The sequence below is a fragment of the Triticum aestivum genome, chromosome 7B (genome assembly GCF_018294505.1).
Source record: "Triticum aestivum cultivar Chinese Spring chromosome 7B, IWGSC CS RefSeq v2.1, whole genome shotgun sequence".
In the NCBI taxonomy this organism is placed as follows: Eukaryota; Viridiplantae; Streptophyta; class Magnoliopsida; order Poales; family Poaceae; genus Triticum; species Triticum aestivum.
In genome coordinates, this window is record NC_057813.1 from 372,527,405 (window position 1) to 372,671,583 (window position 144,179).

The window sequence follows — 144,179 nt, forward strand, 5'->3', positions numbered from 1 at the left end:
TGGGGTCTAGACAGGACACATGCAGAGGCACACGCAGGCATAAAAAAACCCCCCGGTCGGGATGGTCCCATGGGTACACGGCCAGACAAGGCCCTCGCACACCCACACGCTGCGCAAGGCCGACCATGCAACACTCACACGCCAACTTAGGTGCATGGGCGTACCCGACTCACGCGAACCAAACAACCCTACAGGAAACGAAGCATGCTGACACATCGACCCAGCCTCACCTGGCGCAGCGCCCAGTAATATTAGACGACCGCAAGTGCGACAAGGAGCGAACGACATGAGGAGTGACAATGGACGAAGGGTACTCGCGGGCGAGGATGCGCCGTATGGCGGATACTCCGATAACCTTAGAGCATCTACAGTCGGACTTGGCAAATCCGCCCCCCTATACGCCCACGAACGCATCCGGGCACGTTCGCCGGCCCCTCATACGTTGTGCCTCACATCCACATACCTAAAATACCGATCATCAAATCCATGCAATCCATGCACATCGATTATACAATACAAATTGTCCGAATTCAGCAGTTCAAAACAAAACAAAGTAAATCATAGTTCAGCAAACCGGACATGCCAAAATGAAATCAGTGTCCGAGCGTGATGGATGGCTTTGGATCACGTGCGCGGTGCGCCTGCTCTGAGCGGAATGCGACATGCTCCGGGAAGAATGCATCCTGCTCGTCCTGGTCCGCCTACATCCGAGCTGCCTGCTCCACCTGCATCCGGGCTGCCTCCTCTGCCTGCATCTGGGCCACAGCTGCCCTCGCCACCTCGTAGTACGTACATGTCGAGGGCAGCCCGAGCGCTGCCCGTGCCCGTGCTCATCCGCGCATGAATGATCTGCGGCGAGTGACATACGTAACCCCCGACATCTGCATGGGCGGAAAGCTCTCTGGAATGGCGCAGCCAGGCGTCGAATCCTCCTTTGTCCCAATGGGGCCGGACAGTGTAATATGCGTCGGTGCTCGGATGGAAGGGGTGCGGGGGTCCGGGCATGGCAGAGGAGACATCTGCTCCAACATGTCTGAACCTCCCAGTGATGCCGCCTGTTAGTGTCAAAACCAGGAGACCTTGGGGTAGGGGGTCCCGAGTTATGGATCTCGGATCGAGGGTAACAGGAATGAAGGAGAAGATGTTTACCCAGGTTCGTACCCGCTTGTTGGAGGTAAAACCCTACGTCCTGCTCTTGTTTATATTGATGGAGATGCATCAATTACAGAGTTGATCTACCTCGAGATCTTAATGCGTGTTCTGACTCTAGGGCTAGGTGAATGATTTTGTGTTGATGTCCCCTCTACGGGCTAAACCCTATGGCTTATATACACGCCAGGGAGGGTACCTAAGGTTATAAGGTTGGTAACTATGAGCCCGTCGACAACAGAGATCTTGGAGTATACATCAAAGTCTTCGGGAGAGGTAGTCTTGATCACGCCTCCTACATACGGCTTCCAGAGTCCATCTTGATCACGAGTGGTGGCTTGTCGGCCCAGCCCGAGGAGAATGGGCTGGCTGGGTTGGTACCCCCTTATCCAGGACACCGTCAGTAGCCCCCGAACTAGTCTTCTAAGCCGAGGATGATCCTTCCAATAAGAACCTCGGAACCAAAGTCCTTGGCTCGACAGACAAGTTCTTCCTTTTGATTCTCGAACCACTTCTTCAAAGGAGTGATGTCAGCTGAAGCTCGACCGAACCCGGTCCCTATGCCCAAAGAGATTAGAAGGTTTAGCTTCGAAAGCCAAAACACCTCGGCGTAAACGGCTCCGCACAGTCTGATAACTTTATCGAAACATCTCACCACAGGACGGGTCGAGCAGTTACAGCCCACCTCAAATCATTGCCCGAGGCAAACTTTTTACTGGCACGTCCCTTCGAGGCAAAGATCATGCCTGTTTTATTAGGGATATCATCAAGTTTTTGTTTCCCCCCATATGCTCAATGGCATCTTTGATGGAAGTGGCGAGTTTATCGACGCTGTGAGGGGGACTCTTGGCCTTTCGCAGGCCTATAAGAGCAAATGGAGGACCACGTAACTAACCACGCTCCCATTCTCACCATCTTACTTCTTCATCTAGGTCAGCGCCCAGATTTGATCCCGCATCCCTTTCCACCTAGCGAGTCCACCCTTCCATGCCTGCCATGACCGAGACCCTTGATACGTCTCCAACATATCTATAATTTTTTATTGTTCCATGCTATTATATTATCTATTTTGGATGTTTAATGGGCTTTATTATACACTTTTATATTATTTTTGGGACTAACCTATTAACTGGAGGCCCAGTCCAAACTGCTGTTTTTTCCCTATTTCAGTGTTTCGCAGAAAAGGAATATCAAACGGAGTCCAAACGGAATGAAACCTTCGGGAGAGTTATTTTTGGAACAAACGCAATCCTGGAGAATTGGAGTGGATGTCAAGAAAGAAACGAGGAGGCCATGAGGTAGGGAGCCGCGCCCAGGGGGGTAGCCGCGTCCCCACCCTTGTGGGCCCCTCGTGGCTCCCCTGACCGACTTCCTTTGCCTATATATACTCATATACCCTAAAAACATCCAGGAGCACAATCGATCGGTAGTTCCACCGCCGCAAGCCTCTGTAGCCACCAAAAACCAATCGGGACCCTGTTCTGGCACCCTACCGGAGGGGGGATCCCTCACTGGTGGCCATCTTCATCATCCTGGCGCTCTCCATGACAAGGAGGGAGTAGTTCACCCTCGGGGCCGAGGGTATGAACCAGTAGCTATGTGTTTGATCTCTCTCTCTCTCTCTCTCTCTCTCTCTCTCGTGTTCTTGATTTGGCACGATCTTGATGTATCGCGAGCTTTGCTATTATAGTTGGATCTTATGATATTTCTCCCCCTCTACTCTCTTGTAATGGAGTGAGTTTTCCCTTTGAAGTTATCTTATCGGATTGAGCCTTTAAGGATTTGAGAACACTTGATGTATGTATTGCATGTGCTTATCTATGGTGACAATGGGATATTCACGTGATCTACTTGATATACGTTTTGGTGATAAACTTGTGGGTTCAGTGACCTTGTGAACTTATGCATAGGGGTTAGCACATGTTTTCGTCTTGACTCTTCGGTAGAAACTTTGGGGCACTCTTTGAAGTTCTTTGTGTTGGTTGAATAGATGAATCTAAGATTGTGTGATGCATATTGTATAATCATACCCACGGATACTTCAGGTGACATTGGAGTATCTAGGTGACATTAGGGTTTTGGTTGATTTGTGTCTTAAGGTGTTATTCTAGTACGAACTCTATGGTAGATCGAACGGAAAGAATAGCTTCGTGTTATTTTACTACGGATTCTTGAATAGATCGATCAGAAAGGATAACTTTGAGGTGGTTTCGTACCCTACAATAATCTCTTTGCTTGTTCTCCGCTATTAGTGACTTTGGAGTGACTCTTTGTCGAATGTTGGGGGATTGTTATATGATCTAATTATGTTATTATTGTTGAGAGAACTTGCACTAGTGAAAGTATGGACCTTAGGCCTTGTTTCCTAGCATTGCAATACCGTTTTTGCTCACTTTTATCATTAGTTACCTTGCTGTTTTTATAATTTTAGATTACAAAAAAACTATATCTACCATTCATATTGCACTTGTATCACCATCTCTTCGCCGAACTAGTGCACCTATAAAATTTACCATTGTATTGGGTGTGTTGGGGACACAAGAGACTCTTTGTTATTTGATTGTAGGGTTGTTTGAGAGAGACCATCTTCATCCTATGCCTCCTGCGGATTGATAAACCTTAGGTCATCCACTAGAGGGAAATTTGCTATTGTCCTACAAACTTCTGCACTTGGAGGCCCAACAACGTCTACAAGAAGAAGGTTGTGTAGTAGACATCAAGCTCTTTTCTGGCGTCGTTGCTGGGGAGGTGAGTGCTTGAAGATATATCTTTAGATCTTGCAATTGAATCTTTTAGTTTCTTGTTTTGTCACTAGTTTTGTTTATAAAAAAAAACTACAAAAAAATGGAATTGAGGGTGCCTCATATGCTTCATCTTTTTAATATCTTTCATGAAAATAAAGATTTCGATAATTGTGCCAAAGTGTTAGAAGAAGAATGCATTAGAATGTTTGGCACTAAATCTTTGAATGATGAGCATGATTGCAATGTTGTTAGTATGAACTCTTTGAATATCCATAGTACTAATGATGATTGCACTAGTCATGATGAAAATATCTCTTATAAGCATGTCAACTTCTGTGGAGTGCATAGAGTTTGCAAGTACACAACAAATAAGGAAGATAGATTTTGCAAGATGCATAAGTATTTAGAAACTAAATGGTTGCAGAGAGGCTAGAAAATTGTGCTGAAAATTTAAAATTTCTTTGCCATCCTTGTGAACTTTGCAATGAACATGATCATTTAAATACCCAATGCAAATTGTTTCATGATCGAATCGTGTCCAAAAATTGTGATGACTTGATTTCCCTTGCACATCATAATGAACTTAGTTTGCTTATGGGTTATGAAGAAATGAAACGTTTAACTAAGAATCTTCCAGAGTTTGTCCTTGATAAAGTTCTTGATTTTGATCTACATGAAATTTATATGTATTGTGCGGTGAATTGCATTGAAAATCTTTACATTACTAATTACATAAAATCAAGAAAACAAATAGAAGATGAAGAGAATACTAATGAAAGGGAAGAGATTTCTCAATATCCTCCTATTCTTTCTTATGATATATCAGGTAACGAGGAGGAGCCTTCTATCCAACCAATCTCATTAATAAGGAGCTCCAAAAAGAGGGTTAACCCCACACATGATGCGAAGAAGAAAAAGAAAAGACGTAGAAGCAAAGGTAAAAGGGTACCCCTCCCAAATGATGTTGCTCCTATTACTCATTGTGATGATGATAATTGTTATACTATTGGTGCTATCCATACTATTTATGATGAGAGTGATTATGCCTATGATATGAAAAGGCCCAAGATTAGGGATGCTATGTTTGATGAGAATGACATGTTTGAGAATTTATTTGCTGCAATTAATGTTTGTCCCAAGCTTGGGGATGCTATGTTTTATGAAGATGATATTCTTAACCTCCCAAGTTTTGATATGCAAATTTATTATGATGATAGCATGCCTCCTATTTATGATGATTATATTGATGAAAGTGTGTTTGGAAGAGTGTCAAATTTAGGAAGTAATGATCCCACTATTTTGGAGGGTGTTGAATCTTATTGTGACAATTATGAAAGTGGATTTGGAGAGTTCATGACTTTATTTAGTGATGATTCCACTATCTTGGAACAAGTTTCAATTGATTATGATGAGAACAAAGTTGCTACTTATGATGGTTATTGTGATGACTTGTATGCTATTAAGAATAATGATAACCATGCAATTTGTCATAATAATTTTAGTTTTCAATTGGATTATGCATCACATGATAATTATTTTGTTGAGTTTTCTCCCACTACTATTCATGAGAAGAAATTTTCTTATGTGGAGAGTAGTAAATTTTCTATGCTTGTAGATCATGAAAAAATGATATATATGATGGTTATATTGTTGAATTCATTCATGATGCTACTGAAAATTATTATGAGGGAGGAACATATGCTTGTAGTAATTGCAATAATATCAAGTTTCCTCTCTATGTGCTTAAAGTTTTGAAGTTATGCTTGTTTAGCCTTCCTACGCTAGTTGATTATTGTTCCCATAAATTGTTTGCTCAGAAAATCCCTATGCATAGGAAGTGGGTTAGACTTAAATGTTCTAGTCATATTCTTCATGATGCTCTCTTTATGTTTCAATTTTTATCTTTTATGTGAGCATCATTGAAATCATCATGCCTAGCTAGGGGCGTTAAACGTTAGCGCTTGTTGGGAGGCAACCCAATTTTATTTTTGTTCCTTGCTTTTTGTTCCTGTATAGTAATAAATAATTCATATAGCCTCTATTTAGGTGTGCTTTTATGTTTTAATTAGTTTTTGTGCCAAGTAGAACCTTTGGGAAGACTTGGGTGAAGTCTATGAGATCTTGCTGTAAAAAACAGAAACTTTTGCGCTCACGATATTAGTTGCCATTTTTTATTGGAGAGTGATTTTAGGTTGATTCCTTTTGCAGATGATTAATAGAAAATTCTTCAGGTACATCAGTTTATTTCAGATTTTTTGGAGTTACAGAAGTATTCCAAGTATGCAGATTACTACAGACTGTTCTGTTTTTGACAGATTCTGCTTTCTATGTGTTGTTTGCTTATTTTGATGAATCTATGAGTAGTATCGGAGGGTATGAACCATAGAGTAGTTGGAATACAGTAGATATTACACCAATATGAATTTAGAATGAGTTCATTACAGTACCTTAAAGTGGTGGTTTGTTTTCTTATGCTAACGGAGCTCATGAGATTTTCTGTTGAGTTTTGTGTTGTGAAGTTTTCAAGTTTTGGGTAAAGATTTGATGGATTATGGAATAAGGAGTGGCAAGAGCCTAATCTTGGGGATGCCCAAGGCACCCCAAGTTAAAATTGAAGGACAACCAAGAGCCTAAGCTTGGGGATGCCCCGGAAGGCATCCCCTCTTTCGTCTTCGTCAATCAGTAACTTTACTTGATGCTATATTTTTATTCACCACATGATATGTGTTTTGCTTGTAGCGTCTTGTATGATTTGAGTCTTTGCTTTTTAGTTTACCACAATTATCCTTGCTGTACACACCTTTTGGAGAGACACACATGAATTGGAATTTATTAGAATACTCTATGTGCTTCACTTATATCTTTTGAGCTAGGTAATTTTGCTCTAGTGCTTCACTTATATCTTTTTAGAGCACGGCGGTGGTTTTATTTTGTAGAAATTATTGATCTCTCATGATTCACTTATATTATTTTGAGAGTCTTTTATAACATCATGGTATTTGCTTTGGTTATAAAATTAGTCCTAATATGATGAGCATCCAAGATAGGTATAATAAAAAAGTTGGCAAGTCCCGTAGCATGCACGTATTGTGAACATTGTGTGACAGATTTGAAGCATGGGGTGTTCTTTGATTGCCTTCCTTATGAGTGGAGGTCGGGATCATGCGATGGTTAACTCCTACCAACCCTTCCCCTAGGAGCATGCGTAGTAGTACTTTGCTTTGAGGGCTAATAAACTTTTGCAATAAGTATATGAGTTCCTTATGACTAATGTGAGTTCATGGATTATACGCACTCTTACCCTTCCGCAATTTGCTAGCCTCTACGGTACCGTGCATTGCCCTTTCTCACCTTGAGAGTTGGTGCAAACTTCGCCGGTGCATCCAAACCCCGTGATACGATACGCTCTATCACACACAAACCTCCTTATATCTTCCTCAAAACAACCACCATACCTACCTATTATGGCATTTCCATAGCCATTCCGAGATATATTGCCATGCAACTTTCCACCATTCCGTTTATTATGACACGCTCCATCATTGTCATATTGCTTTTGCATGATCATGTAGTTGACATCGTATTTGTGGCAAAGCCACCTTTATAATTCTTTCATACATGTCGCTCTTGATTCATTGCATATCCCGGTACACCACCGGAGGCATTCACATAGAGTCATATTTTGTCCTAAGTATTGAGTTGTAATTCTTGAGTTGTAAGTAAATAAAAGTGTGATGATCTTCATTATTAGAGCATTGTCCCATGTGAGGAAAGGATGATGGAGACTATGATTCCCCCACAAGTCGGGATGAGACTCCGGACTTTATGAAAAATAAAAGAGGCCAAAGAAGCCCAAATAAAAAAAGAGAGGCCAAAGAAGCCCACCAAAATAAAAAAAGAAAAGAAAAAAGGAAAAAATGAGAGAAAAAGAGAGAAGGGACAATGATACTATCCTTTTACCACACTTGTGTTTCAAAGTAGCACCATGGTCTTCATGATAGAGAGTCTCCTATGTTGTCACTTTCATATGCTAGCGGGAATTTCTCATTATAGAACTTGGCTTGTATATTCCAATGATGGGCTTCCTCAAAATTCCCTAGGTCTTCGTGAGCAGGCAAGTTGGATGCACACCCACTTAGTTTCTTTTTGATGAGCTTCCATACATTTATAGCTCTAGTGCATCCGTTGCATGGCAATCCCTACTCCTCGTATTGACATCAATTGATGGGCATCTCCATAGCCCGTTGATTAGCCGCGTCAATATGAGACTTTCTCTTTTTTTGTTCTCTCACATAATCCCTATCATCATACTCTACTCCACCCATAGTGCTATGTCCATGGCTTACGCTCATGTATTGCATGAGGGTTGAAAAGACCGAAGCGCGTTAAAAAGTATGAACCAATTGCTTGGCTGAACTGGTGTTGTGCATGATGGGAGCATTTTGTGTGATGAAAATGAAGCATGGCCAAATTATATGATTTCGTAGGGATAAGCTTTCTTTGGCTATGTTATTTTGATAAGACATGATTACTTTGTTAGTATGCTTGAAGTATTATTATTTTTATGTCAATATTAAACTTTTATCTTGAATCTTTTGGATCTGAACATTCATGCCACAATAAAGAAAATTACATTGAGAATTATGTTAGGCAGCATTCCACATCAAAAATTCTGTTTTTATCATTTACCTACTTGAGAACGAGCAGGAATTAAGATTGGGGATGCTTGATACGTCTCCAACGTATCTATAATTTTTGATTGTTCCATGCTATTATATTATCTGTTTTGGATGTTTAATGGGCTTTATTATACACTTTTATATTATTTTTGGGACTAACCTATTAAAATTGTTTTTTTGCCTATTTCAGTGTTTCGCAAAAAAGGAATATCAAACAGAGTCCAAACAGAATGAAACCTTCGGGAGAGTTATTTTTGGAACAAACGCAATCCAGGAGACTTGGAGTGGACATCAAGAAAGAAACAAGGAGGCCACGAGGCAGGGAGGCGCGCCCAGGGGGGTAGGTGCGCGCCCCACCCTCGTGGGCCCCTCGTGGCTCCCCTGACCGACTTCCTTCGCCTATATATACTCATATACCCTGAAAACATCCAGGAGCACAATAGATCGGGAGTTCTGCCGCCGCAAGCCTCTGTAACCACCAGAAACCAACCGGGACCCTGTTCCTGCACCCTGCTGGAGGGGGGATCCCTCACCGGTGGCCATCTTCATCATCCTGGCGCTCTCCATGACGAGGAGGGTATGTACCAGTAGCTATGTGTTTGATCTCTCTCTCTCTCTCATGTTCTTGATTTGGCACGATCTTGATGTATCGTGAGCTTTGCTATTATAGTTGGATCTTATGATGTTTCTCCCGCTCTACTCTCTTCTAATGGATTGAGTCCTTTTAAAGTTATCTTATTGGATTGAGTCTTTAAGGATTTGAGAACACTTGATGTATGTCTTGCATGTGCTTATCTGTGGTGACAATGGGATATTCACGTGATCTACTTGATGTACGTTTTGGTGATCAACTTGCAGGTTCAGTGACCTTGTGAACTTATGCATAGGGGTTGGCACACGTTTTCATCTTGACTCTTCGGTAGAAACTTTGGGGCACTCTTTGAAGATCTTTGTGTTGGTTGAATAGATGAATCTGAGATTGTGTGATGCATATCGTATAATCATGCCCACGGATACTTGAGGTGACATTGGAGTATCTAGGTGAAATTAGGGTTTTGGTTGATTTGTGTCTTAAGGTGTTATTCTAGTATGAACTCTATGATAGATCGAACAGAAAGAATAGCTTCATGTTATTTTACTACGGACTCTTGAATAGATCGATCAAAAAGGATAACTTTTAGGTGGTTTCGTACCCTACAATAATCTCTTCGTTTGTTCTCCGCTATTAGTGACTTTGGAGTGACTCTTTGTTGCATGATGAGGGATTGTTATATGATCTAATTATGTTATTATTGTTGAGAGAACTTGCACTAGTGAAAGTATGAACCTTAGGCCTTGTTTCCTAGCATTGCAATACCGTTTTTGCTCACTTTTATCATTAGTTACCTTGCTATTTTTATAATTTCAGATTACAAAAAAACTATATCTACCATCCATATTGCACTTGTATCACCATCTCTTCGCTGAACTAGTGCACCTATACAATTTACCATTGTATTGGGTGTGTTGGGTACACAATAGACTCTTTGTTATTTGGTTGCAGGGTTGTTTGAGGGAGACCATCTTCATCCTACACCTCCCATGGATTGATAAACCTTAGATCATCCACTTGAGGGAAATTTGCTACTATCCTACAAACCTCTGCAGTTGGAGGCCCAACAACGTCTACAAGAAGAAGTTTGTGTGTAGACATCAACCCTCCAGGGGCACCGGGGCGGTTCCACTATGACCGATGAGGTCATTCAGGAGCTGTGCGATGCGGGGTACCTATCCACCAACTTCGCCGCCCATTCTCCCATTGCTGGTCAGCAAGTGCCTGCTCCCAATGCTGGGGAGCGCGTAGTTTTCGTCCCCCACCTCGTTCGAGGGTTGGGGTTCTGCACCCGTTCGTGTGTGGGGTGATGTTCTACTGTGGGTTGGATTTTCATCATCTGGCCACGAACCCCATCCTCCATCTTGTTGCCTTCATCACAGTCTGCGAGGCCTTCCTTCGTTGCGAGCCACACTTCGGCCTGTGGCTGAAGATCTTCGGGGTCAAGTCGAAGTCCAGTGGCTCCGATCTCAATGAGTGCAGAGGGGCCATGATCAGCAAAAACTAAGGGGTCGAATGGTTCAAGGGTACCTCCATCGAAACGGTGAAGGAGTGGCAGCTGGAGTGGTTCTACATCACCGAACTGCTCACCCCTGGCCAGGCGGGAGTCCCAGCATTCTCGGCCGAGCCTCCCAAGAAGCTCAAGTCCTAGAAGGAAAAGGGCGTCACCCGGTGAAAGGATCGAGAAGAGGTGTCTAGAGGGGGGGGGGGTGAATAGACACTCAACACACAAAGTTGGCAGTTTTTAAGTTTTCAAGTTGAGGTGAAGTTTAAGCACTAGTTTAGCCATTCACAATACATATCAAGAAAGCATGCAAAGAGTATATGGGCAGCGGAAAGTAAAGCATGCAGCTTGGAAGAAAGTAAAGGGATGGGATTGGCGTGTACAAACACAATTGGAGACACATATGTTTTTGGCGTGGTTTCGATAGGTGGTGCTATCATACATCCATGTTGATGGAGACTTCAACCCACGAAGGGTAACGGTTGCGCGAGTCCACGGAGGGCTCCACCCACGAATGGTCCACGAAGAAGCAACCTTGTCTATCCCACCATGGCCATCGCCCACGAAAGACTTGCCTCACTAGGGTAGATCTTCACGAAGTAGGTGATCTCCTTGCCCTTACAAACTCATTGGTTCAACTCCTCAATCTTGTCGGAGGCTCCCAAGTGAAACCTAACCAATCTAGGAGACACCACTATCCAAAAGGAAATAGATGGTGTGTTGTTGATGAACTCCTTACTCTTGTGCTTCAAATGCTAGTCTCCCCAACACTCAACTCTCTCTCTCATAGGATTGGATTTGGTGGAAAGATGATTTGAGTGGAAAGCAACTTGGGGAAGGCTAGAGATCAAGATTCATATAGTTGGATTGGAATATCTTGGCCTCAACACATGAGTAGGTGGTTCTCTCTTAGAAAATGAATGCTGGAAGTGTAGGCACGTTTTGATGGCTTTCCTCACGAATGAGGAGAGGGTGGAGGGGTATATATAGCCTCCACACAAAATCTAACCGTTACACACAATTCACCAAACTCGGTTGGACCGAATCAGAAAACTTGGTCGAACCGATTTAGTTCATAATGTGACCGTTAGGCATTTCGGTGGGACCGATATGATCAACTCGATGGAACCAATGTGCAAGGGTTAGGGTAAAACCTCATCTCGATTTGACCGATTACACAACTCGGTGGGAACGATTTGGTAATAAGCAAAATAGAGAGTTGGTTAGGCAAACTCGGTGTGACCGATTACATATTCTCGGTGAGACCGAAAATATTGCAATAGACAACAGGGAGTTTGCAAGCCCATCTCGGTGATACCAAGATCCCATCGGTTTGACCAAAGTGACTAGGGTTTCCGGGAGTGGCTATGTCAAATGAACTCGGTGGCGCCGGATAGATCAAATCGGTGGGGCCGAGTTAGACTTTTGGTTTGGGACATATGTGTATATGAGAAAGTGGTTGAGGGCTTTGGAGCATATAACTAAGCATTTTGAGCAAGCATGCCATTAAGCAATACCTCATCCCCTTTTAATAGTATTGGCTTTCCTATGGACTCAATGTGATCTTGAATCACTAAAATAGAAAATGTAGAGTCTTGAACTTTGATCTTGAGCCAATCCTTTGTCCTTAGCATCTTGAAGGGGTTCCACATCCTCTAGTCCATGCCACTCCACTGTTGGACTTATCTGAAATACACTAGATAAAAGTATTAGTCCAACAAGAGATATGTTGACATTGATTACCAAAATCATCCAGGGAGCACTTGTTCTTTCAATCTCCCCCCTTTTGGTAATTGATGACAACATACATCAATGCTTTTGGATAGAGATCTATAGAAAGGTAAGTAAAGCTTTGGAAGGACATGTAACATGCATAGGCTCCCCCTACATGTATGAAATCATGCAAATATGGAACATAAGATCATGTGAGTGCATAAACATGACAGAGCAAGCAATGAGTTACATGTATCTTGGCTGTATGCATCAGACTAAATGGTGTGAATATGAGAAAGTACTTTCATGCTCATGAGTCCTTCTTGCAAACAATATGTACATCATCAAGAGATCCTCATGCACATGAGTGTGATGCATATACTTACCTTGTGGTCTTGAGCTAGCTTTGGAAAGGATGAACCTGAGTAAACAAGGTTAGACAACACAGAAACATCTACTAAGTAGAGCAAGAACAGTAAACCACAAGAGTACCAAGATTGGGATGACATGTATAGAGTGAGTACTAGGTACTCTATTTGAGTGTAGACATGTCCCCAAAAGTAAAGATATGCAATGAATTTGAAGATTTCCTTCCCTTAGATGTCTTGCTCCCCCTGAATCTTTTATGGGATATTGGGAGAAGATAGGGAATAGAAAATCAGAGCAAAGCCAACTCATAAACAACATGAACAACTTGAACATGTCTTTCCCCTCTAAAGACATGTAACTTCTCTCCTCTTTGAATACCAAACAACTGGGGTCTTTCTATGATGTGATTTTTTATCTCTCTTTCCCCCTTTTGATATGATTAAGCTTTGATGTGAACTCTCTCTCTCCCCCTTTGACATCAATTTCCAAGAAAGGTCTTCTCTACAGTGTGAGTCAAAATTGGATTGGTCCTTGATTCACATGGCAAAGTAGCAGGAAAACTAAAGTGCTGGTAGAGGAAAAGAATCATCGAGTGGAGCTGGAACAAAATGTGCAGGAAGTAAATGACAAAGTGTTTTATCAGCATTGAGATCGGCTACACCGAGTTGCTTTCTTCGGTGGCACTGAAAAGTTTCGGTTTGACCGAAAGAGGCAAGTCGGTGTGTCCGAGTCCATCACAGAGAAAATGCACTAGTCAGCTCAGCTCACTAAGCAAATAAGATCTCAAAAGGATTTGCAAGGAATTAACTGAAGAATTTGCAATGAATTGGATATAGGGATATGCAGAACAGAAATAAAAGAGAAGAAATCTAGATGAAGTTTTTTTGAAAGGGGAACAAATATGCATGAGACAATAGCAAGAACAAGAAGAAACACTAGAGAACTTCATCTAGAATTGGTCGGCGACAAAGTCACCTATGTTAGAGTATATTGACTTAGGAGTCAAGCGAAGACACTTGATCATGGGTCATACTCATCATTTAAGCTCAAAATGGGGTTGCCATTTTTTGTTTAAGCATTTTGATGTATTCACATCTTGTCGAGCTGCTTTGACCCATGTCTTGGGGTAAAGCTTCTCTAAGATGGAATAACATACCTTGGGTGGTGGAGTTGATCTTGATCATGTAGTTGAACTTGTATGGAATGCTCAATGTTGATCTAGTTCATTTGGAGCACCACTTGTAATTGAAGTTCATCTACCTACATGAATTAGTTTTGCAAGGAAGAGCACTTGTGTATCCAAAATGACAATCATAAAAATTTGATATAGGAATTTGTCAAAGGACATATTTGAAGGGTTCCATGCTTCCTTGTCTTCAACCACCGTAAAGTAGAGACTTGGTGATGTAGAGATTGCTCAAGATGTGACTGAGTTGCAATCTCATAGATTTAGATTCATCCAAGTACCTACAAGGGTTAGATAACATGCAAGGTGCAAATATATCCAATACATAAGATTATCATCATAAGAGAAATATCAAGGATTAGTCATAGGCTCATGTCTTGCATGTATCCAAATGGAGTTCGTACTCCAAGTTTGAAGCATCAATGATGTTCAATTCACCTCTCAACCTGCAAAACACTTTCTCATCAAGTGGTTTAGTGAATATATCCGCCAATTGCTTGTCGGTACGAACATGCTTAAGGTTAGTATCACCCTTAGCAACATGATCTCGAATGAAATGATGACAAACTTCAATATGCTTAGTTCGAGAATGTTGCACGAGATTGTGAGCAATGTTAATAGAACTTTTATTGTCACAAAGCAAAGGAACATGCTTCACATATATCCCATAATCTTTAAGAGTTTGGGTCATCCAAAGTAATTGAGCACAACATGAACCGGCGGCAATGTATTCCGCTTTGGCAGTGGATAAGGATACCAAGTTTTTTTTCTTGGAGGACCAAGACACAAGAGATCTACCAAGAAATTGACAAGTACCCGAAGTGGACTTTCTATCAACCTTGTCTCCAGCATAGTCTGAATCGGAGTAGCCAACAAGATCAAAAGAAGACCTCTTAGGATACCAAATGCCAAATTTTGGTGTATGTATTAAGTATCTCATTATCCTTTTCACAGCCTTAAGATGACATTCTTTAGGGGCCGCTTGATATCGTGCACACATGCACACACTAGCATAATATCAGGACGAGAGGCACATAGATATAATAATGAACCAATCATAGAGCGGTAAACCTTTTGATCAATGGGTTTACCATCTTTAGTCAAGTCAAGATGTCCACTAGTTAGGCATGGGTGTACTCATACCTTTGAATTCTTGCATATTGAACTTCTTTAACAAGTCATTGGTGTACTTCGTTTGAGATACGAAGGTACCTTCCTTAGTTTGCTTGATTTGCAAACCAAGAAAGAACTTGAGTTCACTCATCATAGACATCTCAAACTTCTCCGACGTAAGCTTTCCAAACTTCTAACTAAAATGAGGGTTAGTTGATCCAAATATAATATCATCAACATAAATTTGGCACACAAATAATTCTCCATTAACACTTTTAGTGAAAAGAGTAGAATCAATTTTTCCAATCTCAAAGCCTTTTTCAATAAGGAACTTGGTCAAGCATTTATACCATGCTCTAGGAGCTTGTTTAAGACCATAAAGAGCTTTGTGAAGTTTGTAAACATGATTGGGTTTCTTAGGATTAACAAAGCCGGGAGGTTGTTTAACATAAACTTCCTCCTCAATTTCACCATTTAGAAAAGCACTTTTAATGTCCATTTGGTATAAAGTGATATCATGGTGATTAGCATAGGCAACTAAGATGCGAATGGACTCAAGTCTAGCAACGGGGGCATATGTCTCACCATAGTCCATACCTTCGACTTGAGTGTAGCCTTGGGCGACGAGACGTGCTTTGTTGCGAACTACTTGCCCATCTTCATCTTGCTTGTTGCGAAACACCCATTTGGTACCGATGATGTTGTGGTTGTTGTCGGGCTTCTCGACCAATGTCCACACTTGGTTTCTCTCAAAGTTGTGTAGTTCTTCATGCATGGCATTTATCCAATCCGGATCTTCCAATGCTTCTTCAACCTTCATGGGTTCAATGCTAGAGATGAATGAATAGTGTTCAAAAAAATTAGCCAAACGAGATTTAGAGCGAGTGATTCTCCCGGTTTGGATATCATTGTAGATTTTCTCAACGCGATGGTCTCTAGCAACTCTTGCTCGAACTCATGAGAGCTTTTGCTTTGATCGGGGTGGAACATCTTCTTCATCATCTCGTTCTTCTTCTTGGCCTTCTTCATTGTTGGCGTTGTCGTTCTCTCGTCATGGTGGAGAAGGAGGTTGATGCAGTTCATCTTGGTGCGCTTCCTCGTTCTCTTCATCTTGGTGTGTCCCACTTGTGGATGCTTCCATGTCAACTCTTGGTCCACCTTGGCCTGATGTAGAAGCTTCCACTTGGACTGATGAGGTACTCTCCTTCACCTCCCTTGGACGAACCTTGCCAATAGACAAGTCTTGGATTGCTTCCGAAGGGTCTTTATCTCCTACCTGAATTGGCAATTGCCCTACTTGCGAGCTGTTAGATTCGTCAAACTTCACATCTACCGTCTCTTCAACCTTTCGGGTGAAATTGTTGTAGACACGGTATGTGTGAGAGTTTGAGCCATAACCAAGTAGGAAACCTTCATGAGACTTGGGAGCAAATTTAGAACGATGATGCTTATCAAGAATGTAGCACTTGGAGCCAAATACTCGAAAGTATCCAACTTGGGGTTTGTTACAGGTGAGGAGCTCGTATGCCGTCTTACCGAGTAGCTTGTGAAGATACAGGCGATTTGTTGCATGACAAGATGTCTCAACCGTTTCCGCCCAAAAGTGCTTTGGCATCCTGTACTCATCAAGCATCGTTCTTGCCATTTTGATGAGCGTCCGGTTCTTCCTCTCAAAAACTCCATTTTGTTGAGGTGTGTACGTAGCCGAGAACTCATGTGCAATCCCTTCTTCATCAAGAAAGGTGTCCACATTGGCATTCTTGAACTCCGTTCCGTTGTCGCCGTGAACCTTCTTGATCTTCACTTCAAATTGATTTTGGGCCTTCCTAGCAAAGTTTTTGAAGATCTTTTGGACCTGTGATTTATCATCGAGAAAGAACACCTACGTAAATCTTGAAAAACCATCAACTATAACTATACCAAATGACTTTCCACCGAGACTTTTGTAAGCGTTGGGACCGAAAAGATCCATGTGAAGTAGCTCGAGCGGTCTCCTTGTGGTCATGATGTTCTTCACGGGGTGGCTTCCTCCAACCTGTTTTCCTGCTTGGCAAGCGCTGCAACGTTTATCCTTATCAAATATGACATCTTTAACACCAAGGATATGATCACCTTTAGTAAGCTTGTCAAGGTTTCGCATGCTCACACCTAACCGTCTATGCCACCACTAGACTTTGGAAGATTTAGAAATTAAGCAAGTTCTAGGTTGAGCCTTTTTAGTGAAATCAACAATGTATAGATCACCTCTACGTATGCCGGTAAAGACCATTTTATGATTATCTCTATGAAACACTTGGCAATCTACTTTGGTAAATAGGACATTGAAACCAAAGTTAGCTAGTCTAGAAACAGAAAGCAAATTATAGCCAAGAGATTGGACGAGCATGAAATTTTGTATGGAGCTATCGTGTGAGATGGCCACCTTACCGAGGCCAACCACCTTACCATTTGGGTTATCACCAAAAGTGACATACTTTCGAGGGCCGTCATTTTCGGAAGATCACGAAAACATATCTTTATCTCCGGTCATGTGATCGGTACATCCACTATCAAGGACCCATTCCTTTCCTCCTGTCATGTATCCGTGAAAATTTGCCATAAGACCAAAGTGTCTCATTGCATCATCAAGATCATAGTCACTATCATCACCCTCATCATAGTATCCATGTTCAACATTGTCATGTGGTGGATCAATTCCTAGAGAGGGTGATTCATTAGATAAATGATTTTGACAATGATCATCTTTATGAATTCTAATAGCTTCAGAGATAATATTGCTAATGATTCCAACATCTCCTTTGGCACGCATAAGATTTGTAAGCTCAAATAGACAATTACCAAACTTAGGATCATTAGAATTCATCATACTCAAGGCAATAGACCCGTGAAGAATCTCATCTAGATTTTGCAAGGAATAGTTTGGAAATCTTTCCTCAAGAAATCTCCATGTAGTGTAGGCACAATTAAGAGTAGGCAAGCAACCAATCAAGTTTCTAGGCAAACCTCTAGTGATAAGATTAACAGTTCTAAGATTGTGAATCATGTCAATGGACTCATCAAGAGTAGGGTGCATAGGATCAACATGAGGTGCACAAGGGATAGTAATGTACTTGTTCAAATGATATTCATTGAAAATCACAAGCATCTTATTTCTCCATTCATGAAAGTACTCTCCATCAAGTATAGGCACTCTATGTCTAAGACTCCCCAAAGTATACTCATACATCTTCCTCCAATGGTGTTTAAGCCAAAGCAATGGAGACCAAAGCTCTGATACCAATTGAAAGGATCGAGAAGAGGTGTCTAGAGGGCGGTGAATAGACACTCAACACACAAAGTTGGCAGTTTTTAAGTTTTTCAAGTTAAGGTGAAGTTTAAGCACTAGTTTAACCATTCACAATACATATCAAGCAAGCATGCAAAGAGTATATGGGCAGCGGAAAGTAAAGCATGCAACTTGCAAGAAAGTAAAGGGATGGGATTGGAGTGTGCAAACGCAATTGGAGACACAGATGTTTTTGGCGTGGTTCCGATAGGTGGTGCTATCGTACATCCATGTTGATGGAGACTTCAACCCACGAAGGGTAACGGTTGCGCGAGTCCACGGAGGGCTCCACCCACGAAGGGTCCACGAAGAAGCAACCTTGTCTATCCCACCATGGCCATCGCCCACGAAGGACTTGCCTCACTAGGGTAGATCTTCACGAAGTAGGCGATCTCCTTGCCCTTACAAACTCCTTGGTTCAACTCCACAATCTTGTCGGAGGCTCCCAAGTGACACCTAACCAATCTAGGAGACACCACTCTCCAAAAGGTAATAGATGGTGTGTTGTTGATGAACTCCTTGCTCTTGTGCTTCAAATGATAGTCTCCCCAACACTCAACTCTCTCTCATAGGATTGGATTTGGTGGAAAGATGATCTGAGTGGAAAGCAACTTGGGGAAGGCTAGAGATCAAGATTCATATGGTTGGATTGGAATATCTTGGCCTCAACACATGAGTAGGTGGTTCTCTCTCAGAAAATGAATGCTGGAAGTGTAGGCACGTTCTGATGGCTTTCCTCACGAATGAGGAGATGGTGGAGGGGTATATATAGCCTCCACATAAAATCTAACCGTTACACACAATTCACCAAACTCGGTGGGACCGAATCAGAAAACTCGGTCGAACCGATTTAGTTCATAATGTGACCGTTAGGCATTTCTGTGGGACCGATATGATCAACTCGGTGGAACCGATGTGCAAGGGTTAGGGTAAAACCTCATCTCGGTTTGACCGATTAAACAACTCGGTGGGACCAATTTGGTAATAAGAAAAACAGAGAGTTGGTCAGGCAAACTCGGTGTGACTGATTACATATTCTCGGTGAGACCGAAAATATTGCAATAGACAACAGGGAGTTTGCAAGCCCATCTCAGTGAGACCGAGATCCCATCGGTTAGACCGAAGTGACTTGGGTTTCTGGCAGTGGCTATGTCAAATGAACTCGGTGGCGCAGGATAGGTCAAATCGGTGGGGCCGAGTTTGACTTTTGGTTTGGGACATATGTGGATATGAGAAAGTGGTTGAGGGCTTTGGAGCATATCACTAAGCATTTTGAGCAAGCGAGCCATTAAGCAACACCTCATCCCCTTTTAATAGTATTGGCTTTCCTATGGACTCAATGTGATCTTGAATCACTGAAATAGAAAATGTAGAGTCTTGAACTTTGAGCTTGAGCCAATCCTTTGTCCTTAGCATCTTGAAGGGGTTCCACATCCTCTAGTCCATGCCACTCCACTGTTGGACTTATCCGAAATACACTAGATAAAAGTATTAGCCCAACAAGAGATATGTTGACATTAATTACCAAAATCACCCAGGGAGCACTTGTGCTTTCACCTAGGAGAACCAGAAGGAGGTGGAGACCTTGGTAAATAGGGTCAAATAATGGTCCACCACGGAGAAGGTCGAGCTTGTGGACGGCATCAACGTCATGATCAACCGCTGCGTGCTCCCTCTCCAACTTTGGGCCACCCCGATGTGGGCACAAAATCTCGAGGACATGGCCCCCCTCAATGCCTTTTTCTGCTCCACCTTGGCCACCATGTGGAGAAAGCTAATGAAGCTAGCAAAGGAGAAGATCCCCAAGGAGTTTGAGGACCGCGGCCTCAAGGACGGCTATGAAGCCCCCCGGTAAGTGATTTTGCTCACAAGTTATTATTTATGTCCTCTAAGGAGTAGACTTTAACTATTCATTATGCTTGACGCTTTTTCAGAAGTGGCTGGCCTGGGTAGCGTGTGTGCAATGCCCCGCCCCATTACTAGAAGAGCAGCAGACTCCCCTGCCGATGGCGCTCCTAACACTGGAGCCACATGTAGTGGCCCCCAAAGGGACAAAGTCCCAGAAGGGCAAGCTAAGTGCTCAAAGACGGGAGACTTCAGTCACCCAGTCCAAGCAGACCCACACCTCCGCCACCCATGACGGCCACACGGGGGTGGATGATGTGGACGAGCTCCCTCCCCCAAAAGCAAAGAGAGCGGCGTCAGAGGACGCCAGGGCTAGTATGCAGCCCGAGGGCTCAAAGAAGCTGAGGAGGACCTCGGCTAGCCTGTCAAGTTGCCGGAGAGAGTCGAGCTCTCCAGCGACTCAAAAGAAGACCGCCTCGCGATGGGGCGGAAGAAACCAATGCCTTGAGGGTATGCCGTCATCTCTATATGTTGTGTTCTTATTTGACAAGTTCTTTTAGCAAGGGAAGGCTAAAAAATTATCTTTTCTTACGTAGTCCGCCAAAGGTGATCCCCAGCGGTTACTCAAGCAGTCTGCCTTCTGCTAGCCGGACACCAGAGCTCGCAATTCGTCTGCAAGCGCACGATGGGCTTGGGGAGGCGATATCCACCCTGGCCCCCGATGTTGACATGACGAGGGTCGAGGAGGTGGACATCATAGCCGAGGTCGACACCTCGACCCAACAAGATCTGGGGAAGAGACTCCCCAAGGTCATCAAGGAGGGGTTGGGCTAGCCACTGGCCCAGCCAATATCTACTTTAGCTCCGCCACCACGGGTGGAGCCTGCTCAGCCGACACGTCGGTGCTTGGGTCCGAGGTCATCCTACCACCTCCGCCAACTGCCCAAGAGTGGCCTGGTGTAGGGTGGGCCAAGGAGATGGAGGAGACCCTAAAGGGTTCCTCCACTAAGGAGGAGCACCATGCCCTAATAGGTGTGGTGCTGCAGGATTTCCAATCCACAGGGGCCAGTCTGCATGAGGCTTTGAAGAGCCTTGTGACGAGCTTCGAGGTATGCTTCAGCCTTTTATTTGGTATTTTTGAAGATTTGTGCACCTGTCCGAGACATGTTACCACAGCCTTCTAAATGTCCTAGTAAGTGAGTATCCCCCAAGCCCAAAGGTGGTTTCCAGAAACTGGCATTGGGGTTATGGATATTTAATAGGATCATGTTGTGCAGCCCCTAGGGCGCTAGTTTAAAGTAGCCACCCCGGGACTTCGACTCTTTCCTTTATAGTGAAGATTTCTACTGCCAGGTTTCGACCTTGGTTCCGGACTCCGTATCCGAGGAGTTTGTGGAGATGAACAGGAAGATCGGGTGTCCCAGAAGGACCTCGACCTGGTGAACCAGAGACTCAAGCAATCTCAATTTCTAGGATAAGTCTTCCTGAAGAAAATCTAAGATCGGACTGTTATAATGGCAACGGCATTTGCTGAGCTTGAGAAGCTCAAGGCCGAGCTCAAAACAACTCGGCAGGAGGTGAAAGAGCATGAAGCCGCGGCCGTAGAGGCGGAGAAGGCCCGGGCCACCAAGAAGGCAGCCGAAGACATGGACCGAGCGCGGGTAGCTGAGATCGAAGAGACCCTGATGGATGTGTTTGAAGCACGCAGTGAACTTCAGGTGGAAGGGCAACAAATGAAGGAGGAGCTTAGAAAGCTCAAGCTTGCCCATGTTGACCTTCAAGACTGCGGCCCAGTCAGATCGCGAGGTGCTCCAGTAGTTGGAGCAAATCACCTCGGGTAAGCACTACTTATTGAAGTGTGTTTTTGGCAGAAAGGCGTGCGTCAAGCTCACCCAGCCGTGGCATTTTGCAGAGGTCTTCATAGATCTCCATAGAGCATGGTGGATGCCGTCACGCACTTCGACCAGCTGGCGGGCCATGAGGTGGAGAAGCCTTTCTAGGGTCAATTCCAAGGGTCTCCAGCATCGCAACTGCTGAACAATCAGATGAAGCAGGTGGCGGTGGTTCTCCGACTGGCGGGGCCGGCGCTGCAAGACCTGTGTGTTGCTTTGTGGCCCGCCGAGGCCCTTCCCACTAGCCTATTTGGCCTGGTGATGCGCCTGCGGGGGGGGGGGGGGGGGATCACGCGCGCGTATAGCTGGAAGAGGTTCTTGTGCTTTGAGGGAGCACGGAGGGCCTACGCCTGTGTGAAGACGCACTTGCGTAAGGTTGACGCAGGCACTCGTCCTCCTACGAACAAACCCTGCACCGTGGAGTAGTTCTACTAGGAGGTGGAGGATGGAGCTCGGCTTACTGAGACCGCGTGTCCGAAGGACACTTTGTATTAGTAGGTAGTACTTCAGAATGTCGAAGTGATGGGATGTATAAACATTATCTTTTTCTTAAATGGCCATGGCTTTAAATTCCATATGTGTGTTTTTTTAATTATTTTTACCTCCCGGGTGACCTTTTTAACCTGAAAGTGGCAAGTTGTCGCCTTCAGCCCCCATGCAGTTTAATACAAAGGGTGTTCTGAGATGCAGATTTGTCCCTTAGTCGATGTCTCGGCGCCCGGAGTCGGTCTTCTGTATATAGGAACAAGGAAATCAGACTATAGTGGCTTGAGAGCTTTCACGCAGTCCTAGGAGTTTGACTGTGGGGCTGATAACCAACCCCCGATGTGGCAAGTGGTCGACCTGGTAGGACAAGGTCTAGGTGATACGTCTCCAATGTATCTATAATTTTTTATTGTTCTATGCTATTATATTATATGTTTTAGATGTTTTATGTGCATTAATATGCTATTTTATATTACTCTTTGGGACTAACCTACTAACCTAGAGCCCAGTGCCAGTTTCTGTTTTTCCTTGTTTTTGAATTTTACAGAAAGGAATATCGAACGGAGTCCAAACGGAATAAAACTTTACGGTGATTTTTCTTGGACCAGAAGAAACCCACGAGACTTCGAGAGGAGGCGAGAAGACCGACAAGGCGGCCACAAGCCATGGGGCGCCCCCCGCGGGAGCCCTTGGCTTGTGGGCCCCTCATGGACCATCTTTCCCTAATCTCTGCACTATAAATCCTCAAATATTCCCCTGATACTAGAGGGCACACCAAAAATACTTTTCTGCCGACACAAGCTTCTGTTCTCGTGAGATCCCATCTTGGGGCCATTTCCGGCACTCTGCTGGAGGGGAATTCGGTCACAGAGGGCCTCTACATCAACCTTATTGCCCTTCCGGTGAAGCGTGAGTAGTTTACCACGGACCTAAGGGTCCATAGCTAGTAGCTAGATGGCTTATTCTCTCTCTTTGATCTTCAATACAATGTTCTCCTCGATGTTCTTGGAGTTCTATTTGATGTAATCTTCTTTTATGGTGCATTTGTTGAGATCTAATGAATTGTGGATTTATGATCAGATTATCTATGCATATTATTTGAGTCTTCTCTGAACTCTTTTATGCATGATTAAGATATCTTTGTATTTCTCTTCGAGCTATTGATTTGGTTTGGCCAACTAGATTGGTTTTTCTTGCAATAGGAGAGGTGCTTAGTTTTGGGTTCAATCTTGCGGTGTCCTCACCCAGTGACGGAAGGGGCAACGAGGCACGTATTGATTGTTGCCATCAAGGATACAAAGATGGGGTTTATGTCATATTGCTTGAGTTTATCCCTCTACATCATGTCATCTTACTTAAAGCGTTGCTCTGTTCTTATGAACTTAGTACTCTAGATGCAGGCAGGAGTCGGTCGATGTGTGGAGTAATAGTAGTAGATGTATAATCGTTTCGGTCTACTTGTCAGGGACATGATGTCTATATTCATGACCATTGCCTTAGATGTCTTCATAATTATGCGCTTTTCTATCAATTGCTGAACAGTAATTTGTTTACCCACTGTATGTTTTCTTCAAGAGAGAAGCCTGTAGTGAAACTTATGGCCCGCGGGTCTATTTTCCATCCTATATTTTTAGATCTATAAACCAAAAAACCCAAAAATACCTTGCTGCAATTTATTTATATTTACTTTATTTTGCTATTTTGTTTTTCTTTTATACCTATCTCTATTAGATCTCACTCTTGTTCGTGACCGTGAAGGGATTGACAACCCCGTTTTCACGTTGTGTGCAAGTGTTTGTTAGTTTGTGGAGGTGCATATATTGGAGACTTGCTTGTGCCTCCTACTGGATTGATACCTTGGTTCTTAACTGAAGGAAATACTTATCTCTACTTTGCTGCATCACCCTTTCCTCTTCAAGGGAAAAATCAATGCAAGCTCCAGAAGTAGCACTAGGCCGTGACACACTTCGGCTCGAAAGTAGAGCCCTTCGTTTAACACGGTTGATCTCTATCGTCACATCGCTTGACGTGGTCTATGGATGGTCGAACGGTTTACACCTACCTAGATTGTCAATTTTCGGCTTTCTGCATTGAGGCACTCTACCACTTAACCTCGTGGTGCTAGCGAAGTGGTTCTCCCATTACACCCTTAGCCTAATTTGTCGAGAACATAAGGGGTACACATAGGAGCCGGGCAACTCAACTATTGGCCGAAATCTAGGTTCGAGACTGGTGCATATAAAGCCAAAATCCAAGACGTCGAATAGTTCAGACTTATAATACAATTGTATCTTTAAAGAACTTCTTTGCAGCAAAGGGCCGGGCTTATAATGAAATACGACAAAGACCTTAAAGGGCATGGTTTCTTTATTTCATAGTTTCAAGCCTTTACATGCCCAATTGCACCAAGAGGAACTAAAAGAGTACAACGTAAGGAGGGAAAGGAAGAAGAAAAAGTACAGGGCGGGTATTGACATTGGGCTTCTAAGAACCCAGGCCGCATCTTGTCGCATGTCTGTGGTTCCGAGCTGTTGACCATCTTGTAGGCACCGATGATGGTGATTTAGGTCAGACTGGCGTAATCTCAGTCCTTTATGCGCTCCACGAGGTCTTGCAGGAGTTTGTTTGCGTGGTTTAGGCCACACTGGTGAATTTGTGGTGTTGGCTCTTTGACAGAGGCTTGGTGATGTGAGGGCTCGAAGCCACGTCGGTCTTTGGCCGAGTCGTTCCAACGTGTTGGTGGGATTTTCACTCCTCAATGGCCTAGGGAATCTTGAGTGCAAAATTATGCACCCTGGGGATGTAGTGCCCCATCCAGAGAGGGGACGCGAGGAGCAAGTATCCCTATAAGGTAAGGGGGTATGTTGCCAAGGTCGACTTGTGCAGCCAGGGTGCATTTCGGCGAGCTAGCAGTGTGTTTATCACCACGGGCTGCCTCCTTGGGTGCTTGTACCTCAGCTCCAAAAGCAGCGGTCTACTCCTCAGGCTGGAGTGAGCGCTCGGTGTTGCCATTGACTGTTATAACACCATTGGGTCCTGGCGTTTTCAGCTTGAGATTATCGTAATGCGGGACTGTGTTGAAGCATGCGAAGGCCGTGTGCCCTAAAAGCACGTGGTATCCGCTCCAGAAGGGGACGATATCGAAGATTAATTCTTCGCTTCTAAAGTTTTTGGTCGAGCCGAAGACTACTTCCAGGGTGACCGTGCCGGTGCAACAGGCTTCAATGCCTGGAATGACACCTTTAAAGGTGGTAGTGCTCGGGTTGATCCGAGATGAGTCGATGCCCATCTTCCTAACCATGTACTCATAGATGAGGTTGAGGCCGCTGCCTCCGTCCATGAGGACGCATGTCAAATGGAAACCATCGACAATTGGGTCCAGGACGAGTGTCGATGATCCGTCATGCCTTATGCTGGTCGGATGGTCATGCTTGTCAAAAGTGATCGAGAAAGCCGACCAGGGGTTGAACTTTGGGGCGACTGGCTCCATCGCGTAGATGTCCCAAAGTACCCGCTTCCTCTCCTTTTTGGGGATGTGGGTAACATAAATCATGTTGACATTGGTTACCTCATCAGGAAAGTTCTTTTGGCCTCCATTATTGGGTCGCCGAGGTTCATCCTCATCTTGACTACAGTTTTGGGTTTTACCTGGACCCTCTGCCACAACTTCCCACCTTGCATAAAGACCCAGCAATTCCTGTTGGTGTGGATTGCTGGTTTATCCTGGGTGCCATGGATTTGGCATGGCCCATCCAGGATCCTGTTGAGCTGCCTAGGTGATATGTTTCCAATGTATCCATAATTTTTTATTGTTCCATGCTGTTATATTATCAATCTTGGATGCTTTATATTCATTTACTAGCAACTTTATATCACTTTTTGGGACTAACATATTGACAAAGTGTCCAGTGCCAGTTGCTGTTTTTTGCTTGTTTTTTTACTTCACGGAATATCCATATCAAATGAAGTCCAAATGGCATGAAACTTTTTGGAGATTTTTTTCTAGACAGAAGTCAACCTGGGAGCCAAGGAAGTGCACGAGGGGAGGCCCGTGGGGCCCGCAAGGCACCAGGGGCGCCAGAGGCCCCTGGAGCGCCCTGGTGGGTAGTGAGGCCCAGGGGAGTGGACGAAAAACAATTGCAGCCACCGCAAGTTCCAGAACCACGAGATCTAAGCTAGAGCCCGTTTCTGGCACCTTGTCGGAGGGGGAAATAATCACAGAGGGGTTCATCCTCCTCATTGGTGCTCCTCCTATGATGCATGAGTAGTTTATCACAGACCTGCGGGTCCGTAGGTAGTAACTAGATGGCTTCTTCTCTCTCTTTGATCTTCAATACAATGTTCTCCTCGATGTTCTTGGAGATCTATTTGATGTAATGACTTTTTGCAGTGTGTTTGTTGGGATCCAAAGAATTGCAACTTTATGATCAGTTCTATCTAGGAATATTATTTGAGTCTTCTCTGAACTCTTTTATGGATGATCTTTATAGTCTCGTATTTCTTATCTGAAACTTTCATTTTGTTTGGCCAACTAGATTGTTTTTTCTTGCAATGGGAAGAGGTGTTTTGTGATGGGTTCGATCTTGCGGTGCTCAATCTCAGCGACGGAAGGAGAAGTGACACCCATGTATCATTGCCATTAAGGATAAACATATGGGGTCTATTCCTACATGAATAGATCTTGTCTACATCATGTCATCGTTCTTATTGCATTGCTCCTACTGGACTGATAACCTTGGTTTCATAACTGAGAGAAATACTTACCTTTGTTGTGCTGCACCATCCTCTCCTCTTCGGAGAAATACCAACACAGATACAAGCATTCAAAAAGGACCAAATCTGAGATCCCTTTTCTGCACAACTCCAAATGTCCTAAAATTTTACGGAGAATTATTTTGGAATATATAATAAATACTGGGCGAAGAAATACCAGGAGGGGACCCACCAGGTGGCCACAAGCTTGGGGGCGCGCCCTACCCCACATGGCGCACCACCTGAGCTTGTGGGCCCCCTGGCCACCCTCTGGTGCCCATCTTCTGCGATATGAAGAGGTCTGGCCTCGAAAAAAATGAGGAGAAGGCTTTCAGGACGAAGCGTCGCCGTCTCAAGGTGGAACCTGAGCAGAAGCAATCTAGGGCTCCAGCGGACAATTCTACTGGGGAAACTTCCCTTAGGGAGGGGGAAATCGAAGACATTGTCATCACCAACGATCCTCTCATCATGGGAGGACCAATCTTCATCAACATGTTCACCAGCACCATCTCAACTCAAACCCTAGTTCATCTCTTGTATTCAATCTTTGTCTCAAAACCCCAGATTGGTGGTACGTGTGGGTCTATCAAGTTCATAATCACAAATCTCATTTTCATCTCCCACACTTCTAAAACATTTTTACAAAAACACCAAAATATTTTCTTTTTTATTTGCCTTCTTTTTCGTTTTCGTTTGCCTTTGTCTCATTTGTTCTTTTGTTTGCGTGTGACCCTATTTGCATAGTCACGATGTCTCAAGAAAATACGAAATTGTGTGATTTTTCTAATACTAATTGTCGTGGAATTGACACGTCAGATGTCCTCATGAAAGGACTTAGTCGTGGAGCCATCGCGACGGGTTAGCTTGAAGGGGTTAAACCGGACAAGGGACACGGGAGTTTTATACTAGTTCGGCCCCTTCGATGAAGGTAAAAGCCTACGTCTAGTTGTGATGGGATTGATTGAGTTTCGATGACCAGGGAGCAAATAAGCTTTGCCTAGGTCTCGAGTTGTTGTTTCTTGTTCCTGAACCGCCACCGGGTCGTCTCTTTATATACATAGGTTGACGCCCGGCCGGTCTATAGAGTCCCGAGGCCGACTCATACACAGTGTCCGGCTCGGTCTCTCATTTCCTAGCTTACAATACAAGTTACATAACCATGGCGGTTTACCACTATGGGCCCTAATCCGCCTTTGGGCTCTGGGCTTCTAAGTTTCTTTAGTAACACGCCATCTTCTGGGTCTTCATGGGCTTCAATATAGTTGAGGGTGAACCAGGCCCTCCTGGCCGGTTTACACTCAGTAGTTATATCCTCAACATTAGGCCCCAGATTGATTTGAACCTGTTCATGCCAATCTTCAATACGTAAAGAAATTCTGTGAACATCTCCTTATATTCTCGTAAACCGCCATGATGTCTTCTCCTGTAAACTTTGTTAAACCGCCGTGATGTCATCCTCTAGACACAGCAATGGATCATCATGACATCATCTCTGTAAACAAGATTAAAAAGATTCCCTTCATTAATGGTATCCTGAAGATCGAGGCGACAGGCGCGCCCTCCTTGCCGCTTCAGGCTCCTCGATTCTTGCGCCTACCACTTATCCCTTTCTCCTTATAAATAAAGCCTGCGGGTCTTCCCATTCTCTCCCCTTGCCTCTTCTTCTTCCGCTCGTGAACCCCTACTGCTCGAGCTCCGCCGCCACCACAGAGCGCACCATCATCGTCGTCCCCGGCCGCTGCATCACCCTGAATTGAACCAGAGTTTGCGGCATCCCTCCGCAGTAGATCTGTACTGGTAAGTTTTCCCTTCCTGCATCTTCACATCTATGCTAGGGTTAACGAGTTCATCTGTATAGTTCCTCGTCCGTCTCAGTTCTTCGTTTTCACTCCTGTCGCGGTTTCTTTCATCCAACAGTAGCATAGATCTCGTGCGGTAGTTGCTCCATATCCATTTTCAGTATTAGTAGATCTTCCTCCTTTGTAAAGAATCCTCAGTAGAGCACACGACCTTCTCTGTTCTGCTTAACGCCATTATAGGACGCATAAATTTTTCTTTATTGAAGCATGGTAGATCCAAATTAATTTCATCATTGTGTGAAAACTGTTTCTGTCAACACTTAGCAGATTTTCATCTCTGGCTCCTCCACCTAAAGGCGGTTTAAATCTTTAGCAGTTGGTAATCTGCCATATAACATTAGCCCTCACTTAAACCGCCACCTTATTTTGAGTAGAAAATCTCCGGTTTAACTCACATATACGCCTTCATCAAATTCCCCAGTTTAATCACTGATCAACCATCCATCATAAACCGGCCTTCATTTTTCCTTTCAGTTTGTTTCCAGGATGACCAAGCAATTCGCCGCTTGCAGCTGGGTCCCGTCCTGGATCACGGAAACACAGATCAATGGATATATAGTAACGGGCGCTTTAGCTTCAAAAAATTTCCTTCATTGGCGGGTTCCTAGCCCTGAGTGCCCTCTTGAGCCTCAAGATGGAGAAGTTATTGTTTTTATGCAGCACCTAGATCGGGGCTTCAGCCCTCCCAGATCAAAAAAATTCTGGGATGTCCTTGTGAGCTTCCAACTCCATCCACAAGATATTGGATGAAATTCCGTATCAAATTTATGCAACTTTCAAGTATTTTGTGAAGTTTACCTTCAAGAAGAACCATTTGTTGAGCTCTTCCGTGACTTTTTCCATCTAAACCGCCGAACTGAGTTTTCTGATGCTCCTAACACGGAACTTGGTGGGGTATCAATCCAGAAGAGGAAGGAAGTTGATTTCCCACATGCCTCACACCACAGTCATCCCAAAGACTGGAACCAAACTTGGTTTTATTGTCAGAGCACTACCCCTGCTGGAGAAAATCCCTTGCCGGGTTACCGTCCTCACCGGCTTAGCAACGGCCACCCGTTACCTCGACGATTGACTGCCAAAGAACGGCAAACTTACGCACCTCAACTCGCCAAGCTCCGGGCTCTATTGGCCAACGGTTTGACTGGTGTTGATCTCATTCGTTGTTGGGTGAAATGGCACATCCTACCCGTAAGTTGCCACTCCGGATTAATGCATGAGTATACCGGTGACGCCAAGGACCCTCAGCGGTTTAATGAAATAGAAATGACTGATGATGAAGTCACCGAATTCGTGAAGAAGATGTTAGATGAACCAATCGCCGCATGCAGCCAAACCGGGCTGGCCCCCTTCTACACTGCCAACAAACCACCAGCGGTAAAGATGTTAACTTTGTGCTTTCTTGATCCGCCTCCGCTTTAACTTTGTTCTAATAAATCTTTGTTTAACTTTTACAGGCCAATAGTTCCTTTTGGAAAAGGAAGGCTTTAGATAAACCGGCAAGGGCTCCTCGTCCAAAGAGCAAAGTTATAAAGAGAGCAGCCAAGAAGAAGACCGGCGAAACTGCTGATCCACCCGAGGATGTTGAAGATTCGGATCAAGAGGTAGAACTTGACTCCCTTGGTTCCCTTTTCATACATCTTAAAGAGAGCAGCCGTGCGGACCATGTTGTGGTAATCTCTCTTTCCTCCGATTCAGATCTTGTGCCGGTTCAAAGATTTCGCCGTGCAGTTCGGAAAGTGAAATACTCTCACCTTCTTGCTTATTTGGATCCAAAATTTTCTTTGAAGACACAGCAACCTGAAGGGCGTCGCACAACCCGACATAGTGGCCAACAAGTCACCTCTTCCGGTTTACTGGATACACCAACCCGGAAGCGTCATCAGAGGTTACTTGTTCTCCCCAAAAAATTTATCCTTTGAAGGGTTTATTCCGATACCCGCTTAAACCGTATGATCCGAATTACCAGGCGTCTTCCAACTCGTCTGGCGGTTCATCAACCACTCAGCTGCCTCCCCTCAAAACCGTCGCTGGGTAAGTGCATTGTTTTCCAGTTTATTTCTTCATGTACCGTTTTATCATACTAATCTTTATTTTGATGTTGTAGCGTCAAGGCCCGTTTGAGCAAGAAAGCCAAGACCAGCGGCCCCACTGACGATGTTGATCCGGAGAAGACCCCAGAAAATGCTGGCGAAAATCCTAATATTGTCATAGATGACTCTGCTCTGCAAGACCCAACTACTGATGCTAATCCGCCGGAGGCTGACCCGGCTACACATGTTGATACATCAAGTCCATGTGCCACGCCTCCCAGTCCAGTAGCTGATCCGCTGAATTCAGCTCTTAATCCGCCAAGCCCTACTACCAATCCGCAAAGCCCAGCGAAAGATAATGTCAATCCACCGAGCCCAGCCAAAGATGATGATGATGTTATTGTCACTGGCACTGCTTATACCGCCCCAGGCAATCCAGTTGCTTTATCAAAACATACTGCCAAGGACGAATTTGCTGTTATGGGCAAGGGGAAGGGGAAGACCGATTTATCAAGCTATGCTAATATTCCTGCTCAGGATATTCATTCTGGATTCTTGAACCGGCTTTACACCAGTCGAGATTATGAGGCCGGTTTGGTCAATCTGATGAAGGAATGTTATGAGGTAATCTTCCAAGCACCTTCAACTTTATTCTGTACATTCATTGTATTGTAGCCCCCAAGGGCCGGTTTGTCTTGTGTAGACAAACTGGGACTTTTATATTCCATTCTGTACTTTGTTGACTTTCCTTGTATATTTTCTTGATCAAACACACATTAGCCCCCAAGTGCCAAGATTAAAACTTGTATTGATCTTTGGGACTTCAAACAATCAGTACTAAAGAAGCAAGTCGCATTAGCCCCCAAGTGCCAAGTGTATAACTTGTTATATGCTTGGGACTTTTGATAAATTATTGACATGCTCCTCATCTTACTGTGGCAGGCTGATATAAATCACCAAGGCTCTCAAATTGCCGATCTTCAAGAGAACATCAAGTCCCAACAAGCAGAAACGTCCAAGGCAAAAGATGAGCTTAAAACCGCTTTGGCAGCCATGGAACAACTCAAAGAAGGGTTCAAGACGGAGCGTGCCAACTGGGAGACTAAGAAGAATGCATTGCTGAAGCGGGCAGAAGATGCCAAGTCAGCTCTTAAACTGGTGGCGGAAGAGCTAACTGGGTTGAAGCACCAAGTGAATGCCATGATTTCTGTAGTGTTTGGTAAGTACTCCTGCCAAGGCTTCTGCAATGACCATTTTTGTAATTTGGCAGTTTAACATGAAATTCTTAAACCGGTGCAGGTGGCCGCATTGCTCATCTAGGCTCTGACATGCGGATGAAGCTGAAGGCAGCATATACTCTGATTGAACAACTGTATACCGGTGCCCAACGGGTTATCTGTGCAGCCTCATACAACAATCCAGCCCCGACATTGATCAGGGACACTCTGGCAAGGTTATCCATGACGCCAAAATAGATAGAAGAGATGAAGAGATCCGTTGCCAGGGTTGGCGCTTTGTTGGCCCTTACTCGAGCCAAAGCATGGATAGCTGACCTGGATCCGTTTGATATCGCCAAGGGTTTTCCTAGTGAACAAGAAAACGGGGCAGAGTTTGATAACGAAGCCCTAAAAAATGTGACAAGGGAGATGCGTCCTCTGGCGAGTCAATTGGCAGAAGAAGCAAACTTGATTGTTCACCGGTCCTTCTATGATGCCAACAACAAACGGATTGACACTGTCATGCCGGAAGTGCAAAATCTTATCCCGCCAATTCGTAAGCACACTTATGCCCCTGACGTTGATCCGGCTGAACTTATAAGTGAAGAGGCTGTCTTTCAGGCTTTAACCCGGATTGACTGGACCACCGTTTACTTCCAGCCACTGGATGGGGAGGAGGAGACTGAACCGACGCCAGATGATCCATCAACTTCACGTTAACATGGTGATGAGGCTTGATCCGGCAATCTGGCTGATGCTTCATGAACTTTGTTCTGTGAAAAAAAAAACAATTCCATATTTTGGGCCTTAAAGCGCCTTGTAATAGGCTAGTTAAAATACTCTGGTCTGCTGCCATCGTGCACTGGGATATACTTTGTTTGATCCGCCGTGCCAATTTTAGTGCTGGCTTATATATCTTCATAATATTATGCAATCCCTATGTCTGCATAAAAAGATCTGTCCGGGCGGTTTACAGCTGGACGGGTCATAGTGCCCAAAATAAAGCCTGGCTAATAACCAAAGCGGAATAAATATGGAATAACTCATACCTGTGATATGAAATCACTTAGTAAGGGTGAAAAGCCAAATCTTTGGCTGTTATATCCCTTAGTAATGATGTGATGAATAAGTCATGCTGGGTTACGATGAACACCAGATGATCATACTGGCGACATATAGTCAAAGCCAGGTCGGGTTTTGTAAACGCCTATTTGATAAGATGGTCTGACAACTTATAGTTGAAAGCCAAGCCGGGTTAACAAACACCGGGTTAACATGATGACTAAAAAATCCACACCGGGTCAAAGAACACCAGTTCAAGGTAAATTCATCAAAAGGTGAAAACTTAGCAAAAAAGCAAACAAGAAACCATGTAGTCAAGGCTTTTCAAGGGCTGCCAGGCCCAAATTCGAGGCTTTTCATGGGCTGCCAGGCCACTAAGTTAAACCATTTTGCAAAGCCTTTTAAGATGAGCCTCCAACTAACCAATCGTCATTTTAACTTTGAAAAGTTCAGGGTCTGTATAAGATTGACTTGTCAAATGTTCGGCGGGTCGTGCCAGGATTACCTGGACAGGAGTGGCTTACTTGATGAAGGCAGGTTAACCCGGGGTTTTAGGTGAATACACCAGGCTTCCAAGACGTGGGTCGATACCCAATTACAAGGGTCCTTTCAAACTCTTTGTGGCTTTTGCACAAAAGAGCCCCCAAGTAACTTTGTGAGCTGTGCTCAATGGGTGCCTATGTTTGAGCTGTGCATAACATCCAGACTCTCTTTGGCCCCTTGGGTGTGAAGCTCCCAAGCTGTGTTGTGGCATGATAGCCGGTTTAATAGGTAGTACTTCGCTTTGTCAGCTGAAGCCCCCATATAAATAAAGAGATGTGAAGACAAAACGGCAGAGGCCCTGCTTATAGCAAGGATGCCGGTTTATTATATTGATCATAATATATACATTGTTGAAATATGTACATAAGAAAAGCCTATGGCTCAAGTGTAGTAAGGGCAAAGGAGAGCTATGTTCCACGGCCGCCGGGTCTCCTCCTCAGAACTGCGTGAGTCTTCTCGAACGTCAATGAGGTAGTATGATCCGTTGTACAGATTTTTGCTGACCACAAAGGGTCCTTCCCAAGGTGGGGATAACTTGTGCATATCGGTCTGATCCTGGATGAGCCGGAGCACCAAGTCGCCTTCTTGAAAGGTTCGTGTCTTAACCCGGCGACTGTGATAACGCCTCAGGTCTTGTTGATAAACCGTCGATCGAGCCAAAGCCATGTCCCGTTTCTCATCTAACAGGTCCAGCGCCTCTTGGCGTGCTTGCTCATTATCCGCTTCAACATAATTGGCAACCCGGGGCGAATCATGACGAATATCACTTGGGAGGACGGCCTCCGCCCCGTAAACCATGAAGAAAGGTGTATAACCCGTAGATCGGTTTGGGGTGGTGTTTATACTCCATAACACAGATGGTAATTCTTCCACCCAACAACCCGGCGTCCGTTTCAAATGAACCATGAGCCGGGGCTTGATACCCTTCAGGATTTCTTGATTCGCCCTCTCAGCTTGACCATTGGATTGGGGATGAGCCACGGACACTACATCAAGCCGGATGTGCTCTCGTTGACAAAACTCCTCCATCTCACCTTTAGAAAGGTTCGTGCCATTATCTGTAATAATGCTGTGTGGAAAACCAAAATGGAAAATGATCTTTTTGAGAAATTGAACCACCGTGGCTGCACCACACTTGTTGATGGGCTCCGCTTCAACCCATTTAGTGAACTTGTCAACCGCCACCAACAGGTGGGTCTTCTTATCCTGGGAGCGCTTAAAAGGTCCCACCATATCAAGCCCCCAAGTGCCAAACGACCAAGTGATAGGAATCATCCGTAGCTCCTGAGCCGGAACATGAGCTCGACGTGAAAATTTCTGACAAGCGTCGCAGTGCTTTACCAGATCCTCCACATGAGCATGAGCTGTCAACCAATAGAACCCATGACGAAAAGCTTTAGCCACCAGGGACTTTGAACCGGCATAGTGACCACAATCCCCTTCATGGATTTCACATAGAATTTCTTGCCCTTCTGCAGGAGAAATACAATGTTGGAATATGCCTGAAACACTGGAACGGTGTAACTCGCCATTGTGAATAACCATGGACTTGGACCGCCGGATTATCGGTCTGGCGAAAACCTCATAATCTGGTAACTCGCCCCGGTTCATATACGCCAAATATGGAACCATCCAATCCGGAATGGTATGTAAACCAGCCACCAATTGGGCCTCTGGATTAGGAACAGCTAAATCCTCCTCTGTAGGCAACTTAACAGACGGGTTATGCAAGATATCTAAAAAGGTATTGGGTGGTACCGGTTTACGCTGAGATCCCAGCCGGCTTAAAGCATCTGTTGCCTCATTTTTGCGTCGGTCAATGTGCTCAACCTGATAACGTTTAAAGTGACCTGCCACAATATCCACCTCGCGTCTGTAAGCCGCCATGAGTGGATCCTTAGAATCCCAAGTACCAGAAACTTGCTGAGCCACCAGATCAGAAACTCCAAAACAGCGAACCCGGCTTAAGTTCATTTCCTTAGCCACCCGGAGACCGTGGAGTAAGGCCTCGTACTCAGCTACATTGTTAGTATAAGGAAACATTAAGCGGAGAACATAACAAATTTTATCACCTCGGGGGGAAGTAAGAACAACTCCAGCCCCCGAGCCTTCCAATTACCTGGATCCATCAAAGTGTATAGTCCAGTATGTATTATCCGGTTTGTCCTCTGGTACCTGTAACTCGGTCCAATCATTGATGAAGTCAACAAGTGCCTGTGACTTGATTGATGTCCGAGGCATATACTCCAACCCGTGCGGGCCAAGCTCAATTGCCCACTTTGCAACCCGGCCAGTTGCCTCCCTGTTCTGAATTATATCACCCAAAGGAGCTGAACTGACCACTGTAATGGGATGGCCTTGAAAGTATTGTTTAAGCTTCCGACTTGCCATAAAAACCCCATAAACCAGCTTCTGCCAATGCGGATACCATTGCTTTGACTCGATAAGTACTTCGCTGATATAGTAAACCGGCCGTTGAACCGGATATTCCTTACCAGCCTCCTTGCGCTCCACCATAATTGCCACACTAACAACGCGGGCATTAGCAGCCACATACAATAACAAGGGCTCTTTGTCAACCGAAGCAGCAAGAACCGACGGTTCAACCAACTGCCGCTTTAAGTCCTCAAATGCCGCATTGGCTGCATCACTCCAGACGAAATCATCTGTCTTTTTCAACATCTGGTACAAAGGAATCGCCTTCTCTCCCAATCGGCTGATAAACCGGCTAAGGGCTGCAATTCGACCCGCCAGACATTGAACATCGTTGATACACTTTGGTTTAGCCAAAGATGTAATCGCTTTGATTTTTTCCGGATTAGCCTCAATACCTCTGTTGGACACCAGAAAGCCTAAGAGCTTACCTACCGGAGCACCAAAAACACACTTGTCCGGATTAAGCATCATTTTGTAAACCCGAAGACTGTCAAATGTTTCCTTTAGGTCATCTATCAAGGTTTCCTTCTTCCTGGATTTTACCACAATGTCATCCACATATGCATGAACATTACGCCCAATCTGCGTGTGAAGACAATTTTGCACACAACGCTGATAAGTTGCCTGGGCACTTTTGAGCCCAAAGGGCATAGAAACATAGCAGAAGGCTCCAAAGGGAGTGATGAAGGTTGTCTTCTCCTGGTCCTTAACTGTCATTTTAATCTGATGATAACCTAAATAAGCATCCAAGAAACTTAGGTGCTCACAACCCACCGTCGCATCGATAATCTGATCAATACGCGGGAGAGCAAAAGGATCTACCGGACAAGCCTTGTTCAAATCTGTGTAGTCCACACACATACACCAAGTGCCGTTTTTCTTAAGAACGAGAACCGGATTAGCCAACCACTCAGGGTGAAATACTTCGATGATAAATCCAGCAGCCAACAGCCGGGCTACCTCCTCACCAATGGCCTTGCGTCTTTCTTCGTTAAAGCGGCGAAGAAATTGCTTGACCGGTTTAAACTTGGGATCAATATTGAGAGTGTGCTCAGCGAGTTCCCTCGGTACACCTGGCATGTCAGAAGGCTTCCATGCAAAAATGTCCCCGTTCTCACGGATGAACTCGATGAGCACGCTTTCGTATTTCGGATCTAGATTGGTGCTGATGCTAAACTGTTTGGATGAATCGCCAGGAACAAAGGCAACAAGTTTAGTCTCATCAGCCGGTTTGAACTTCATGGTCGGGTCATGTTCAGTGGTGGGCTTCTTCAGAGGGGTCATGTATGCCGGATCAACATTGTCTTTATAAAACTTCAGCTCCTCTGTAGCACAAACCAACTCAGCATAAGCCGCATCACCTTCCTCGCAATCCAAAGTGATCTTTCGACTTCCATGTACTGTTATAGTCCCCTTATGACCCGACATTTTGAGCTGTAAATAGATATAGCAGGGTCTCGCCATGAATTTTGTGTAAGCCGGCCGTCCAAACAGTGCGTGATACGGGCTCTGGATCTTCACCACCTCAAAGGTCAAATTTTCAGACCTGGAATCATGCTCATCTCCAAACACAACCTCCAAAGCGATCTTGCCAACACGATATGCCGATTTACCCGGTAATACACCATGAAAAGCAGTGTTGGACGGTTTAAGACTCTTGTCTGTCAACCCCATGCGACGATAAGTCTCATAGTACAGGATGTTGATACTGCTCCCTCCATCCATCAGGACTTCGGTAAACTTGTAACCTCCCACCTGAAGCGCTACCACCAAAGCCAGTTGACCCGGATTGTCAACACGGGGCGGATGATCCTCTCTGCTCCACACAATGGGCTGTTCGGACCATCGTAAATAACGTGGAACTGCCGGTTCAACAGCATTAACCACCCTTTTGTGAAGCTTCTGATCGCGCTTACATAGGCTAGTAGTGAACACATGATACTGCCCACCATTCAACTGCTTGGGGTGACTTTGATAACCTAACTACTGCTGATTTCCTTGATTATTCTGTTGGCCATTACCACCTTGGTTATTCTGGTTGCCCTGATTATTCTGAAATCCAGAGTTTGAACCGCCGCCACCATGAAAACCTGGACCTGAAACGCCCGAGGGACCCTGATCATACTGGAAGACATCAGAATTCTTGAACTCCTTCATGATATAACAATCTTTCCAAAGATGTGTGGAAGGGGCCTCCTTGGTCCTATGCTTTGGGCAGGGCTGGTTTAACAAACGCTCCAGATTCATCCCTCCTCCGCGCTAGGGCGATTTACCTTTACGACGCTGCATATTGGTGTTAGCCACAAGATCTGAACTATCTGCCTTGCGCTTACCGTTATTCCCATGGCCTCCTTGGTTGTGATGCTGTCCCTTTGCACCACCGTTCTTCTTTCCCTTCTCCGATTTATCTTCATCAGAATCGGGATCCTTGGTATTATCAGAATCGGCATATTTGACCAAGTATTCCATAAGGGTTCCCATGTCATTGCAGTGGCGCTTGAGCCGTCCCAACTTCATCTTTAGCGATTTAAACCGGCAATTACGCTCCAGCGTTATGATCGCTTGACCAGCGTTAATCCGGTCGGACGAATGCAGAACTTCTGAAACCCGGTGCACCCAATGAGTTGTTGACACGTTCTCCCCTTGGACACATGCATCCAGATCCACAATGGACATAGTCTGTTTGCATGTGTCTTCGAAATTAGCTATAAACCGGGCCTTCAACTGATCCCATGACTCGATGGAGTTGGCTGGTAAGTTTTTCAACCAAGTACGGGTTGTCCCTTCCAACATCATCGTGAAGTACTTTGCACAGGCCACTTCATCCACATCCAGCATCTCCATTGCCATCTCATAACTCCCGACCCACGCCTCAGGTGGCTGATTCGCGGTGTAATTAGGCACCTTACGTGGACCCTTGAAATCCTTGGGCAGTCGCACATTACGGAGAGCCGGAATGAGACACGACACTCCCTAGGAACTAAAAGCAAGCCCGGTACCTCGGTCTATTGACGTCGCTGGCTGAACTAGGGCGGGTTGATAATGACCCGCATATTGTGCTGCGAAAGCGGCCTGCCTTCGTGCTCTGCCATTATCCACCACGTCTTGATCATTACGGCGCCGCGCACTGCTAGACACTTCCGGTTCATCCATGTGCCTGCTATAGCTTTTGCTCGGACGAGGGGTTGAATGAATTCTATCTCGGCTATAAGAATAAGCCTGCTGTTGCACCACGGCGGTTTGAAGAAGATCCCTGGCCCGCCGCGTCTCAACCGCTGCCAGCGAATCGCCCTCCATCAGAATGGCTGCCAGGCGAGATGCCACAGCAATCATGTTATCCAAAGGGGTCAAGAAGTGACCTGGTGGTGTGGACATGTATTGCGGTAGGTTATCCGTTCATCGAGGTGGTTCCATTATTCGTGGTTGATCCGGCGCTGCCCTAAGCGCGTCGGTCCGGTTTGCAGCTGCCGGATTACTCGGCCCAGCCCCCAGTGTGTTAAAGAGATTCAAACCTTCAAAGACAGGCTGCATACGCGATCGGTACTTCCTTCGGATTACGTCGTTTGATGCATTCTGATCCAACATGAGCCGGTAATTATGCGTCTGTATCTGCCGTGACTGGGCAACCAAAGCGGCCCGTTCTTCAGCCATCCTAGCATCCTGAATTGCTAGGTCTTCCTTAGCCTGCGTTATCTGATCCTTCAGCTTTGCAATGTCCGCACTATGCTGATCCTGGATCTCCGGGGTAACTGCTGTGCTTAACAAGGTTGCCCAGGCATCCATTAAACTGGAGAGAAAGTGAGTCGGTCGGCGCGCCGAGGCTCCTGCCGCGGCCGCTGATCCGGCATTCATTGTCGCTGTAGATGAAGACTGCAAAGTGGGCTGTGTTCTGGCCATGTAAATAGCAACCCGACTTGGCGGTTCAAGGAGGTCCGGAATACTGTTGCCATCGGAATATCCTTCGAACACACCATCATGAATTGGGCATAGGGACTCAGTTTCGCCAATGGATGACTCGCCGTCGGAATAAACAGTCGTCTCTCCTTCAGGCACTGGTTCAGATGCGAACCCATGGACACATCCTACGAACGCACGCTTCATGGCAGGCTTAACCTGGGCAGGACTCGCACGCTGAGCCGTCTCGACGAGGTCGGTGCAGATGTCCGGCTCAGGGCCCGGTTCGCCGATCTTGCCGATGAAGACATGAATTCCGCCAAAGGGTGTCAGGACCCCGACTCAATGTCACATCGATCTAGCCTGTAACACCTCATAACACTTTGCGGCCTCACGCACGGTATTCCCACGGGTGTCGCCTTACCTTTGCCCGGGACCGTTTGCGCCTTTTGGCTCACGTATATGATGATGTTGCTAGCATCCATATGATAAGGAGCCCGGGCTGACATGACTAGTCGTAAACCCAAAGTGGCACAGACTTACAGGGACAGGCATCCATGACCCAGCATCGAACGTGTCGGTCATCAGCAAGTGGGTCCGGGCTGTAGCACTGGGCTAGCAGGACTCCGGTAAACCGGGCTGTAGCGGGCTAACAGGGCTCCGGTACTCAATGCGTGACATTTCCCCGAAGGGACAGACACATGAACAAAGAAGGACACATGCCGGCCAGCCTAAGTGTTCCGGAGCAGTAGCAAGCTACCATGGCTCAATGGAAACACTAGGAGACATTTCCCAGTAAGAGCGGCTACTAAAGATAAACAACTAGATAGTCAGATCCCACACATACCAAGCATTTCAATCATACACACAATATGCTCGATATGTGCAAATACAACAAGGCATCACAACATGACTCTACGACACAAGTACTTTATTTAAAGGCTCAGAGAGCCATACATAACATACATACAAGTACGGGTCAGACCCACATTCAAGTCATACAGTCATACAAACCAGCAGCGGAAGTAACTTGTCTGAGTACAGACAACTAGTAAAATAAAAGAGGCTTGGAAAGCCTAGCTATACTACGTGGACCTTCACAAGCTCAGGATTACCACCTGGGCCTTAGTCTACTCGTCGATGTCAACGTCTACGAAGAACCCATCAGAAGGGGTTGCAGCGCCTTCTGTAAAATGTAAATTATAGCAACATGAGTACAAAGGTACCCAGCAAGACTTACGTCAGATCCTACATACATGCACATTATCAAGAAGGGTTGGTGGAGTTGTTGCAGCAAGCCAGCTTTGACTCTTGGCTAAACTATCCTACAAGACTCCAACTTGAAATGGTTTTGCGCACACGAGTCCACTACTCACCACTTCAATACACCACCGAGGATCCACCTCCGTCATCCTTCGGAAGAGCCATCCTCGGCACTCACGCTTATCTTGAGATTTTTAGTAGTATCCATTCACTTGTCCATGAACTGTATAAGCAACCAAGTAGTCCTTTACCGCGGATGTGGCTATTCGAATAGATCATGTTAACCCTGTAGGGGTGTACTTCTTCATACATGTTTCCACCACTTAGCGTCTGCACACGACATGTGCTCGGCAGACTTCAAGCGAAAGCCGACGTGGGTGTAGACCACGACCTACCTAAACACCTAAGTCTCTAGTCCAGGTTTATCGCCTATCCAGGTTCCATCCGCAGGGAGTCCGGCCGAGGTTTCCCATACGGCCCCGAACGATGTGTACAGGGTTCCCGAGATACCTAACGGGTATTCGGTACACCGTGCCACGTACCTACCGCATCACAGCCCACCCCACGGGTCAGCGCTGTCCACGGCCTCCAGTAAGCTACAAACACCAGAAACTACTTGCAACTCCTGGACAGAGGACTAGGGTGAATAAGAAGTCGAGCGGGGTCATATTTCAGGGCCCAATGCATGGTAGTAGCTGAATCTTAAATCACGCATACAGATCTCAGTTCTTAAGGCCGGCTTCAATGAAACAACCCACCATGTACTCCTACATGGCCTCTCATCGATACCTTTACCAAATCGTGTTCACCACATCACTCTCATTACCGACATGATCATTTCACTCTAGCCCATCACCCAGATGAACCAGACCTGACACGACTCTAAGCATAGCAGGCATAGCAAGGTAGGAACAACACATACATATGGCTCAATCAATTCCTACACATGCTAGTGGGTTTCATCTAATTACTGTGGCAATGACAGGTCATGCAGAGGAAATGGGTTCAACTACCATAGCACACAACAGTTTAACACGCGTTGTCTTAATGCAGTAAAAGAGAGCAAGAGCGAGAACATGGGATTGTATCGATATGATCAAATGGTTGGTTGCTTGCCTGATGGATCGATGCACAGATACGGTTCTTCGCTAGGGTAATCACGGTACTCCTCGGAGGCAGACCCTGCCGCAAAGAACACCGATACACAACCATCACCAAACAATGTGCGACAATATGATGCATGCATGAAACATGGCAATATGAGTGTGTTGGGCTAATGCAACTAAAACCAGATGGGTTTGAATCAATTTGAACCAAAGATTCAAATTTCAAACTCATAAATGGCCCTTTAAAGTGTTTTATCTTGTTCTGCACTAAACCTCGAGTTAGCTTGTTTAAACATGCATGAAACTAGTACAGATGGATAGATTGGATTTTTCTGATCATTTTTCATATATAATTTGTTTGATTTGGAGCTACGGTTGAATTTATATGAATTTTTGAAGTTTGCAACAATTTCTGGAATTTATAAATCATTTTAGATTTATTTTAATTTCAGAAAAGGTTTACTGCGTCAGCATGAGGTCATGCTGACCTCAGCAAGTTAACAGACCCGGTCCAGGTCAAACTGACCAGTGGGTCCAGGGTGTCAGTGGGTAATTAACTAATTTAATTTAGTTTAAACTAATCTGGATAATTAACAGAAGGGGGGGCCACCTATCATTGACTCAACAGAGTCAACCAGGGCCCACCCGTGGTCAAAGTCAAAACGGATGCACCAGCGTTTAGCCGCCGGCGAGCCCGACGCGGCGGCGGAAGTGGTTTTGGCCGTTCCGGCCACCAAATGGGTCGCGGAGACCATCGGAGTGGAGCTGAGGACGAGCCGCGACTCTTGGTGGAGTCAGTTGGGGTCGGGGTGGCCGGAGTTGGCGCCGGCGACGACCTAGGCGGTCACCGGAGTTCGGGTGAAGGAGAACTCGGGGCTAGGGTGTGCGGTGAGGTGCGGGAAGTGCACGGTTGGACTCAACGCAACGTGGTGAGTGCGTTGGACACCGTGAGTTGGCCGGAGGATGGCCGGGAGCACGTCGGCGACGAGATCCGCGGCGGTGCGTGCGGGTGATCTTCGTGCGGTGGCTACATGACTCGGGGGCGAGAGAGGAAGGGTAGGAGGGGTAGCTAGGCTCACAGAGCACCCGTAGAGGACACCGGTGCGGTCGGGGACGAGCTGATGCGGCGACGGCGTTGAAAGGGATCTCCGGCGACGGCGAACTCGGGCGAGGTCGGTGCGGTGGACTCGGGCCTCACGAGCACGCGGGGCTCGGTTAGCTTGACGAAGTGGACGGCGGCGGAGCTCCTGGACACCACGAGACGGAGCACGGGCGGCGGGGAGCGCGGCTACGACGATGGAGCGGCGGCGGTGGCGTCGGCCATGGCTGGGGAGCGCGAGGGGGAGGAGCTGGAGAGGAGAGCAGGTGTCTGGGGGGTTCGGGAGAGCGAGGGGGAGCGATCCACGTCGTTAGCCGGGCGAGTGGAGCGGCGAGGCGGCGAGCAGGTGCGTGGCACCCATGCGGTGCTCGCCGTCGAGCACCTGCCTGCCTGCCTGGCCGGGAAGCAGCTCGCTGGCGCGGCGCTGGGCTGGGCCGGCAGGTGGGCCGGGTTGCGGCGCCAGGTAAGTTTTTCCTTTCTGTTTTTTTTCTTTTTCTATTTTTCTGCAACTTTGTTGAATTATTAAAAATACCTAGGCAACTCCTAAAATCACCAAACTGCTCCTGGTCCAAATTTGGAATATTTCCAACATGAAACATTTCAGTTTAGGAATATTTGAGCATTTGAAATATTTTATATAATTTTAAATGCCCAAATTCAAATACTTATCATTTAATTCAAAGACCCTAAGATGACCTAGAAAATTGTGCAACACTTTTGGCAGAGGTTCTGAACCAAGACAAAAATGATGGACATTTTAGAAGGGCATTTCAGGTTCATTGAAAAAGTTTTTAGTAAACCCTAGTTGGTTTCAGAGGGGGCTGGGGGTTCTGACATCCCCATTTCAGGTTTTTGATGAAAGGATAGACATGATGCAACACTCTAATGCATGAACTAGCTAGGGTGTGACAACTCACCCCCACTCAAAAGAATCTCGTCCCGAGATTTGGGTTCCTCCGGGAAGAAGGCGGGATACTCGAGTCGAAGACGATCCTCCCTTTCCCAAGTTGCTTCATTCTCAGAATGGTGCGACCATTGAACCTTGAGAAACTTGATATTATGACATCGAGTGGTACGCTCAGCTTGATCGAGGTTACGAACGGGGTACTCTCGATACGTGAGATTATCTTGGAGATCAAGTGTTGCGTGGTCTACTCCACGGATAGGATCCGAGAAGCAACGCCTGAGTTGAGAAACGTGGAAGACGTCGTGGACTCTAGAGAGATGCGGAGGTAGTTCCAATTGGTAGGCAATTTCTCGTCGTTTTGCGAGAATGCGAAAGGGTCCAATGTAACGAGGAGCCAATTTGCCCTTGATACCGAAGCGATGGGTTCCCTTCAGAGGAGTAACCCGAAGGTAAGCCTTCTCGTCAGCCTCAAAAGTCATAGCCTTATGTTTTCGGTCATATTGACTCTTTTGACGAGATTGGGCTGTTTTCAACTTTTCACGAACAATGCGAACTTGCTCTTCTGCTTCCTGAATCATATCCGGGCCAAAGAATTGTCTTTCCCCGGTTTCTGACCAGTTAAGAGGCATTCGACACCTTCGTCCGTAGAGAACTTCAAAAGGGGCTTTGCCCAAGCTGGATTGATAGTTGTTGTTATAAGCAAATTCGGCAAATGGAAGGCATTTCTCCCACTCCATTTCGAATGAGATAACAGAAGCTCGAAGCATGTCTTCTAGAATCTGGTTGACGCGTTCCACTTGACCACTTGATTGAGGGTGGAAAGCGGTACTAAAAGAAAGGCGGGTTCCCATAGCATTTTGGAAACTTTCCCAAAATCGAGAGGTGAAAAGACTTCCTCGATCCGAGTTAATTTCCAAAGGAACACCATGGAGAGACACTATTCGGGAGATGTACAAGTCTGCTAACTGACTAGCAGTTATACTCTCACGAACAGATAAGAAATGGGCCACTTTGGAAAGATGGTCGATAACGACGAAGATAGCGTTATTCCCTCTCTTGGTCCTAGGAAAACCGGTAATGAAGTCCATACCAATTTTATCCCATTTCCATTCAGGAATAGCTAGGGGTTGAAGGGTGCCAGCAGGCCGTTGATGCTCTGCTTTTACACGACGGCAGACGTCGTAATTAGCAATATACTGAGCAATTTCTCTCTTCATCCTAGTCCACCAGAACCTCTGGCGTAGGTCCTGATACATCTTGGTACTACCGGGATGAATGGTGAGAGGAGATTCATGAGCCTCCTTAAGGATCAACTGCCGTAGATGCTGGTTCTTGGGAACCACTAAACGGTTCTCAAAGTACACAACACCATGATCATTTGTGGAGAAACATCTAGCACCTCCGCTAGCAATGTTCTCCTTGATCTTCGATATTCCCTTATCTCTCTTTTGGGCAGCGATGATTTGATCCGTAAGAGTAGGTTTCGCCACCAAGGTGGAAAGAAATCCTTGAGGAACAATGTGAAGGTTAAGCTTCCGAAATTCCTCATGGAGAAGCGGTTGACTTTGTTGTAACATCAGGTTGTTACAATAAGATTTACGACTTAGCGCATCAGCCATGACGTTGGCTTTCCCTGGGGTGTAAGTTATTCCTAAGTCGAAATCTGTGATCAACTCGACCCAACGTCTTTGCCTGAGATTTAAATCCGGTTGGGTGAATATATACTTCAGACTTTGGTGATCAGTGTAGATTTCGCAACGATTACCGAGAAGGTAATGTCGCCATGTTTTGAGTGCATGGACTACAGCTGCAAGCCCTAGATCATGAGTGGGGTAGTTTTCCTCATGTGGGTGTAATTGCCGTGAAGCATAAGCAATTACGTGTAGATCTTGCATGAGAATACAACCTAGTCCTTGTCGCGAGGCGTCGCAATAGATAACAAAATCCTTGGAAAAATCCGGTGGTACCAGTACGGGAGCAGAGGTTAAACGTCTCTTCAGTTCCTGGAAACTGTGCTCACATTGTGGGGTCCACTCGAACTTTTTATCTTTCTTGAGGAGTTCAGTTAGAGGTTTGGCAACTTTGGAGAAATTCTCGACAAAGCGATGGCAATAGCTCGCTAGGCCAAGGAAACTCCGAACTTGCTTGACCGATTCAGGTGGAGTCCAATTAAGTACGGCTTGAACTCGCTCAGGGTTAACAGCAATGCCTTTACCAGAAATTACATGTCCAAGATAGGTCACTTCTGACAACCAGAATTCACATTTAGAAAATTTGGCATAAAGGCGATGCTCTCGAAGTTTCTTCAACACTAGCCTTAGGTGTTCGGCATGTTCTTCCTCGTTCTTGGAGTAGATGAGTATATCATCGAGGTAAACCATGACGAATTTATCCAAAAACTCCATGAAGATTGAGTTCATCAACCGAGAGAAGGTGGCTGGAGCGTTGGTTAAACCAAAGGACATGACGGTGTACTCGTATTGGCCATAACGAGTAACAAAGGCCGTTTTCGGAATGTCCCCGTTTCTGATTTTGATTTGATGGTAGCCCAACCTCAAATCCATTTTAGAGAAGACTGAGGATCCAGTGAGCTGACCATACATGTCGTTGATCCTGGGGAGCGGATACTTGTTCTTAATTGTGACCAAGTTGACATGTCGATAATCTACAACCATCCGGTCCGTACCATCCTTCTTCTTGACGAAGAGGATGGGGCAAGCCCAAGGAGATGAACTAGGTCGGATGAAACCCTTTTTCAAGGACTCATCGAGTTGTTTCTTAAGCTCGGCTAGTTCAAAAGGTGCCATCTTGTAGGGTCTTCTGGAAACCAGGACAGTTCCTGGAATGAGATCTATCACGAATTCGACATCTCTGTCAGGTGGAACACCTGGCAATTCCTCTGGGAAGACATCCGGAAAGTCACGGACTACCGGAACGTCCTCAAGGTCTGGCAAAGGGCTGGCATTAATAGAATATAACTGTCGCTTGGCTATTCGGGTCAAGACATTGACTATCTTCCCCGAAGGATGGGTGAGTTGAACAGTCCTAGAGAAGCAATCAATTTTGGCATGATGGGCTGACATCCAGTCCATACCCAAGATGATATTAATATCCGAAGATTTGAGGGCTATCAAAGATGCGAGAAAAACAAGTTTGTCGACTTGAATTTCATTTCCATGGCTTACTCTAGAAGTTTGCCATTTGGATCCCGGAGTTTGAATTACCATAGAGGTGGGCATCTCACAGAATGTGGTGTTATGGAGACGAGCATAGCTCTTGGATATAAATGAATGAGATGCTCCTGTATCGAAAAGAACAGATGCCGGGTGGCAATTAACAAGGAGCGTACCGAGAACGACGTTGGGATCTTCTTGAGCCTCTTCCGCCGAAACACAATTAACATGGCCACGAGCAGTGGTGGCCGGCTTGGCGTAGAACACTTTCCCTGTCGGCTTGCCGCGGCCAACAGTTTTTGCTGTCTGGTTGGGGTTGGTTTGGGGACACTCGCGCATATAGTGGCCTGATTCCCCACACTTGAAACAAGTCACGGAACTGGTACGTGGGGGAGCATTGTTGGTTGGACCACCATAGGGCTTGGCTAGTGCATATGGCTAAGCTGGGCGAGGCGCCTGGAAGGATGGCCTCGGTGTGAACCTGGGTGGCAGGGCAGTGTTAGGCACCCACACGCGGCGCTTCTGAGGACCTGCACCGGATGAGGAACCCAAGTCACGGCCATGCTTGCGTGTTGCTTCATAATTAGTCTGACCAGTCTCAGCACTGATGGCTTTGTTAACAAGCTTCTGAAAAGATGTGCACTCATGCAGACGGAGGTCGCGGCGAAGCTCAGGACTAAGCCCCTTACGGAACCTTGCCTGCTTCTTGGCATCAGTAGAAACTTCCTCCGTTGCATAACGGGCAAGGTTACCAAACTCCCTGCTGTAAGCGTCAACAGAGAGTCGACCTTGAGTGAAACTACAGAACTCCTCACGTTTACGGTCCATGAGACCCTCCGGAATGTGATGTTCACGGAAAGCCTCGCTGAATTCAGCCCAAGTAGTGACGTGGCCCGCTGGGCGCATAGCTTCATAATTCTCCCACCATAGACTGGCGGGGCCTTCAAGATGATATGCAGCAAAGGTGACCTTGTCAACCTCAGCTACTAGCGCAGATCGCAGTTTGTGAGAAATACTGCGAAGCCAGTCATCAGCGTCGAGAGGCTCGACGGAGTGGTGGAACGTAGGTGGATGTAACTTGATGAAATCACTGAGTGACACCAAGTTAGTCCTCTGATGGTGTGCTGTGTTCTGTTCAATACGCTCCAACAAACGGTTGGTCTCCCGCTTGTTTCTCTCAGCCTCTAGCATAACTTCCGCCAGAGAGGGAGGGTGAGGCAGATTTGTATCCCCAACTCTGCTGCCTTCGGCCTGCTCTGGGGGAGCAGGGTTGTTGCGGGTGTTGACCATCCTAGGAAAAACAAGACAATGGTTTAGTCCAACATGACAAGATTCCGACATAGAATGTAGAATGTAATGGACAACTCAGAATGCAAGATGATCATCCGTATGACATGGTAGATACAGAAACTACTTCTTTTATTCCATCATCATACACACCATACGAGGTTTAGTACAAGACCAACAAGTACTACTACGGTGAGAGGAGGATTACATATCATCGGAGGCATCCCAAGCTCCTATACATTACTTTTCCTACAGCCGCGGAATTACTACACGCTAAGTCATATTCCACAAGTCACGCAGGACGGTGGAAATACAACTATTACAATACCTAGTGGATCTACTACTATCTCAGTCATCTCCGTAGTAGTTCTCATAGAAGTCTCCTCCATAGCCTGGAAGTTCAACGTGAGCATCCGGAAACAAACGATCCTGAGGAGCCTGCGGACCAAAAGGGCTAGAGTGAGGTCTTGGACCAACAAACGGTGGCCTGCGAGGACCACGAGGTGGGGTGAAGCCTCCCACATCACGCCAATCCATCATGTCCGGCAGAGCAGACCTAACAGGATACAAATCTCTCATATCCATGCATCCAGCTTGCACAGCCGGTGCAAACCGAGTCAAGGTGGCCCAATGATCGGCGCGGGTGTTGAAAAGCTCCATTCTCAAGGCCCGATTCTCTCGGTCCTTATCCTCGAGCAACTCAGCAGTGGTGCGAGTTAGCGAGTCCTCCTGACTGGGGTCAGCATAGATAGCCCGGAGATAACCGTGCCCTCCAGGAAGTGAAGCTGGCATATACCGAAAGTCGGTGTTGCGAAGCAGGCCAGTCCTGACTCGCATGATGGTCATCATAGAATAAGCCGCATCTTGCACAGCCATCTCAATAGTAACACCGAGCCCATAGGAACAGTGAAGAGCCTCGGTAGAACCAGGATAAGAGGGAAATATCCGGACGGTGCAAAGATACTGGCTTTGGTTAAAATCTCGAAACTAGTACAGATGGATAGATTGGATTTTTCTGATCATTTTTCATATATAATTTGTTTGATTTGGAGCTACGGTTGAATTTATATGAATTTTTGAAGTTTGCAACAATTTCTGGAATTTATAAATCATTTTAGATTTATTTTAATTTCAGAAAAGGTTTACTGCGTCAGCACGAGGTCATGCTGACCTCAGCAAGTCAACAGACCCGGTCCAGGTCAAACTGACCAGTGGGTCCAGGGTGTCAGTGGGTAATTAACTAATTTATTTTAGTTTAAACTAATCTGGATAATTAACAGAAGGGGGCCCCGCCTGTCATTGACTCAACAGAGTCAACCAGGGCCCACCCGTGGTCAAAGTCAAAACGGCGGCATCGGCGTTTAGCCGCCGGCGAGCCCGACGCGGCGGCGGAAGTGGTTTTGGCCGTTCCGGCCACCAAATGGGTCGCGGAGGGCATCAGAGTGGAGCTGAGGACGAGCCGCGGCTCTTGGTGGAGTCAGTTGGGGTCGGGGTGGCCGGAGTTGGTGCCGGCGACGACCTAGGCGGTCACCGGAGTTCGGGTGAAGGCGAACTCGGGGCTAGGGTGTGCGGTGAGGTGCGGGAAGTGCACGGTTGGACTCAACGCAACGTGGTGAGTGCGTTGGACACTGTGAGTTGGCCAGAGGATGGCCGGGAGCACGTCGGCGACGAGATCCGCGGCGGTGCGTGCGGGTGATCTTCGTGCGGTGGCTACACGGCTCGGGGGCGAGAGAGGAAGGGTAGGAGGGGTAGCTAGGCTCACAGAGCACCCGTAGAGGCCACCGGCGGGGTCGGGGATGAGTTGATGCGGCGACGACGTTGAAAGGGATCTCCAGCGACGGCGAACTCGGGCGAGGTCGATGCAGTGGACTCGGGCCTCATGAGCACGCGGGGCTCAGTTAGCTTGACGAAGTGGACGGCGGCGGAGCTCCTGGACACCACGAGACGGAGCACGGGCGGCGGGGAGCGCGGCTACAACGATGGAGCGGCAGCGGTGGCGTCGGCCATGGCTGGGGAGCGCGAGGGGGAGGAGCTAGAGAGGAGAGGAGGTGTCTGGGGGGTTCGGGAGAGCGAGGGGGAGCGATCCACGTCGTTAGCCGGGCGAGTGGAGCGGCGAGGCGGCGAGCAGGTGCGTGGCACCCATGCGGTGCTCGCCGTCGAGCACCTGCCTGCCTGCCTGGCCGGCAAGCAGCTCGCTGGCGCGGCGCTGGGCTGGGCCGGCAGGTGGGCCGGGTTGCGGCGCCAGGTAAGTTTTTCCTTTCTGTTTTTTTTTCTTTTTCTATTTTTCTGCAACTTTGTTGAATTATTAAAAATACCTAGGCAACTCCTAAAATCACAAAACTGCTCCTGGTCCAAAGTTGGAATATTTCCAACATGAAACATTTCAGTTTAGGAATATTTGAGCATTTGAAATATTTTATATAATTTTAAATGCCCAAATTCAAATACTTATCATTTAATTCAAAGACCCTAAGATGACCTAGAAAATTGTGCAACACTTTTGGCAGAGGTTCTGAACCAAGACAAAAATGATGGACATTTTAGAAGGGCATTTCAGGTTCATTGAAAAAGTTTTTAGTAAACCCTAGTTGGTTTCAAAGGGGGCTGGGGGTTCTGACATCCCCATTTCAGGTTTCTGATGAAAGGATAGACATGACGCAACACTCTAATGCATGAACTAGCTAGGGTGTGACAAAGGGGACCCGGTATCCGTACCCGATTAAGCCGGCCTCAGGGCCCCATCCTTCGTCGTCGATGTAGAGCTTGCCGCGATGACTCTTGGTCATCTGGCCAACCACGTACCCCTTGAGTCCTTCAGAGCTGCCCTTCAAGAACTCGAAACCATCGTGCGATAGCCCCACGGTGGGCGCCAATTGTCGTGGAATTGACACGTCAGTGTCCTCATGAAAGGACTTAGTCGTGGAGCCATCGCGACGGGTCAGCTTGAAGGGGTTAAACCGGACAAGGGACACGGGAGTTTTATACTAGTTCGGCCCCTTCAATGAAGGTAAAAGCCTACGTCTAGTTGTGATGGGATTGATTGAGTTTCGATGACTAGGGAGCAAATAAGCTTTGCCTGGGTCTCGAGTTGTTGTTTCTTGTCCCTGAACTATCGTCGGGTCGTCCCTTCATATACATAGGTTGACGCCCGGCCGGTCTATAGAGTCCCGAGGCCAACTCATACACAGTGTCCGGCTCGGTCTCTCCTTTGCTAGCTTACAATACAAGTTACATAACCATGGCGGTTTACCACTATGGGCCCTAATCCGCCTTTGGGCTCCGGGCTTCTAAGTTTCTTTAGTAACACGCCATCTTCTGGGTCTTCGTGGGCTTCAATATAGTTGAGGGTGAACCGGGCCCTCCTGGCCAGTTTACACTCAGTAGTTATATCCTCAACACTAACAATAATGATTTTCTTATTACTCTGATTGCTCCTCCCACCGCTAGTGTGGAGTCTCATGCTATTAATGTCTCTTTGTTGAATCTTGTTAGGAAATAGCAATTTTTCGGTACTCCTAATGAGGATGCCGCGTCCCATCTAAACACTTTGGTAGAATTGTGTGATATATAAAAGAAAAAAGATGTGGACAATGATATTTTGAAGTTGAAACTATTTCCTTTCTCTTTGAGGGATCGTGCAAAAATTTGGTTTTCATCTTTGGCTCGCAATAGTATGGAAAGGTTAACATATTGTGGATTCCATGCTAAAAGCTTTAGAAGAAAAATTGGAGTTAGAGATTTCAATTCCTAGAAAATTATATGATGAATGGGAACCCACCATTAAAGTCAAGATAAATAATTATGAGTGCAATGCTTTATGAGATTTAGGTGCTAGTGTTTCCACAATCTCGAAATCTCTATGTGATGTGCTTGGTTTTAACAATATTGAAGAATATTCTCTTAATTTGCACTTGGCGGATTCTACTATTAAAAAGCCTTTGGGAAGAATTAATGATGTTCTTATTCTTGCAAATATGAATTATGTGCCCATAGACTTTATTGTGCTTGATATTAATTGCAATCTGTCTTGTCCTATAATACTCGGTATACCGTTTTTGCGAACTATTGGTGTCGTGATTGATATGAAATAAGGGAATATTAAATTTCAGTTTCCTATAAAGGAGGGTATGGAACACTTCCCTAGAACTAAAATTAAGCCACCATATGAATCAATCATGAGGGCAACCTATGGAGCAAAAACCAAAGATGAGAATACTTGAATCTATGCATTACGCCTAGCTAGGCGCGTGAAATGATAGCGCTTGTTGGGAGGCAACCCAATGAATAAACTATTTTTCCTTTTTTCTTCTATTTTCGTGCATTCACACAAATATGCCTCTGTATTGATTGTGTTTTTTATGTTTTAATTAGTGTTTGTGCCAAGTAATGCCTTTAGGATGGCTTTGAGTGATAATTGATTTGATCTTGTTGGAAAATAGAAATTTTTACGTCCAGTAGAAGAATTGTTAAAAATCACTAGAGAGACGAAAAACTCTGAAATTTAACACAAAATTGATATATGTATTTACTCTATTTTCCTAATTTTTCAGAATATTTTGAGTTACAAAAGTATGAGTAAAATTCGAGTCTTTACAGATATTCTGTTTTAACTGATCCTATTTTCGTTGCATTGTGTGCTTATTTTGATGAATCTATGGACTATACCGGGGGTTTAGCCATGGTAAAGTTAGAATATAGTAGGTGTTTGCAATATTACTTAAAGTAAACATTGGTTTTCTTATACTAACGGATCTCACAAAGGTTTTTGTTATGTTTTGTGTGATTGAAGTTTTCAAGTTTGGGGTAAGATCACGATGAATGAAGAAATAAGGAGTGAAAAGAGCCTAAGCTTGGGGATGCCCATAGCAACCCAAGGTAATATTCAAGGATAACCAAGCAATTAAGCTTGGGGATTCCTCGGAGGGCATCCTCTCTTTCTTCTAACGACCATCGGTAATTTTACTTGGAGCTATATTTTTTATTTTTCACATATCATGAATTTTGCCTAGAGCGGCTTGTATTATATGAGTCTTTGGTTGTTTTTGTTTATAGTTTGTCACAATTATCCTTGCTGGACACACCTATTTGAGAGAGCCATAATGATGCTATGATTTTTTAGAATTTCTATATGTGCTTCACTTAAAAAAATTCAGCTATGGAATTGCTCTAGTGCTTCACTTATATCTTTTTGAGCACAGTGGTGTTTTAATTTTGAAGAAATATACTCACATGCTTCACTTAGATCAATTTGAGAGTTAGTGAACTTTTGAAGAAATTCTCTCATGCTTCACTTATATTCTTTTGAGAGATGAGAAAAATTATTTATGCTCATGTTCTTCACTTAAATTTGTTTGAGAGCTTGTCATAAGCAATGGTAATATATTAAAATAGTCCCAAAGTGATAGATATTCAAGAGGGATATAATAAAAACTTTCATGACGATAATTGTATATTATAAACTTGATTGCTTGTAATAGTTTTGAGATATGACGATAATGATATGTGAGTCATGTTGGTGCGTAATTATGCTTTAGTAAGAATATTGGTGTTAACGTTTGTGATTCCCTATGCAAGCACGAAAGTCAATAGTTATGGAATGAAATTACGTCCTACTTGTGGTGCATTATTCGGTGTTAGTTATGTTTAATGCTTGTTTATGAGAGTTTTTGTTTTTTGGTTGGTTGCTTCTCAATCTATTTGCTAGCCTTTCCTTGTACTAAGTGGGAATACTAATTGTGCATCCAGACTCCTTAAACTAAGTTGTGCCAATATGTCCACCATACCTAACTATGTGCGGTATTTCCACGACATTCAAAGTAATTTGTATGTGCCAGCTCTAATTTTCAAAAATGAATTGCCTTTTTGTTTGCCCGTACCGCTCATGAAGTGGCAGGGGGTGGCCAATATTTTCCATGCTAGATGCATTATTCTCAAGACGAGTGTTTATTCACTTGTCATTGCACGAGAGTGTGGGAAGGTAATAGGGATGCCCCGTCCTGAAATTAAAAAAATAATTTATGTTGTCAAATAATAAATTCCTTGTAAAGTGTTGGTATGGAAGGCACCCGTGGATACGGCTAGCCATGGATTGTGAAATAATGGTGGAAAAAGGAATAAACTTTATTTTATGTTTGGGAACCGCCTATGATTTATCTAGCATGGAAAGTGTTTGGAATTCTCGGTCGTTTTCATTAACGGGAAAAGCATGCCTCTCAAAATATTTTTTCTCTGAATTTACGCTTTGAGCTCTGGCACCTCTACAAATCTTTGCTTCCCTCTGCGAAGGGTCTATCTATTTACTTTATGCAAATTTTATTTTTTTAGTCTCCATCTTCTCTTATAAAAGCACCAACTAGGGAGCACTATGACCATACTTGTGCATTGGATGTAGCTAATATTCAAGCGTGTTTCATGAATGGATCAATGATTGAGCATGATGGGCTAGGGATATCTTTCTTTAGTGTTGATATTTTGGAAGACATGGTTGTTTGTTGATATGCTTGAGTATTGAGTCCTCATGTCAATGATAGACTATTGCTTGGAATCATCTAAAAGTCCAAATGTCCATGCTACAAAAGAAAAGATTATGTGATGAACATGTTACGCAGCATTCCACATTAAAAATTCTGTTTTAATCAATTACCTACTCAAGGACAAGCAGGAATTAAGTTTGGGGACGCTGATACATATCCAATGTATCTATAATTTTTGATTATTCCATGCTATTATATTATCAATTTTGGATGTTTTATATTCATTTACTAGCAACTTTATATCATATTTTGGGACTAACCTATTGACATAGTGCCCAGTGCGAGTTGCTGTTTTTTGCTTGTTTTTTACTTCACAGAATATCCCTATCAAACAAAGTCCAAATGCCACAAAACTTTTTGGAGTTTTTTGTCTGGACAGAAGACAACTTGGTAACCAAGGAAGTGCAGGAGGGGAGGCCCATGGGGCCCACAAGGCACCAAGGCACGCCAGAGGCCCTTGGCGCGCCCTGGTGGGTAGTGGGGCACATGGGTGGCCTCTCCACCACCTCTCAGCTCTATAAATACCCAAGTATTCCAGAAACCCTAGGGGAGTCAAAAAAACAATTCCAGCCGACGCAAGTTCCAAAACTACGAGATCCAATCTAGAGCCCTTTTCCAGCACCTTGTCGGAGGGGGAAACTACCACAGAGGGGTTCATCATCCTCATTGGTGTCATCCGATGATGCGTGAGTTGTTTATCATGGACCTATGTGTCCATAGCACTACAAAAAAAATACACTTCCATGATGATACGTGTTTGTCACAGTAGGTCGCATTTTTTGTCATGCATGTACATCCATGACAATTTTATGACAGAATCAAGATAGTCATACCTGTGCTGTCGTAGAAGTGTTCCATGACATTACCAAAATTATCATCATGGAAGTGTCCACTTCCATGACGATAAATCACGCGTCACAGAAGTGCTTTCGTCAAGGGTGATCGACGCATGGCATCCACCATAACGGAACGCCGTTAAGGTATCGGGTCGGGTTTTGGATCCGATAACCCGTTAACAGCCCGGACCAATGGGAAATTTCCACGTGTAATATTCTGATTGGCCGGATGAAACACATGTCAGCTCGTCAGTGGGTCAGATAGGCGCCTATGATATGTTGACACGTGCGACGGCCCACCACAGGCCCATTTAGCTTACAAAGCCGGCCCGTTTGACTTGGTCAAAAGTTAGCGGGCTGGCCCATGAAAAGCCTATACCGGTCTCTTCGCAAATAGCCCATTTTACGGCCCGGTAACTCATGTCCTGTTAGGGCCTAATGGAATGCCCAACAACATCATGTGGGCCGTCGAATATAACACCAGCCTGTTTCACTTTCGGCCCATGTATGGCCCATGATGTATTTCGGCCCACATGAGGCCTTTGTATCTTTAGGCCCTTTAGAGGCCCACAGTGACTCTAGCCCATAATGAACAGTAAATTTCTTTGTACTCGTTAATGGCCCATGATTCACATGGGCCATTTCTAGCCCGTGTTAGCTTTCGGCCTATTAACGAACCATACATTCTTGGGCTCCTTTCCGGCCCTTGATTAATTCCGTCCCATTACTGGCTTGTTCCCCTAATGGGCCAAATTCGGCCTGTGGCAAGAGTCGACCCGTTTCTAGCCTGTTTACCCGTTGCTCCGTTTCCAGCACGTCCTATATTCCGGCCCATTAACGACCCGTCATGCCTGTGACAGAATTAAGCCTTTGCTGTCCTTCGGCATGTTAACGGCCCGTTACTGTGCTGGGCCGATACCAATTATGCCCGTTTATGGCCCATGTAGACCCATTTATCCGACGACCCGAGGCCCACCGATTCTACGACCCTGTTGGAGGCCCATTTATTGATGACCCGTAGGAGACCCATGGATCCTACGGCCCGTAGCAGGGTCAAGGTTACCACGGTCCTTATATGGCCCATGGTTGTTGCGGCCACTAGCAGACCAGGGGAAAAGAATACTAGGATATAAATAAGCCCGAAACTAACGCTAGGCTATTAAGGCGATTGCACAGATTACATCGACTCGGCATCAAAGATCGCCACCAGTCTAAATATAGGGAACACCCTACACTATACAAAAATGGCTTGCTTTTTTCTTCAGCCGGTGGCTGCACGTTAAGAACAAATTTTGTATCGCACCAAAAAAATTACAACTATAAAACAAAAGGAAGGTTGGCATAAAAGTTAACAGTCTAGCACATAAATGCACCATCAGAAGTTCAGAAGCTCAGTTCATTTGACCTGACTGTTACGTTTTCATGTTGTATTCTTCGATGGAGCACCATAGCCTTCGCCTTCATTTCTCCTAGGCTCCTGAACAACATAGCAAATGTCTGATAGTCTGGTTTCAAAACCATGCATATCTTGACGACATCGAACAATGTCTCTCCTTGTTTCACAAAGGGTCTCTGTTAGGGAATGGACTTGTGTCTGGAGCGTAGATACAACATTGTTCTGAGCTTGCATATTTTGATCATGAGGCAGTTTGGATGAGATTTCCTTAACAACCAACCCAGTATTACGCAGGAATGTGCTTTTGGCACTGTTAGTGGACAGGTACTGACCCACTGCAGCAAGAGCTGACATTGCGGTTATAGTTGCCTCGCCACCTTCAGAAGGTGGCGGTTCCACCATTTTTTCCATAGCTTGCTGAAAAGTTGAGTTTTTTACATTAGTAGTACCGGAACAGAAGATATTAAGGAGGCAGAAAAACCAAACAAAATAGCTTTGGTCTATATACAGAACTTATTCTAGTGAACCCATGTAAAATATTAGTTGTATTTTATTGCAAAGTACATAATAAAGCCAGGTTCCAAACATATGACCATGTACCATCGCTAATGTATTGTCTATTTCTTCACATTGTATTGAGGGCTAAGGATAAAGAGACGAAGTTTATAATACGGTAAGCATAGTATGACATCATTCATATCACAAAAAATTGAGAACAGACAAACAGGCAATTGTAACGTTGTGTGGGCAAGTCTAGCACGGAACTAGATTACAGGTCAAGATCAAAGGAACATCACTCCTCTCTTTTAAACCTTGAAGGCGCAATGGTACGCTAAGACAATTGTGTATAAAATTGAAAAGAGTAATAGACATTGGATGCAAACCATGCAGTTCAAGGCACAAGTCAGAGTAAGTAGTAGTTAAAAGGCATGAGGATTAAGGACTTACAACAGCGGCTTTGACTGGTGAAGTCATGCCCTTCTTCTTGCTGGTGTGACAGTCGTAGAAGATTTTCACAGCATTTGGTTCAGGTACTTTTTGGTCCTTGTGGGCTTTCCTCTGCATTTGGAATAAGTCAATATAGATATGATAATATGGTACATCAAAAAGAGTGAAACAACAGTTAATTACAAGAGCCTCGCAGTGTGCAATATAGCTACAAGATCCTGTCGTCTGTTGGAATCACTACAAAAAAATACACTTGCGTGATGATACATGTTTGTCACAGTAGATTACGTTTTTTGTCATGCATGTACATCCATGACGGTTTCATGACAGAATCAAGATAGTCATACATGTGCTGTCGTAGAAGTGTTCCATGACATTACCAGAATTATCATCACGGAAGTGTCCACTTCCATGACGATAAATCGTGCGTCACAAAAGTCCCAGGAGTGACCCTGGCTGCACAAGTCGACCTTGGCACCCTGGCTGCTGTCCACTTCCATGACGATAAATCGTGCGTTACAAAACCGCCACCCTTACACACATACTGCAACTGCGTCGCGGGCGTTTGCAACTGCCATGTCTCCCAGCGAACATTTGCTGGAGATTGGAGTTAGCATGGTTCATAGTCGTTCCACGCTCGGGCATTGAAGTTTGTAACTATTTTAGATTAGAATATACTACTCCTCCGATGCTAGTAGTAGAGCAGAGTCCTACTCTACTACTCTACTCAAGCAAGTTAGGGCATAGTTGTAGGTACTGTAGGGAGTACCAGTACTGTGATCACTCAATCAAGTTGTATGGCATCGATATGACCCTACGCTGCTGTTATGTGTCTCATAAGTCAGGCGGCATGTTGTAGTCATCATCACCTGTCCACTTCCCGCAACACATATTCGCTTCTCCATCTTTGTCCGCACATAATCTCGTCCAATCTTCCATCCCAGCTAAGGCGCCTCCGCCCCTCGTCCGAAACCCAAAGCACTAACAATGGCAGAACCGAGCAGCGTCCTCCAAAAGAGTGGCTGGAATTTGCTCCCCACAGAGGTAATCAAGCTCATTGTTTCCCGTGTGGACAATCTTCGTACCATGACGCTCGCCGCGTGCTCATAGGTGTTGTACCGTTTACTCAAAGCCCTCAGGCCGGAGCTTTTTAAGCCAACTCCTTGCTTGCTAATGCCGCCTGATCTTCTGAAATAGCATGTCACGCAGCAATCATAGGGTGGCGAGCATCAACCCCCTTGACTGTGATCTGATCCCCATCACCCTCAACTATATTAATGGTATGTACTGGGTCGGCATGAACACGTCTTGGATGGTGCTCGTCGACGGTCGTGGCAGCTGGATGCTCGTGGAGGTCTACAGCCGACGATTGATCCCGCTTCCTTCAATTAACACTGCACTGCTTTGGCACTGCAGCCCAGAATACTCGGAATCTTAGAGTAGCCAACATGATACCAAGTTTGATTTGCTCAAGGTTGTAATCTGCCAAGTGCCCACAAGATCTGCGAATTGTAAAGACTTCAGGCTAATTACGTTCTTCAACCGCGGTCTCGCCTATCTGACAGGTCACTGCGACAAGTGGATAAATCTGCACGTCCATCGCAGGGTCATACATCCCCCATGGTTCTCTAATGCCATTGAACACAAGGGCTTCATTTACGTTGTAGACTCCTTCTATGGCTGGACGTATTGCTAGCCTACTCCAGTCATCACTACAAACGGCTGTTACAGCAGTATGTTACTTTCCTATGATATCATGATGGCTTGCTTATATTACTGTCAACTTTTACTGAAAAAATATTCATGCTCATAACATGTTGTTCTTAAGATTGACTACATCAAGAGCCTTTTTTTATTTGACTCCAACTTGATATGATGTTGTAGGCCACCTCGTGTCCCTACCCTTCCTAATCCTAGAACCTTTCAAAGAAAAGCGGCATGGCAGTTGCAGGTGCTTCCTGGCTCGATTAGACAACGGCGAACGATTGATGATTGTTCGCACGTACCGGACGTGTTGTCTCGCGGAATACAATCACAGTCACTGCAAGGTCTTTGAGCAGGATCCTAGCTTCTCTAGGCCTTCAGGAATTTTTGACTGGAGGCTGGTAAGTAGCCTTGGTATACGCTCTCTATTTGTCGGACTGAATTATCCGATTAACCGAGAGATAACCGACGGCAAGGATCATGATGGCAGCACGGTTTCGTTCATCAGGCAAAACTGTGTGTACACAACGTACCATGCGTCTCTGCATGCACCATACCCTGATATGTGCCGCCACGCTCTGCAGCCCAAAGTAGGAGAGAGGGTCGCAAGTATCAGACTTCGACGTGCTAGCTGGAGTTTCCCCCATCAGGCACCCATCTGGTTCAAGCCGTCCGCCAATCGCCACAGCTTAATAAATAGTAACGTCTAACTGAGCCAGTTAGTTAGATGCGTACACTTGGTGCAGTAGGATCTTTATTTAGTTTGGTGCATACACTTGTTCTTTTTTGGTAGCCATTTTGTAATAATTGCTGATGTTTGGTTTGGAAGAGAGAGCTGCTCTTCACTCTTCTGGCCTGCTTACTGCTTCTGTTGCACCCCCAGCCCTGGTTGCTGCTACTGCTGTTTTCAATGTACAATCAGTAGTACATTTCGTCTGTTGGTTGAATAAATGTGTTGTTAGAACGACAAACACAATGTTTTGGACGTCGTTGCACGGTTTGATCCTTAGTGCTCCGTACCGTACGTAACGCATACTATTTTTTGTACGAAACACATTTTCCCCTTGTTGATAACATGCAGCCCACTGAAGAAGGCCCAATAGACGAGCCCATAATTAACTGGAAGGGAGGTTCTCACATGAATCCAGCCCAGGTACATGCTCATGGTCCCCTAAACATAAATAAGTGAATAAATAAATAAAGCTAAATGCTCATGTACTAGTTCTTTAAATTCAGGATTTAACAAGAGGATATTATTTCCTATGATAGTGTCGTTACATTCAATCGATATTATTCTTAGGCAAAGATAGCGACCAGTCTTCTTTCTCCCAGCATTTTCTTCCTGCAACCAGCGGACCTATGCAAATCGTAGTCAAGGTCTTAAATATTTCCGGTCCATTTTTATTTTTCAATAAGGATGTCCAACCCAGCCCAGCACATTGGCGACCGCACTTTATCCTCCGCCTTGGTGCGCTCGCCGCGGCGCCGCCGTCTGGCCCTGTAAACATAGTTTTTTTTTCGAAACGATCCCTGTCAACATAGTGAATCAGGAGAGAACTGTAGTTGTGAGTATGACAGTACGGACCCACCCGGTACACTCCCGAACACAAGCAAGCGCCTCTTTTACTACTCAAATGAACCCCTTATTTTTTTACTCTAATCCACCCTGCTGATATCTGGGACCCACATCATTTTCAATGTATGGTCAATTAACGACAGAATTGCACAACTTTTTTTTGAGTAGTAATTCAGAGGAGCAGGCTATAAACTGGGTTGTGCGGTCTCTGTGGCCCGTCTAACAACATGACCAGCCTAGCAGGTTTTTCTTTGGGAAAATAGGTAGCCCAGTATTTCTTTTTGAAGAATACCCAAGCTAGGCCTATTTGTTCTCTCTGACATACTGGGCTACAAATCTTCCAAGATGAGGAGGGATGCATTCCGGCCTGGCCAAAGAGTATGGTCAGTGTCTGTTAAAAGTAATATCAAAGGGGTTGAAAATTCCAAAAAAAATTATAGCAAATGGGATATTAGTTTCTTTTTTTGTTTTTGTCCTTCACTGATATTTTATAGTATTTGATTGGATTTAACATGACATAGTACTAATTTATTTTTAAATTTGTTTTAGTATGGCTACTAATTTTTGGATTAAAAATATTTTGTTCCCCAGCAAAAATTTGCGAATTTTCAAAATTTCGCACATATTTAGTTTTTTTTTTAACCCTGGTACTGACCAGAAAATGGGCAGCAATTCTAAAAATGGAAAACAGGCTGCAATAAATTCCATATGAATTAGAAAATGAGTAAAAGTTATAAAAATAATAGCAAATGGGTTGTACACGCCACTGATTTCGAGGCTGACTTGTTTACGCAAGGCTTTGTCAGTCAACACACGATTCTAGCAGCAGTGACTGTTGGATGTCCATCCAACGGCCGACGTGCTTCTTAAATCTCTGATCTTTCTGCTCTAGACGCCTAAACTAGCGCCGGCGGGACTGCCTGCTCCCTCCTCTTGTGGCCCGATGTGATGCTGCGTAGGCTTCCCTGGCCCACCCTACTCCCTCCGCTGGCCTGGCCGCACGCAATCAACTGCCTCTTTATTACGCGAAAAAATGATTCCTCCCATTGACATATGGGGCGCACCTGTTGGGAGGCTGACCTGTGGGCCTACTAAGTTGACGCGTATGCATGGCTTGTCAACCTAGTCAACAAACGATTCTAGCAGCAGTAACCGTTGGATTCGAATCGAACGGTCCTGCTGCTTCTTCAAGTGCTGCTCTTCTTGCACCAGCCGCCCAAACCAGCATCGGCGAGACCGCCTGTTCTTGCCTCCACTGGCCGGTTGTACTGCCGTTGAGGCCTCACCGCCCCCTACTACTCCCACCGCTAGCCAGGCCCTACGGTGACGGCAGCCTCACACCGCAGCCGAACCAGTGAACCCTCGTACTCCTCTCCGCGTAGGCATCCACTGTCGCGTCTTCCCTGGCTCCGTGTCGTCCCCTTCCTAGGCCTCACCGTCGTCCACCGCCCTGGTGCTCTCGGCGTGGCATGGTCAACGTGGTCATGGAATGACTTCCATCGGACGTGGACTGTACGTGGAGAGGCTAACAGCTGGGTCCACAACCGCACACAAGGAAATGCCTCCTTCTTACGCGCAAATAATGATTCCTCCAACTGACATCTGGGACCCACCGGAAGGGCCTCCGTATTTCGCAAAAAAACGTTCCCCCCGCTGACAGGTCGGACCCACCAGCTATATCTTCGCACGCAAGGAAGTGCCTCCATATTACGCACAAAAAAATGAATACCCCTGCTAGCTGGGATCCACCATAGTGGGTGGCTGACTTGTGGGCCTACAAAGTTGACGGGGACAGAGGGTTTTGTCTACTTAGTCAATACTACAATGACCGTATGATGTCCATCTAATGGCCATAGTGCTTCTTCAACCTCTGGTCTTCTTGCTCCAGCCGCCCAAGGTAGCGCAGGTCGTGCCGCCTGCTCCTGCCTCCCATGGCCGGTTGTGCTACCACGGAGGCATCACCGCCCCCATACTACTCCCACCGCTTTCCAGGCCATCCCTCTACTCACCTACACCCCCTGTTATTCTGTGGCAACGGCAGCCTCACACCGCAGCCGAACCAGTGAACGCTCGTACTCCTCTCCGCATGGGCATCCACTGCCGCATCTTCCCCGGCTCCATGTCGTCCCCTTCCTAGGCCTCATCGTCGTCTACCGCCATGGTGCTCTCGGCGCGGCGTGGTCAACATGGTCAAGGAACGACTTCCATCGGACGTGGACTATACGTGGAGAGGCTGACAGCTGGGTCCACGGCTGCAGCAAGGAAGTCCCTCCTTATTACACGGAAAATAATGATTCATCCACCTGACAGCAGGGACCCACCAGACGGGCCACTGTATTTCGCGAAAAACATGTTTCCCCCCTAACTGCTGGGACCCACCAGCTACATCTTCGCACGCAAGGAAGTGCGTCCGGGCAAAAAAAAAATGATTCGCCCCCCCGACTGGTGGGACCCACCAGCTACATCTTCGCACGCAAGGAAGTGCCTGACAATCGGGACCCACCTGGTTGAAGCGTATGTAGCATTGTCATTCTGGTCGCAAACGTGTACGTACATACTGGTCGATGTAGAGGCGTGCACGTGTCGTAGTAGAGGTGCACACATAGCATGTACACGTACGTACAACGGCAAGTGTGCAAGAAAGAAAATACGGCCACGTACGTACATACGGGCGGGGTCTCGAACGCCTACTCGCGCATACGTGCAGCCAGGGCTCGTGCACATGGCTGGGTCAGAACGGAGAAACTGCGTCGTTGTCGTGTTCATGAGGAGGCAACGGAATGCATCATGTTCATCAGGAGGCAACGAAATGCGTCATGTTCATCGGGAGGCAACGGAACACGTGGGAGCCAACCAGCTTGGACGAAACAGCCGATGGAAACGAGGCCTGGCATACCGCAGAATGGAGGAAACGACCTTTTGTTCGACCGGCCACATTCGAAACGGGGTCCTATTCATCAGGAGGGGTCAGGCGTACCGCAAAACGGAGGAAACGGACTTGTGTTGGACCTCCTACGGTCGAAATAGGGTCTTGTTGATCGGGAGGGGTGTGGCATACCGCAAAACAGACGAAACAGACTTGTATTGGAGCGCTACGGTCCAAATGGGGGTCATGTTCATCGGAAGGGGTGTGGCGTACCGCAAAACGGGACTCCACGGGATACTGTTCATCTCCACTGTCAACCTCCTCCAGCCTCCACAAGCTACTGTTCATCCACCGTCGACCTCCTCCAGACTCCACCTGCGACTGTTCATCCACGGGCTCCTGTTCATCCAGCCTCCACCGCGCGCTACTGCACCGGCTACTGTTCAACCACCCCTCTCCATGGGCTCCTGTTCAACCACCCCTCCACGAGCTACTGTTCATCCACCCCTCCACCGTCTACTATTCATCCAGCCCTCCACGGGGTCGTCCTATTCATCCAGCCCTCCACGGGGTCCTGTTCATCCAGTCCCAACTGGCTCGATCGATCGGGGTCCTGTTCATCTAGACGCAACACCACGGGGTCTTGTTCATCCACCCCCACCGAGGACTGTTCATCCACCCCCCCCCCCCCCCGCGTGCAATGCTCACTATTCATCCAAACCCCCTGCAACGCTCACTGTTCATCCAGAGGCAACATCAATCGGCTTCAGTTAGCAGCAGTAGCGAAGGAATCGCTCGATCGCTTGGGTTCAGTAACGCGTAGCCTGCAGTGCAATCGCTCGGGTTCAGTTAGAGCCCAATGCTTCGCACACACACGTGTACGTGTACGAGAGAAACGCGCATCGCTCAGGCCTCGACCACCCACCGTAACCAGGAACTCGCCAAAATTTTCCTCACCCTCGCTTCTACCACGGTTTTTTTCGTCATGGATAGCCCAAAGAATGTCATGCAGCTGCATCTCCGGCCTGCCCACGACAAAAAGCCCATTTTCTGTCATGATTTTTTGTCATAGAAGTAGGAGCCCACCACATCTGTGATGATACCGGGTTTTGTCACAATTATCGTCATAGAAGTGTCATAAGTATGACAGAAAAAATTTCGTTCGGCCCAAAATGTCATGGATGTGTCTTTTTTTTGTAGTGAATTTTACTGTCATACGGTTGGCCTTGTTCTTTGAACAGTTCACCTACAAGAAGATAGATTTGTGTGGCACATGCGTAAATAGGACTTCAACATGTGATCTGATCACATATATATAATGTACCTGATACTTCAGATCAGACCAGTGTTTAATGAGGTCTCTCCAGTCTTTATCCGATATATTTTCCACTGGAGATGTTTGGGCAAGTTCATTGTTAGCCTTGCCTTCAAAGTGAGTTTTCCTCAAGTTATACCGATACTGTCGCAGAGCAGACTTCAAAACATGGGTGGAAGCTTGTATGGTTGCATCATCTTGGCTATCCAACTTGAACCTCATCTGTTGAAAATTATGGGAGTCTCATTATCAGCAACCTAGAAAGTATGGGACAGAGCAAGACGATATTACTAGTTTCCATACATAACCATACTTACAGATAAATGGTCGAAGAAGGTGTTGAACTGGGTTTCGTCTTTGTCATTCCTGTACTGAATCCATGTTGGGAGGATACGTACATGACACGTAATGGCAACCGCTGCCTCTGATACTAACTTGGCTGACTCTGTAGCATCACGTGGCCTTTTAATACCTGCCTCAAAACAGATGTCCATTCTTCCTCCTCTAGATTTAGTTAACCTATCGAGCATTATCCCTGATGTTTGTTTCCTCTTGCGCATAGGTGCTAGTCCAACAACGAATATAGGAAGTGTTAGTGTACATCAAACTATGAGACTACATATAAAGAAGCATGCAACTGTAACTTGACTCCAGCAACTACCTTCTTGTTGTTGAAGCTCACAAGGTTCATTTGATCTTGCCAACTCATCTTGTGTCAACAGTGCTCGGGAAGTAGTGTCAGGTGGCAAGGGATCTTGGGAACGTGTTGCTAGCTCAGTTCACGCACGAGTAACTCGTGTAGCTGGTAGTACTGTGGAAGGTGTTGCAACAACTAGGGTTGTCTCTGCTTGTTTGGTGGCAACTATTTGTTTCTGTTTGGCTTGTTCTGCAGCTCGTGTAGCATGGGATACCCTTTCTATAGAATTTTCCGTTGGGCTTTGACCTTCTATTGCACCATCAGTACCAGCAGAATCTGCAGGATTCTTCCGCTTCCTGTTCCCTGTCATTCTGTGTATCTTCCTCTTTCTCTGTGCCATGTTAAGTCAAGCCAACATGAAAAACGAATAACAATTTAGTTCTTCAGAACAAATTGATGCGTGATACAGATGAACTGAACTTTGATGTTAGACAACCACATGATAGGAGGATGTAATATGTACGAAAAACAGGACGGAAGAGTTAACCAGAACTATGATGTGTAAACTAAGCAGAAGACATTTCACTAAATTAGAAGCAATGCAATGGAAGGTAGACACCATATGAAAGAAGCTACAAATATCGCTCTGCCAAGTTAACAGTGTCTCATCATAAATGGCATTTAAACAAATGTGAAGCAGTACAAGAAATAAATCATATGCAAGATGCAAACAACATCACACTACCAAGTTAGAGGTCTCTCGTCATTAGTGCCATTGCATATTCACAGCATTACATATTCACAGCTTATGATGTGTAAACTAAGGAGAAGGCATTTCAACAAATTAGAAGCAATGAAAGCTAGACACCATATGAAAGATGCAACGAATATCACTCTACCAAGTTAAAACTGTCTCGTCATAAGTGCCATTTCAACAAATTAGTAGTACAAGCTAGAAAAGAATGCGAGATGTAACCTATATCACACTCCCAAGTCAAACGTGTCTTATGATAAGTGATTGTTGCAGGTTACACAACAGTAGTAATTTGATGTAAGAACATAGTGTGATAGACAGATATTGTATGTTCTAGAAACAGGAACACGTGTCTTATTCACAAGTATAATGTGTAAAGTAAGCAGGAATTCAACAAAATTAGAAGAAATACAAGCTAGACATCACACATAACATGCAACCACATATAACAGTGCCAGGTTAGAGGGAGCACCTATGATGGTGCACTAGGGGAGACGTGCTCATCGTCAACACAGCTACATTGAGTGTCTATGCATGTGTTGTCTTGCAAATCATCTTGGGGGGTGGAGGAGTAGAATCTGTAGAGGCCCTCCGTTTGGAAGGAGCACATTTATCTGCTGCCTTGCTAACTTCCTTCCGCTTTATTGATTTTGAATTGTCAAGTAAAACCGACAAGAAAAAGCAATAAAATTCTCTCTTCAGAACTCATTCGTGCATGATACTGACAATCACTACTTTGATGTAAGGTAAACACATGATACCAGGATGGAATATGTACAAAAAATAGGACGACATGGCATGTTCACAACTGTTTGTGTAAACTAAGCAGAAACCATTCCAACAAATAAGAAGCAATGCAAGCTAGACACCACATGAAAGATGCAACCAATATAACTCTGCCCAGTTAAAAGCATCCCATCATAAATGGCATTTCAACAAATTAGAACCAACACATGCTATAAATCATATGAAAGATGAAAGTAATATCGCACTGCATATACTAAAGGTGTCTCGTCATATTGATCAATGTGGGATACAAAAAAACAATTGTTTTATGTAAGTACATGCTTAATAGACAGATGTACCATGTACTAGACACAAGAAGGCATGTCACATTAACAGGTATAATGTATAAGCTAATCAGAATAGCACATGCAGTTTAACCAGATTGGAAGAATTACAATCCAGACACCATATGCAACATGCAACCGCATATCATGCTGCCAAGTTAGATCAAGCACCTGCGATGCTAGTGTAGGGGAAATGCGGTAATCAACTACAGAGCTACATTCACTATCTTCTTGAAAATCATGTCGGGAGGCTGACACTTCATTCTTTAAATGAGGATCTTTACTCACAGTAGTCCACTTGCCTGACTGCCTCATCATAAGTGATTGATGAGGGATACACAAGAACATTAGTTTGATGTAAGAACATGGTTAATAGACAGATGTACTAGTATGTACCAAAAACAGAAAGGCATGTCATATTCAAAGGTATAATGTGTAAGCTAAGTAGATGCAATTTAACCAAATTGGAAGCAATACAAGCTAGACATTCGGCTGGAGTGGTGAGCACGATCATCTAGGACCTGAGATCCTGGTGGGAGGCAGGCTGCTTCACCACCATCGTGGCTTTTTAGTTGGCTTCCACGTGATGTATGTCTGTGTTGGGCTTGTCACTGGCTCGGCCAGTGCCCTGACTAGCTATTTGTCTTCTGGTGCTCAAGGGATGGTCGTTCATGTAAAAAATAGCTTTCCTTATCTTAATAAAGACCGACTTTGGCCTTCCAAATACAAGCTAGACACCATATGGAACATGCAACCACATATGACACCGCAAAGTTAAAGCAAGCACCTTGGATGGTGGTTCATTGCGAGTGAGGTCATCAACTCCAGAGCTACGTTTACCGTCTCCATCTACTAACACTGCACCCTTTTATAGCGTTGTAACGTGTCTTGCCTACCCGCATACGAAGCTGGAGCGACTTCTCTCTTTTCTTTTCTGCTTCTCTCAAGGCAGAGTCTGAAATACCCTTGCATAAATACACAATAGTGAGAGTATGGGTGAAGTGTGTGCAGAACTAGTGCACTGTAAAAGTAGCAGATAGCAGGTGGCTGAAAAAGAAATGACAGGAGACATATGGTAGCTCTACAACATTGCATGGCAAACAAAACTATATTCTACTCTGTATGATTTTGTAATATATGAGCACAGGAAATGCAGGTACTCCTCCAGCACACCACCACATGTGGTCATATCAAGATAGCAGTCGACAGAAAATAAATAGGTCAGTCGATATTTTTATGAACCATACGATCTATAAGGAACGGGCAGATGGCCTTCGTCTACCTCCCGCTTGTCACTGTTGACGATCTTTCTCTAACCGCCAGCGACCACCGGCCCAGACCCCTGCCTCCGCTGCCCCGCCCTCCCCTCGACCTCACACCATCGCCGTGCTTAGCAGCGCCCCCAGGCCATCCCTTTAATCTCGGCCGACCTCCAGATCGGGCGCCAGCAGCTCTAGGCCCCACACGCCCCTAAGATAAACACCGAGGCGCTGCTTCCCTGGTATAATAGGCGGACTAGCGCCTGTTACGCTGGGGAATGCTTCCATTAATTGGGAATCAACTGATGAGGAATTGAAATCCTGGGGGCGACGGACCTCTAGCTAAGGTGAAATAGTATATGAGGAGAAACCTTGTGCATCACGAGTTACTAGGAACATCTAGTATCAAGAAGAAGTGGTCAACTAGTGTCTTCTGTGGGATGAATACCGTGCAAGCAGACACGTAAGATTTGCACGAATAAGGGAAGAGGAGTACCATTATCTGTTGCTAGTGTGGTCTCCTCCATATATCCCGGCGATCTTCTTTTTTCTCCCAGGGGAACCGATGTTTTGGAGGACGGTGGATCCTTGGACAAACCCATGGCCAAATTGTTGACTATGTTGCCGTGGTCATATATCGGCGGAGGGGAAGCAGATCTAAGGTGGCGAAGGACGGTGTAGCAGGAATAACTCCGGTGCGGTGGACGGTGGCGAAGTTGGAGCGGCAGCGATGAGGCGCAGGACGACGTGGTTGAACTGGCTCTGGTACTGATGGCTCGGCCTCGGCTTCAACTACTAGCCGTGGAGGGCGTTGCGGTTGAGGTTGCGGTGGATGACGACATCGGGGTATTGCCTCCGGCGTGATGGAGGTGGGCGGCGATTGATGGGTGGGATGGGGTGGCGGACGGAGGACGCCAGGGTTTTGCGGCTGGTGGAGAGGTAGTTTTTGTGCCCATGGAGTACGAATGGGGAATCGGACGGTTGGGCGGGGGGAGGGGGAGCTAAGGGAGAACCATGTTTCGGTCTGGGATGCACTTGTTTTTGGCTTTTTTGAATAGAAGATGGGACGCGCTTGTTTGAAATTTGGGGAAGTACAAACTTTGCCCCCCTCTTAGATTTTGGACCTATTGTGGGTCGGGGGTAGGATGGTAATCCCAGGTGTTCCAAATAGTGGGCGGGAGCGATTTTGGCCGCGCGCATGTGTGCTTAGGCGGCCATTGTGTATGATTGTTTTTCGGAGGCGGTTGCGTGGCGTCTAGATGAAGCTACAAACCTACCCCGGTTTAGACCTTTGGACGTCGGGCCGGTAGGTTTCACGGGTCAGAGTTATTAGAAAAGTAATTTCCTTGTACTACAAAACATTGGTCTCACATGGTTTCGGGCGAGTAGAGGCTCTTTTGGCGCTTCGTTTGAAATTTTGAAACACAAGCATTCACGTTTAGAGTGCTCTTGAACTTTGAGGATTGACCTAAATAGACAATGTTAAATTTGACCTTGTATGTTTGAAAACCTCATTAAATTATCCACTTCTTTTTGAAATTTTGACACTTGAAAATGCTATAACTATGATTATTTTGGATTGGAGGAGCTAAATTTGAATCTATTTTGTACACGACTACATATGCTATTATGTACAAAATCAGAGCAAAGATTGGTGCCCCCATAATTTAGGTATGATTTACAAATGCCATGATATCGAATTCAAATAATTGAATGGACTTCATGTTGAATTTGATTTTTGTAAACCAGCTTAAGTTGAATTCAAATGTATGCTAGTCCATAGGTAGCTATTTATAATGTTCATTGTGTAACTTTCATATGTATAATGTACTTTACACACACAACATGAACTATACTCACGTTTATATTCGATTGCTAAAGCGATGCATTGTCTGGAGTTCAAAATACTAACTATGTGGATCAATTATGTCGAATAATAACATAGACATGCTCAAATTCGATAGAATCTAGATGTCTGATGGATCAATGGTCGTTCCTTACGCGAATTGCAAATATCATGATCCCATCCTAATATTTGGATACAATTTATATCTTTCATCAATGTGTACATCAGTCTTTTACGTCTAGTTTCACTCTCCATCGGTGGTCTCTCACACATGCTCCCACACTCTCTACCGAGGTGTCTTTCTTGTAGACATGCTCTCGATATAACCCTCCCTCCCTCTCGTAACCATTTACGACTGTTTTCACTAACCTTTATCACAAGCACTCTTCCTCTCACAAGCATATACACGCACAATCCCCATCGACCCTTTCTATATACAAAGACATGCCTACGTGTCTCCTGTATGCACATTATCTTTAGGCCTGTCTCTCACGCATTGTCTCACACCTCTCTTCCTAATCGACGATTATGATTCTAGCAGAGCATTCTGTAGGATGCCCCTTAAAGTTAGATTGGATGAATAGTAATATCAGAGATAAGGGGTTACCTTAGTCCAAGAAGCTAGGGTTACAAATCCTAGCCGGCTTTGTCAGTGGACACAAAGTCCTTCACAATTCTGCTATCTTTGTCTTGTACGACTAGTCATCCATGGGTCTCCCTAAATGCGTCACGGGCCGACCAATGTGGAGCAGGACGGGACCGAACGAAAGGCCTCACCTCGACCCACCGGACCTCACGCGGTGACACACCCTCTGCCCCCACGTCTCGTTATCTTCTCACACCCACACATACCAACACATACACCAGACAAAAAAAATTCTCCTAGTGCCTCTATCCCCTCCCCCTTGCAAATACACACTCAAGGGACTATCGCCATGACGTCATATTCGTCTCTCTCTCTCTAGACCACTCTCATTTCTCGTGCTATCTCTCCCACGCCCCCCCCCCGCCAACCCCTCTATCCATGTCTCTCTCGAATACGTAATACACACACATACCTCTCTAGGCCCTGCCAAATGCATCAACTACACATTCACACATGTTACATCACGTACCCAATTGATCTAAAAAGCCCTCTCTTCATGTTTCTTTTGCATACAACGTACCTTTTGAATAAAGTGTGGCCAAAAAATATTTTAGAATTTCTACATATATACAACATTACAAAGTTATATGGAGGAGTATGAATGCTAATTTGCATTGCATGGTGCCCACAATGATATTTATTCCGCACTGTGAATTTGTATATTTTTGTACTATATATAAAGGTAGTCATAATAAAGAGAAACGAAGAGCATCTCTCTCTCCATCGCATACCCCTCCCTCTACGCCCCTTTCACAAACACACACAAACTATCTCCAGGTCCTCTAAAAGTAAGGCCCCAGCACATTCATGCATGTTTCATCTTTCTCTCACGATATATACAGTGATGATCATTATATTTGAAGCGAAAGCACGATACTTACATTGGACTTTAGAATCCACTCATTATGGTCACCATTTATGTTTTGTGGTTATTATACATCCAAGGGCTCACTGTATAGCTCTGTATTTGTTCAAGACACGACTAGTTGACCGGTTAAACACTCCACGTGGCACCTCTAGTGTTGCATCACATTATCTCACTACCATTGGGCCCACCTGTCGGCTTCTATCTAATGTACATCTACAGCCTTATAAAATACACTCTTATAAAAGAAACAGAGTTGGTGATGATGGTGTGCCTGCCATCCTGCAATATAGGTCGTCCGATTCATATTTGACGGATAGGAAGGAAACTATGGCAATTTTGCAAAAAGGTACCCACACACCTCTCCACATTTGCAAATATGGCCTTCCCTCGTTCATCCGTTTCTCTCACAAGATAAACTAGTCATACAGATGCATCTTGATGTTACGTGCAATGCACGGGCATCTTGCTAGTAAGAATGAAAACAAACGACAAAAAAATATTGGATGGTGGTTCAAAGTCATGACCGCGGGCACAGCGGACAAGGTGGCCTTGTATTGGTATGTTGAGCCGTCTGTTTTAACACACAGGAGCTGGTGTGGTGATTATACACACACGCACACATGCACACAAACTGCATGCACGCAACACTCACACGAACACATGCAGCCACGCACACACGCAACACTCACACGTACACACGCAGCCACGCATGCACGCAACACTCATATGCACACACGCACGCATGCATGCACACACTAGTACACCACACGACCAACACACACTGTCACGCTCAAGTGCTCAACCTACATGTGCATGCGCACACATCAGGCCCTGACAGACACATACACAACCAGGTGATTCCCGCGCACGGGTTGGAGTCTTGTCGCGCCTGTGTAAATTTGTGTTTATCTGACCTTTTCCCTATGCGAACTAACAAGTGGGACCCACAAGGAACATGGTCAATTTAACTAGTCAACATGGTGCCACACAGACTATTTGGCTGGTCAATAGAGTGCAATCCGATGTTGAACCGTGAGCAAGTGACCGTATAATCACCACAAAACGTATATAGTGATCGTAATCAGCTTATTCTGAAGTTCGGTGACCGTATTACGCTATTTTCTCTGTAGGCCCTCCAAAACTACATCTCTACACGTTCTCGCATGTTACATCTAACAACTATGCAATACAGCACTACTACCACACTCTAACAAAATAAATCATATGTGTTTTTAGTTTTACTAGATATCATATTGATACTTAATTATTCAGTTTGCATACATTAAAATTGCCTTTGAAATGTATGGCCAGTATCATCTACCGCGGGGAAAAATCCCGCCCTTTCCTGTTTAATCGGTTTTGTATCGATGGATCGTGCGAAACAACAAACTATAGTACTATACAGTACAAGTGACAGTTCACTAGGCCGCCGTGTCGTGTACTCCTCTGTCGTAAGAGTGGAGCGCTCGCTTTCATAAATCTTCTAGTCCCTTTCGCCGACATGTGGGACATCAAGCTACCGGGTCCACGTGCCATACCGAAATATAGTGCAGAGCAGCCGGGGTGAAGCACCCCAGTCGTGGCGCCGGCGTAGTAATGAGCAATGTGGCGTCAAATCACAAAGTTGCACCTTTCCCGCAGTTAAGTTGGAGGGACGAAGTAATAATGCTAAAAAAGAAGTTGGAGGGACGAAGCAACCATCAGTTCACTCGTTGCTGAATCCGCCTTTCCCTCATCTTCTTCAAGTTAACCACGTGTTGCTTCTGTCGTTGTTCTGCCTCATGTGGGACACGGATTGGCTTGGTAAAGCACTGACATGTTGGACCGCATGTTAGCAAACTGCCAGGACAACATCCTCTAAAAATAAGAAACCTCCCCCGCCATCCACGTGGCAAAATCACCTCCTTTACTAATCTTGATTCTATAATTTTTTAGATCAATATAATTGAGATTTGTATAGATAGCACACAGGAGCAAAACCAAGTGGTATGGTCAAGGGCCTCCACAATGTGTAGCCAAATGTAAAAATAGCTTTTTGCATTGTGAGAACCATTGTGGACGGTGCTGCGAAAGCCAAAAAGATGGAACCAAAGCTCCTTGATAGATTGATTGAAGGAACAGAAAACTGCAACATCTCTCCTCTTTCTCCCGTGCTTGGACGCATGTACAGTATAGAGCACAGAGTCTACTCCCCTGTCCCTTCTATCACAAATCACAAAGCAGTGAGGCGTCAAATCACAAAGCATGGACGGAGCAACCATCATTTCACTCTTCGCTGACTCCGCTTCTCCATCATCTTCTTCGAGAAACCACCTCACCGCACTAAGCTGGACGGACAACGCTATTGTGTACTAGTAGTACTAGTACATTTACGCGTCCTTTGGTTCAACGAACTTCCTGAATGAAAATAAGGCGGGTGTCTCGGCTTGTAGGCGGCACCTGCAAACGACTTACCGTGGTCTCCCTCAATGGTGTTCTCCGTCGAACGCACTTTGCCAAACCACAACGTTCGAGATATCATCGACGTCACTGCAATGGGCAAGGAAGTCAAATATAGTTACTACCTCCATTTTTTCGTACATAAGGCCAGTATACCAAAATTACAATTTGCAAAAGGCCACTAACACTAATCGAGGCAAAATTGATGGGGTTTGCCTCATACTAGCAACCAAGGACATTAATATACCCTGCATGCATGCGGAAGTGAGAAGGTTGGTTTGCATGGTGCTGCATTAATCAAGCGATGAGGAGTGAGATGGTTAGCTCTGTTGGATTTGGAGAAAAAATACGCATTAATTGACACGTCAAACGAGGATTTGTATCGATTAATCTCGTGAAGGAAAACCTCGCCTTTCTTTTTTAAGACTAGTACTCCTAGTATGTACGTACTTATCCTGTTTGGGTCTAGGCCTTGCATTGCCATACTTCGCCACACATTTTGCCAAGCTTGCCTAAAGTTTTCAAAATGAAAAGGAGGTACACTTGTGCACGGTTGTCGCTGTCGCACCGCACCCTCACACACTCACTCCTGCATGCTGCGGTCGCACCGCACCCTCACACCGTCGCTCCTGCATGCCGCAAACCCAACCAAGGGAATGCACCCTCACTGACACGTGCTGTCGCATGTGAACAAACCAAACTCAGCCATCCTACCGCTGACACATAATTTTCGTTCATAGAGTATGTTTATCCAACAACATGTTGGGGAGGATCCGTACGGCCCGTGCGTTGGTCTGTTGGGGAAGAAGAAGAGGTGAGGAAGAAGGGTTAGGAGACGTAAGATATTCATCCAACCGCCTGAAATGGTAGACTGACCCAAATGATGAAAGTCAGGCGACTTGCATAACAATATATGTTTTTACATAGCAAAAGATCCATAAAAACAACAACATAAAGAAAAACTATCACTGCTCACGGAGAGAGACGGCCTCGTCGTCTTTGGCTGCCGGCGCGAACCAGCCGTAGCTGCCGACGTGTGCCTCTGCACCGTGGTTGTCCTCGGCCTCCTGCTACTCGTTCATGCAGAGCGTGCGAGCGCTCTGCACGGATGAGAGCATCAACCTATTCAAGTCGAGGACGTCTAGTTCCGCCTACAGGAGGGCCTTGATGGCAGCGGCATCCGCGCACTCCGCGTCGAGTTGAGCCTCCGCCGCCCGGTTCAAGTCCAGGACGTCCGGTTCCGCCTACAGGAGGGCCTCGATGATAGCGGCATCCGTGCGCTCCATGTCGAGTTGAGCCTCTGTCGCCCGATTCAAGTCCAGGACGTCCGGTTCCACCTACAGGAGGGCCTTGATGGTAGCAACATCCACGCGCCCTGCCTCAAGTTGAGTCTTCGCCGCCCGGTTCACATCCACGGCATCCGGTTCCGCCTGCAGGAGAGCCTCGATGGCAGCGGCATGCGCGCGCTCCGCGTCGAGTTGAGCCTCTACCTCCCGGTCCTCCTTTAGTATCGCCAGGTTGAACCGCTGGTCCGCCTGCACCATGGGGGACTCGGACGCCGGCATGAAGTCGACATCCATCATCTCATACCCATCGGGGGCCTTCTGCGCCGCGACCTCCGCCATGAACATTGGATCGGCTTCCTCCTCCTTGTAGCTTGGCTCCAGAGAACTCAAGGATTGGCCCGTCGCAAAGCGAGCTTGGGAAGGGAGGTCTGTGGCGCCGACCGCCACCGTGATTTCTGCGCGGTGCTCCGGCGTCAGCATCTTGTAGTACATGATCTTGCGGCGCACCATGGCTTTCCAGCGAACTAGGGGACGCTTGATGCGGGCTAGGGGATCGAAAGGTGGGGGGATGGGCTGGACATTAGGTGTGGTTTTGGGGCAGTGGCTGGCGTAGGCCGAGCAGCGAAGGTTCTGGTGTGAATAGTGGTTCCGGTGACGACCAGTCAATCGGTTTTGAATGTACATCGCTCTTGTTGTGTTAGTGTTGCACCCCGGCACGCTGGACCCTCCATGTCGCTCATCGAATGGAACGCGCTTCGTCTTGCGTTTTCGCTCGCTTGCGGGACCGTAGTTGAGAGCAAACCAACGTCACTCCCCCTCCCCCACCCGCGTCATTTATACTACCACTCCCTCCATTTTATTCGGAGTAAATAAAAACGGAGGGAGTATACTACGGATGAGGATCCCCTGATGTGGCCGAACCCATTGAGTAACTGACATGTGGGTCCTAGCAAGCATGGGGTCCGCCAGTAAGTGACCGAAAGGGAGGGTAAGGCAGGGATACCTACGTCAGAGGATCCACTTCCACTACTACTCCCTTCTTCCATTTACTATACATGGCCTAATGCGTTTTTCGAGGCTAACTTTGACCAAATGTTAGAGTAATAATATATGATATGCAACTTACACAAAGCATATGGTCAAATTCGTATGTGAAAGGAGCTTCCTATGATATAATTTTCACATTATACATCTCATGTACTATTAATCTTGTCAATAGTCAAATGCGGTTTTGAAAAACGCATTAGAGCATGGTTAATAATAGCTAGCCGATGGCTATAAGGAACTGCCATGTCATCTATAGACATCATCTATATCCACTCATACAGTAGTGTGGGCTATAAGGTTGGCTATTTCCCGCAAAAAAATTATAAGGTTGGCTATTGTATTAGTACTTTTTTCCGTCTCCTCTCTATCTCTTTCTTCATATTTATTGTATTTAACTAGGAATGCGTATATAGCTAGGCTCTTGCATGAGAGCTCACTCCCCTTACTTTTTCACATCTCTCTCCTCCACATAGCCCCTATATAAATGGAAGGAGGGAGTACTACTATGAGCAATGCATACTCTAGTACAGATGTTGTCAGTACTCCATTAGTACTATTGGACAAGAAGCTTAAAAAAGTTACTGTTGGACTGGCTATACGTGGCGAAATCCTAGTAGGAATAGCATGCGCGAGAACAAGCACATTCACGTGGTTGAAAACAAATTGGAAACCATCTCGAGTACAAATCTAGGAGTATGTACGAATCTAACAATATTGATTGGGCGTTGTTGAGTGTTGATACTTTTTTCTGTAAGTTTGATCAAAGTAGAGATACTTTGACTACACATAAAACTTATATGTAAACTATAAAGGATCGGAGGGAGTATATTGTACGTTCAAAAATGAAACAAACATTGAATACCCTTTATATATGATTTGCAGATGCTATGATCACCGATTCAAAAAATTTAATCTGCCTTAGGTATCACACATGCCCCCACTCATTCTCTTCCAATTTCATCTCGGGGTCCGAAGATTGATTGAAAGAGGACTAGGGTGGGTACAATATGTTTGTTTCGCTTATGAACATACAATATACTCCCTCTGATCCCCACATACGCCCCCCCACACCGCCCCGCGCGGGGCATTCCTATCATAGAAATAGACCAAACCTTTATCTCCTTGCACGACACGCAATTGATCTCTCAACATCAATCGATCTCGTCAACATGTGTCGGGGCATGAACCGAATGGAATGTCAAAACTAAGACGCGAAGTGAGACGTAGTGGAGGCAAAGTGAAACTTTAAACGAACCATTTGTTTGTATGCATGTCGGACAAATTACAACATTGTAAATACAAGCATGTTCTAGGCCCACATGCGAATGATACTCGACGGAATGTTCAAATGAGGCATGCGGGAGGATGGACTCAACCAGAGGGCGGCATGATCGATGGAGAAGAGGGTTAGAGAGGAATGAGAAATAAGCAAACGCCACATGATTATACTTGAACAACTCAAATAAACAATAAGTTGTCTCGCTTGGCCTACATAGTGAAAGGCCTAATGCGCATCGCGGAGCACTGACACTCGAATATGGCCGGGAAAACAGGAAAACCAACATGTGGGGCACACCAGTCGGGACGATGTAGTGCAGACTAGTCCAATGGAGGAGCTGGCCCACGACCTCCTCTCCACCGGCAACCATTCATGTGGGTCGTGGGGGCCTGCAAGTGGCGCAGCTCCAGCACCGCCTCTGGACACGGCGACCACGGTGAGCGACACGCTCATCGTCGCTAGACACGGTCGGTTTCAGTGTGCCCAGGGTGGCGTTAGCACTGTGGCACGGCTAGCAGATCAAGGGTATGTTTGGTTTGTGCCCAAGGTTGCCCCATCAAAGCATTGGCTAGCCAAAATTTTGGTTGAGGTTTTGGTTGCCCATGATTTGGCCGACATTGGCAAGAAAAATGAACTAGAGTTGGCTAGAGTTCTTTGGCATGCCCAAAAATGGCAACCATCCAAACAAATACCAATCTTTGGGTCATGACTAAAATTTTGGTAACGTGCACTTTGGCCACAATCCAAACACACCCCAACACCCGGCTCGTCGAGGATGCATGGGGCGTCACAACGCGTCCACGGAGTGGTGTAGCGCGGCCAACTGCATCCGCATGACCTGAGACCATGCAGAGTTGTCTTGCTTTTTCAATGACATGCGGGGATCGCATGTGAGCAAAGGGCATCTCCAATGTTGCCATGACCGCAGCTGACTACCCTCCCACACCAAAAACCCTCGTCCCTCGCGCCGTCATGCGGTGCGTTCCCAGCTGGTGCCAGCTGCCCGCATTCATGGCGTCCGTTCGTATGCTGTCGTTAAGAGGCTCGGTACCCGAGGAACCAACTCCGGCGACTTAATGACGCACCCGGACACTTGGCCTCACTGGAATGCGCTACTTAAAGCGCTAACGCCCAGCTAACCTCCACACCATAGCGCATCGTCCTCCTACCTGGCACCACATCTGCCATGACCGCAAGCGCGAATGCTCTGTAGGAGACCTTGTCTTCGGGGATGAAGCTCGAGGCCACCGCCCTCGCTCAAGTCGCCTCTTGCGACGCAATAGCGGCGTAGCCGGATGCGAACGTGACCGCACAAGTGATGGCCACGCTAGCGGCCGACAACGGGAGCATCCTCAGCCACGCGTCCTACTTGCCGCCGTCCAACGTTCGGCACCGTCGAGGTCGGGGACTCCTCCAAGGATGAGTAGGGCATGGGAGGCGGCAGGGCATGGTGTGCCAACTGGCTGGTCCGTATCTCGTGTTCTACTCTTCCTCACCAGAGACCGCACCTTCACTTCACGGGTCTTGAACCCCGCCCCTGTACATAGAGATCGCAGATGGAGGATCTCGGTCGCTGCCGTAGAATAGGTTTAGGGTCGGGTTTCTTTTATTTTTCTGTCCTATAAAAGTTTGAAATGTAATGAAAATCTGTCGTGTTTGCATTAATCTCGGCCGGTGTATATGAACTTTCACAATAATATAGTATATTGTAGGAGTACTAGCAAGATGCCCGTGCGTTGCACAGAACATCAAGATCTTGTGGGAGAAAAGGATGAACGAGGAATGCCTTATCTGCAAATGTGGAGAGGAGTGTGGGTAAATTGTCATAGTTTCCTTCCTATCCGTTAGATATAGATCGGATTGCCTATATTGCAGGATGACAGGCACACCATCATCACCAACTATGCTTTTTATTGAACCGAAACAAAGCTAACATGCGAAGTAAATAAACACATAGGGTCTATACATACACATTTTATCTTAGGCACTCCAATAGTACCTCCGCTACACATTCACGCATTTCACATCTTTCTACATCTACGGGAACCTACGAAAGGGTTAACATAAATTGCCTATCTCTCTCCTCCCCTGATTTTATGGTGGTGGGCCCCTCCCTCGCCCCAATCTACAATTAGCAGCTCACATGTTTCACATTACGTTAATTACGTAACTGGGATTACATAGGTGTAGCATTACTCATCCTAAAAAACCAACTAAGCCAACCTCCCAGCATATCGTGCGGGAAAAGACCCGGTCGCGCTGTTTTAGTTGGGATTACCGGATTACTAGTAGTAGTATCGATGGATCGCGCGAAGCACCAAGTTTTTTTTGAGGGGGCGAAGCACCTAGTTTAAAAGGATGGATGAACTATTTCCTCTCTTGTAAAAAAATTATTCCCTCTCGGTGTATATTGATATAGATGGACTATTTCGATGGTGTGCATGTCTTTGGAACAAAGTAGTAGCGTGGGTCTGCTTGACTATAAGGAACTATTTATCCACATATATAGCTTTCTCTGCTACTCCTTCCAGTGATTGGTATGCAGTGCATGTGTTTGTAGACATGACAGCTTGTCCATGGAAGTTCAACTACGGCGACCATCACGTTTCATCTCGCGATTCCCACGACGCCTCTCCAACCCACGGCACCACGCCCCCCGACGTGTGCCTCACCCCTCTCGGCCGCACCGCCCCTCTGCCTTTGTGTGCATGACATGTGGGCCACCTAAAATGCGGCGAGCATCAAGTTTCTACCACAGCCACCCGCGATTCCCATGACTTCGCTCAAACCCATGAAACCACACGTCCCCCGACCTGCGGCTCACCCCTCTTGGCCCCACTGCCCCTCTCCCTTCGGGAGCATTACATGTGGACAAGTCACCTATCGGGTCCACATGTTATTGACTCAAAGGTAGGTGTAGTAAGGCGCTGAAGCTCAGTCCCGACGGCCCTGAGAGGGAAATGTAACTCCTGCGCCAGGGCTTGTGGTGCTCCTGCAGCACGAACTCGTGCCAAACTCGAGATTTGTTTCTTTACTATACATGCACGCAACGATTTAATGGACATTGTAATCTCAACATGTGATGGGGAGCTCTAAATTTGAATTTGAAACTTATAAAATGAAAAGATTCAAAACAAATAAACTGGGAGAGAGGGAGTATATCGTAGGATGTGTTCCATACAAGATAAGTCCCTTGGTTTGTCATCGCGAAGATGCGGCTAGAAAGGAGCACAGCGTCTTCCTACTCGTACGACAACAAATCGGCCACAGACAGCATGGTCCGCCTTTGACCGCCATGTGCAAGGTCCGTGCTATCTTTTATTCAATCTCACCATGGTTCCATCATACCAATTCATGCGGTGGCCCGTTGCATGGATGATCCTGATGTTGGACAAAGGTTCTACGGGAACGGTGTCACCATTGTAAATGTTGTGTAAATTGATGTTGGTACCCTACTATACATATGCAAGCCAATCTCCACTCGCACCGATCCTAGCCTGTGAAACAGTGGGCAGGGGGAGAATTAGGAAATGGACACGGAAGTAGTCTTTAGAATGCATTTACTACGTGATCAAACTCATCTTACCTGCTCATCGGAGGAAATCCAAGTGCCCCTCAACATCGGCATCTCAAGGGGCGTCAACTTGCAACTACGGCCACGCCGCGCTGGAGAGACCCCCAAGGAAACATCCTCGTGTGTTCCATGGAACATCAAGATGCATTTGTATGAGTAGTTTATCTTGTGAGAGAAAAGGATGAACGAGGGAAGGCCTCTAGAGATAGAGATGGACACTACTACTACCAATGTGCTGGCCCGTGCGTTGCAATGGATCCAAACTAGTAGAATAAACTTGTTCACGTGCTTGAAATATAAACACTCTAGTTTTGATATACATGTGTCAGCAGACACGACAGCTTGTCCATGGAAGTTGAACCATGGCGACCGTCACGTTTCTTGTTTCTACCACTGCCACACCCACACATGATTCCCACGACGCCGCTCCAACCCACGGCATGACATCCCCCGACGTGGACATGGATCCTCTGACGTGGCTATCACTGCCTTGCCCTGCCTTTCCCTGCCTTTCTTTCGCTGACAGGTGGGACCCATGCTTATGGGTCCCACATGTCATGGTAGGATTGTTCGTGCCCCTCATCCCTCTCGGCCCCACCGCTCCTCTGCCTTTGTGTGCATGACATGCGGGCCAGCTGAACTGCGGCGACCATCAACTTCCTACCACAGACACACCCAATTGGACGCGGTTTGCCTGCTCCGCTGCTGTGCTCCGATCCGTACTCCCGCACCATCGAATTTTCATCCAGCGGCTGTGACACATTTCGTCCCGGGCATCAATCCTCAGCTGGAGTACTTATGTACTACAGGTAGTACCCGCCGGTGTGGCCATCTACCCTCATAACGCCCCGACACCTAGCTGTGGTACGCTCACCATGGCCACGCCACCACCGGCTGGTTCATCTCGAACGAGTGAGTCACGAACCACGCCGCCACCATGAGAATGACATGTGGGCCAGCCGCATTTAAGGCCCGCATCTCATTGACTCATAGGCCGGGCACTAAGCCACTGAAGTTCGGTCCCGTGGGCCCCGAGAGGGACATGTAACTCCTACGGCAGGCCTTGTGGTGCTTCCGCAGTACGAGCTTGTGCCAAAACTGGAATTTGTTTCTTACTACTACCAACTAGTACTAGTAAGGTACACGTGCATTGCACGCATGAGATTCTGGTGGTTTGTGCATTATGCTTCTACATGTGGAGTTTTCTGGATTCTAACATGTGGCAAAATCTGGTGGAATGTAAGGTTAGGCAAGTTTGATTAACTTAGGTGAGTGTTTGGTTCAAGCCACACCTTAGGCAAGCCACACTGGCCCCACATGACATACACACAAAAAATGTGGCAAGATTCCCTTATGCTTGCCAACTTGTGGCTCCCATTTTGAAGAACTTATTAATAACTTTTCCTGAGCTTAGTTGTGGCAAAGTTAGTCATGAATTAAGTTCAACCATGGAGTCTTCTAGATTATACATGTGGCAGAATCTGGTGGATGATATCCAATGGCCAGTAGTGCTCGGATTTTCCATCTTTGTACCGTCGGATTGGCTTCATCCAACGACCAACTTTCAAAGTTTTTCACACACTATATAGGGGGTATAGATATAGATGTGCCGGTCCGTTGTAATGGATCCAAAGTATATCTATTTAGTGGAGTGCACTCTAAACACATTATCTATTTATTTTTCTCTAACCTTCCGTAGCCATGCAACCAAGCCACATAAGCTTCATGGGTGCCCCCACATCATATTATTCATACTACATTGATTGAAAAAAAGATAAATCACCCAAAACAAGATCTTCCCGTTTTTTGTTCCTACGATGTTGTGCCTTGCACGTATCTACTAGTTGTATAGTGGTAGTACTAGTAATATAGTATTAGGAGTACAAACTTGGTAAGTACTAGTAGGAGTAGTACTAGTACGGAATGCTCCTACTCTATCAACGAGCCCCGTCTGACACAAAATTTCTTGGCTTCCGTGCTACAGCTAGATCTTCCCCTTGTTTCTGTTTGCCAACCTGGCGGCGGGCGGGGTGTCGGTTTCTTAACGGGCAGTCCCACATGAAAGTGAAAATGCTAGGCACAGGGGAGGAGCTACGTGAGGGCCAACACGTGCCCTGGCCCACCCAACCTAGCAGGATTTTCGTAGTTGTACATCCAGTTTTGAGGCATGGAACGTCAACACAAGGGTAATTTCTATAGCCTGGCTAGACTGGCACGCCCAACGTTTTGCTTCAAGCTCCGCCACTACAAGGCAACATGCCTTCCCTAAGCTATGTGTCGTGCCGGACAGTCCGTGTTGTACTCCCGATTCCCGGGCGTGTGGGGGTGCGGCGCGAACATGGCAGGCCTTTTCCTTTTACTAGCAATGTGCCCGTGTGTTGCGACGGATCCAAAGTAGTAGAATAGTAGTATTTGTTCACAAACTTGAAAGAAATCACTATTGTTTTGATATAATCCTAATATATTACTCCCTTCATACCTAAATATTTGTCTTTTTTGAGATTTCAAATGGACTATCACATACGGATTATATAGACATATTCTAGTGTTTCTAGCAAGATGCCCGTGCGTTGCACGAAGTTGATGGAAAAGGTAAGCACAACTTATAAATTGACGGATGGAGTACTAGTTACAGTGATGCATATAATTAAGCAAAGGGATCGCACATGTCGGTATTGACTGGAACGAGAATGCAACAGCACAATAAGAATTAAGGCCACGATGATGCAATCGCAGTGGTGGTTACAGAAGGCAAGAAGAAAGATGGATCCACGAACGTACGACCTCCTCCTCCTCCTGAACTTAGTGCGCCGGGCCACCGACCGGCGGCTAAGGAGTGGCGGCTTTTGTGGCGAGGTCGAGGTGCTTCTCAACAAAGGCATCCAAGGCTTCCAGCCGGTTGAGGAAGGCCAATGTCATAGCATCCTCACTGTCCATGTAGATACCTATGTACATGATTTGCTCGTACGCGTGGATGTGTAGGTCGACGAATTCTTGCAGGGCGAGGCGCCTCGCGGCGAGCGCGACCTCCAGGTGGACATTCTTCGTGGCATCGGTGGGCAGTCGTAGGGCCACCAGTGCTTGAAAGAGGTTCCGGCCATGGAGGCCGATTAGGGTGGCAGGCAATGAGGAGCCCGGGCGCGCGGACTGGAGGAGTACGGCGATGTCATTCGCGAGCTTCTTGAGGACGGTGAACTTGTTGCTGGTGGCAACGATCATCTGGTCCAACTGAGAGTCGTAGTTGGCGTCTACGGCGGCCATCCACCAGCCGGTCTCCAACACCGTCTGGAGACGATCCTCGGCGCCATGCCGCAGGCCGGCGTCGTGGACCATCTGGTGCAGCCGCTGGCCGCTTGCGCGCATCGCCGCCATGGGTCTGGAGCGAGCTCTTTTGCGCTTAGTGTAGGTGCTTAGGCAAGTGCTTAGGTGTGTACGACGTGGTAGATGCATTGGAATGGAGGAGGGGCGCCTTTATATGAGGGCAATGAGGGCAAACTGCGTTGCATTCACATCGTGCAGCCTCTTTTCCCGGACCTCCTCCCATTACTTCCCTCATGCATTAATTGAATGAGGATGCATTGGCCGTTCAACATATCGGGAACCGCTACTCCCTCCCTCGGCTGCATTAAAGGCGTATCAGGAACTACGCCACCCACTGTCAAATCGAATACTCCCTCCGTCTTGGTGAGTATTAAGTCATCTTACGAAAACCAAATACTAGTAAACACATAGGCCTGGTGCATTAACTCTCACGTTGTTTCTTATTTTTTGACATAAATAGAGGAATCAATCAAGAAGAGATGTGGGGCTTGTATGCTTTTAATGACTTGAGACTATCAAACATGACATGCAGTGGTCAGTTCGTTGCACAAGAACAAATACAACCCACGTCAGCACACACGCATATTATAGCATCACATCCAATGGCTATAAAAGATGAATGAGACCAAATTATATCTCATCTACATGAGTTCTAGCAAAACTGTATTAATAATACTTAGTACTCCTGCGCCATGTATCATATAAGTATCATGTAGTACTTTGTTTATTGCCATGTATGACACATAGTTCACGAGCACTCTCTATATGTACCACCTTTTTTTTAATTTCAAGTTTTGCTCCATGGCGCAATCCATCGATACTACTACTGTACAAAAGTGGAGTATATCATTTTTTAAAAGGCTAGAAGGCGGGGCAGTCTAGCTCGGTCGGTTTCACGAGAGGCGAGGGCCTTTGTGATTTGACGGCTCATTAATGCTGTCAAATCGAATAGTACTGCACCGCCTGCTGCACGCCCGGCGCCTCCATTAAACCCCTCCGTTAAACCCGCATGCAAACCGAGAATTCTACTCCGGCCACACGTCCGTTCATGAGCGGGCCGAAATTAAACGCAACACCGGCCAAGCTCCTCCCGTCCGCCCTCAGTTTAAACAAAGCCAGACGCCGGCCAAGCTCCTACTGTCCGCCCTCTATTTACACGAGGCCAGACAGACAGCAGGCAAGAATCGCACCCCTCCGCCGCTCCCCCAACTCCTCCTTCACCATTTTCTCCACCCTTCCGATGGCTTCCGATGAGCCGTTCTCCGGCATATTACCCGGCAGGGTGGCCCGCCGAGCCCTCCGGATACGGGCGAGGCCGCTCGGTGCTTCACCAACCTCGCTTGGCCCGACGGAGCCAGTTGTCGCCCCAAGCAGGCGCGTGGTTCAGCAACTCGCTGCTCCAATTCAGCTCGATGACGAGTGGCGAGTTACTCCACGCCGGCACGTCGGCGAGCACGCCGGTACGGGCGCCGTCGCTGCCGCGTCGTATCGCGCCACCATTGTCTGCGGTGACCGCGCCTCCCGTGTCTGTGGGCGCGCCTCCCGTGCCTGCAGCAGCGACATGCAGGCAGAGACAGAAGCCGGGTGCATGGAGAGCGACGAGTCGGTGGCCAGCTTCTACGTGTCCGCTGCCATCATCGAGGAGAAGTAGAACACGGGAGGCCGCCACCACTTGGGACCCATGAAGGCCACTGCCGAGGCGACGACCGCGGATTCAGGTGGTTTCTTTGCTGCTCCGTATCTTCCGAGGACCTTCGTCGACCCCGCAAGTGTCTGACGAAGATGAGGAAGACAAAGGGATCCGCGAGCGGCCATTTAGAACTAAAATAAGTCTAGATATATCCATTTCTAGGACAAGTATTTCCGAACGGAGGGAGTATTAATTATACAAGAGAGACGGATTGGCACCTCTTAGTTCATGTAAATGTAATGAAATCCATCATGTTTATATGAAGATCTGGCTTTTTTGTACGAAATCCTTCATGCTTATATGAAATCAGTCCGTGTTTGCACGAATTTCATCTGGTTGGTTAGAGTTGTAAAAATGCATGCCGCTGGCGTTTGATGTTGTCCTCCGCGGAAGGAAGCGGGAGGAAATTTGCCGGCTGCCGTTGGAGATGCTCTTTATGCTGGAAATAATAGGGTGACATCCAATCCATTTGAGTTAATTGCCTGTATGATTGTCCCTCTATAAAAAGTTAATTGCATGTATAGTGTACACGTGACTTGCAGGGTGGCTACAGTTTCGTACAGAAAGTTAAAAAGAAACAAGTCCATCCTTAATATTCTAAGTACTCTGTGGGTTCCACTGTCAGTACAGTAGCGAAAGAAGTATATATTAAATAAGTAGAGTAATATATAATATACAAATCTAAAGTTAAAAGACAGAATTCGAACTCATGTCATCGCGTTGCGAGCATCCGGCGCTAACCAGCCCAGCACATTTTTGTTGTAGACCATGCTGGAGATATATCTCCATGTCTACTCTTATATATACTCCATTCGTTCCTAAATATTTGTCTTTTTCAGATTTCAAATGGACTACCACATACGGATGTGTATGTAGACATATTTTAGAGTGTAGATTCACTCATTTTGCTACGTATGTCTTTTCAGGAAGGGGTCAGATTTGTCCTTGATTTATTTATGAGGTGTCTAGATGGCACTGCATCGCCAAGAAAAGAGGGTAACATCAAAATTATGGACTACTTTTTTGAGTATGTTGGTAAGGTCCGGTCATAGTCACTTGTTGAAATCTCTAAAAAGACAAATACTCCCTCCGTCCAGAAATACTTGTCATCAAAATGGATAAAAGGAAATGTATCTAGACGTATTTTAGTTTTAGATACATCTATTTTTATCCATTTTTATGACAAGTATTTTCGGACGGAGGGAGTAGAAAACAGAGTTGGTGATGATGGTGTGCGTGCCATCCTGCAATATAGGCCGTCGGATTTATATCTAACGGATAGGAAAGAAACTATGGAAATTTTGCAATAATATACCCACACGTCTCTCCATGTTCGCAAATAAGGCCTTCCCTCGTTCAGCCTTTTCTCCCACAAGATAAACTACTCATACAAATGCATCTTGATGTTCCGTGCAACGCACGGGCAGCTAGCTAATTTCTTTTAAAATAGTTGTTGCGATAATTGGGTTGAAGTGATATATTTTATGTCTGCCCCGAATGATTTCAGATTCACTAGTAGTAACAAAGAAAAGGTTGCCTTGTTAATTAACAGAAAACAGGGTGAAAACTATCACATGAGGCCGGTAAAAACAAGGCACAATGGGTTCAGCGTCATCGTCACTACAGCTGTGCGCGCGCGAGAAGTCTACATATCGAGGGGGCTACCGAGCAAGGCACCAAGACACAATGTTTGAGAGAGAAACCAATTGACAGATTATGATCAGATCGAGTTGTCACCCTTCTGCTGTCATTGTTGGGGGGGAAGGGAGAGAAAGATGTATCGAGAGTGTGCGCGGTAGGCATAGAGGCACAACTAGCGAGTGTGTGTGTGTGTTTGAAAGAGGAGTCGATAGATTATTATCAAGATCGATGTGCCACCCTACTCCTTCGGTGCCGGGTAGTGTGTGTGTGTGTGTGTGTGTTTGAGAGAGAATCCAGTCGATAGATTAGTATCAAGATCGAGGTGTCACCCTACTCCTTCGGTGTCGGGTAGTGTGTGTGTGTGTATGTTTGAGAGAGAAGCCAGTTGATAGATTACTAACAAGATCGAGGTGTCACCCTACTTCGGTGTTGGGAAGTGTGGGTGTGTGGGGGGGGGGCAGTGACACTCACATACCTCTACTCTTATAAAAAACAGAGTTGGTGATGATGTTGTTCCTGCCATTCTGCAATATAGGCCATCCGATATATATCCGACGGACAGGAAGGAAAATATGGCAATTTTGCAAAAAGATACCCACACCCCTCTCCGCATTTGCAAATAAGGCATTCCCTCGGTCATCCTTTTCTCCCACAAGATAAACTTCTCATACAAATGCATCTTGATGTTCCGTGCAACGCACATGGGCATCTTGCTAGTAGGGAGAAGGAGTTTGTGTGACACATATCTAGCTATATTAAGGGATAGGTAGATAGCATATGTGTGAGAGACATTATTATACTTTGAGACATTAGTGGCTGTGGGTGGGCGGAATTAAAGGGGTGGGCGTGTTAGACATAGAGAGCGTGTGTGTTTCTGTGTGAGAGACTTGTAGGACGGGGTAGAAAGACGAATTTAACCCTGACGGAGGGAGAGAAATACACGAAGTGCGCATGTGTGATTCCGATGCCCACATGGAAATGAGATATGTATGCGTGTGAGAGAAATTGCATAATTCATTCATGTATCACTATCTAGCGATCATGGACATGCATCGCTTGAACAAAAGTCAATATCTACTTCGTATCGTAGCCAAAGGTACAATGTCGATTCAACGCTATAAAGATTGGACACTCACATATCACATTTTTTCTATTTAAATAAACCTTTTCAGTTGTGCATGCCAAAGCTACAGTGATGATTCTTCAAACAACCAATGTAGCTATCATGCACATGCACCATTGTTACTCTTGCATTCAAATTCATTAGTCTTGGATGATTTAAGTTCCTATTTTGAAGTAATATATGTAATATTCATATATGAATTCAACGGGTACGCAATTTATGAAATGGAGGCTATGTAATCATATGAGGTAACACTTTTAAGTAGCTAACTACAATATCCATTTCTTTTTGTGCGCCTCTACACTAACACGTCAATGCATTATGTTTAAAGTAAATAACCAATGGCACTAAATTATCTATTTACACGAGAAATACATAGGCTGAGCGTTTGATCCCTTTTTTTGTGAACGCGCCACTACACCCGTACGATTGGCCGCGCCCGTGTGAACGTCCAAGTTATCGGCGCATCATCCCGAGTTATTGTCTTTTTTTCTAGGGTGGACTTCACACCAGTTATTAACTGCTGACGCGTGCCCCGTGTACACAGTCTAGCATGACCTTCCCGCTAGCACGGTCCAAAATTAGTTGAAACTGGATACGACCGATCCCACGGGCGGCAAAATCTCCCGCCTCCTTCTAAAATTTCTGCCACCTTTAGCATGCGAAATCCCCCTTTTTTCCTTGGTGCACGGAGACCAACAGTTACAATACCACCCTCATCTACATGATAGGTCGGGGCTGCTTTGGTAACTTTTGGTTCCCCCCACTACACAGCACCCCCATTTCCTCTCCCCCTCCCGCAAAAACGACTAACTCCACAGCACCAGAGCATCTTACATCACGCTATCCGTACTTCATCGCCCTTTCTCCCCTCCCCTCTCGAAACCCTAGACTGCTCATCCACCGGCGTACCATAGCCCATTCACTACCAACGGCGTCCACCTCGCCGGATCTGCTTCTGCGGCCGCATCCACCCCTCCCACCTCCCCTAGAAACAAGTAGACTGCTCATCCACCACTGTACCACAGCCCATACAGTGCCGGCCTTGTCCATGGCGCCGGATCTGCTTCGCCGGTACTCTCGTCAACCGCCGCATATCTGCAGCGGCTCATTCGTACTCCCCACCGGAGACGCTTCGTCCACACCCCCTGGAGCCGCCCCACCAACGCCCCCGTCGACGGCCTCTGATCCTCTTCGCCGACACCATCCTCAACCCTACCGGAGCCACTTTGCCGACACCTTTCTCAACCCTACCGGAGCCGCTTCGCCGACACCAGCGTCAACCCTACCGGAGTAGCTTCGCATATACCATTCTCAACCCTACCGGGGCCGCTTTGCCAACTCACAAGTCCACGGTCTCAGATCCGCTTCCTCGCACCCTCATCCAACCTACCGGAGCAGCTTCTGACGCCCTGTCCATGGCCGCAGATCTGCATCATCGACACCACCCTTAACCCAACCACCAGAGCAGCTTCTGACGCCCCGTCCACAGCCGCAGATCTGCATCGTCGACACCATCCTTAACCCAACCACCGGAGCAGCTTCTGACGCCCCGTCCATGGCCGCAGATCCGCGTCGTCAACACCATCCTTAACCCAACCACCGGAGCAGCTTCACCTACGCCCTCGTCCACGGCCATAGATCTGCTTCGCCCACACCGTAGTCCACCCTACCGGAGCCGCTCCACAAACACCCTACTCGACCATTCTAGATCTCCTTACCGGACCCCGACAGCCAGCGCAGCGTCATCACCCTCGACGTTTCTAACCTGATTCCCACCATTGGAGAGATGCCAAGCACCCGCCACAGCCTAGGTACTTGTCACCTTTAAACCCGTCCAGCATCACCTACCCGATGTACTTCAAATATACTAACTGGTCGCTGTTACCTGTTATGCAGCTGGCAAAAACTACAAGGATGATGTTTCTTCTGGATCTAACAGCTTGGCCAACCAAGATCCTGGACTAAGGCATTGCTATGATCTTGTAAGCGCGTCTCTCTCTCTTGTATTGTTCTGTGCATGCCAGCGTGCTTTGCTAGGATTTTCGACCAGTAATCCCTTTGTGCAGACAATGATTTCTACTACTGCCTGCTAAATTAGATATGTAGATGTCATACATGATACTACCTCATACCTCCGTTCCTAAATATAAGTCTTTCTAGAGATTCCACTATAGGCTACATACGGAGCAAAATGAGTGAATCTACACTCGAAAATGCATCTATATACATCTGTATGTGGTCCATATTGGAATCTCTACAAAGACATATATTTAGGAACAGGGCCAGTACATTACACAAAATCGTAGGTGGCATGTAGGAATTCCAGTGCGCTACATTAGGCTCCCTTAGAGTGCCTGCCAGTCCAGCATACAGAGTCATGCCTAGTTTATGGTACGCACACAATCGTTAATTGGTGGTTTAGATATGCGCAAGGGATATGCAAGGTAGTATCATGTAGAGATGTCTGAAATTAGCTGTGTCAACTTGCAGATAGGGTTACACAATGAAAAGGTACAAGATGTATGTGGCAATTTCATGGAACATCGCAAAAAAAGGAGAGGCAGCGGTGAGCCTATACAGTGTGCTATGGTACGTCACTCCTCCATTGCAATCATCGTGACATGTTATTTGTATGCCAGTTCTATTAGCCATGTTTCTTAGGGACAGTTATTACGAGTTATCCTAAGAAAATAAGCACATGTGAATATAAGCTCCATGTAATACGCCAACCAGTTATTTTCATTGCATTTTCAGCTTATCTTTGGTATGATCAATGGAAAGTCTAGATTGCATTATATATATTTTTCATTTTTCTACCCATATGGAAATTAATTTGACTTGCAAACATCACAAATTGAACCCGGTGCAGTAATTAATATGATAGGAAAACATACCATCACTATTTGCTCAAAATGCAAATACAAAGATACCATCTACTTGGCACAATCTACTTTGATCAATGTTTTCCATAGAGATCCCATTGCCTAATTTAAACGAAGAACGCATGACCCACATTTAAATGAAGAACAATTATTTATTGAAATTCGATGGTCCAAGTGGCTGGTTATTATCATATAGCAGCACCACTTGAAAGCATCATATAGCAGCAGCTCATAGCAACTCATCATATAGCAGCAGCAGTCTGCAATTCATCATATACCAGCAGCAGCTCATAGCAATTCATCATATAGCAGCAGCAGGAGCAGCTCATCGCAATTCATCATATAGCAGCAGCAGGAGCATCTCATAGCAATTCATCATATAGCAGCAGTAGCAGCAGCTTGTAGCAACTCATCATATAGCAGCAGCAGCAGCTCATAGCAATTCATCATATAGTAGTAGCACCAGCTTATAGCAACCCATCATACAGCAGCAGCAGCTCATAGCAATTCATCATATAGCAGCAGCAGCTCATAGCAATGCCTCATATAGCAGCAGCAGAAGCAGCTCATAGCAATTCATTGTATAGTGGATCAGAATGAAAATTTGGCAAAAAATCAGAGGAGATCCTCACCTTGTTGGATGAGCTCATCCTTCAACAACACCTCAAGTCCATGGCCTGGGAGGAGGGGAGGGGGAACAAGGTGCCTTCTGCCGCAGTGTGGCATCAGTCGTAGTTGTGCAGCGCCCGCCGAAGTAGTGTGTTGGACGAACCACAGTGGAGCAGCTACTGGAGACTATGAGAATGAGGGGCGGTGCTAGAGGGAGGAGCAGCCAGGGAGATTTGCCCCTACCCGCCGGCCATGTAGCCTAGCTGGACATAGCATCGTCGAGGACCAGGCCAGATGGGACCAGTGGCGACAGCTCGCTGGAGGAACCCTAGTGCTGCTGGCAGGGGATCGAGGTAGAGGGAAAGGGGAGAGGAGATGCAAGCGGGCGGGGCAATGAATGCTTGCGTCTTTGTTTTTACTTGAGGGTTAGGTGTGACACGGGCGTCAGTAGTTGCATTTTGAGTGTAATATAGGCAGACAACAGAGTCATTTCACTATTCCCCTTCCCTTCAATTTTTAGTGAGGTTCTACCCGAAACACCCCCCCCCCTCCAAAGCAAAATTAGTTAAGCCCAAGACCATAACTCAAAAATGACTTCTTTACATCTTTTATGGCTTATTTTGACGATATACCCTGAAAAGGCGGAATCGAACTGGCCCTTAACCTGCAATTCAATTGTGCGTGCAATGATGAATCACTCCTGCCCGCTATCTGTACATTTAGGCATCATCATACATGGCATAACCTAATACATGTGCATTCCATTGTAGAATCTGGAATATGCAATGTTTATGTTAGTTCATACGTTGCACATGATGTTTAAATGCCCCTTAAATCTGGTCAGTCAAGTGATGGTCTTTAAGCCTCCTTCTTTGCTTCTTTTCTTGATATGTAAGATTTGCTCACACATCTGTTCAATTGCCTGTTTGCATCAGCCAGCCATACTAGGACTGTTTGCTTTGATTACTTATTGTTCTTGACCAAACACTCTAACAGAGCTTGTCAACGATTTAAACACTAAGGGCTATTGTAGTGGGGCCTTGTCTAACTCATAGATGACATAAAGGTTTGGCTGTACACTACAGTAGGCTATCCAAGAGTACCTGGAGATCCAGTTCGAAGGTATGCCTAGTTTTTACATAGTGCAGACATAGTAAATGCTCATTTCATTGTGTGCAAGTGCAAGAGATGCGCCATGTTTCATTATGTGGTGTTGTTTTGTTATAATCTCATCCTTTTGTGTTCATAGACTGGAAAGTATGCATATTTATCTTCCAAGGAGACGAGTAACTAGTTTGTGTCACCTTGCAGCGGGGGTGCAATGAAGATAAGATTGAGGATTTCCAAGTACAAGATGTTAGGAAGGAGCCTTGCAAGAGAAGTAGGAGCTGCGCTGAGCCTCTTCAACCTGCTAAGGTAAGTCACTGTATGCAACTCAACAGTTCAGTTCCTTGTTTGTTTCAGGCATAGTTAATTTTCTCTTTTCAATTGCTTTATTTGTCCTCACTTAATGAGATGCCCAAATAATTATGCCTGATGTTCGGTACTTGTATCACTATTAGTTGACATAATTAAAGGCCTTACCATTTAATTACTCTGCCGAAGTGTGTCTGAAGCTTTGAAGTCTATTAACCAACTATTATTGCATGAGGCTCACAATCTAGTTTATACTACGCTAATGATTGCATAGTTTTGCCTGCTGTAGTATGTTTGTATGAAACCCTCTGCTGTTCATTATGCTCCCTAAGACTTTAATTGAGGTACAGAATGGCCAACTGCTTGCTTACTTATACGCAACATGCTGTCTAAATTTGTAACTTGTCTGTGTTTTTGATTGGGCCCCAACATCATGCTCCTCTGGTGTATGCACGCTGCACAAACTATCTTTTTTATAATTTTTAAAATATCACCTGCTTATGCTTCATAAAGTGTAACATTTTTTTGTGAAAGTGACGTGTAACATTATTGTTAGTCCTGTTTTGCCATGTAGTACAAAATAGTGTCTTGTTCGCTTCACCGTTGTAACTATATTTTTGCCCTAGTCATGTGTACTTACAGAAACATTTCAGGATGAGGTGACATCAACACAAAAATCTGCGAGCAGTGCGGCATGGCCGTTACCGAATGATTATGGATTGGAATTGGAATGTGCTGATGTTCTCGAGCATCAACTAGAGGTGGCAAGACAACATGTACATGATTGTCAACGTATAATCAACAAGCTGAGACTGGACATGCAGGTATTAGATGTAGGAGTCAAAAAATGAAACAAGACACCGAGGTAACCATGAAGGAATTGGGGATTTTGCAGACTGGAATTTGTGCTATCTGAATCCGGCCAATCCTATTTTCTGAAGAGATTATAGTTCAAATGGAGTTAAGTTGATGCGCGTCCATGATGTATGAGCCGTATTTGCCCAGTGATGTAATTTGCTGATTGTGTATGCTTTATTATCACCTGTGTCGTACCATAATGCCTAGTGGGTATAATCGGCTGTAATTTCTTTGTTGTATAGTGTAGGATTATTCTACCTTTCTATGCCTTGATCTCTTTGTTATATAGTGTATGCTTTTTAGAGGTGATAGTATTGAGTAGGATAATTCTTTGAATATGCTATATCGTTCAAACGGGGGCCAACTCGCCCGACCATGGGCCTTCTACGTCTCGTAGGATCCATGGGCCTTCTACGTCTCGCAGGATCCATGGGCCTTCTACATCTCGCAGGATCCATGGGCCTTCTACGTCTCGCAGTGTCCATGGGCCTTCTACGTCTCGCAGTGTCCATGGGCCTTCTATGTCTCGCAGGATCCATGGGCCTTCTACGTCACGTAGGATCCATGGGCCGCCGACTCATTTATGGGTCTTGTACTGGCCTTTAATGGGCCGTAGACGGGCCTATAATGGAAATCATACGTTTTATGGGTTGACCATCACGGGCCGTTAATAGGACGTATTTGGTGATGCTATGAAAATGGCCCAACAGACTAATGGACCACAAACGGGCCGACTGTAACGACGGGCTGAATTTGGCCCATAAGCAGAAAATGATAGTAACGGGCTGTCAGTAACCGAATGCTGCAAATGAGCCCAAGAATAAATGGGCTCTGAGAAGGCCAAAAGATAAAATGGGCTGGAAACGGCCCAACTGAATAACGGGCCCTTAATGGGTATAAAGTGATACACTGTTCATTACGGGCCAGTTTCACCACGGGCCGTTAATGGGTCTAAAGTGATACACTGTTCATTGCGGGCCAGTTTCACCACGGGCCGTTAATAGGCCAAGAGTTACATAGGGCCTCATATGGGCCGAAAGACGTCATGGGCCATATATGGGCCAGAAGTGAAAATGGGCTGGAATCATATTGGATGGCCCAGATGACGCTACTGGGCCTAATTCGGATAGGGCATAACGGGCCTTGGGAATGGGCTATATGCGAACAGGCCATTAACAGGCTTTCCATGGGCCGGCCCATCACCTTTTGACCAAGTCAAACGGGCCGGCCTTTTCATAGGAATGGGCCTCTGTTGGGTCATGCCACATGTCAACGTATCATAGGCGCCTTCTGTCCAATGAGTGGATGACATCTGTCCCAACAATGAGCCGACACGTGTTTCCTCCAGCCAATGATGATTTTACACGTGGAAAATCCCCATTGGTCGGGGCTGTTAATGGGTTATCGGATCCAAAACCCGACCCGATAGCTTAACGGCGTTCCGTTACGGTGGATGCCACGTGTCGGTCACCCTTGATGAAAGCACTTCTGTGACGCGCGATTTATCGTCATGGAAGTGGACACTTCCGTGATGATAATTTTGGTAATGTCATGGAACACTTCTACGACAGCACATGTATGACTATCTTGATTCTGTCATAAATTTGTCATGGATGTACATGCATGACAAAAAACGCGACCTACTGTGACAAAAACGTATCATCACGGAAGTGTATTTTTTTGTAGTGTGTTCTATTTTGACAAATTCTGTTTTTATGTGTTGTTTGCTTATTTTGATGAATCTATGGGTAGTATCAAGTGGTATGATCCATGGAGAAGTTAGAATATAGTAGATATAATGCAAATATAAAATTGGAATGAGTTCACAACAATATCTAAAAGTGGCGATTTGTTTTATCACAGTAATGGATCTCACGAGTTTTTTGTTGTGATTTTTTCAAGTTTTGAGTGAAGTTTTGACGGACTATGGAATAAGGACTAAGCTTGGGGATGCCCAAGGCACCCCAAGGTAATAGTCAAGGACAACCAATCATCTAAGCTTGGGGATGCCCTTGATGGCATCCCCTCTTTTGTCTTCAATCCATCGGTAAAATTACTTGAGGCTATATTTTTATTCACCACATGACATGTGTTTTGCTTGGAGTGTCTTGTATTATTTGAGTCTTTTCTTTTCAGTTTTCCATAATCATTCTTTCTTTACACACCTTTTGAGAGGGACACACATTAATCGTGATTTTATTAGAATACTCTATGTGCTTAATTTATATCTTTTGAGCTAGGTAGTTTCCCTAGTGCTTCACTTAAATATGTTTAGAGCACGACAGTGGTTTTATTTTAAAGAAATTGATGAACTCTCATGCTTCACTTATATTATTTTGAGAGTCTTAAAAATAGTATGGCAATTTGCTTAGGTTATGAATTTGGTCCTAATATGATGGGTATTCAAGAGGGATATAATAAAAACTTTCATGAAGATCATTGAATATAAGTTTGGTTCCTTGCATTTGTTTTGATATATGAAGATGGTAATATTAGAGTCATGCTAGTTGGTAATTGTGGATTAGTAAAAAATTGTGTTAAGGTTTGTGATTCCAATGCACGTGTGCTCTCTCGTTATGAGATGTAGTTAGATCATGATTTATTTTTGATTCTCTTCCTTATGAGTGGTGGCCAAGGACGAGTGATGGTCTTTTCCTACCAATCTGTCCCCTAGGAGCATGCATATTAGTACTTTGTTTCAAGGGCTAATAAATTTTTGCAATAAATATGTGAGTTCTTTATGACTAATGTTGGGTCCATGGATTATACACACTCTCACCCTTTCATCATTGCTAGCCTCTTTGGTACCGTGCATTGCCCTTTCTCACCTTGAGAGTTGGTGCAAACTTCACCGGTGCATCCAAACCCCGTGATATGATACGCTCTTTCGCACATAAGACACCTTATATCTTCCTCAAAACAGCCACCATACCTACCTATTATGACATTTCCATTGCCATTCCGAGATATATTGCCATGCAACATCCATGGTTCCGTTTATTATGACACACACCATCATTGGCACATTGCTTTGCATGATCATATAGTTGGCATAGTATTTGTGGCTTGGGCACCGTTCATATTTTTTATACATGTCATGCTAGATTGTTTCATATCCAGGTACACCGTCGAAGGCATTCATATGGAGTCATGATTTTTTTTCTAGTACCGAGTTGTAATTCTTGAGTTGTAAGTAAATAAAAGTGTAATAATCATCATTATTAGAGCATTGTCCCATTTGCAGAAAGAATGATGGAGACTATGATCCCCCCACAAGTTGGGAAGAGACTTTGGACTTAAAATAAATAAAAAAGAGGCCAAAGAGCCCAAAAAGAAAAAAGAAAAAATATATAAAAAATAAAAAAGGGGGAGAAAAGAAAAAATGAGAGAAAAGAGAGAAGGGACAATGTTACTATCCTTTTCCACACTTGTGCTTCAAAGTAGCACCATGTTCTTCATATAGAGAGTCTCCTATGTTGTCACTTTCATCTATTACTAGTGGGAACTTTCATTGTAGAACTTGGCTTGTATATTCCAATGATAAACTTCCTCAAATTGCCCTAGGTCTTCGTGAGCAAGAAATTTGGATGCACACCCACTTAGTTTTATTTTGAGCTTTCATACACTTATAGCTCTAGTGCATCTGTTGCATGGCAATCCCTACTCCTTGCATTGCCATCAATTGATGGGCATCTCCATAGCCCATTGATTAGCCTCGTCAATGTCAGACTTTCTCCTTTTTTGTCTTCTCCACACAACCTCCACCATCATATTCTATTCCACCCATAGTGCTATATCCATGGCTCATGCTCATGTATTGCTTGAAAGTTGAAAAAGCTTGAGAACATTAAAAGTATGAAACAATTGCTTGGCTTGTCATTGGGATTGTGCATGATAAATACTTTGTGTGATGAAGATAGAGCATGACAAGTCTTTAGCCATGATATTTCAAGAAGACATGATTGCTTTATTAGTATGCTTGAAATATTATTGTTTCTATGTCAATATTAAACTTTTGTTTTAAATATTATGGGACTGAATATTCATGCCACAATATGAAAGATTACTTGATAAACATGTTAGGTAGCATTCCACATCAAAAATTCTGTTTTTATCATCTACCTACTCAAGGACGAGCTGGAATTAAGCTTGGGGATGTTTGATACGTCTCGAACGTATCTATAATTTTTGATTGTTCCATGCTATTATATTATCCATCTTGGATGTTTTATATGCATTAATATGCTATTTTATATCATTTTTTGGGACTAACCTCTTAACCTAGTGCCTAGTGATGGGGTCATGTACCTAGGGTAGGGTCATGAACCTGATCTAAGTACCTTGCCCAAGGACACCCTTAGAAGAGGTCGCCTTCCAGCCGACCAACGAGGGACTCACTCGACTGACTTGAAGGACTCGACCATGAAGACTCACTCGACCACCAGGAGGTCAAGAGGCACTCTGCACTGCAACGGCCTGTAATTAAGTAGGCTTTATGATAGTAAAGACACTTTATGTGGGGCGTTACCAGTAACGCCCCAGACTTAACTCAAGTTAAACCCTCTCCTACGTGAGCTGGCTGGGGTCCTGGCGCACTCTATATAAGCCACCCCCCTCCACAGGTAGAAGGGTTCGGCACCTTGTAACTCATATACTCATAATCCACTCGACCGCCTCCGGGCTCCGAGACGTAGGGCTATTACTTCTTCCGAGAAGGGCCTGAACTCGTACATCCATTGTGTTTACAACCTCTCCATAGCTAGGACCTTGCCTCTCCATACCTACCCCCCACTCTACTGTCAGGCTTAGAACCACGACAGTTGGCGCCCACCGTGGGGCAGGTGTTTTAGCGATTTTGTGGAGAAGTTGCGATTCTTCCGAGTACTTTCGTCATGGTGGCTGCTGGAGTTTTGGTCGAGGGTCGAGAGATCTGCCTCGGCACTCTCACCTTCATCGCCGACGACTCCGCCTGGCTCCAGGAGGCTCCACTCGACGTTGATGCGCTCCCCGTCCGCGGTGCGACACATTTTCGCGCATGTGTACGCGGCGTTCTGCTGCGGCAACCGTCGACCCCGTATCGGACGACTCCTCCATCGTCCACCCTCCCGGTCTCCCGCCAGCGCAAGCGCTCGGGCCGGTCGAGGCTTCAGCGATGGGTGAGGCACGCGGTGGCTCGCCAATCGGCCACCACCCAAGTTGCGGCAATCGAGCCCGACGAATCTCTCTACGGCTTGTTCGATCTGTCGACTGGCTCCGTAGAGACTGCATCCGAGTGCGGTAGCAGTGATCCAGCGGCGGAAATCTTGATGGTCGACGGGCCCCGCAGTCTCCCTGGCTTCGCCCGTGATGGTGGAGCAGGTGACGGAGGCGACCCCACACGAGGCCACGAAGAGTACCAGCCCGAGCCACTCGACTCTCTGCAAAGAGAGGAAATTCGCCGCAGGAACGTGGATGCTCTACGTACTCCCATCGCAGGAGAAACCCCCGAGGCTCGTGCCTTGGAGGAGGCACGTCTGGCCAATTTGGCCGAACGCACTCGACTGGAGAATCTTCAGCGAGCACTCGACGAGCGCGCGCGGCAACGAGTTCCCGACACCAGTTGACGTCAACTCTTCCCGCCGACTCAGGTATATCGAACCCCAATCCAGAATTTAGCAGCTGCGACCCGTATAGCAGAGTCCATCCAGCCTTCGCAGTCGGAAGCTGGCAGAGGTTTGCTGCAGATCAGGGATCTGCTCCGGGCAGCAGGAGATCAGAATTCAGCCGTGTCTCAGTCGCGCAACAGGATTCACAGTCGATCCGTCACTGCGAATACGGTTCAGTCGGCTCACAGCCCCAGATCGCCTCCGCTGCGTGAAGGGCGCGAGAATCGGCGAGATCAATATGGTGACCGACTCGACCGAGATGATAGGCGTCGAGTGCCCAATTCCCCTCCGAGGGGTGGGTCTTACGCTCCTCGGCTGCAAGATGACAGGCGTTAGTACAGTACAGGGCGAAGGGTTCCAGTCGACCCCAGAGAACCAGGCTTCGACGCGCGATCCATTATCATGCAAGGTTTGGTCGACCGGAACAGAGCCCATCGAGGCGGACTCGACAGAGATGCACCCACAAGCAGTCGAGTGCATGTTTCTGGTCCTGAATGTTTCAGCAGAGCTATCAGAGCCGCAGTTATCCCTCCCAATTTCAGGTTGGCAACAGGAGTCAGCAAGTTCACTGGTGAGTCTAAGCCTGAAACTTGGCTTGAGGACTACCGAGTGGCAGTTCAGATTGGTGGTGGGAACGACGAGGTGGCCATGAAGCATTTACCCCTCATGCTGGAAGGTTCTGCCAGGGCATGGTTAACTCAATTACCGCCTAGCAGCATTTACACTTGGGAAGATTTGTCTCGAGTGTTCATCAGAATGTTTGAAGGAACTTGCAAGCGACCAGCTGGACTGACAGAGTTGCAAGTCTGCGTGCAGAAGACCAATGAGACTCTCAGAGAGTATATTCAGAGATGGATCACTTTGCACCATACTGTGGAGAATGTGTCTGATCATCAGGCAGTCTGCGCCTTCAAAGATGGCGTCAAGAACAGAGAACTGAGTTTGAAGTTTGGTCGAACCGGTGACATGACCTTGAGTCGGATGATGGAGATTGCTACCAAGTACGCCAACGGCGAAGAAGAAGACCGACTCCAAAGCGGCAAGCACAAGCCGAGTCAGTCGGAAAAAGGAAACACCAGTCGGAAACAGAAGCGGAAGGCTGAACCGGCAGCTCCTGGAGAGGCTCTGGCCGTGACTCAGGGAAAGTTTAAGGGGAAACCAAAAGGATCCTAGAACCCCAAGAAGGTAAAGGATAAAGAAGGGAACGACGTAATGGATATGCCATGTCACATCCACACGAAGAAAGACGAAGAGGGGAATATCATCTACCCGAAGCACACCACTCGCCAATGTCGACTCCTGATCCAGCAGTTTCAGGGAAAACAGTCTAAGGACAAGGAGAAGGAGTCGGACAAGGCTGAAGACAAGGAGGACAGTGAGGAAGGATATCCGCATATCAACTCCACTCTGATGATCTTTGCAGATGTGGAAAGCAGGAGTCGACTGAAAGTCATTAACCGAGAGGTGAACATGGTTGCCCCAGCAAAAGCAAATTATCTGAAATGGTCTCAAATACCCATCACATTCGACCAATCTGATCACCCGACTCATATTGCCACCCCTGGGAGGCAAGCATTGGTGGTCGATCCAGTTGTCGAAGGCACTCGACTGACAAAAGTGCTGATGGACGGTGGAAGCGGGCTGAATTTGTTGTATGCAGACACACTGAAAGGAATGGGCATTCCGATGTCCCGACTGAGCACTAGTAACATGAGCTTTCATGGAGTTATACCAGGGAAGAAAGCTGAGTCACTCGGCCAAATAGCCTTGGACGTGGTGTTTGGTGATTCGAAACATTTTCGCAAAGAAAAGTTGACGTTTGAGGTCGTGGATTTTCAGAGTGCATATCATGCCATTTTGGGGAGACCAGCTTACGCACGGTTCATGGCTCGACCATGTTACGTGTACCTCAAATTGAAGATGCCCGGCCCCAAAGGAGTGATCACTGTCACCGGTGATCGGAAAAAGGCAGAAGAGTGCTTTCAGAAGGGCTCAAAGATTGTCGATTCCCAGGTGACAGCGGTCGAGTTCGAAGAATACAAGCAAAATGCAGATCCGAGTGACTTGCTGCGATCCAAGAAACCCACCACAGAGTCTGCATTTCAGTCGTCCGGTGAGACGAAGCCTGTTCACATTCACCCGACCGACCCCGATGCAGCTCCGACCCGCATCTCCACAACACTCGACCCAAAATAGGAAGAAGCGCTCATCCAGTTCCTCCGTGAGAACTGGGACATTTTTGCATGGAAGCCCGCTGACATGCCAGGTGTTCCCAGGGGACTGGCTGAGCATCGCCTAAGAATCGACTCATCTGCAAAACCAGTCAAAGAGCATCTTCGGTGGTCCGCCGTCCAGAAGAGAAAAGCCATTGGTGAGGAAGTGGCTCGACTGTTGGCGGCAAGATTTATCCGAGAGATATACCACTCCGAGTGGCTCGCTAATGTCGTCATGGTTCCTAAGAAGGACAAGTCGCTCCAAATGTGCATTGATTTCAAGCACATCAACCGGGCCTGCCCGAAAGATCATTTTCCTCTCCCTCGCATAGATCAAATTGTTGACTCGACCGCAGGATGCGAGAGACTGTCTTTTCTAGATGCCTACTCCGGGTACCACCAGATCCGTCTGTACGGACCCGACGAGGTAAAAACAGCTTTCATCACTCCATTCGGGTGCTTCTGCTATATCACCATGCCATTCGGCCTCAAGAATGCCGGAGCCACATTTATGCGAATGATTCAGAAGTGTCTACTCACTCAAATCAGTCAGAATGTGGAAGCATATATGGATGATATCGTTGTCAAGTCACGAAAAGGTTCCGACCTGCTCGCTGATCTCGCCGAAACATTTGCCAACCTCAGAAGATATGATATCAAGCTCAATCCATCAAAGTGCACATTTGGAGTTCCTGGTGGCAAGTTACTCGGTTTTATCGTTTCCGAACGGGGAATCGATGCTAATCCAGAGAAGATTGGCACTATTCTCCGAATGAAACGCCCTGTGCGAGTGCACGATGTCCAGAAGCTTACTGGATGCTTGGCCGCATTAAGTCGATTCATCTCACGACTCGGTGAAAAGGCATTGCCTCTTTACCGACTGATGAAGAAGACAGACAAGTTCGAGTGGACTCCAGAAGCTGATGCAGCGTTTGCCGAGCTAAAAGCTCTGCTCTCCACCCAGCCGGTGCTTGCTGCTCCAATCAGCAAAGAGCCTCTGTTGCTCTATATCGCAGCCACAGGACAAGTCGTCAGTACTGTGCTTACGGTCGAGCGGGAAGAAGAAGGAAAAGCTCTCAAAGTTCAGCGCCCAGTGTATTATTTGTCTGAAGTCTTGACTCCATCCAAGCAGAGATATCCTCATTATCAGAAGCTTGTGTATGGAATATACATGACCACAAAGAAGGTTGCTCATTATTTTTCTGATCATTCCATCACAGTCGTCAGCGACGCTCCACTATTAGAGATTTTGCACAACAGAGATGCAACTGGTCGAGTGGCCAAATGGGCAATTGAACTTCTTCCCCTTGATATCAAGTTTGAGGCAAAGAAAGCCATTAAGTCCCAGGCAATAGCAGATTTCCTCGCCGAGTGGATTGAACAGCAGCAGCCGACTGAAGTTCACTCGGAGCATTGGACCATGTTCTTTGATGGCTCTAAGATGTTGAATGGTTCCGGTGCTGGGGTTGTCCTGGTTTCCCCCAGAGGAGATAAGCTCAGATATGTGCTCCAGATTCACTTTGATTCCTCCAACAATGAGGCAGAATATGAGGCCCTCTTATATGGGTTGCGCATGGCCATTTCACTCGGCGTCCGTCGCCTGATGGTCTATGGCGACTCAGATTTAGTGGTCAACCAAGTGATGAAGGAGTGGGACGTGAGAAGCCCAGCCATGACTGGATACTGCAGTGCAGTGAGGAAGCTGGAAAAGAAGTTCGAGGGGTTGGAGCTCCATCATATACCCCAACTGAAAAATCAAGCAGCTAATGATCTAGCAAAGATAGGTTCCAAGAGAGAAACCATTCCGAGTGGTGTGTTCTTGGAGCATATACACACTCCGTCAGTCAAAGAAGATCCTTTCACCGAAGAAACTCCACAGCCCAAGAGTGCCATAGATCCGACTGAGATTGAAGTCCCAGCGGTGGTCGACTTGATCATGGAGGTCTTGGTGGTCATTCCTGACTGGACGGTTCCATATGTCGCGTATATCCTGAGAAAAGAGCTTCCGGAGGATGAGGAAGAGGCTCGACAGATCGTCCGTCGATCTAAGGCCTTTACCGTAATCAAAGGACAATTATACAGAGAAAGCGCGACTGGAGTTGGCCAGAAATGCATAACACCAGAAGAAGGTCGACTCATCCTCAATGATATCCACTCGGGGACCTGTGGTCATCATGCGTCCTCTCGGACCATCGTGGCCAAAGCATACCGAGCCGGATTTTACTGGCCAAAGGCGAATGAGATGGCAAAAGAGATAGTGGATAAGTGCGAGGGATGTCAGTTCTACTCGAATATGTCGCACAAGCCTGCGTCGGCTCTGAATACCATCCCACTCGTCTGGCCTTTCGCAGTATGGGGATTGGACATGGTCGGTCCTTTGAGAATAGGACAAAGCGGCTTCACGCATGTACTGGTGGCAGTCGACAAGTTCACCAAGTGGATCGAGGCTAAACCAATCAAGAACCTTGACACCGGTACTGCTGTTAGCTTCATCAGGGAACTAATATTCAGATATGGAGTCCCGCACAGCATCATTACGGATAATGGGTCGAACTTTGACTCGGAGGAATTCAGAGATTTCTGTAACTCCCAAGGCACACGGGTCGACTACGCTTCAGTCGCCCATCCGCAGTCGAATGGACAAGCAGAGCGAGCTAATGGACTGATTCTTAAGGGATTGAAGCCCCGACTGATGCGTGATCTCAAACACGCGGCTGGAGCTTGGGTCGACGAACTTCCCTCAGTGCTTTGGGGGCTGCGGACCACACCTAATCGGTCGACCGGAAGAACTCCATTCTTCTTGGTCTACGGAGCTGAAGCAGTCTTGCCGAGTGATCTTCTCCACAATGCTCCTCGAGTTGAAATCTACAACGAAGCAGAGGCTGAACAAGCTTGGCAGGATGCAGTCGACCTTTTAGAGGAAGAAAGGGAGATGGCTCTGATCCGGTCGACCATCTACCAACAAGATTTGCGTCGTTTCCACGCCAGAAATGTGAGAGGTCGAGCCTTCCAGGAAGGAGATTTAGTTCTCCGAGTGGATCAGCACAGACCACACAAGCTTGCTCCTTCTTGGGAAGGTCCCTTCATCGTCACCAAGGTTCTCCACAACGGGGCGTACCGTCTTTACAACGTCGAGCATAACATCGACGAGCCCCGAGCTTGGAACGCAGAACTACTCCGCCCATTTTATACTTAAGTTTTATCACTCGGATGAGTTGCAATAAAGTACTTCTGTAGTTCATGGACCTCAAAATAATAGTGTCATAGTTCCTCCATAATTTCGGTCACTTTTTATTTTTGTCCAATAAAATTCCCCCTCAGTGGGTGACTTAGCCGCAAATCCGTTTCGCCTAAGTTTGTAAAAATCCTACCGAGTGGTGAGCCAGACTCCCACTCGGAGGCTTAGCTGCGAATCCGTTTCGCCTAAGTTATCAAAATCCTACCGAGCGGTAAGCCAGACTTCCACTCGGAGGCTTAGCTGCAGTCCAAGGACTCGCCTAAGTTTATCAAAATCCTACCGAGTGGAGAGCAAACCTCTCACTCGGGGGCTTAGCTGCAGTCCAAGCACTCGCCTAAGTTATAAAAATCCTACCGAGTGTAGAGCAAACCTCTCACTCGGGGGCTTAGCTGCAGTCCAAGGACTCGCCTAAGTTACAAAAACCCTACCGAGTGAAGAGCAACCCTCTCACTCGGCGGCTTAGCTGCAGTGCAAGCACTCGCCTAAGTTTGTAAAAATCCTACCGAGTGAAGAGCAAACCTTTCACTTGGGGGCTTAGCTGCAGCCCTGTGCTCGCCTAAGTTTAAAAAATCACGCCGAGTGGCGAGCAATCCTCACACTCGGGACTTAGCTGCAGACCAAGCACTCGCCTAAGTTACAAAAATCCTACCGAGTGGTGAGCCAGACTCCCACTCGGAGGCCTAGCTGCGAATCCGTTTCGCCTAAGTTATCAAAATCCTACCGAGTGGTAAGCCAGACTTTCACTCGGGGGCTTAGCTGCAGCCCTGTGCTCGCCTAAGTTGTAAAAAATCCTACCGAGTGGTAAGCCAGACTTCCACTCGGGGGCTTAGCTGCAGCCCTGTGCTCGCCTAAGTTGTAAAAAATCCTACCGAGTGAAGAGCAAGCCTCTCACTCGGGGGCTTAGCTGCAGTCCAAGCACTCGCCTAAGTTACAAGAATCCTACCGAGTGAAGAGCAACCCTCCCACTCGGAGGCTTAGCTGCAGTCCAAGCACTCGCCTAAGTTATAAAAATCCTACCGAGTGAAGAGCAACCCTCTCACTCGGGGGCTTAGCTGCAGTCCAAGCACTCGCCTAAGTTACAAGAATCCTACCGAGTGAAGAGCAACCCTCCCACTCGGAGGCTTAGCTGCAGTCCAAGCACTCGCCTAAGTTATAAAAATCCTACCGAGTGAAGAGCAACCCTCTCACTCAGAGGCTTAGCTGCAGCCCAGTGCTAGCCTAAGTTATCAAAATCCTACCGAGTGAAGAGTAAACCCCTCACTCGGGGGCTTAGCTGCAGCCCAGTGCTCGCCTAAGTTATAGAAATCCTACCGAGTGGTAAGCCGGGCTTCCACTCGGAGGCTTAGCCGCAGCCCAGTGCTCGCCTAAGTGGACTAAAGAATAAGTCGATTGCAGTAAAGGCGCCTTGCTTTGAACCTGCAAAAGACATTTCGAGCCAAAAGCAATCGTATTCAAGCACCAAATTCAAGTTTGAATCGATATCTAAAGGAACCGAAAGTGCTCAGGCGTTAAGCCTGTTAAGGTTTATCGGTTACAATTCCACTCGGCATACCGAGGCAAATTTAAAGCGTCGAGCCAGAAGAAGTTTTTTACCCCTCCTGTGGAGGGCTGGAAGGTGCAACGAACTCATCAAGGTCAATTCCGTCGGCGACCGAGTGGCAGCCGCAAGGAAAGTTTCCATAAAGGACCCAAAGGGCCGCCAGCTTCTCTTCTCGCGCATCTTTACAGTGGACTCGGGCCAGACACAGAGCAACATCTGCACCACACCGAGCCAAGGACTTCTTCCATTCCTGCACTCGACCAGGGATCGTGTTCAAGCGGGCCATCAGCGACTCAAGGTCATTCTGAAGTGTCTCCCCAGGCCAGAGCGTCGAGTCGATGCGAGATGTGGCGGCCTTCAGCCTTGCGAGATAGTCCACGACAGCTGCAACACGAGACTCCAGTCGGAAAACATCCATGGCAACTTCGTCGTTCACCGGAGAATTGACGGGGTCGAGGTTTGGCTCCAGTCGGCTAGTTTCTTCTTCAAAGTTTTGGCAAAATTCTGCAAGGGTGATCACTGAGTCAAGGGGATGGTCGAATGGAAAAACCACGATTGGAAATGTTTGCCGAGCATAGAGGTTTACCTTCAAGCATAAGAAACAGCTTCTTGGCAAGACCACTCAGGAAGGCCTCCAGATCATTTTTCTTCCCAGTCAACTTACTGACTTGGTCGGTCAGGGCAGCTTTATCAGTTTTTAGTCGACTGACCTCCTTGTTGGCGATCCCAAGAGCAGCTTTCAGATTGGTATTGTCTTGTTCAAGCTTGGTGACTGAAGCTAACTTCTCGTCAGCAAGCTTGATCTTCTCAGCTAGTTCGAGGTCTTTCTTCTGTTGGGCCTCCCTTACCTTACCTGCAAGTTACAGCAAGATCAGATTTTGAAACAAGCAAGGGGAAAAGCAGTCGTCAGGGTCTCACCAAACATACCTTCGGTCTCCTCCTTTGCCTTCGTCAGCTTCTCCTGAACCAGCTTCAAGCTCAGCTCGAGTTGAGTGTGCTTGTTTTCCAGCTCAGAGTAGCAAGCCACAAGATCACAGGAGTTCTGCGAAGAACCAATCGACTAAATGTCAAATATAATTCACTTCCGAGTGAAAAAGGAAAAATCACACGTTTCTAAGACTACAGCCGAATACAAGCATTCGACCGTAGTCTCGGGGACTACACCCAGTGGGTGCACTCAGCGTGCCCCCACTAATCCTGTTGAAGATAAAGTCGACCAGTCGACCTCAAAAAAAAGGGAGAGAGATGTATTCTTTAAGACTGTAATCAACTGCAAGCATTCGACCACAATCTCGGGGACTACACCCAGTGGGTGCACTCAGCGTGCCCCCACCGGTTTGTGCAACACACTCGACATAGTCGACTGACAGAAAGATTGACATCATAAAGCCTAAGGCCGACTGCCAGCAGTCGACCTTAGCCTTGGGGACTACGCCCAGCGGGTGCACTCAGCGTGCCCCCGCTAACACGGAGTTTAATCGACACACCCAGTGAGTGACTACTATAAATTCCGGAAAGTAAAAGTTTTTGGTAGCATATCCAACAGAACAAACGGTGGTCGACTGACCTGAACATTGCTTTGGAGGGCAGAACTGGCGTCATAAGCTGCCTGGCTCGCATCCCGGATGGTCTTCAACTGCTCCATCATGATTCCCGCCTGGCGTATCGCCTCCTTCGCTGCGCCAGCTTGGTCCTCGGGGACGTGGTGCGTCGTGAAGAGGGAGGGCTGCTGAGCACTCGTCAATGGATCTGTGAAGGACACCGTGTGTCGAGTGGTGTTCTCTTCCTCCGCAATCAGAATCTCAGGCGCCGTCACATCCTGGGGCACCTTGCTGGCGGACGCTTTTCTACTCCTTCTGCGCTTCAGCGGTTCCTCATCCTCATCATCATCAGGGAGATTGATAACAGCATTGGGTGGAGCTACGGAGAAGAATCAGGATCAGAGATCGCGAGTCAGTCGACTAAAAACGGCGTTAAGAATATAGTACCTGGTTTTGAAGTTGCTGCGTCCTCCATCTCATGGTCATCAGCCCGGGCTGAGGTCTCAGAAGTAGCAGCACTGCAACTCCAAAGAATCAGTCGACTAACTTCAGCGTCAACCAGGGACAAAGCTCACACAAAATAAGAAGACTTAAGCAGCACGATTACCCTGATATGGTGGGGATGGACACCTTCATCTTCGGCAGGAGCTTGATCGGCTTCGACGAGGCCGCCCTGGGCTGCTTAGGCGCCTTTTCAGTCGGCACCGGAGAGGTGGTCCGAGGGCGCTTGGTCGACTGAGCAACGGTCGCAACCCCCTTGCCACGTTCAGTCGAAGGATCGTGGACAAGCTTCGACCGCCTTTCTGAGCGCGGTGGTACGACCTCCTCCTCCTCTTCCTCCTCATCTTCAACGTCATCTTCATCACCGTCATCATCATCATCGTCATCATCATCCTCAGCAACGTCCGAGTCCCATTCCTCCTCCTCCTGGCTCTCGCCCCCACTCGCCTCACCCTCCTCAGTCGGAGCTTGTGCCCCATTGGGCATCGAGTATAGCTCGGTGAGGGCCTGGTAGATATCAAGACAAGGATCAATCGACCAGTCGGCAGGATAAACAGAAACGAATGTGACAAGGACACAGTGGAGAGCAGAGCAAGCGTACCTTGTTTGGATCGCTGTTGTGGTCGAGTGGAGGAATCCTTCTGGCTCCGCATGGGTTATCCTTGTTTCCGGTAACGGTTGCCATCCATCTTTCCAGAGTGACATCATCGACTGCTTCTGGATGGACTCGAGTCTCGTCTTCAGTCCCACAGTACAACCACATGCAGTGGCTCCGGAACTGAAGGGGCTGGATGCGACGCCTAAGGAAGACCTCCAGGAGATCCATGCCAGTCACTCCCTCCCGAACCAACTGCACCACGCGCTCCATCAACATCTTCACGTCAGCTTTCTCCTCCGGAATCAACTTCAGAGAGGAGGGCTTGTTCACTCGGTCCATGGTAAACTGAGGGAGTCCACTCGACTGCCCCGGCGTCGACTGGTCCTGGCAGTAGAACCAGGTCGACTGCCAGCCTCTGACTGACTCGGGAAAGGTCATGGGCGGGAAGGTGCTCTTATTCCTCACCTGGATCCCCAGGCCCCAACACATTTGAACGACTCGGGTTCTTTCATCGCCTGGGCTCGCCTTCTTCACGGTCTGAGAGCGACACGTGAATATATGCTTGAACAAACCCCAGTGCGGTCGACAGCCCAGGAAACCCTCACACATGGACACGAACGCGGCAAGATAGGCGATAGAATTTGGGGTAAAGTGGTGGAGCTGCGCTCCAAAGAAGTTCAAGAAGCCACGGAAGAAAATACTCGGCGGCAGAGAAAATCCACGATCAACATGGGTGGCCAAGAGCACACACTCACCCTCTTCTGGCTGGGGCTGCCACTCCTTCCCCGGAAGCCTCGCAGCTCCATGAGGGATCAAGCCCTCGTTTGCCATGTCGAGGAGATCTTTTTCTGTGATGGTCGATTGGATCCAGTCTCCTTAGACCCAGCCCTTCGGCAGGCGGGATCTGGACGAAGACCCGCCGCGGCTGGTAGATCTCCCCTTCGCCTTCTCCAACGCCGACGCCTTCTTCGCACGTTCCAGCGCTGCCGTCTTCTCCTTGGCCATGGTTGCCGGCGGGATGCGCGAGGGGAAGTTGTGCGGGGGCGAGAGCGAGCGCGCTGGACGGGGACGAAGGGAGCAGAGAGAGAGAGAGAGAATGCTGAGGCACAGTACAAAAAATCCTCGCCGGGCGCATTTATAAGGTCCCTTCCGAGTGGATGACAGGTGGGCCCGGTCGATCTAATCATATCCAGGAACAGTTATGCAGACGGGATACGTGGCGAAGGAAGCGGCGCGGAGATCGAGGCGTCTATGTCCCGTCCCATCCGAACGCCGCGGTCCGCTCCGCTTCGCGCGCGTCCCCAAATTTCGCATCCCGCGGAATCCGCGAACGGCAGATCAGTCTGTCAGACGCGGGGTTTCCCGCGATCCGTCGCTCGGAGATCGTCGAAGCCCGAAAGATCACTCGACGAAAGAAGAGAATGGATCGAGTCGACTGAAGACAAGTTGCTCACTATCGACGAAGAGATTCTTTGGTCCAGAACAACACACGACCAGTGTGCAAAGGTTAATCGGAAACAACATCAACTCCTTCCTCACTTGAAGCCTCAATCCATTCGGGGGCTAATGATGGGGTCATGTACCTAGGGTAGGGTCATGAACCTGATCTAAGTACCTTGCCCAAGGACACCCTTAGAAGAGGTCGCCTTCCAGTCGACCAACGAGGGACTCACTCGACTGACTTGAAGGACTCGACCATGAAGACTCACTCGACCACCAGGAGGTCAAGAGGCACTCTGCACTGCAACGGCCTGTAATTAAGTAGGCTTTATGATAGTAAAGACACTTTATGTGGGGCGTTACCAGTAACGCCCCAGACTTAACTCACCTTAAACCCTCTCCTACGTGAGCTGGCTGGGGTCCTGGCGCACTCTATATAAGCCACCCCCCTCCACAGGTAGAAGGGTTCGGCACCTTGTAACTCATATACTCATAATCCACTCGACCGCCTCCGGGCTCCGAGACGTAGGGCTATTACTTCTTCCGAGAAGGGCCTGAACTCGTACATCCATTGTGTTTACAACCTCTCCATAGCTAGGACCTTGCCTCTCCATACCTACCCCCACTCTACTGTCAGGCTTAGAACCACGACACCTAGTGCCAGTTGTTGTTTTTTCCTTGTTTCTGCCTTTTACAGAAAATCAATACCAAAGGGAGTCCAAATGGAACGAAATTTTTGATGATTTTTCTTGGACAAGAAGACAATCACCAAGCTTCGGGAGGAGGCCACAGGAGCCACGAGACGGCCACAAGCCCTAGAGGCGCGTCCCAGGGGGCGCTCGCCCAGGCTTGTGGGGCCCTCGGGACTCCCCTAACCCTAATTCCAGCTCCATAAATACCCAAATATTCCTCATATACCAGGGGGCACACAAAAAATACTTTTCTGCTGCCGCAAGCTTCTGCTCTCATAAGATCCCATCTTGGGGCCTATACCGGCACTCTGCCAGAGGGGGATTCGATCATGGAGGGCCTCTACACCAACCTTGCCACCCATCCGATGATGTGTGAGTAGTTTACCACAGACCTACGGGTCCATAGCTAGTAGCTAGATGGCTTCTTCTCTCTATTTGATCTTCAATACAATGTTCTCCTCGATGTTCTTGGAGTTCTAATTGATGTAATCTTCTTTTGCGGTGTGTTTGTTGAGATCTGATGAATTGTGGGTTTATGACCAGATTATTTACGAATATTATTTGAGTCTTCTCTGAACTCTTTTATGCATGGTTAAGATAGCTTTGTAATTCTCTTTGATCTATTGATTTGGTTTGGCCAACTAGATTGATCTATCTTTCTATCAGAGAGGTGCTTTGTTTTGGGTTCAATCTTGCGGTGTCTTCACCTAGTGACAGTAGGAGTAGCAAGGCATGTATTTGTATTGTTTCCATGAAGGATAAAAAGATAGAGTTTTTACCATATTTTTTGGATCTATCCCTCTAAATCATGTCACCTTGCTTAAGGCATTACCAATTCTTGTTAACTTAATACACTAGACGCATGCTCGATAGCGGTCGATGTGTGGAGTAATTGTAGTAGATGCAGGAGGAGTCGGTCTACTTGTCACGGACGTGATGCCTATATTCATGATCATTGCCTTGGATATATTCATAACTATGCGCTTTTCTATCAATTGCTCAACAGTAATTTGTTTACCCACCGTATGTGTTATGTCAAGTGAGAAGCCTCTAGTGAAACTTATGGCCCCCGGATCTATTTTCTATCATATTATTTCCAGATCTATAAAACCAAAAATACAAAAATACCATGCTGCAATTTATTTGTCTTTATTTTATTTAGCACTTTTATTTATCTTTTATATCAATCTCTCTTAGACCTCACTCTTGCTTGTGATCGTGAAGGGATTGACAAACCCTTTTTCGCATAGTGTGCAAGTATTTGTTAGTTTGTGCGGGTGCATCTTGTAGGATCGAAAGTATGTCTAGACGGGGGGCGATTAGACTACTTGACCAAATAAAAACTTAACCTTTTCCCAATTTTAGTTCTTGGCAGATTTTAGCAACTTAGCACAAGTCAAGTAATCACAATACAATTCAAGCAAGCATGCAAAGAGTATATGAGCAGCGGAAAGTAAAGCATGCAACTTGCAAGAAAGTAAAGCGATGGGATTGGAGTATGCAAACGCAATTGGAGACACGGATGTTTTTGGCGTAGTTCCGATAGGTGGTGCTATCGTACATCCACGTTGATGGAGACTTCAACCCACGAAGGGTAACGGTTGCGCAAGGCCACAGAGGGCTCCACTCACGAAGGGTCCACGAAGAAGCAACCTTGTCTATCCCACCATGGCCATCGCCCACGAAGGACTTGCCTCACTAAGGTAGATCTTCATGAAGTAGGCGATCTCCTTGCCCTTACAAACTCCTTGGTTCAACTCCACAATCTTGTAGTCGGAGGCTCCCAAGTAACACCTAACCAATCTAGGAGACACCACTCTCCAAAATGTAATAGATGGTGTGTTGTTGATGAACTCCTTGCTCTTGTGCTTCAAATGATAGTCTCCCCAACACTCAACTCTCTCTCATAGGATTGGATTTGGTGGAAAGATGATTTGAGTGGAAAGCAACTTGGGAAGGCTAGAGATCAAGATTCATATGGTTGGATTGGAATATCTTGGCCACAACACATGAGTAGGTGGTTCTCTCTCGGAAAATGAATGCTGGAAGTGTAGGCACATTCTGATTGCTTCCCTAACGAATGAGGAGAGGGTGGAGGGGTATATATAGCCTCCACACAAAATCTAACCGTTACACACAATTCACAAAACTCGGTGGGACCGAATCAGAAAACTCGGTCGAACCGATTTAGTTCATAATGTGACCGTTAGGCATTTCGGTGGGACCGACAAGTCAACTAGGTGGGACCGATCTCATTAAGGTTAGGGCATAATGTAATCTCGGTTCGACCAATTACACAAACTCGGTTGGACCAACTTTGGTAATAAGCAAACCAGGGAGTTGGTCAGGCAAACTCGGTGGGACCGATTCGGTCGTCTCGGTGGGACCGAAGCATTACAAAAAGGAAACAAGGAGTTTGCATTGCAGACTCGATGGGACCGATTGGTCATCTCGGTTAGACCGAAACATTACAAAGGGAAACAGAGAGTTCGCAATCCCATCTCGATGAGACCAAGATCCCTATCGGTGAGATCGAACTGACTAGGGTTTCTGGCAGTGGCTATGTCAAATGAACTCGATGGCACCGGATGGATCAAATCGGTGGGGCTGAGTTTGACTTTTGGTTTGGGACATATGTGGATATGAGAAAGTGGTCGAGGGCTTTGGAGCATATCACTAAGCACTTTGAGCAAGCAAGCCATTAAGCAACACCTCATCCCCTTTTAGTAGTATTGGCTTTCCTATGGACTCAATGTGATCTTGGATCACTAAAATAGAACATGTAGAGTCTTGAACTTTAGAGCTTGAGCCAATCCTTTGTCCTTAGCATTTTGAGGGGTCCACATTCCTAATCCATGCCATGCTAATCATTGAACTTTCCTGAAATATTTATCTTGAAATATCATTAATTCAATGAGCTATATGTTCTTAATCATTACCAAACCACCCAGGGATAGTTGCACTTCCAATCTCCCCCTTTTTGGTAATTGATGACAACATATAGATCAAAGCTTTGATAAATGATAATAACTTTGAAATATATTATTTCTTTGAGAAGTATGTGATAAGCAAGAGCTCCCCCTAAATTTGTGCATTATTTAAAATTTGCTTTGGACTGCAAGTGCACAATCTGTTAGGATCATGGGTCACTCTTCCATATCACATACATCTTGGTGGAGCGCTCAAAATGATAACAAGTGAAAAACATGCACTCATCACCAAGCAAAGTGAATGATCATAAATGGATACAAGGGATAATATCATTCAAGCACACATTAAAGTAGCATATGATCAACCACATGATCATCCAAGTATCTCACAAAAGGACATAATGTATCAAAAAAACACACATTAAAGTTCAACCAAATAAAGTGCAAGAGAGACAAAAAAACAACACACTCTCTCTCTCGAAGACTATGATCTATACATATTTCTCCCCCTTTGGCAATAAGTTTCCAAAAAGTTCAAATATGCATAGTGCTATGCGTCTCTCAGGCTCGGTCTCCATGAGGTTGTGTAGTGATGACTCCCAGGACGAAGGCTTCTATTAATGTAGCTGGAGCTGGCGGAGTGGCTGCTGGAGGTGGCACTCAAGCTGTGGCTGCTGGTGCAGAAGTGGTTGCTCTAGTATCAGGAATAGGCACTACATCAGACCTTTGACCTCTTGGCACATGCACTCGCTGAAAGACATCTATTGTTGTCTTTCCCTTCTCCTCATCTGCTTCCTCCTGGAGCTACTCTACTGCTGACTGAATCTCAGTTACTTTGACATCAAGATCATAGAACTTCTGCTCAATGATTCTCTCCAAACTCTCCTGATTTTGAGTCAGGGTGGCCAAGCCCTTCTCATTCCTCAAGGTGGATTGGATCAGATATCCAAGTTGATCTTGTTTGCTCTTTAGGAACACATGAGATGCCTCTTCAGCACTTGGCATCTTTGCAGCTTTCTCTGCCCTTGCCTTTTCTCTCTTCTCGTGTGCTTGCACTGATGAAGGATCTTTCTCATCCATGACCACAATGTTATCCTCAAAATCTGGCTTGAGTGGTAAGTGCTCCTTGTCCAACAAATAAGTGCCTGTGCCCATCTTTGAGTTGATGCGCACCTGAATATGTGGAGCATACCCACAAGACCTCTTCTGATCTGCAGTTGTCCTCTTGATTGTTTCCACAATCCGACTCGTCACCTTGAACTTTTGAGGGACATCAAAAATGTGCAGCAGGTTGATGGAATGTCCTCTTATCATTCTGTGATCTCCAGACTTGGGCAAAAGAGTATGCCTCGGGATGGTGTTGATAGTAGGCAAACCAGACAATAGAAACTTCACTGAGCCCAACTTATGAGTTTCTAGGGCATCATCAGGAATTTCCTTGTACATACTTGCCATTGAGTTGTGGTCTTTCTTCTTCTTGGCATACACATCCAAGTCATCCTCATGAGCTGCTGGGGCATTTATCAACCTAGCCCATTCATCAATAGTGAATCGATACCTAGTACCTTCTGACATCCAGACAATCCTACCATCAGGATAGAAGTGAGCAGTGGAGTAGAATTGCATGATCAGCTCATCATTCCACTTAGTGAGCTTCTGGCCAACAAACTTTTCCACTCCACAAGCCTTGAAGCTATCATAGACACCTAGGAAGTGATCTCCATTCTCTCTGATGTATGTCCAGTCAACCATCTCATATCATAGACTATTGGTTTCTTGTCAAGCAGAATGGTCTCATAAAAGTCTTATTGTTCCTTAGTGTGGAACCTGTAATCCACAGAAATTCTCCTTCTCACAGCATAAGGGTCACTTTTCCTCCAAAGTCTCAAACCTGCATCCTTCCTGATGCTCATGTCCTCTGCCATTGGATGTGTGTCATTGTGGTCTGGGATCTTTGGTTTGAGCTTCCTTAGCACTTGGGCTTCAGCTTCTTCTTCTTTAGCTTCAGGCACTCGGGCCTTGTTCTTCTCCTCAGCAGGGATGTTTGTTGTGCTCCTCTTGGGTGTAGACTTCGTGGCTGGAGCAGCAACTTTGGGAGCAGGTTTGGGCTTAGGAGCAGCCCCTGACTTGATTGAATCTCCCATAAGCGTTTGTGCCTTAGGTGCTGGAGCAGCATCCTCTTCCTCTTCCTCTTCATCATCAGATGGATCTCTCACCATAGTAGACTTTCCAAGAACTTTAGAAGCAGTGGTTCTTGCCCTCTTCTTCTTCTTGTCATCACCAGCTGACTCTCCTTCATCAGATTCAATTGTGAACTTCATAGTTTGTACCGTGGCAACCTTTCTTGGCTTGGATGTAGGAATCCTCCTAGCTGGTGCCTTCTTGTTCATGCCTGGCTTTGTGGATGCAGCATTGCCAAACTCCTTTTTCGCCTCTTTCCTCTTTGAGATGGCCTCATCCTCAGCTGCGACATAATCTTCATCTTCAGAATATGAAGTTCTCTTCTTCCTTGCTCTAGTGGCTGCCTTGGGCAAGTTAATAGGTGTGCTCCTGCTGCCCTCATCATAGCTGCTTGAGGGACTAGTGCCCTCACTCAAATGCTCTTGCTGTTAGATCTGTTCTGGCTGTCACTCTGGTCAGACATCTTGGCAGCAACTAACAGAAAACCCTGTGAATAGATTATAGATGAGGTAGAGTAGATGAGCATCACAAAGTATAGAGGTTTTGCAAAACAAATGAGTCAAAAACTTAATTTTAGTTCTCTACAGAAATGATCTCGGTGCTACCGAATTGACAAACTCGGTGATACCGAAGCAACACTTGGAACCTAAACTAGTGAACTCTGTCAGACCAAGTCATAGTATGGTGGTACCGAGATTCCTAGGGTTTCACTGAATATTGAACTCGGTCACACTGATTTGCATTTTTCGGTCAGATCGAAAAGCGCATATGCAATGGCCTAAGCCAAATCGGTGAGACTGATTTCTACGATTCGGTCGGTCCGAGATGAGTTCTGCAGAGAGCTAACCCTAAAATTTTCGAATCAAACTATGCCTAAGGAAGATTTAGCTGGATAGATCGATCTCATTCGTGGCAAGAATCATGGCATTGTCCTCGTCCTAGGAATCAGAGTTAAAAAGATAGCACAAGGGGTCAAACACGTACCCTAGTTTGGCGGGTGTTCACTACGGCGGCAATGGCGAAGCAGATTTCGTCAACGGCGGCAGAAACCAGCGGCGGGAGGTCGCCGGCGGCGAGGAGGCGATCCGGACACCCGAGGAGGCAAAGTAGGACACGCGCGGGCTGAGGTGTTTTGAAGTATTTTCCAAAATCTAACCCGTGGGTATTTATATCCCGACTCTGTCGGTTTGACCGAGTGGAACAACTCGGTGGCACCGAGATTGCAGAATCACAAGCGATTGTTGCAACTCGGTGTGACCGAAGTGTTCAAATTGGTTGCACCGAGATGAAAACCTAGATCAACTTACTGAACTCGGTTTGACCGAAATGGATGTCTCGGTCAGACCGAAATGCACAAAGAGGTTTTGGAAGTTTAAGTATATGAAGAATTGGGGACTCCGAGTGCTCCTCACACAGAATGGTTCAAATCCTACTTGATCAAACTTTGTGACGTAGCATGAATAGAGTTTGAGACGAGAAAAGCATAGGTAGATAGAAAAGGTTCTTAGGCATTCTTATCCATCCACTTGGCAAAAAGAGAAAGAGCCAAACAATCAAAGTAACAAGTGGATGTCCTCGAATGAGTAAAATATGCAACCAACATGCTCACACAATAAAATGGCAAAGGAAATATGTGGCAAAGCATGCATAGTCACTCTAGCATCTATCAAACAACTTGCGATGACTAGGTCATCTATATATGAGTATATTGACTTAGGAGCCAAATGAGAACATTTGATCATAGGTGATACTCATCATTTAAGCACAAGTGGGGTTACCACTTTTACATAAAGCATTATTGTGTTCACATCATTATAGTTGCTTTAGCTCAATTCTTAGAGTAAAGCTCCCCCTAGATGTGATATCCCCCCTAAGAGGGATGAACTAACCTTGGGTTTTGTAGATGATGACTTCATGTAGGTGTTGAAGATGTGGATGCTAAATGTTGATGTAGATCTTTCGGAGCTATCCACTGGAGTGAGTTGCACTTTCAACACTACACGGGTTAGTCCCACAAGGAATAAACAAGGATATCCATAGACATAGAGTGATGCACACACAAGATGATGTCCATGAAAGCATTAGGTTACCTTGTCCCTTGTCTTACCAACAAGAGGGTTTGTGACTCCTTGAACTAGTGCAAGATGTGGAAGTTGATTGCACTTGTCCTTGCCAAAATGACATCAGTGAAGTGTGTTGGCGGAGTCACCCTCAAGAACTCTCTAGTTCTTCTTCTTTGGGATCCACATCATCTTGATGGGAATCCTTGGGGTAGTAGAGCTTGATGAAGTAGAACTTGATGTAGTCTTGGGAACCCACTTGACCAAGGCCTTGGGAGCTTCTTCAAATGCATCAATCTCCTCTTGAAGCTTGTCCTTGCCTTTTTTGCTTGTGGTCTTGTGGTGGAAGATCATCTTGAGCTTGTGTCCCTTGGAAAGAAGTAGGATCATACTTCTCTTGTTGAGGAACAAACTTCGTCTTGGGGTATTGATCTTCTTCCCAGTCAACTCCATTGGCATTGAACTTTCGTTCAAAACCAAGACCTTGATTCTTCCGGTGCCTTCCTTGCTTGCGTACAATTTCCTCAAATTGCTCACTTCCAGCAAGGCTCTTGTAGATACCTTTCTCTATAATTCCCTTCAATAAGTTATTTTCCATCTCAAGTGTAACTTGTCTAAGAGAATCATTAGTGGAATCAAGAGAACTACTAGAAGGAACAACATTGGATTTAGCATGATTATTGTTACTACTAGAAGAAGAATCTTTCTTACTCTTGTTGCTAGATTTTAGTTGAAGCATGTAAGTAGATAAGAGTAAACACTTGGCAATGTAAGGAAAAATTTTCTTGCGAAGATCATCATGCATTGCCTTTAAAAACTCATGCTCTTTCTCAAGGTTGAGCTTTTCAAAGCATAACTTCTCATGAGTCTTTAAAATTTCTGGATGATCTTCCAAGGTAGTTTCATGAGCTAACTTAAGAGTGTTTAGTTCTTTAATTAGACGCTCAATCTTCTCCTTATCATTGTCATTCGTTTTATCTTGATTAGCATCATTAATTAACGTTTCATCATAGTATTCAGCACTAGAGTTCTCAACAAGTAAATCATCATCACCTAACAAGTCATCTTCATCACTATTGAAATCAACATACTCGGGGTGTGATACCTTTGGGCCTTTAACCATGAAGCTTCTTCCAATACCTTCATTTGGTGAGTCAAATATGTCGTAGGAGTTGGTTGACACAAGTGCTAGACCGGCAACACCTTCATCTTGAGTATATTCGGAGTCAGAGTGATAACTTCTCAAGGAGTGATGGTTGGAGTCGGAGCCGGATACACATTCACCAACATGACTTGATGTGTTTGCTTTGTGTAGCTCTTTGATGATTTGTCCTTCCTTTCTGAATCCTTGCTTCTTCGGGAGATTTTTCATTCATAAATATCGTCTCTACTCTTGGTGGTGATTCTTCTCTTCTACTTCTTCTTTTAGGTGAATCTTCTCCCCTTTTGTAGGGAGCCGTACACTCATTGGAGTAGTGTCCGGGTCTTCCACAATTGTAGCAATTATGTTCACGACTCGAAGATCTTTTGTCATTGTAGGACTTCTGACTTGGAACTTCTTTCCTTGTTTCTACTCTTGTAGAACTTGTTGAAGTTTTTCGCCATTAGGCTCAATTCCTCATTGAAGGTTTGTTTCTCACTTGATGATGTAGGAGCATCACATGAGGCTTTGTAAGCACCACTTGACTTGTTGTGACGATGTCGGTGTATAGAAGTAGGGGCTCTACATACCCCTTTACCTGTGCACGGGAAGTCAGAGCCACACCCACGGCCACACTTAGCAGGGCAGGGGAGGGAAGACAAAGCCACAAGACAATCAAGGCAACACCAAGACATAAACACAAAGAGAAAGAGGGCGAGGTGGACTCCCCCAGCAACACCCTTATCGGGGCAGCCTCCACAGCCCCGGCAAGGGCCTTGCCGGGGCAACTTGCCCAAACACCAGCGGAGCGCGCCACCCTTGAGCCCAAGGTTTCCAACATCATCAACCACATTGGAACCAAGGCTCGGGAGGCACCTCCATGGTGGCATGAAGATCTTTGTGAAGATCATTAACACACAAGATCAGATGAGGACCAGACGACGACGATCCTCAGTACGATTCCTGCCGAGGAAACCCACGATACCTTCGGCAAGATCCTTGCCGGGGACGACTGCAGTGCCACGGCAAGACCCTTGCTGTGGCCCCGGCAAGACCCTTGTCGAGGACATCAGCGGGGCCGTGGCCAAGCCCGCGCCCGCCAAGGCCCCACCACCGTTCCCATGCAGCTGCCAGCCCAGCCAGCCAGGCGGGCACCTGTGTGGCGACGTGCGGCCCCGAGACCAGCTCATCAAGCACCTGCGTGGAGGCATGCAGGTCTTCATGAAGACGCTGCCACCGCGCCAGCTCAGCAGCCTACAAGCCTACATGGCACTGCCTGCCTCGCTGGCCTGGACGCGTGTCAAGGCAAGGCGAGGCGGCAACAAAGAGAGGGGACACCTCAGGGGCGCATTTAATGCATCTTGTCCCATAATGACAGGCGATAAGCTTGTACACTGTACCCTTTCCACCTCCTGTGTGCCACTGTGGTGCCTCCTTCGACTATAAAAGGAGGTCCGAGGCATACTGGAGGGGGATTTGGCTCTTTGAGCAAGTCATACACCATAGCTAGCTCAAGAACACTGAAATACACACGAAAGCAGGACTAGGGTATTACGCGATCCCCACGGCCTGAACCTGGGTAAACGACCTTTGTGCTGGCTCTTAGACCCGCTCTTCTCACAACCCCGCACTCGCCGACCACAGTAGTGATTCCATTGATCCCGTGTCGTTCCCACCGACATCTTTGGCGCGCCAGGTAGGGGGCGTAGTTGTGAGAATCTGGTTTAGCAGCTAGTCTAGCAGTTCTTCGTCGCCATGGCTCCCAAGAGGAAGATGACCACCTCGATCAGTTTATCTGGAGCCGGACTGCCTATACCGGTGCAGGCGAGCAGCGGGGTGGTCGTGGACAGAACCCGGGGCATGACCTGCGAACACCCACATCGCTCTGACAGTCCAGGCCTAGTGAGCGGCGTCGTTCGTGCGCAAGACGACGGGGCGCATGCTGCAAATCCCAAACACGGAGCTAGGCCCCCTGCAGGCGGCGGGGGGCCCTCCCAGGGTGTCGCCGTGCCACCTACCAGCAGCGCAGCGGCCTCTAAGACACCTACGCCGGCGCCCGCGGCACGCTCTTCCCAAGTTGTGCGCGATGAGCAGCGTCACCACGCTGGTGACCCTGGGCGCCGCCGTGGTAAGAGTCCTGCGCGTCCTTCGCAGGACGAGGGAGGCCAGCATGCACGCCAAGGTGCTGGTGAAAATGGCGGACAGCCGCAGGGCCATGATAGAGCTCCTTCTAACGTGGTTAGAAGTCGAAGCGCGTCACAATCCACGCAGCTTTTGCCGCCGCCCACACCAACAGAAGCTCTGGCGCGCGCATAGCTGCTCCTCGACTTTCCTCCTGCTGCGGAGAAGCTCGGCGAGTGGAGAGCCACCGACCGGAGCCTCGTTGGCATCGCCAACAAAGATGAGCGGCGACCAGCGGGGCCCGTAGGCCGACGCTCCGTAGAGCCACCGCATGCTAGTGGAGGAAGAGCCGGAGGTGATGCAGCCATGGTGCACTTTCCTCCCCCATGCCAGTTACCGCGGGTGCCGATCCATCGTGATGACGCTTGTGATAACATTTCCATAGCGTCGTCCGATCCATGGACCCACCGCGATCAGCGCCAAGTTCTTCGGGAGAGAGCCCTTGAAGACGCTCGAACCACCATCGAGCGTCGGTGTGATGCGCGCCACCAGTCAGATAGGCGGGCAGGGCCCACTATGGACCACCCGGCACTGGGAGGCTATGGTGGCTTACCTTACAAGGTGGGTTGCCCAGCCTTTACCCGTGAGCTGCGGCAGTTCCAGTGGCCCTCCCACCACATGTTCAAGCCTGACGTCAGTGAGAAGTACAACGGCAAGACTCACCTGTCGAAGTTCCTCAGCATCTACACCATTGCGATGCAAGCTTTTGGAGCCCGCAACAATAAGGTGCTTGCCAATTACTTCCCGTTGGCGCTCAAGCCCAATGTCATGTCATGGTTGATGCACTTGCCAGTGGATTCCATTTCTTCTTGGTCGGATCTATGTCATGAGTTTGTTGACGCCTTTACTGGAGGCCATCAAGCTCATGGCCACGCAAGCGATTTGCATATCATCCCCCAGAAGGAAGGTGAAAACCTGCACAAGTACATCTAGAGGTTCAGCTGGGTGCAGTACAACATCCCAGACATTCACCCTGCCGCCGTGATCAGCGCATTCCGTCAGAATGTGCATAACCCCAAGATGCGTGAAGAGCTGGCGATGAACAAGGTCAAAGATGTGGCCGAACTTTATGTTCTGGCCGATAGGTGCGCTCGAGCTGAAGAGGGGAGGAAGTACCCCGGCGAGGACGCCTGTGCGGAAACTGACTCCACGGACAACGACACCGCCACCCCGACAAAGAAGGGCCGGCACCATAACAGAAAGTGCAAGGGCAAAACTATGCTTGCCGTCGAGGGGTCCAACGATACCAGCACCGCTAAGAAGGCCAAGGCGAGCGACCCCGACAAGGAAGTTGTTGGGTGTGCCTCTTGCCGGGCCTTGGCGGCTGCCGACAAGCCAGGAAGCTCCGACAAGCAGTATTGCAAGATCCAGCGCACCAAGGGCCACGACCTCCAAAACTGCCGACAAGTTGAGCTGCTTGCTGAGAAGCAAAAAGCTGAATACGAGAGGTGGGACAAGGAGAAAGGCCAGGACGGTGCCGAAGGATCCGGCAAGAAGTGTGGTGGCCAAGGAGGCCGTTGCAGCAAGGATAACCAGCAAGAGAGGCCCGTCCGGGGTCGCGACAAGAAGTAGTAAGACGATGATCAAGACGAGGACGACGAGTCCAGCGACCACGAGTTTCAGAAAGCTATAGAGGCCATGTGCGTCGACGGTGGCGCCTCGCTGCACACCTCTCACCGCCAACTCAAGCAGTGGACGCGTGAGATCACTGCGGTGGAGCCATCACTCGACGCACGGAAGCCACTGAAGTGGTCTAGCATGCCTATCATCTTTGACACCGAGGACCACCTTGATCGCACAACTGCGGTCGGGTGTTTGCCGTTGTTGGTTTCACCAACGATCCGGAACCTCAAGGTGACGAAGATGCTAGCTGGCGGCGGGGCTTGTCTGAACTTGATCTCGCCTGTCATGGTCAAAAGGCTATAGATTCCTGATGGAGATCTCGAATAGACGGGCACGTTTCAAGGGGTCAACCCGGGAAGAAGCCAGCTGAAGGGTAAGGTCACGCTGCCCGTGACGTTTGGAGTCAAGTTGAACTATAGGACGGAGAGGATTGTCTTCGATGTATCCGAGATCCCCTTGCCTTTACAACGGGATTCTCGGTCGCCCGACGCTAGCCAAGTTCATGGCAACGTCATATTACGCCTACAACACGCTGAAGATGCCTGTGCCGATGAACATCATCACCGCCCCCTCCGACAAGAAGGATGCACTGATCTGCACTGACCAACTCTACTAGGAGCCAGTTGCAGCGACTGTCGCCAAGGCAATTGCTCCATCCGCCGAAGCCCCGGAAGGGAAGAAGACCAGCGAGACCTCTCCACCCACTCCGGCAAGCGCACCTCTTCGGAGTGCTGTGCCCCCGTCGAGGACGTGCCAGAGAGCTCCACCGACAAGAGCAAGAGATCCAAAGGTGCACCACCAGAGACCAACAAGGTGTCCGTCAAGGAGGACGGCATGGGAGGAGCTTTCACCATAAGCTCCACCCTCGATAGCAAATAGGAAGGCGAGCTCCTCACTTTCCTGCAGGCGAATCTCGATGTGTTTGCATGGCAGGCATCCGACATCCCCGATGTTCCTAGGGAGGTGATTGAGCACCATCTTGCTGTCTGTCCTTATGCGCGGCCCGTCAAGCAGAAGGTCAGGAAGCAAGCTCGGGAAAGGCAGGAGTTCATCACAAAAGAGATCAGAAAACTAGAAGCGGCAGGCTTGGTGAGGGGAGTACTCCATCCGGCGTGGTTGGCCAATCCAGTGGTGGTGCACAAGGCAAATGGGTAGTGGAGGCTGTGTATTGATTACATAGATATCAATAAAGCCTGTCCAAAAGACCCTTTCCCGCTACCGCACATCGACCAGATTGTTGACTCCACGGCCGGGTGTGACCTATTATCATTCCTCGACGCCTACTCAGGATATCATCAAATTTTCATGATGAGAGAAGATGAAGAGAAGACAACATTCATCACCCCATGTGGTATGTATTGCTTTTTACGGATGCCTTTCGGGTTGAAGAGTGCTAGCTCGACCTTTGCAAGAGCAGTCCAAATTGGATTTGAGCCCCACCTATATAGAAATATGGAAGCTTATATGGATGACATAGTGGTCAAAACCAAGGACAAAGCCACGCTTGTGCAAGATTTGGAAGAGACGTTTGCAAATCTGCGCAAGATCATCCTCAAGCTGAACCCTGAGAAGTGTGTCTTCGGTGTCCCGTCCGGCAAGCTTCTCGGTTTCTTTGTGTCATAATGCGGGATCGAGGCGAATCCAGACAAGATCAAGGACATTGAGCAGATTGAGGCACCTAGGCGGATTAAGGATGTGCGTCGGCTCACTGGCTGCGTTGCCGCCATGAGCAGATTCATCTCCAAGTCTGCTGAGCGTGCCCTTCCCTTTTTCAAAATATTGAAAAAGGCGGGCCCAATGGAGTGGACCCCAGAGGCTGATGCAGCGCTGTAGGACTTGAAGACATACCTCTCCTCCACGCCGATACTAGTTGCGCCTAGACCACAAGAGCCGCTGCTGCTGTATCTAGCGGCAACGAATCAAGTGGTTAGCGCCGCACTAGTGGCGCAGAGAGAGGTCGACGAAGGAGCAGTGGCGACGGCAGGGTCGGCGGATGGCAAGGCAGAGCTCCCCCCGACAGGGCCTGGTCCCGGCAAGGCGAAGCCCCCGGCAGGGCCTGACGCCGACGGGATGAGGCCTATGCAACCAAGTGAAGTGGTGCAGAAGAAGAAGATGATGCAGCACCCGGTCTACTTTGCCAGCTCCCTCTTGTAGGGTGCTAGGTCGAGGTACTCCGGTGTGCAGAAGTTGCTCTTCGGCCTCCTTATGGCCTCGAGGAAGCTGCGTCATTACTTCCAAGCGCACGAGATCACCGTCGTCACCTGCCTCCCGTTGCAACGGATACTGCATAATCCAGATGCAACCGGGAGGATCATGGAGTGGGCCTTGGAGCTGTCGAGCTTTGGTTTGAAGTTTGAAAGTACTTCAACGATCCAGAGCCAAGTCTTGGCGGAGCTCATTGCAGAGTGGACCTCGACGCCCGACGAAGAGATCCAGGAGACCACTCTTCCCAGCAAGGAAAGAAGTCGCAACTGGGCGGCTATGTACTTTGACGGGGCTTTTTTGCTACAAGACGCCGGTGCTGGTGTGCTACCCGTCGCACCCACTGGAGAGCACCTCAAGTACGTGATCCAGATGCACTTTCCCAAGGAGATGTCGACAAACAACACTGCTGAATACGAGGGATTGCTTGCCGGTCTCATGATCGCGGCAGACCTCGGGGTCAAGAAGCTCATCGTCCGGGGTGATTCACAGCTTGTCATCAGGCAGGTCAACAAAGATTATCAAAGCCCATTGATGGAAGCTTACGTGGATGAGGTGAGGAAGCTGGAGGAGCGCTTTGATGGTATATAGGCGGAGCATGTCCCCTGAGTGGAAAACGACATTGCCGACTACCTATTGAAGCGCGCTGCCCTCAAACTACCTGTGGAGCCAAGTACTTTTGTGCTTCGGTTAACTCAACCATCCGTTGAACCATCAACAAAGCAAAACAAGCGCAGGAAATCAGGCCCCGGCAAGTACTTTCCCACCAAGCTCCCTGCAGCCGTTGGCAAAGATGTTGCCGTGGACACTGAGCCTGCCGTGGGGCAACCGACTCTAGCGGGGCGCCAAGCCCTGGCCGTAGAGACAGTCGTTCCCATGGCGGAGGAGATGCCTTTGATCCTTGTCGTCGAGCCCCAGGCAACGGCATGGGCACAACATACCGTCCGATTCCTCCAAACAGGGGAGCTTCCTGAGGAGCAGGAAGAAGCGGAGAAAGTAGCCCGTTGATCTGCCCTGTACCAGTTCATTGACAACGTTCTATACAGAAAAAGACCAAACAGAGTGAAATTGAAGTGCATTCCCTGGGACGAAGGACTAGAGCTCTTGGCGGAGATACATGGAGGCATGTGTGGCTCCCACATAGGGTCGAGGGCCCTTGCCGGCAAGGCTTTCTGGCAAGGTTTCTTCTGGCCCACTGCCCTCCAGGATGCGACGGCACTAGTAACCAGGTGTGAAGCATGTCGGTTCCATTCAAAGAAGCTTCATTAGCCAGCTCAAGCCCTTCAAACAATCCCTCTCTCTTGGACATTCTCGGTCTGGGGTCTCGACATACTGGGCCCCTTCCCCCGCTCCGTCGGGGGCTTTGAGTACTTGTATGTTGCAATCGACAAGTTCACAAAGTGGCCAGAGGTGGAAGCAGTGAGGAAGGTGACAGCGCAGTGAGCAATCAAATTCTTCAAGGGGCTAGTCTATCGTTTCGGTGTGCCAAACAGGGTCATCACCGACAACGACACGCAGTTCACAAGCCACACCTTCATGCAATACATTGAGGACCTCGGCAACGAAGGTTTGTTTCACTTCCGTGGCACACCCACGGAGCAACGGCCAAGCTGAGAGGGAAAATGCTGAAGTACTACGACGCCTGGGGACAAAGACTTTTGACAGGCTGCACAAGAGCGGAAGGCGCTGGATTGATGAGTTGCGGCGGTTCTTTGGTCGATTAGAACGACGCCAAATCGAGCCACCGGCTAGACGCCCTTTGCCCTGGTATATGGGACAGAAGCAGTTCTCCCCATGGAACTCATATACGAGTCACCTCGAGTGCTCGTTTATGATGAGCTTGAGCAAGAGCAATTGTAGCAGGACGACGCGATGCTCCTCAAGGAAGATCGTCTTCGGGCGGTTGTGAGAGAAGCATGCTATCAGCAAGCCTTGCGCCGCTACCATAGCCGCAAGGTTCATGCCCGAAGCTTTGAGGAAGGCAACCTTGTTCTTCGGCGCGTTCAATGGGCCAAGAATTCCAACAAGTTGACGCCGAAGTGGGAAGGCCCTTATCGGGTAATCCGAGTCACCAGGCCCGGTGCGGTCCGCCTGGAGACCGAAGATGCCATTCCAGTGAGCAACTCCTGGAACATCGAGCATCTTAGCAAGTTTTATCCATGAGGCGCGGTTGTCGGCCCCCCGGTAAGCCACCTTTTGTACAAGCCTTGCCGGCAAGGCATGTAACCCTCTATACAAAGCCAGGCGGAGACCCTGAGCATAAATAAACAAAGCGTTGGCGCCCTAGGTTATAGCATGCATGCTAGGTTGAGTCTCTCCCTCAGTTAGGGTTGATAGTGCTTAGCAGCGACTAACCCCTAGCATAGAGGTCGAGTCTGCGTCTCTCTTTTATTTCCATCCTCTTTGGTTCACAAGGTACATGGGCATTTCTGCTGAGCTATGTGGAATAAAGAGAACAAGCCGGCGCTCCGGCCCCGGCAAGCCAATATTGTCGGGGGCTGAAGACACAAGGGTCCACCCATGACAAGCCAAGGTTGTCGGGGGGCTACAGATTCAGATAAGTCCTTCTTCCCCTGTTTTGCGTTTCCGTATGGAATTGGGACGTATGAAACCTTGTTTTGTTCCTAGGTTACCATGCTCCCCTTTGCCCGTACCCAAGAAACTATTCCCTTGGGTCGGAATCTGGTTGTAGCCACGGTGACAAGGAATCAAGCGTAGGGCCTAACCGTACTTCGCCCCTGTCTCCAACGAAAAGCATGAGTATGGTCGAATGAAGTAAGGGAGCAACAAGGCCTGTTGCTGGGCGACAATGTTAATATTAAAAATAACAAGGATTCGTTCCTTGGTATGGGTTTCGCTCACACACAAAGAACCCGGCAAGCACCCTTTTTCATTAATACGTCCCATACAGATACAGTTCATACGGAATGTAAACATGAGCAAGGGGATTACAAGTTTTAAATTTAGCTAAGGCCCATGGGCTTACAAACTAAAAAGAAATAACATGCCCGTAATCCCTTTCTTGTCCCTCTCCTCAGGAACCGGAACAAGGAAGCAAGAGGGCAAAAGGAGCACCTAGGCGAGGTACGAGCAGCAGAATGTGCCAAGAGAACATATCGGCGGCCGCCAAGGAGGGGGCTAGTGATTATGGTGCCGGGAGGAGAGCTGGAAGATGAGGCAGCAGTCCGCCAATACGCTACGAAGGCGTCGGTGCCGTTGTACTCTGACTTGACAGCCCGTCACCCGCCTTCTTTGCCTTCTCCGGCCTTCCCACGCCAGCCGCCCAAGGAGGCGACCCCGAGAAGTTCAAGGAGCTGGCCCCACCGGGAGAAGGGGCCAGGTGCAGATGCTGTTGCTGCCGGTGCCGCCCAGGGACGATGGGTCCGACGCCTAGTCGGACCTGTCATCCTCCCGCCTGCTACCCTCGTCGTCGTTGTTGTTGTCCTCCTCTTCACTCTCGCTCGAGGAAGAGTCTTCAACATTAGAGGAGCTCTCCACGTAGCACTTTAGGCAAGTCCTGAAGTCTCCAAAGACCTTGACGGAGAGCAGGCCATTCTCCATTAGTTTGAAATAGAGAACGAGCCCCGCCGTCAGGCTATGGATGTGAGCGAAGGTCTTACATCCGTGATGGAGATACATGACATGAGGGCCTGGGAAATCGACATCAGCCCATGTGCCGCTATTCCCGCAGCCCCTCATATGCAGTCTCAGAGCCTGTGGCGGGTCGAGCTCCATCTCCCGAACAAATGGAGTAGGAAGACAGAGACGACGATGCACCGGCCGGCGCAGCCTGATGAAGAATTCGCGAGGCTGGTCCCCGATGTGACCCTCCATTGGGGGAGGGACCGCCGGCAGAGGCAAGGCCGGTGTGCCACCCCGTCCTCCTCTTCCCCGAGCGCCACGGCAACCTCGGCCTCGCCCCCTCCCCCTTCCCCTTGTGGCCGGCTCTGCCGCCACGAACTCTTGGTGAGGAGGGGCGCATTGTCGAGCGGAGACCCTCGCCTCCACCGTCGAAGCGTCAGTGCACCCTCTCGCCATAGCATAAGGAAGAAAGAAGCCAAGATGGGAGGATGCGAATGGCGAAAGATTGAGGGGTGCCATCCCTCCCTCTCCCCTCCTTATAAAGGGGCGGGGTCGGGGTCGGCCACCTCTCTCAACCAATCCAGCTCATTAAGGTGGCAGCAGGCGAGGCCGTCGACCGCCCTCCTCGCCCAATCGAAGGCGCATGGGTATCATCCCACGCGCACGCCTTCCCGTATTCCATGCGTCTATCACCTACCCCGCACCGTGCATGCGGCATACGTGGCGCAAGGTGCGGGCGTAGTGGGAAACGTGGAACGACGGTTCCAAAGCGGAAAAAGTAAATGAGCAGTGGCCCTGTAGTCTTGAAGGGACATGCAAGCTGCCTCTTTACTATTCACCGCAGGATGACACAAGCACGCTTCGGTCACCCCACACATGATCCTCACGTCACGCATTCAACGCGAGTCGTGGGGAAGCGCAGCGGACGAAGGAGTTACTGCGGTAAAAATCGGCCCCGCCTGCCCGCGCACCGTTCTGGGCCTAACCCAACAACGCGTCGCACTTATGTGTAGCCCAGGACCAGGGGCTTCTGTCGGTGTATAGAAGTAGAGGCTCTACTTTGTACCCCTTTACTTGTGCACGGGCAGTCAGAGCCATGCCCCCGGCCACACTTAGCAGGGCAGGGGAGGGAAGCTGAAGCCACAAGACAATCAAGGCAACGCCAAGATAGAAACACAAAGAGCAAGAGGGCGAGGTGGACTCCCCCAACAAGACCCTTGCCGGGGCAGCCTCCGCAGCCCCAGCAAGGGCCTTGCCGGGGCAACTTGCCCAAACACCAGCGGAGCGTGCCACACTTGAGCCCAAGGTTTCCAACATCATCAACCACATTGGAACCAACGCTCGGGAGGCACCTCCATGGTGGCATGCAGATCTTTGTGAAGATCATTATAACACAAGATCAGATGAGGACCAGACGGCGATGATCCTCGGCACGATTCCTACCAGGGAAACCCACGAGGCCTCCGGCAAGATCCTTGCTAGGGACGACCGCAGTGCCGCGGCAAGACCCTTGCCGGGGCCCCGGCAAGACCCTTGCCGAGGACATCAGTGGGGCCGCGGCTAGGCCCGTGCCCGCCAAGGCCCCACCGCCGTTCCCATGGAGCTGCCAGCCCAGCCAGCCAGGTGGGCACCTGCGTGGCAACATGGCCCCGAAACCAGCTCATCAAGCACCTGCGTGGAGGCATGCAGGTCTTCATGAAGACGCTGCCACCGCGCCAGCTCAGCAGCCTACCTACCTACATGGCACTGCCCGCCTCGCTGGCCTGGACGCGTGTCGAGGCAAGGCAAGGCGGCAACAAAGTGAGGGGACACCTCAGGGGTGCATTTAATGCGCTCTTGTCCCATAATGACAGGCGATAAGCTTGTACACTATACCCTTTCCACCTCCTGTGTGCCACTATGGCGCCTCCTTCGGCTATAAAAGGAGGCCCGAGGCATACTGGAGGGGGATTTAGCACTTTGAGCAAGTCATACACCATAGCTAGCTCATGAACATTGAAATACACACGAAAGCAGGACTAGGGTATTATGCAATCCCTGCGGCCTGAACCTGGGTAAACGACCTTTGTGCTGGCTCTTAGACCCGCTCTTCTCACAACCCCGCACCCGCCAACCACAACAGGGATTCCGTTGATCCCATAGGTGTCTTTCCCACCGACAGAAGCTCTTCCTTATCCTTGAGTGACATCTTATGAGCAATAATTCTTCCAATGACTTCCGTTTTCTTGAGATCTTTGTAGTTGGGCATCATTTGGATCAATGTGCACACGGTATCATATTTTCCATCCAAGGCTCTTAGGATCTTCTTGATGATGAATCTACTGGTCATCTCTTCATTTCCTAAGCCGGCAATCTCATTTGTGATGAGAGCAAGCCTAGAGTACATTTCAGCGACACCTTCACCATCCTTCATTTTGAACTTGTCAAGTTGACTTCGAAGCACATCCAATTTGGATTCCTTGACGGAGTCGGTACCTTCATGCATATCAATCAAAGTATCCCAAATTTCCTTTGCATTCTCAAGGCGGCTAATTTTGTTGAATTCTTCAAGGCACAATCCATTGAAGAGGATATCACAAGCTTGAGCATTGTATTGCAGCATCTTGAACTCTTTCGCGGTAGCTTCATGGTTCGGTTCTCTCTCATCGAAGAATTCACCTTGCAAGCCAATACACACAATAGCCCAAACGGTGGGGTTATGTCCAAGAATATGCATTTTCATCTTATGCTTCCAATAGCAAAATTAGTACCATCAAAGTAAGGACTTCTACGGTGGTAATTTTCCTCGCTAGATGCCATACTCTCCTAGGTTGTGAAACCAAGGCTATGATCACCAAAAGCTATGGAAATCAAGGCAAATGGAGACCAAAGCTCCGATACCAATTGTAGTATCGAAAGTATGTCTAGAGTGGGGGTGATTAGACTACTTGACCAAATAAAAACTTAACCTTTTCCCAATTTTAGTTCTTGACAGATTTTAGCAACTTAGCACAAGTCAAGCAATCTCAATTCAATTCAAGAAAGCATACAAAGAGTATATGAGCAGTGAAAGTAAAACATGCAACTTGCAAGAAAGTAAAGGGATGGGATTGGAGTATGCAAACGCAATTGGAGACACGGATGTTTTTGGCGTCGTTCCGATAGGTGGTGCTATCGTACATCCATGTTGATGGAGACTTCAATCCATGAAGGGTAATAGTTGCACAAGTCTGCGGAGGGCTCCACCCACGAAGGGTCCACAAAGAAGCAACCTTGTTTATCCCACCATGGCCATCGCCCACGAAGGACTTGCCTCACTAGGGTAGATCTTCATGAAGTAGGCGATCTCCTTGCCCTTACAAACTCTTTGTTCAACTCCACAATCTTGTCGGAGGCTCCCAAGTAACACCTAACCAATCTAGGAGACACCACTCTCCAAAAGGTAATATATGGCGTGTTGTTGATGAACTCCTTGCTCTTGTGCTTCAAATGATAGTCTCCCCAACACTCAACTCTCTCTCATAGGATTGGATTTGGTGGAAAGATAATTTGAGTGGAAAGCAACTTGGGGAAGGCTAGAGATCCAGATTCATATGGTTGGATTGGAATATCTTTACCTCAACACATGAGTAGGTGGTTCTCTCTCAGAAAATGAATGCTGGAATTGTAGGCACGTTCTGATGGCTTCCCTCATGAATGAGGAGAGGGTGGAGGGGTATATATAGCCTCCACACAAAATCTAACCGTTACACACAATTCACCAAACTCGGTGGGACCGAATCAGAAAACTCGGTCGAACCGATTTAGTTCATAATGTGACCGTTAGGCATTTCGCTGGGACCGACATGTCAACTCAGTGGGACCGATCTCATTAGGGTTAGGGCATAATGTAATCTCGGTTCGACCAATTACGCAAACTCGGTTGGACCGACTTTGGTAATAAGCAAACCAGGGAGTTGGTCAGGCAAACTCGGTGGGACTGATTCATTCGTCTCGGTGGGACCGAAGCATTACGAAAAGGAAACAGGGAGTTTGCATTGCAGACTCGGTGGGACCGATTGGTCATCTCGGTTAGACCAAAACGTTACGAAGGGAAACAGAGAGTTTGCAATCCCATCTCGGTGAGACCAAGATCCCTATCGGTGAGTCCGAAGTGACTAGGGTTTCTGGCAGTGGCTATGTCAAATGAACTCGATGGCGCCGGATGGATCAAATCGGTGGGGCCGAGTTTGACTTTTGGTTTGGGACATATGTGGATATGAGAAAGTGGTTGAGGGCTTTGGAGCATATCACTAAGCACTTTGAGCAAGCAAGCCATTAAGCAACACCTCATCCCCTTTTAATAGTATTGGCTTTCCTATAGACTCAATGTGATCTTGGATCACTAAAATAGAAAATGTAGAGTCTTTAACTTTAGGGCTTGAGCCAATCCTTTGTCCTTAGCATTTTGAGGGGTCCACATTCCTAATCCATGCCATGCCAATCATTGAACTTTCCTGAAATATTTATCTTGAAATAGCATTAGTTCAATGAGCTATATGTTGTTAATCATTACCAAAACCACCAAGGGATAGTTGCACTTTCACATCTATTGGGGACTTGTGTGTTCCTCCTACTGGATTGATACCTTGGTTCTTAATTGAGGGAAATACCAATCTCTACTTTGCTGCATCACCCTTTCCTATTCAAGGGAAAAATCAACGCAATCTCAAGAAGTAGAAACATGATCATTGCCGTGGATATCGTCATGATTATTTTCTTTTCTATCAATTGCCCAACTGTAATTTCTGTACCCACCGGATGATATTTTCTCGAGAGAAGCCACTAGTGAAATCTACAGCCCCCGGGTCTATTTCCTATCATATTATTTTCATATCTATTATTCCAAAACCTAGAAATACCTTGTTGCACTTCTTTATTTATTTTATTTTGTGTTTTTGTCGGATCTATTTATCAAATCTCATACAATTTCATCTATCTCAATTCCGAGGAGGGATTGACAACCCCTCTTACGCATTGGGTTGCAAGTATTTGTTTTTTGTGTATATGTGTTGTTTACATGGTGTTGCTTGGTTCTCCTACTGGATTGATAACCTTGGTTTCATAACTGAGGGAAATACTTACCATTGATGTGTTGTATCATCCTCTCCTCTTCGGGGAAATACCACCGTAGATACAAGAAATCACTAGGTCTATCTTTGTTCTCTTTCAAGGGCTTCTTTTTGTGTCCAGATTTAGGTCTGGTGAACCCCGCATTGACCGCAACGTCTTTCGTATCGCTCCGGCCATTCTTATACATGCGCTTATTTTTATTGCACTTCGGTTTTCCATTGGCGTCGCATGTTTACGAGGTGCCTGCCTCGCCATTGGAGAACTGCGTGCGAACCAACTATCCTCTCGTGCATAGAAGCGAGTCATCGGCGAGGTAAAGGCGGCCATAGTCCTCGGTTTATCCTGGCCGAGTTGACAGGCCAACCATTCATCTCAGATATTATTCTTAAACGCGACGATGGCTTCGGCTTCAAAGCAGTCTATGATCTAGTTCTTCTTTGTGAGGAACCTGATCCAGAATTTCCTGGCTCATTCGCATGGCTGTTGGGTGACGCGGCTAAGGTCGCCAGTGTCTGGAGGCTGGGTATATGTGCCCTAGAAGTTTGCTCGAAAAGCGTCTTCTAGGGCCTCCCGGATGCCAACAGAGTGAGGAGGTAGGATATTAAGCCAATCCCTCACCAGCCCCTTTAGTTTGAGGGGCAAATATTTAATGGCATGGAGATCATCTCCATTGGCCATATGTATGTGGAGAAGGAAATCCTCAATCCATATTCATGGATCGGTGGTCCATCGTATGATTCTATATTGATGGGCTTGAATCCTTCAAGGAGTTAATGTTCCATCACCCTGTCAGTGAAGCATATCGGGTGAGCCGGACCTCGGAACCGAGGAGCATCTCGTTAGAGGTCGGGCGAAAGTCGGGAACAGGCCTAATCTCGGGCACGATCGTTCCTGTCCATCCAGACATCATAGCCATCGAACCCTGCGGGCGCGTGTCCCCTTGATCCATAGATGGAACAAAGGGGCACCCTATTTTCCTCAATGTGACTTGAACATCGTGAGGGTCTAAGTAATCCACAGGGTCCTTGCCATAACGGCATGGAGGCGACCGATCGTCGAGGTCTTCCCGAACTGGCATGTCCCGCCCTCTAGGGGGTAGGACATGGTCGTCGGCGAGGTCCTCGTTGAACTCCGGCAAGAGACGTCTGCGTGGGTATGATTTCAGCATGCTACGACATCGGTCTTCCATATCTTGCTCTGCGGAGAGCACTTCGACCCACTTTTCGTTTAGTTCATCGGTGTTCGCCTTAAATAGTCACTGCTTGCATTTCAAGCTCCTGGCCATTGCAATGAGGCGCAACAGGAAGCGCTCTTGTTCGAAGGGGTCTTCCGGGATGACAAAGTCCTCAGTACCGAGGCTTTCGTCCTCCTCGGACTCCAGCATATAGTTGTCATCGGCCCCTTCAAAGTGGTCATCGGGATCTGAATTTTCAAGATGTCTATTTGATGTGACGTTCTTCCCTGGCGAAGCTTGATGGTATCCCTCGGGGTTATCAGTGTCGCCAGCTTCTGCATCACCATTATTGACGGTTGCATTATTGCCGCTAGGTTCCCCATTTTTCCTCTTTTGCGTCTTCGACGACTACTCGGAGGGGTATTGGGGGTGTCCACCATGTACACATCACAAGTAGATGTAGTCGTCCACCTGTCGGTGTTTACCAGGGGTGAGGTGTGATGACCCACAAGAATAGGGGGTCAATTGTAGTCCTTTCAATAAGTAAGAGTGTCAAATGCAACGAGGAGCAGAAGGAAATGACAAGCCATTTTCAGCAAGGAATTCTATGCAAGCACTGAAATTATTGGTAACAAATAGTTTGGTAGCAAGGTAATTCGAAACGAGTAACAAGTAACAAGTGTAACAAAGGTGCTGCAAGGTGTCCCAATCCATTTTATAGCAAAGGACAAGCCTGGATGAACTCTTATATAAAGCAAAGCGCTCCCGAGGACACATGGGAATTATCATCAAGTTAGTTTTCATCACGCTCATATGATTAGCGTTCGCTACTTTGATAATTTGATATGTGGTGGACCAGTGCTTGGGTGTTGTCTTTACTTGGACAAGCATCCCACTTATGATTAACCCCTCTTGCAAGCATCCGCAACTATGAAAGAAGAGTTAAGATAAATCTAACCATAGCATTAAACATGTGGATCCACATCAGCCCCTTGTGAAGGAACGCATAAAGTAGGGTTTAAGGTTATGTCACTCTAGCAACCCATCATCCAATTGCTACTTCCCACTGCCTTCCCATAGGCCCAAATCATGGTGGAGTGTCATGTCGTCAACATTCACATAACACCACTAGAGGAAAGACAACATACATCTCGTCAAAATATCGAACGAATACCATACCCACATGATTACTTATAACAAACTTCTCCCATGTCCTCAGGAACAAAAGTAACTACTCACAAAGCATGTTCATGTTCAAGATCAGAGGGTTATTGAATATCATTAAGGATCTGACCATATGATATTCCACCAAATAAACCAACTAGCATCAACTACGAAGAGTAATCAACACTACTAGGAACCCACATGTACCAATCTGAGGTTTTGAGACAAAGATTGAATACAAGAGATGAACCAGGGTTTGAGATGAGATGGTGTTGGTGAAGATATTGATGAAGATTGGTCCTCCCACGATAAGAGGATTGTTGGTGATGACGATGGCTTCGATTTCCCCCTCCCGGAGGGAAGTTTCCCCGGCCAATCGCTCCGCCTGAGCCCTAGATTGCTTCTGCCCAGGTTTTGCATCGAGATGACGGCGCTTCATCCCTAAAGCCTTCTCCTTATTTTTTCTAGGTCAAAACACTTCATATAGCAGAAGATGGGCACCGGAGGATGGTCAGGGGGGCACAAGCTTAGGGGGCGTGCCCTGGGGGGTAGGGCACGCCCCCAGGCTTGTGGCCACCTGGTGGGTCCCCTCCTGGTATTTCTTCACCAAATATTTTTATATATTCCGAAATAATTCTCCGTAAAGTTTCAGGAAAGTTGGAGTTCTGCCAATAGGGATCTCAGATTTTTCTCCTTTCTGGTCTAGAATTCTAGCTGCCGGCATTCTCCCTCTTCATGTGAATCTTGAAAAATAAGAGAGAAAATGTATGGGATTTGCACCATAAAGTGTAATAACAGCCCATAAAGCATATCAACTTAAAAACATGATGTAAAATGTACGTATCAACTCCCCTAACCATGACCACATGTTTAGAGATAGAGGTGTCGATAAAACAAAATACTGGCATGAAGACATCATGATTATCATTATAACAACAATATATTTTGTCATATAATTTCTCATGCTAAAGTAATATTTCGCTCACAAGGTAAAGTACAAACCGTAAATTTCACTGAAAACTAACAAACTATGATCTTAGTCATTGATGCGATTGCAATTTGTCATGATGTCTGAAAGAGTCAATGTAAGAGCTTTTACTTGGCAAGTTCACATACTCAGCCATCATTTAGTCTTTCATAATTGCTAACACTCACGTGATACTTACGGGATCAAAGCTTCAGTTAGACAAGAAAGATAGGGGCTTATAATTTTGCCTCCCAACCATTTACCTCAAGGGTAATGTCAACAATAATAACTCATGATCGGCTACATCCAAGTGGATATGTATGTCTAGATCTTTCCCCAACACATTGTGCTTGCCAAAAAGAGAAAAAAATAAAGAAAGGGTGAAGATCACCATGACTCTTGAATAAAGGTAGGTATTAAAAATAAAAGATAGGCCCTTCACAGAGAGAAGCAGAGGTTGTCATGCGCTTTTTATTTGGAGGCACAAAATCTTAATGCAAAGGAACGTCACTTTATATTTCCACTTGTAATAGAGAACTTTATTCTGTAGTCTGTCGCTTTTATTTCTTCCCCGTCACAAGTTTGTACAAAGCTTATTTTCCTCACACTAAAAGATCATACATATTTAGAGAGCATTTTTTATTGCTTGCACCGATGACAACCTACTTGAAGGATCTTACTCAATCCATATGTAGATATAGTGGACTCTCATGACATGAAACTAGGTTAACGGTTTTTGGATGCACAAGTAGTATGTCCACTTAGTGCAGGATTTTTGCCTAGCATGGAATGAGAAGCAAGCTCAACATGTTGGAGGATCCATGACAATATAACTCCTATTCGGATATAAGGAAGCATAACCCATTACATTGTCTTCCTTGTCTAACATCAACTTATTAGCATATAATATTTTAATGAGTGCTCACAATCATAAAAAATGTCCAAGATAGTGTATTTATATGGGAATCCTCTCTTTCCTTATTACTCATTAATTGCAACAATGACCAATACTATGTTTGTCAACCTTCAACAAATTTCATGCATTATACTCTTTATATGTGAAGTCATCACTCTCCATAAGATTATTTTATAATTTTTTATTTCTTTTACTCCTTTTTTCATCCCTAAGATCAAAGCAAGAAAGTAAAACACTCAACTCAAAACTAAGCTTTATTATATAACTCTCAACCTCGATTACATAGATAGATCAAGACGCAAAAACTTAAAGACTAGGTCATACTAAAACTATTATTCTACTAGATCACGATTTAACCAAAAGGATTGAACTAAGATAAACAATAATAATAAAGATGTGACGGTGATACAATATCAGGGCACCTCCCCCAAGCTTGGCAAAAGACAAGGGGAGTGCCCATACCCATGTACTCAAGTCTCCTTCTTCAGAGGTGGTGGTGCAATATTCTTGGCAATAATGCCTCCCAGAATGCGATTTTCCTCTTCGAGCTTATTGATTTGCTGCCTGAGATCCATAATTTCCTTGCGGAGGTTTCTTGTGACGGTTAAAGCACCATCCACCCACGGGTGCATCCTAGCTGTAGAGGAAGAAGCAACACTCTTTTTCAAGTTATTGTAAGAGATGAATTTGGTATTGGGAGGGTTGACTGAATCCGACAGGCTTGATTTCTTGAATTCCACATGCATGTCACCAGGTTGAGGAAGACAAGTAACTTCTTGATCCTCCTCCATTGCGTCCACTCTTTTTAGGTCGGCTTCCATTTCTTCCTCCGTCAACCACCCATAGGGATCAACTTCACCGTAAGTTCTTGGACCCGCCGTGAGGTGAGAGACACGACTCTCCCCGACTGATTCTTACAAAGACATATTGCTCTAAATCTGCCACAGAAATAGCTCGAAACAAGAGCAGGGGGTAATGTCACAATACAATGGCCAAAACCTCTAGGAGTTCATATAATGATTTTTTTTCCTGTGCAAAACAAGTAATCTAGGAGAAAACAGAGTCCATACGGCGCACGAGGGCACCATAAGCTCAGGAGGTGCGCCCAGGGAGGTAGGGCGCGCCCCCAGGCTTGGCACCTGCTCGTGCACTTTTTGGACTACTTATTATTTTCCTAATTTTTTAAATATTCCAAAATAGAGTAAAATTGCTTTATGGAACTTTTGGAGTCGGTTTACTTACTGTATCACATACCTATTCCTTTTCAGGGTTCTGGAGCATTCCGAAAAGTTTCCTTTATGTACTCCTCCCGTGTTATGGAATGAATAATGTTAGTTTCAATATTTATAGGCATATCTGAGATATAATGCTTGATTCTTTTCCCATTCACAACCTTCGGGTTGGTGCCTTCGACATTGTTGATCTTGATAGCACCGGAACGATAAAGTTCTTCGAAATGTAGGGTCCTTCCCATTTGGAGAGAAGTTTTCCTGCAACAAATCTTAAACGAGAATTGTATAGCAAGACTTGGTCACCTACATTAAATTCCCACTTTTGTATTCTTTTATCATGCCATATTTTGCCTTTTCTTTAAATAGTTTTGCATTTTCATAGACTTGGGTTCTCCATTCATCAAGTGAGCTAATATCAAACAACCTGTCTTCACTGGCAAGTTTAAAATCATAGTTGAGCTCTTTAATTGCCCAATAAGCTTTATGTTCTAATTCAAGAGGTAAGTGACATGCTTTTCCATAAACTATTTTATATGGAGACATACCCATAGGATTTTTTATAAGCAGTTCTATAAGCCCATAGTGCATCACCAAGTTTCTTAGACCAATTCTTTCGAGACCTATTGACATGCTTTTGCAAAATTAAATTTATTTCTCTATTGCTCAGTTCTACTTAACCACTAGACTGAGGGTGATAAGTAGATGAAATTCTATGGTTGACATCATATTTAGTGAGCAATTTACGGAATGCACCATGAATAAAGTGTGAACCACCATCTGGCATTAAATATCTAGGGACTCCAAACCCTGGAAAATAACTTCTTTAAGCATTTTAATAGAAGTGTTATGATCAGCACTACTAGTTGGAATAGCTTCTACCCACTTAGTAACATAATCAACAACAACCTAGATATGTGTATACCCACTAGAGGATGGAAAAGGTCTCATATAATCAAATCCCCAAACATCAAATGGTTCAATAACAAGTGAATAATTCATAGGCATTTCTTGACGTCTACCAATATTACCAATTCTTTGGCATTCATCACAACATAAGACAAACTTACGAGCATCCTTGAAAAGAGTAGGCCAATAAAAACCAGATAGTAATACCTTGTGTGCAGTTCTATCCCCGGCATGGTGTCCTCCGTAAGCCTCGGAGTGACACTCCCGTGGGATTTGTTCCTATTCATGTGTAACGCCTCGGATACAACTTTCCATATTCGTAACTCCAACTCTTGCCTTTTCTAGAGATGTGATATGTTATTTCCTCCGTGGTTGGGTTTTATCTTTTGTTTTGCATTTTGTTCATGTCATGCATCTCATCTCATAGCATCATGCACATTGCATCGGCATTGTTTTCATAAAAACTTGCATCCGCTCGTAGTTGCCGCTCCTCGCTTCTCTCCGTTGTGTTCGGTGGCCGTCCCGAGACCAACCGTGTTTTCGTTTCCCTCTTGTTTGACCACCTAACCTCTCTTGCCAGATCGCAGCCCCCTCGCGCGCGTGTCTGAAACTCCCCCGAACCCGACCCGGACAGTCATCACCGTTGGGTCCGGATCATCCCCAAACATCTATAAAACATCTCTATTTTTTAATTTGGACTCCCTACCTATTTATTTCTCAACCTTTCGATTACGATCGGAGGAACGAGATGGCCCCTAACATAATCCACGTGAT